Here is a 144,179-nt window from a genome sequence, read left to right on the forward strand (position 1 = left end):
CCCTGGCACACCTGGCCCTTGCACAGCTGCCCATCCCTGGCACATCCAGCCCTTGCACACCCAGCCCTTCCCTTCCCGCCCGTGTCACCCCCCCCCCATTGCACACCCCTCCCCGTCCCGTCCCGCCCCGCTCCCTCCTCCCCTCCGCGCCGCTCCCCCCCCGCCTCCCGCCGCCGCCGTTTCCCGCCTCCCGGGGGCGTGTCCCCGCCTCCCGCCCCGCCCCTCCGCCGCAGCCCCGCCCCGCCCCTCCGGCCCCGCCCCGGCCCCGCCCCGCCGCCGGCCGGGCGCTCGCCGCCGGCCGCGCTATAAGAAGCGGAGCGGGCGGCGGGGCCGCAGCGGGCGCGGCGGGGGAACGAGATGAGCAGCGCCGGCGCCGCTGCAAGATGCTGGATGGACACGTCCTGCTGGGATGGCTCTCCTCCTGCGCGCTCCTAGGGCTGCTCGCCTGCGCCCCGCGGCCCTCCGCCGCCTACTTCGGGTAGGTGCCCAGCGCGGAGGCGCCAGCACCCCCCCTCCTCCTTTTTTTTTTTTTTTAACTTTTATTTATTTTCTTTTTGCACTTTATCCCTCCCGCCCGAGGTGGGGATGCTGCTGTGCGCCTGCCGGCAGCCTCCTTCTCTCGCTGGGTGCGGGCATCCCCGCTGCCGGCGCTGACAGCCGCCCCGGGCAAGGGGTACGGGGAGGGACGGCCCCGGGTCTCTCCCCCGTCCCTGCGCTCGGAGCCGGGCGACCCTTCATCCCCTCGCCGTGCTGCCCGGCACGGCCGGGCTCGCCGGGAGCTGCAGGTTGCTGCCTGCCGGGGGCTGCAGTGCTTTTCCCGGGGGCCGCAGGCAGAAACTCTGCGGGCGAGGGAGCCCCTTGTCCTGCCCTTCCCCGACGGGGTAGGTGGCAGTGCCTGGGTAGCTCGGCTCCAGGTGCTGTAACCCCTGCCATCATGGGACAGCCCCCAAAAAACTCTATTTCCCCCCAGTTTAAGCTCATGCTTCAGCACCAGGTGCTGGCAAGCGGGTCCCGGCATCACCCCGGCAGCGTTGTTGCTTTTTTTTTTTTTCTAGGGAGGGTGCATGCTGCACCACCAGCCCGGGACGCTGCAAAGCTTATTGCCGACAGAGGTGCGGGTCCCCCCCGCCCGCGGCTTGAGCCGCGGAGCCACCGCATCCCGCTGCGCTCACCTGCGCGCGGGGCGGGGCGGCGGCCGGCAGGGGGCGCTACCGGTCCGGTCCGCGCCGCGCAGGTGGATCCCGCTCCCGCCCCGAGCCCCCTGTCCCCCCTTATCCCCCTTCATCCCCCTTCCTTGGGCCGGGAAGGAGCCAAATAATCCCCCCTCACCCCCTCTTTAAAGCCCTCCCGCAACCGCAGCCGCGTAGCGAGGCTTCATCCCGCAGCGACGGATCCGCTGGCTTTCCCTCTGCGCAGCCCCCTCTTCGCTTTTTGGGGTGTCAACGGAGCTGCCCCTTGTCTTTCTTTTTAAAAAACTTGTCCCAAAATGGGGTCGGTTTGCGAAGGGGAGTGGGATGCGAGCACCTGAGTAACAGCTTTCGGTGTAAGTTTACTCCAGAGTGATGGTTCTTGCTTCTTTTTGGGATGTTGTGTTGTGACCGCTGGTAGGAGCCACTGGACCGGCCCTGGAGAATGTTTTAGCAGATTTGAGGTTTTCCCCCCGCCTCTTTCCAGTAAAACAAATCCTGGTGTTGAGGCTTGTCCATTGCTTGTGGTCTGGCAAAGTTTGCCAAACAGTGCTACTTACATCTTCTGTTTCCAACTCGAGAACCATTTAACTTCCTGCTGCTGGGGCTGTTTTTGTGAGGGAACAGCCTGCCCTGTGTGTGTAGGGCTTTAGGAAAAGCCATCTTCTCCCCCAGCAGCACACAGAGGGCCGTACCGAGCCCATTAGCTCGCGTGTCTGCCGAAGACCACCGGCACCGTGCAGTTGTAGTGTGCCTCGGGGACTGACAGGGCTCGTAAGGAGTCTGGCTGTAACTCTTCCGTTAATCCACGCGGTGCTGGTATCTGCTGTTGTGCAGCAGGTAACTCATTCCAGTCGCTCGCTTCTGGGATTTCTCTTTTGGCCTTGTGCGGCTGGTGTAGATTTTAACTCTAGCGTGAACATGTTGAGCTGAGGAAAGTGTGCTGCTGGGTCTGTCCTGGCTGCTTTGGGTTATTCTCTCTGTCTCAGTACGGCTGCTGTTTCTGATTTGAGACTCCCTCTCTGGGAGTAAGGAAGGGAGAGGAGATGCTGCCAGATGTGCACCCAGCCAGATGTGCGCTCCGGAGCTGTTGCGGTGTGCAGTGAAGTTTGCTTATGCAAAGCATCCCGCTCTCTGGCTAGAGCCCCAGCAAAGGAGCAGCATCTGCTGCTAATCTCCTCTTTGCTCTTCCAAGAGGCCTCAAGCAGAGATTGCACTTGCTGAGCTGCTGGGGATACGGGGGAATAGTCAGTGCCGAGGTCCAGGGTCCCTGCTAATCCCCAGCGATATGTGATCTAATAAGTGTGTGTGGAAGAGCTGAGCCCTCCTTGCTGCGGACTTCCGTATATTGATACGGAAAGAAATCTTACCTGGTAAAAGCTGTGTGTTTCTGCAGAGCTCTTGGTGCCTCTGCAAGTGCCCTGTGAAGGCTGGTATTAGCCCTTCTTGCTATGCCTAGAAAGGTAGCCACATGCATGAAGGAACTGGTTGAGGTGAGGAAGCACATCTGTATTCTAGTATAAATCTTCCCTAAAAACCTGGATGCATCACTCTTTGCTCAGGGGCTGAGCTGAAATGAAGTGAGCTCAGGTAACACAACACCCGTTCTAGGCAGGGGAAGGGACACTCCTTCCCAGTCCACGGCATCATCAAAGCCACTGTGACACCTTTTGGTGCTGACATCCCCGCCGGAGGAGGTGGTGGGACGCAGAGCGCGGCAGGTGGCTGTGTTAAACAGATGTCACGCTGTAGCTGCAGCTTAGCTGCTCCGTTCTGCAGCCTGGTGGGGGATAGGGACAGCTGTGGGTGATCCCTTCCACCCCATCCCCAATGTCTTATTTCAGGGAAAGAATTCAGTGTCTCCAAATGTGTGGCCTGGCGGGGAATTAGTGCATGGGGACAGAAATCGGGCACGGTTACATGATAACAAGATTGTGTCAGCATGTAGTTATGTCTGTGCCTGCCCGCAGGGGCAGCTAGTGAGTGGGAGGGGATGCTGGGGTGGGAAGGCCAGGGCTGGAGGCCGCTGCTTCTCTGTATGTCTGGCTCTGGTGTCTTAGAGGGCTGCACAAGCAGCCAAAAATGATAAATGCCCTCTGGAAGTGGAGCTTGGTGTATGTGAGATAAAGCGTTGGTGCAGATGGGGCCCTTGTTGCTGTCTTGCTCCATCCCCAAGCTGCCTGGTTAGGACATGTGCTGAAGGTAACAGGTCCCTGTCTGGGGTGCAGCGAGGGACAGGCTTGTCCCTTGCCTAGGGTTACGCTGGCAGCCTCAGGGCTGCTCCCTGGAGTGTTGCTGACCTCCCTGGTGCAGGAGAGAAGGTGTTGGCTTGACCTGGAGCCAGTACACAGCAAAGGCAGGACCTGAAGGATGCTGGTGTGCAGCTGTGAGCAGAGCTGAGTCCCTGTAGGCACCTGCTCAGGAGGGGTCTGTTAGCCCTAATTACTGGAAAGCAGCTGGAAGAGGCTGGCTTCAGGGATGTGGTGATGCTACAGCTCCTAAGCCTTGTCTGATATGAGACTTCTTGATGCTAGAGGGAAGAAGCATGCCTGCAAAACTGAGCAGGACCTGATGGCTTGTGGTAGGCTTAGAGTTGCCCATCAGGATACCTGATGATGAAGGGTGCGTTTTGGGGTAGGAGCATGTATGGGAGACTTATTGGCCGAGTCTCTACCAAAGGGGGAAGCATTGCCTTGAGATAAGTGTCAGCTGAGACCAGCTTGTTGAGGTGCCCTGGCTGTTCTAAAAGGGAGCCTGCTTTTATGTTCAGCCGTCTCCTCTGCAGCTGGGCTGTCTGAAAACTAATTTAATGCACCGTATTACAACTGGCTGATGGGGGTAGCTTGGAGCAGCCCCAGACTGCCGGGATCCCTGAGAAAGCATTGCATTTCAGATTCCTCCCCTCTCCGCTGTTCTTGTGCCTTTACAAGCTTTGGGTGTGGGTACCTCCCTTCCCTCCCCTTCCCCTCTCAAATGTGGCTAGGGGGTGGTGAAAATGCTATAGCGGCATCTGGGGATTGTGTTGGGTCTTGTACTACTGGGTTTTGGAAGTGGCAGATGACAAGATTAGCCATGCTGGGGTGACAGGCGGGCTGATTGACTTCAGCCCTGCTGCGCTCTGGTGCTAGCGGATGGCAAACTGGCCTGTAGGAGCTTGCTGCTTTCCTGAGCTGCCTGGTCTGTGGCTCTGAGGTTGCAACCTGCCCAGGCCATAAATCAACCCGCCTCTATTTCATTCTGGGTGTTCTGGTTTATAGTCTGACTCAGTTTTGATGCACCCCCCTCCTTTTTTCTTGCTGGAAGAAGTGTTGGTTTCTGTAGCTTGGAGTTTGCTCTGCTTTCCCCCAGCAGGAGCTGAGCAGCTCTGCCCCCTCTGCAAACACTTGTCAGGACAGTAGTAATGTTACAAGTGGCTCATGCTTACATAGTGTTTATATTGACAGATTGCAATGTTCTTCATAAATGTAACTGATCTGTACACTGCACGCAGGCAACAGGAACCCTTAAATGCTTGCGTGGGGGAGAGGGAGGGAGGGGAAGCATAGCTTGCCCTAATTTACCAACACATCGCCGGCGAGAGCAGGTTCCTTACTGCATGGTGGGGTTTTTTGGTGTGGGAAGTGCAATATATTTTTATTCCCATTGACAGGTGTAGAATAGGTACCCCGGTATGCTTTAGGTGCTGCTGGGGTAGAAATAATACATGCCCTGCAATTCAGGGTGTGATTCTGCTAAAATTACTTAGAAAAGATTTGAGTACTGGACTTGAAGGGGTATTCAGGGGTTGTGACCACCTGGGGGGGTGGGCTCTTAAGGGGGCTGAGAGTTAGCATGAGTTTCTGAACTCTGTCGCTGCGAGCGTGTGGCATCAGCTTGAATGTCATCTCCAAGAAAATCAAGCCCACTGGTGCTGGCAGGCTTTGCTGCCTGTTTTTTCCAGCCTGTGGGATATGCTAGGTGCTAACATGGCTGTTGCCTATCAAGAATTTCCGTACCTGTCACTTGATGGTAGTGTGGGGCCACACGCTCACGTTTGCAGCTTCGGCCGAAGGCGTGTGAACTTCTCGGGAAGCTGTTGTGTAGCCAGGCCACAGCATGTTGGCTTTCCAGACGCGCCGGTTGTCTCTGGCATGTGTGAGATGGAGCAGCTGGTTCTCAGCACAACCCAAAAAAACAAAACCTGGACTCGGGTGGTGAGGGAGGAATGCGGCACGCAGGCAAACACAGCTGGAGCGTAAGGAGGCAGCTCCTGGGGCTGGGAGGGTGGCTTTGCCATCCCACCCTGTGGCGTTCTGCTTTTTCTAGGTGGTGATGCTGGTTTTAAGGTGTTGGATTTCTGGTTTTCCTTGCAATAGGAAGGGTGTGCCTGGCTGTTTTTTTCCTGCTCCTTTTAAGCTGGGTGAATTGTCATGTAGAGACTGATATGTCTGGGTCCAGACTGGCTTCTCCCCCGCAGTTGGCCCCTCTGGGTCAATTAAAAGCAGTATTTAACCTCTGTTCCTTTATGAAGGGGGATCTCCATGCCCAGAAGGAGCATTTGCTTTGTAGATGCTTGAAGGCAGCACTGGAAATGAAGTGCCATAAGGGTAGTGACAAACCCAGGAGCACTTGGAAAAATAACTGTGCACGCAGCTAAGGTCCAGCAGACCTGCATCTTCAGTCCTGGGGACCCAGATCTGTCCCAAATTATGTTGGGAGGTATCTGAAGGCTTCCTCCATCTGCAGTGTGCTCAGAAGATGGACCAAACTTTATTCAGACATGGATTAGTATGTCTTAGACTCATGGACTGGATTGACCATGGTGCTTGAGACTTGGGAACCACTACCTCATGCCTCAGTTTCCCTTACTTTGAAAGGCATTGGGGCCATCTTTCTCTGAACTCAACTTGTTAAAGGACACAGGGGCTGCATACAATGCTCACCAAATACTTCATGTTTTATTGGCAGGGGTCACCAGTGCTACAGATGACTCCCTGCAGGGAGAAGATGGCTTGTTAGGTGAATATTAAGTGATCCTTGGCAAAGCAGGAGGAGGCCAGTGACTTTCTTTAGTGTGACTGGTGATGCAGAACTAGAGACTGGGAATACATAGGACTCTGGTCTCCTGGTGAAAGGCCTGGTCAATGATTAACTTGCTTTCTGGAAGCTGCTAACAATAATAAAAGGGAGTCCAGCCCCACAACCCCAACACAAAAAGCCCATGAGTGTTTAATAATTAAAGGCCTTGTGCTTTATCGCAGGGTAATGAGAATTGCCTTAAGGCTTATTCAGTGGTTGGTAATTGAATTAGGTTGTGGGTTTGGGAAGGGGGAGGGTTAAGTGGAAGGTCTGGAAGACTGCATGGAGAAGCTGATGTGATGCTCCTTAGTTTGAATCTTTCTGACCAGACTGGGTTTTGTCAGTCTTTGCTGCTTTCTTGATTTTTCTGTCTGCTTAATCCACTGTGCTTGCAGACTTGGTGTGATTGCCTCCCAGAGGAGATGTTCCTGTCCCAGGGATGCTCTGTTCCATTCCCTTCATTTAGGGAGATGCTGACAGTGTTTTTATTCCTGTTTTTTCCTTGGTGAAATGTTGATATTAAAGGCTCCTTGAGATTTTTTTGGTGGAAAAGCCAAGCCAGAAGACACTGCTGAACTAAGCTATCTGTATTCTTGGAGGAGTCTCTGGGAGGTTCCAGAGGAGGTACTGAACCAGTGAGCATCACCAGTACTTCCACTGCATGAGGCAGTTTCTGATGTAGAGCTGACCAGAGCTGCACAGGGGTGGTGGGACCTAGAAAGCTCAGCTCATAAGAGCTGAAGGCCAAAGTTGCCTGTCCTGTCTCCCTCTTATGTCTCTGTGCATAGCTGCTCTCTAAGAAGAGACACTTAGGTTGGACAGGGATTTTGAAGCTTTTTTGGAGACCACTGAGGAGATGCTACATTGGAATATCCCCATGGGGGAGACTGTCTTGAACATGGTCTCCTAGGTCAGGCTACCAGAGGTGGAAGGACTTCAGCTACCAGAGGTGGAAGGACTTCAGCTACCAGAGGTTCATATTGATCCTCTGCTCCAGTTACATGGAGCAATGTGGCAACTTCAGGGCTTGGGTTCTCTGATTGCTTGAGTTCTGTAGAGTACGAATGGGACAGCTCTTATCCTAATGTTTGCTGTCTGAGGCATTTGAGAGGAGAGGGCTCAATGCATTACAACTGTCTTGATCTGCTGTGTGTAAAGGCTCCCTCTGCCTAACTGTGCAGCTACAGCTACCTCCTGGAGGAAGCACTCTTGGGTGGGATAGCACTTGCTTAGTTCATACTAAAAGCCTATGGTAGACACAAACTTCTTTACCCCAAGTTCCCTGACTGTCCAGGTAGCAACCTGCCAGCTTCCTAGTGGGTGTGTGTCGAAGCAATCCAAGAAGTCTCATGTACCTGGCTTTCCAGACTGCAAACATGCTGAGCCTCTGGCTTCTGTCCATAATGAAGCAGCCTTTCTCTCTGCAGCCAAAAAAACTCTCCAGTGGCTTGTAGCATGTTAATGCAATTGGTTTCTCAATCTGAGCAGCCAGCAAGCAGAGGGCCTGTTGCTTGTGCTGTTAAAGGCTGATGGGAGGCTACCGCTCCTCCCGCAGAATGCGGCTGCAGGGAGACTGGTGCTGCAGGTCCTGAGCAGCATGTGGCAGGACAGGTATGATATGTTTTCCTGACCTACTGAACCCAGAGCTGGGGAGCTAGCTCAGGCCAAGTTGAGTAGGAGCTAGAAATTATGATGCTGGGTGGAAAGGGTTAACCCTTCAGAAGCTGTTTTTTTGACATCGTGTTGCAAGTTTTTCTTCTGTTTTTAATGGTGCTTTTTAAGGTTCCTTCAGATCATGGCTGTAAGTGCTAATGAGTCTTATCTCTTGAGATACTGTCATAAAATACACTTATGAAGTTTATCAGCCCAGTAAGCTTTACATTTTATTGTAATGCATGTTTGCACTGTGCTAAGTGGAACAGGGAGTATTTTGACTACATGGATAAACATAGCAGTTATGGGATTTGCTCTAGCTGATTGGAAAAAAAGACAGAAGAGATTTTTCTCTTTGCTGTTGCAGAGAACTTTGAAATGGATCAAGCAGCTCCTGCGTGTGCTATGTGGTCTTCCAGTCTGCTTGTGACCTTAAATCATTCTTCTCTAAGGTGTGGGGAGTATTTTGTTAATTCAGTTGCTGAAGGATTTCTTTTGGGGAAAGGGGAAATGATAGGTTAAAAAAACTTGAACTCTTCCTTTGGAAAGAACACAGAGCAAAACAGCTCTTCTATACATCCACTGTAGAACATGCAAACTCAACAGTATCTGACATTAATGCTGAGTCTGTGCTGGCTGGGAAGGTAGCATGGAGTGTGCAGTTCATGTTGATGGGATGTCATGCTGTATGGGAGCTGGCATGAATTTTATGAGCATTTTCATTTGGCCTAGCTCATTAAAATAGCATTAATTGGATAGCCAGATGCTTATGCAGTTTGGGGGAAAACTAGCTTGCTCCGACTTCTGCATTTGCTGTGCACTGGACGGACAAGTTTCACAATTGTAGCAAAAGTTTCCTTTCTTGGAAAAACTGTTCTGAGTCTTCCAGAGGCTGAAGCAGCACAATTGGCCATTTACTGTGCATAGCAGCAGGTAGCTTTTTGTGCTGTGGAGCAACATGTGATTTCCCCTAGATGTGAATGAAGTACTGAGGTGCCCATAGGACTATCTGAGCTTTGCTTAAAAACCTGTCAAATGGCCCTGTCTGGTGAAGGAAGTCCTGGGAGGAATGGGCAGAAGTTTAGCCAGAACCTTGGTCTGCTGTTGAACTTCTCTGAAGTCAAATTGTAGAGCAGCCTCCCAAAGCAAGTAGGGTCAGGCAACTGTTGCTTTCAAGACCAAGTCCTTTTGGAAGAGGTCAGCTGATGAGCAGAAGCATTAGCTTCCATCTGTTCTTGGTCTACTTAATTTTTTCTCCATTGTTAGAGTCCAGCAAAATTAAGTTTCCTTTGAGATAAGCAAGGCTGTGTCTTGAGTCTGACCCCTGGGTGATGCCTTCATGTGTAACATACAGGTAGGTGAGACAGGCTGCCAAGATGAATTACTTTGATGCGCAGAGCTCACGGCTTGACACTGGGTTTCCTGCTTCTGTATCTTAAGCACCTCTTAAGTTTTTTCCCAAAAGGAGCTGGTCATGATTCTGCTCCAAAAGCATCAGCACTGCCAGGTGAGCATCTACTGAGGTAGGCTCACCCATGTCTTTAAGAATACCTGTCCTAACTTCCAGTCAGCAAGTTATTACCCTTTAAATTCCACCTCCACAAAGTGCCTTGTGTTCCCTGCTGTCATCAATCAGCTGTATGTGACAGCTTCCCCAGCCCTGCATGTGGGAGTGTGCTGTGTGTTGCTACAGCGTGTGCGGGAGCGTGCCAGTGCTAGCTGACCCCTCCGCAGGCTTGGCTGGAGGGGCCGTTGGTGGGGGGCTGCAGGATCACCAAGTGCTTGTGTTAGAGGAGTGCCCATCTGCTGAGCTCTGGCATGCACAGCCTGGCAGGCTGCTCTTGTGACTTGTTTGCTGTGATCTTTGTAGACTTCCTCGCCTGATTGCTTAAAAGAAACTGCACAGAGGCATTGCTATGCCCTAGTCCTCATGATTTGCCTATAGCTAATTCCCAGTGTAGATCTTGCTGTGTGAACCCCTGCTGAGTTGGGTGCATTGGCTGGCTTTCACTATTATGGTGAACTCAGACCTTTAGATATCCTCGTTGTAATGTCTTCTCTGTGGGTTGATTATTCTTTTTAAAGACTGGTGATCTCATGCTTGGTATTGCAACAAAACAAAGCCAGGCAGCCCTGGGGGGCATAACTGCACTTCTGTTAGAGATTGCAACTGAAGATTGCAGGTAAAGCTGGTTTTGCATGTTGAAGAGGACCTCTTGTGGGGCTTTCCAGCTCTGTCTTCAAGGATTACTGTTAGTAAGCACCTTGCTCTCTGAAGTTGCCAAGGTGAGGTGTTCAATCTTCTGGATGTTGAGGTCGTGCTGCTTGGCTATGCCTGAAGCTGAGCTTATAGGGGCTTCGTTTTACTGTGATGACCAATACAATGCCTCACTTTGAATCAGTGCTATAATCTCTGGTGGCTGGCTGCTGGTAAGGTGTGTTTTGGTGGGGATCTACCCTCCTTGGCCTTAACACCGAAGTCACTTGCTCTGCCTGCAGGAAGGGTAGGTGTCTTACCCGCAGGAGGTCTGCCAGATCCTTTCCTAGATGGCTTGCTTCCCCCAAATCTTGCTTTGACTTTCAATGTCTCCTGATTCCCATGGAAAAAGTCAGCCTTGTCTCCTGTGGGTGCAGAGCCTTTTCTAAGGCAGTGCCTTTCAGCACTGGGGAGTGGGGGTGAGGGCACATCAGACAAAGCATTGCAAAATACTCAGGCAAGCAAAGGAAATATGTTTTCACCTGAATTTAGCCTAGGAAGGCCACTGTGTATTTTGGTGTTTCTCAGCTTCTTTACATCCTACTGCTCTCTAGCCTCAAGCACAAGCATCCCAACCCACCCAGGTCCGAGGAGGCCTGGATACCTCCTTTGGTAGTCTCAAAGGATACTTCCAGTGTCCTGCCCCCCTCAGATATGGGAGCATCTGTACCCCAGTGAGCTGGGTCATGTCACAGCACTACATGCCCCTGCCTCTTGCTGTGGCACTGCTTGTAGACCTGAGCTTCTCCATTGTATGGAGCCAACTTTGGCTTTGCTCAGGTGAGTCATGATGTGAATGAATGGGCTATGACATGTGCTATGACATCAGTGTCTGGGAGCCATGTTCAGCTCAGGGTGGGGTTTTCACCTGGAAGCTGGGGTGGGACTGGGTGCCTGGGAAACAGCTGAGTGTGGTTGCACTTAGGATGAGGATCCAACCTGGGCAAATCCTTTTGGGCTGGCTCCATTGCTCTTGGTTACAGGGATCTCCCCCAGAGCAATCAATGACTTCAGTGGAGCTTGCCCAGCTCAGTGACACAGAGTTCAGCTTACTGCTCTGCTGCAAGCCCTGCTGAGCTACAGCTCTCCAGGGCTGCCCATCTCCCCTGACAAGGAACCCTATCCTGGAGCCCAAACCCCTCTGGGGACAGTTCACCAGAACTGATACTTCATTTAAGAGAACTGACTTGTTTTGCTTGATCTTGACAAAATTCTTTTCTAGCCCTAATCCTCTTCCAGTGTAAGGTGAGATCTTGAAATACCTGGCAAACTTATAGCATAGCTCTCTTTCTGCATCTCTGGGCCTCTCTGTAATCAAAGGTGAGGGGGGTAGGGATGTTTTCAGCCCTTGCCAAAGATAAATCTCCTGCTGGGAGCTAGCAGGGAGCTATTTCCCAGTCTGTGGTTAGCAAGCTGATCTGACAGGCCAGAGGTGAAACAGCCACTTGAGCTGAATTAGTCTAACCAAAGATCCAACACTTCCTTTGGCTCATTAGCACGGCCGTGTTGCATCCCTGGTGACTATTTCTATCTTCTGGCTTGTCCCATGTTGACTCTGGAAATCCAGAGGCTTAACATGAGTTTGAAGAGAGGACTGAAGCTGAAGAGCTGCTCTTGGGAGAGTGTGAACTGGACTAAAGGCTTTGAGCAGCCCCTGTGGTCAGTGTTACGGCTATTCTTTGTTTTGCCTGATTGAAGCCATAATCTCCATGCTGGTTTTTGTAGCTGATGAAAATGTGTTTCTAGGCAGACACCTGTCTCTGCCAAGTGCAGGGCAGATGCTGGACCAAAAAGATAACATTTGGAGGGGAGTAGGACCAGGCGCAATCCTACATTTTTTCTCCTGAGGTTGCGGAGGGATCAACAGCCATGCAGAAACAAATCTCATTTGATGTAGTGGAGATGCCTTAAATCTAACTACAGTTTGTCTCTGGGGAGCTTGTGGTCCCAGTCTTCCCCAGTGCATGGACTGGGTTCCCTGTGGGCTGTCCCAGACACTGCCTTGCAGGAGGTACCAGGGTAAAAGAAGGGCATCCTCCCTCAGCACGGCATCCCTTGAGACACTTGCTTGGGCTGCTGCAAGGCCCGTGGAAAATCTGAGAGCTGGAGCTGGCACTGGGAGGGGGGAGGTGAGCTTGAAGGCTTGGCCTTTTCTGACTCATTGGAGTTTGGGACTGCACCAGGCTCGATGACCCTGTTACGTGGTGACTCTGGCCGTATTTTTACCATGTCCCCTAGCAGCTGGCTGGGGTTGGATGCTATCCCTTGCAGCCTGTGCTGTAGGCAGGAGGGCAGCTCATGGTGTGGAGGTGGGTGGTGACCCCATCTGCTCCCAGAGGCTGACTGCTTCAGTACTGAGTGTGGTATGAGGCTGGGGAGCTGCTCTCGGGGATGCTGTGCTTCAGTTGCTGTTGGACAGATCAGAGGCAGGGGCAGTTGGGTAGCCTTGTTCAAACAGATGCTCTTGCCTGCTTGCGTGGGGCTGTTTACCTGTTACCAGAGCTCTTTGGAGCACTCCTTTCAATTTCTTTCAATTGAAGTGACTCCAGAGCTGGTGTCTGATCTGTCTGGATGTGTTCAGAGGCTGGGGTAAGTTTTACCTCGTTGCTACATAAGAGGTGAAGGAAGCAGAGAGATTGCCAGGCATCTGCATGGCCTTGGGCACATCCATTAACCTCAGGGTACTTCAGCTTGTAAAACAGGGCTATTTTCAGGGGGAGCAGGCTGTGAGCTGAGTCAGGGACTTGGTGCACATCCCTTGACTCTTCTCAGGACCCCCGAGGGCTGTTAATTATAGACCAGGTCTGAAAGTGTCTTCTATAGGTGCCTGATGAAGCAGAGCCCTCTGGGATTGGAGTTACTGCTCCTGTTGCAAAAAAGGGGGTTCAAAGACAAATGTATGGGGGAATCTACTGATGGCTTAGTGAGCTCTGAAATGCTAATAAGCAGGAAACCCTTAGCTTCAGCCTGTGAGGTCTGGATTCAAAACAAGCTGTGTAGCTGAGCCTTCATTTTAGGGGTGCAGAGTTGCACCCAATGTCCTTTTCCAGAGCTTTGCTGGGAGATGCACGGCTGGATTTTCAGTGCAGCTGCTGCCCTTGCATAAAGCCCTAGCCACGCATTGCTCTTGCTACTGTCAGCTGCCTGAGCGCCTCTGTTTATGTATCTAAAACTTGAAGGCTGGAGAAGGAAGAAATCTGACCAGTGCAATGGAAACCTTCAATTCCCTGCGGTCCCAGGAGGAGAAGAGTAGCTTCAGGCTGGAGCTAGGAATGAACTTCGTTTGTACGCTGCCTCGCCTCTCCAGGAGGATCAGCCAGGAAAAATATCAACAGTTCCATTAAAAAGTCTGCTGGTTTGCTAAAGTAGTGGAATAAACATACCTGTAGGCATAACGGCCTGAACCGCACAGGAAACATTAACTAGAATGAACACACGCAGACTTGCTCCCTCTCCCCCTGTATATCTACCAGATAAAAAACACTGCGCGTCCATGGTAATGTGTAAATCAAACAGCAGCTGGGGGGATTATTCTTAGCTGGGGAAGAACTGGCTTGGATCAAACAGAGGGGCTCGGTGCTTTCCTAGAAAGGCAAAACCTGTGCTGAGCCTGCTCTGTGCTGCTGCCTGGTCTGGTGGGGACCTGCAGTGGAAACTGGGGCAGGATGGGGTTTGGGGGGGTTGTTAGCCCTCTCTTTGATTTTCGTTGCCCCTCCTTAGCTTCCCTTTCCCTATTTCTGTGGGAAGTGTGTGGGGCTGAACTGTTTTTGCTCTAACCAGTTGAGTCCAGTTGAAAAGCTAGTGTGGAAACCAGTGGGAAGTGGGTAGCACCCTGGGAGCTGGCAGAAGAGTGGGGTGGATGTGAGAATTAAATGGGGAAACCAACCACCCCCAGCCATTAGTGTATGGTGGAGGTGGTCCCTTCAGTCCTCCACTGAGCCCAAAATACATCTCCTGGCATCTCTGGGACAGGGGGAGTGGAGACCTGCAAACTTGTATTACACATTTCAGTGAGGGGATGTGAGCTTCAAGCATGGCTTGAATGAGAGATGCTGCCAGCACTTTTTGGACCAGTAACCTGGTCCCTGAGCTGCCCATAAAAACAGCTTCCCCCTTGGCCGTACCCAGCATATATGGTATGTACAGAAAATACATGTGGAAAATGCCTTCAGTTGCAACCAGATGGCACCTGTCAAGCACAAGTAGACATTTCTATTAGTGTTCTTATTTGAGTGTCTTGGACCACTCCCAGCCTCCGGATAGCAAAATAGCCCTGCTGTAGCTGTCCTCCCAGAGCAGCCCCAGTGGCAGATTGATGTGATTATTGCATGCTAGGGACAGTCCCTGTGCTCCCAGGCCTCATCTGCACAGCCACTTAGCACAACTAATCTGAACTGACTTTTAAAGTGGATTAGTTCAATTACTCTTAACTAGCCCCGGTGGAAACACTCTCCTTGGGGATTAAAGATCCTTAATTCACTTTAACATACTTGATTTCAATGCAAATCAGGCTAAACTGAATTAAGGGTACTTTAGAGCCTTGTGTGGAGGCACTCCTTCAAAATTGATGTGGTTTAACCACCCCACTTTGCATTCCTGTGCTGAATTCATTCCAGTTAGCATTGCTGAAGTGTCCCCTTACAGATGACTAATATAGGCAGCCTCTCAGATATAAAGCTACAAACACATTACCTAGGCTAATGTGTGAACCAGCTCCTGTGAAGAGCTCCTGCATCTGCTGATTCAGTGCTTAAAATTACCCAGCCAGGGTGTTTTAGAGGTGTTTGCTCTCTTGTTTTTTCACTCTTTTTTTTTCCTTTTCCACTTCTTGCTTTTTTAATTCTTCAGACCAAGCTCTTTGCTTTTTCACTTAAAAATGCAGGGCAGTGAGTCACACCAGCTTTTCTCTGCTGTCCTTAACTCACTGGATAAAATGGGAGCACTTCACCAGTGCACTCGCCCTCTTAGCTCAGTAATTTAACTCTCCAGTTGAAGATGAGCTGTGGTTGTGAAAGAGATTGGCCACTGTTTCCCTGAAGCTGGAGTGAAAACACAGTCATTACATCTGTGATGCTCTGGGCAAGTGGGCAGGATAATTCATGCTTTGGAGAGAGGTGGGCAGGCCAGGGGTTTTCTGCTGTGTTTTAAGTGTCAGATGATGTGTTTTTTGAAGAAGGGAATCCTGCCAGCACCAAGCGTGGGGAAGATCCATGAGCGGGGGGGGACGGGGGAAATTATCGCAACATATTTCTTTTTTCCTTCATATTGACCCTAAACATTTTGGTTCTGCTTTCCGAAGGGGTGAGGAGGTAGTACTGACCCCTTTGCAGATGAGGCTCTCCATCCCCTTGCCTGTATCCCTGCAGGCCATAACTGTTTCAATACCATCCTGACCCCTTGGGCTTTACCTGAGACCCCTCTTTTGCTGCTCTGGGCTTAAATTTAATCCCTGCTGAGTGGCTGCCAGCAGACTGGGGAGGGGATGGCTATTTGGCAGTTTTGCCATCTTTCGCAGGAGTGGTGGCCGAGGAAAGGAAGGGTTAAACCCGATGACCGAAATAAGTGTCGACGTTGCTCTTGGTACTGCTTCTTCAGCCTGCCGGAGTGAAGGTTTATTTTGCTAATAGCCCTCTAACTTCACTCCTTGCGTCTCCCCCTGCTTATGATATTTCAGCTCCTCTTAGTTTAGCATCACTGAAGAAATGGGTGAGCAGTTTGGGTGGTCACAGGAGCAGCTGGCAGCTATATGAGTGGGTTTTTTTTTGAGGGGGGAGCAAACTTAGTTTCTTTAGCTTGGGTTTTTCATGGCTCACATGAAAAGTCCCCTGTGCCCTGCAGGCTGTGGAGAAGGGAACAGGCATTGCACACAAACGGGGCAGGGATGCCGCTGCCCTGCTGTGCAGGGGTTGTGAGACCGCTCTGTGCTTTGATGCTGCAGCTCTGAAATCCCTCAAAGGACCCACTGTGCTGCTATGCAAAGCCTGCATCTCGCTTACGGCCATGGAGATGGTGGAGGAGAGGCATGCCCAAAGCTGCCAGCGGTCCCTTTCTCGCCAGGTGTTTGGAGATGTTCAGAATCTATTGGGTTTTATTTCAGGGAGCAGAAGTGGAAGGACATAGCAGCCCACCACGGCTGGATTATAAAATGGATCTGGAAAGGCCCCTATTTGGAAGTGTCTGAACAATGGCTGGCAGACACTTTCCCACACCAGCCTTTCAAATGCTCCATGAAAGATGCTCTGCTGTGAGCCAGGCCACTTTCATCACTTTGCTTCCTAGTAATAAAGGTTTTCCTCTAACAGGTGATGGAAATTTCTCTAGCTGAACCATTAGCCCTTTTCATCTGATTTTCTTACCACTAAGGAACTCCTCCTTCCCTCTCTGTAGCAGCTTGTGCATGGCTGAAGAACATCACTGTGTTGTTCTTCAGCCCCTGGCCTTCTTCAGGCTTGGTTATGAGGTGGGCATAAACAATGACAACATGGATGTTTGCTGACATAGTTATGCATTGAATCTGGTTTCTCTGGTGAAGTTTCCTGGAGCAGTAAGGTAAATCAGTGACCAGGTCCTGGGAGGGTTTTTTCTCTTGCTCAAAGAATACCCTTGAAAAGGAATACTCAGAGTATTCTCTACCAGTATGGGGAAAAAAAACAGTCCTAGGAGTTTATTGTATCCTTAGGTTTTTAATTATCTGAGCCAAGACCTCTGTCTCTCTAGGTTTTGGTGGCAAGCCCTAATGAGTTTAGCACTATGAGGTGTTGGTGTTTTGGTCCTTTAAGACATAAAGCCATTAACCTCATCTTTAGCATCTCTTAAGATTTTCTGGGAGCTATTGCTCTAAGCAGTCCTGAAAAGAATGAGTACTGAGCACACATCGCTTCTTGTATAAGCAGCAAACTTGTAACTTCACTCCTGAGAAAACACCGAGATGTTACAGAAAGGAGATGTTTCACGTAGGTGCAAATTTTTACTTGGGGATGATGCTGTCTTTCAATCTCATGACCTATGAAGAGGTGCATTAATACATCCTGCCAAACTGTGACATCTGCAAAACCTCCTCCTCTTCTGGGGACGCCTGGACAAGCCTGGGGGACCTTTCCAGGATAGCTCCTTGAAGGCCTCTCTGTTGAGGCCATGCTTGTATGAAGTAGGCTTTTCAGTAGAAGACAACAAATAGGGTTGCAGGTGCTGGGAGAAAAGGTACCCCAACAGAAAAAAGAGGTCAGCTCCCCTGAGGAATTGCCATCCCCCTGTGTAGCAAGTTGGAGGTGAGGACCTGCTTTAGCTAATTATTCTCCTGCCTCTATCTTGGGGGTGTGACCCTTACTCAAAGCTTGTGGCCAAAAGACATCAGACTTCAGTGGCTGAAGGCAGCTGGCATTTGATTGAGTTTGTAACTGTCATCTAAAGGAGGGAGGCTAACAAGCTGCCTTTGTGAAGTGGGAATTGCTCACATCAAAGACCAACCCAGAGTGTGGCTTTCCAAGCCTTGGGGCTTCCCAGGGTGGGGTGGTGGCAGGGAGCTCCAGGGCTACTCTTGTAAGTAGTCAGGAGTGCTGGAAATGTAAATGCAAGACCTGCAAGCTGCATTTTGGGCCCAAATGAAACGTTTCTGCTTGAGATGTGACTTCTTCCATTGTGCATTGCTATGACCATTGGGCAGAATGGTAAAGGACCTGCTGGAGTGGCCCTTCAAATGGGCTTTCGGTAGGTGGAAGAAATCTGGCAACATCTGAACTGAATTCTCCTTCCTATGAGCTTGCAGTCTAAGAGATGCTGGCGGGTCGCATTCATGGGGTCTGTGGGGTTTCCTTGCTTTGTTTTCAGGCTGCATAAATTGACCCCTTTCTACTCCTACAACTTGTCCATAGGGTTGGAAAGTATCTGCTGTAGACGATGCCTGACTTCCATCTACAAAAATGAGCTAAGCAGTGTCAAAATTGGAGTAATGGATCAAGTTAGATATTGGTGTAAGGGTTTTATGGCTTTTTGTGGTTTCAGGTTGGTTAGTACAAACCTCTGAAGCTGAATTGCTGCTGTAATCAAGTGATGACTAGGAGAAGGGCTGGGTGGAGGAGCTGAACAGAACTAAATCTGGAGTAGTATCTAGGCTGCCACCAAGTCCTGCCTCTGTGGCTATGAGGACTGGTTTACAGGATACCCAAAGGATAGATTTCTTTGCAGACTAAGCTCTTGTCCAGTTAGATGATGAGGCCAACAGCTTCTCCAATACTTATAAATGTACCTTTAACAGAGCAATGGTGTTCTCAAAATCACTGAAAACTCTCTTAAAATCAATAAAAATCTCTGTTGTGGGATTTTTATACGTCCTGCTCAATGGGTTCAGACTGGAACTATTTCTTGATCTCTTGCTGCCCTGTTTTCAGCAGCCTCTGGACACCCTGTGGACCATTGCATTTAGATGCCTGTATAATTTGGTAAGGATTTGTCCTTTTTAATGGCTTCTTTCCCAGTCCACTTTCTAAAGCTGCTCTAATTCCATATTGCCCTAATTGTGATATGCAAATTTAAAAAGGAAAATCACAGCCAGTGTATTTTAAGATTCTTATGGGCAAGCAGCCCCATGCTTAACGTGATAAATTTGGACAGCTTTTCTCACTAAGGAAAATAAAAAGCCTTCCAAATGAAGAAAATTATGTAAGCAAATCCAGTGAGTGTGCTCTAAAATTAAACCAGCCTCACAAGCTCTGGGGCCTTCAGTGTGAAACCAATGAAGACTATTTTGGGGAGACTGTAAAGACTTGCCGGGGGGGTGTCCAGTGGTGTCCTGAAATTATCTCACTCCATTGATCAACTCACCCATTTGATGTGACCAAACGTGTAGGAACATAAAACTGTCAGGGATTCTCCTTGCCCAGGACCAATTCCCCAACATCCTAAATGAGCCACAATAGATGTTTAGCCCAGAAACTTCACAATCACTGGACAACTTGTCCCCTACATACAACTCCTGCCATGCAGCATCCTACTCAAAGGCATGCCTCTGTAGCACAGTTATAGCTTGGTGTGGCTTTGATGTGGTGGAGCAGAGTGTTGTATCATCATCTGTGACCAAAGATGTCTGGTGTGAGCTTCCGAAGCCTGGAGTTTGCAGGCTGTGTTACATGTACTCTGCAAATGATAGTTATTCTAGGTGGCAAACTGAGTTACAAAGGCTTTTACTTGTCGTCTTGCCATAAACCCCTGTCTTCCTTGCTCCATGTGCGCTATGAGGATCCCTCTTGTCTTACTGCTGTGTCTTCATCCTCCCTTCTGTTTTGTTACCTAAACTATTCTCCACTTTGCAGTCAAATAAAGCGTGTTTTTCTGTGGTACGTGGCCAAAGCTGCTTTGGAGACCTCTGTTCCCATGCTGTGAGCTTATCCTTCAGAGATCCGAGTGTCTCCATGAGGTTTCCCCATGGGGACTCCGGTGCCAAACTCCCTACCAGTTTGGGATGGGAGAAGGGAAGACCCTTCTCTCTGCATGCTGTCGTTAGCGCAGTATCTCTAGCCACAGCAGGATTTAATTGACCTCCTTCTTAACATTTGTGCTGAGACAGCTTTGGGCTGTTGGTAGGTTGGGGTGATCTTATGGGGTTCATGGTACTTCTCCTGGCTGAAGCCAGATATAAACACCTGGAAAGTCGTAGAAGGGAGCACCTCTCACATTATGCTTTTAGTTCTCCTTATGGCCAATAGATCTGTCAACTCAGCCGCACAAGGTATTTCCATCTGGGGAAAAATCTCCCCTAATTTTGTTTTACTCTTTTATTTGCAGACTGACGACAGGTTTCTAGCAAACATACAAAGCATTTGTTAGCGTTGCTATCCTTTCCCTCTGCCTGAGTCGTTCGTTCTTTCTTGGCCCTTGGTCCTCCTGAGCTCTTGCAGCCAGGAGACACTGAAATCACAAATGTGCAAAATACAAGATGGATAAACATCTTAATCTCATGGATACTTCAATCTAAATGTTTTCTGAGGCCCTCCTTTGAGAAGGATTAGCCGGTAACAGTGTCTGAAAGGTCGTAGCCTTGCTTTGACTTGCTCTGCTGCTCAAGATGCTAAACGTGTGTGAAAGCTTCAGCAAAAGGCCTGAGATGCCATCACTGTTCTCTAAGGCTCCAGGGAGCATCTGCGTATCCTCTTGGGCTTTGGATATTCATCTTGGAGCTCTGCCTGCCTGTATTAGCCATTGTGATAGCGTTGCCTAGAGCGCCCAAATGTGACATGTATCAACTGGCATTTTGGCTGCACTAAGTGCAAGATTTTTCCAGTGTAGGTTTATATCTGTTTTTTTTTTTCTCTCAAGTGTGTGCATATTACTGTTATGATTTATTTTCAGGCTGTAACTTGGGTTTTATCACTTGAAATACTTTGGAAACTTGGAGGGCTTTTTTAATTAGTTGCAAGCCCTCTTTAACTTGGAGGAAAATTCCAGTGTGAAGAATGCTTTTGATTCATAAAGAAATTAAGTTACAGAGCTCCGGTAGAAAGGTTTCCTCTCATCTTTGCATTATTTGGGCCTAACTTTCCTCCTTGAAGCTGCCATTTGCTTTGATAAAGTTGATGTTGCTTCTTGACAGCTCCAGAATAGATCAGGATTTGTTATTGAAATGTCAAGACTATCAACATGGATATCCTTCACCAGAAAGCTGGGTTGGAAATCATGAGCATGGGAAACCAGTCTTGAGTACTTAAACTCTTTGACAAAAGGTGGAAGAAATGAATTGGTATAAGCTTATACAAATAGTGGTTTTGATGATAAGTAATAGCAATAGTTGTGTGCTAGGATGAGTTATTCTTGCTCCCTTCTGTCCTGGGACAGGTCAGCCTGTAACAACAAAAAAAGTGAATGGCTCCTGGTTGTTCCTTTGCTATAAAATAAAATGTCTTTCCTTCATTTTATTTTCAGTATTGCTTATTGCTCCAGCTGCATATGCAAGTTATATGTTGTTGGGGCACTTTCAACCACCGCTATTTTGGGGCTGGAGGGGGGTAAACTAGAGGGATTCCTTTCCTCACCACCAAGAAAACAAATGTCACTCGGGATTGTGGTGGAGAGAAAGCTGGCAAAGCAAGTGAGATCCTGCCACTCTTGTTCCTGTGGTTTAGCTTGCAGAATTGCAAGTGTAACCCATGCTTGCAGGGTTTCAAGGAAGTGAGGTGTGAGACTTGTGGGTTAGTGTCCCTTGGGGATGCAGGTCAGGGGATGCTGGATGCCTCCGTAACCTCAGGGAGGGCTGAAAGAGCCAGGGAGGTCGGTGGAAGGCTTGGCAGAAGGCACATGCTCTTGCAGGGTTGAGAGACCAAGGCTGGGGGTGGGACAGTTTTCTTGACACGGGGCCAACTGGAAAATCTCAAGCGCAGACGAAGAAAGGGGAAGGGGAATGTGATACTGTCTACCAGGGAAGGACGTAAAATCGAAGAGAAGGATGTAGCCAAGTTTTGTCGCAGTGCTATAGGGTTTCAGCTCCTGCTTCAGCAACGCTATTTTGCAGTGATTTGCTTAAAGTGCTGGGAATTCTAGTTCAGGTTTGTAGAAGAGGCCAAAGAGATCTCCTCTTGGCTTATGTATCTGATTAAACTTAAACCTTCCTTGAATGTCCGAAGTATTTCCCTTTGAATTGCATTTATACCCCTCCTTTCAAATATGCTTTGCCACAGGATTCAAGGGAAAACATAACTCCTGCTAAATGGGAGTGCAAGCGGGGTACAGTTGGTGGTTCAGTCAGCTTTTAACTTCTTTAACCCTGACTTTTGTCTTCTGCATGTTATTTAGCATTGAGTGGACAGCTCTGGTCCTGCTTCTCATGTATGGTGAGAAAATCTGGCTATTCATAGGCAAGTTGTTTCTTTTCTTGGAAACATAGGCATCTCTTGCTCCAGTATCACTGCTTATAGTTTTTGATATTTCACTGTATAGCTGAGCACCTTTCTGACACGTGGAAATTAAGTTAGGTCTTTCTGATTTTTCTTTTTTAGCTTATTGGCTCTAATTCTGATAGGTTCCATGTAGTTGTGCCCTGTATCATCCTGGGAATGACTCAGTCTCCAGACCCACTGAAAGAGGTGGGAAGTGGGAATTGTAAAGCAAGCCCACATGCATTTTGAAGACAGATGGAAACTTCATTTCAGGCTGGAGCTGCTCTGGTTATGAGTAGCTCTAATGAGCATCTGTTGATGGAGTAGTCCAGGGAGGGGGTTCTCAGTGTTCTTTATCACTGCTCATGTTAGGATATGAAGGACTAAACTGAAAAGGAAGATACAGGTTGTTCATGAAGATGTACAGCAAAGCTTACAGAATGTCCAATGTGTTTTTTAATTTTTCTTTTCCTGTTTGTAGTATTTCCATGTCAGACAAATTCCACCTGCACAAAAGCATTGTCAGAAATAGATTTATTATCTGATTGCTTATATATGCCACAGGATTTCCCAGCTGTATATACCCCCCCAGGTATAGGCTGGAGTCCCTGGAATTTGCTTGGCCCTTGTAGTGCTGCACGCAGTTTCTGGCAAATGCATGTGAAAACAGCATAACTACTGAAGTGCACCTGCAAGTGAATCCAGAAGCAGTGTGATTTAATGCCACACCTAAACCATCTGGAGATACCTTTTAATACACAATTACTGCTAACGTAAAGCTTCACAGTTTAATTTGGGACACTTCAGAGGTGAGCTGCATGAGTAACCTAAATCATCTCCTCTGTGCATGCACACTGCAATGGAATTTTTTTTCATGATTGCATGCAAGTTTTGTTCTGTAAAATCCTTGCCTCATTCAGTGAATGGGCAATTACTAAATATTTCTTGTCTCTCATTAACCACATGGCCCCAAGGCTCCTTTAGAACATGTTATCCAGGTTCTGTACTCAATGGAAAACACATTTGGTTCCTCATGGGTGTTTTTAAGGTACCGTCTGAGACAGCTCAAAGAGAAAGCTACCAAGAGTCCACTTATCTACCGCATCCCTTCTGATGCTGAAAGTCACCTTTCTTTTTATTACTTCTGAATACTCAGAATTATTATAGGTTATCCCATGTTTAGTTGTCATCACTAGGGAAACCTGAAGACACAATACCTGGAAAATGAGGCATGCTAATAACTTGTGAACAACTGTAAAAGCTGTTTGACTGAATTTGCCTTCTGTCGTGGCCCTGCTAGAACGGATTTTAATTCTCCAACATGATACTCATAAGATCATAGTTTGCTCTTCCATGGTCCTCTGCCTCCTTTCCATCTAGCTGTCCTGAGGGAATGAAGACAAGATGGGAATTTGGAAAAGAATACCTATGTCATGCAGTGCTCCTTTGCAGAATGTGGTCGTGTAACCTTTTTAGATAGAATTGATTTCCTAATGCATACACATAATTGTGCTGATGTTTCCTGACCCTTGAGTGGCTGAATAGCAAGTCATTTGTATATAACAATTCTGTTCTTCTCACTTCTGCTTCTAGTTCTCAAAGGAGTTCATAAGGAATAATTTAGATACAAAACTCTCAAATCTCTGTCTGTTTCACCTATGGACTCTAAAGCATTCTGAATTCTAGAGGAGTTCAGGGATATAAATCATAATTATTTCAAATGAGATGTCAGCTAAATGCCTTTGTGAATCTGGGAAAAACTGATCATCCAGCCCTGGACTGGGAGATGGATCGTGTATTTTCAGACCACACAAACAATTTGTTCTGTAAGACAGAGTATCAACCTGGGTCATTCTTCTAGAGCTGAGTGCAGAAAGTGCACTGGTTGGCTTTTGTTCTTCCCTGTTGCTTTTTCCCAAATGTGGAGATTAATGGGACATCTCTCAGTTGGAACTTCTGACCTTGCTATAGTTTCTCACAGTCAGCTGAAACCTTATGCCATTCATCCAGCTGTAACTTGATAATGTTTCTAAAGGAAAAGATTCAAATTTTGCACTGTAGATTTGTTGAGGAGGGTGGACCCAGTGACACTTCTGGGGTCTAAGGAGTGAAACTATTAAGACAAAGGGAAATGGGAAGTATTTTCCTTTTTCTTCAAGTTCTTTGGGGCTGTATGCTGCATTAGATACATGGACACCATCTTCCCCTTCAGTCCTTGGAAATGACCATTATATGACATTGAAATGGCATACTCAATGTTACACCATGGCATTTTTATATATCTCTTAATGCTATTCAGTAGTTGGAGATAACCCATCGTGTAGTATGTACCCACAGAGCTCATAGCTTACCTCCAAGGCATTTTTGGGTAACCAATAATTTAAGGACTGTCTTTGTGCTCTGCTTGTTTTGCTGGCTGTTGGTGGGTGGTTTAGAAAATGGGAACTTGCACAAATTGGTTGATGGTGTCTTGGATGATGTTTGCATTCTGGGATGACTCTAAGCTTGTGGATCCTCTTCTCATGACACAGTTTTTCCTTAGGATGGTTTCTACCATGTTTTCTTGCACTTTTTACTTAGAATTGAAAATGTTTCTCCCTTTAGATGTCTGCAGGCACTGGGAAAGAGTGGTGTAGGGATTGGCATAGGAATAACTAGGAGCTCTGCGTTTGTTGTGACTTCCTTGTCAAGCAACTTGAAAATCAAATGGTTTCCTCACATGGTTTGCTACTTCTGAGGTCATATTTTACAGGCAGTGGTTGTTAACTCGAGGCCTGCTCTGAGCTACTTGGAATCGAGGTGAAACAGTCCCAGCTTCATAAAGCGTATGTCTCATGGAGCTGGGGAACCATCCTCTGCTAAATGAATATGGATACAACTGTGGCATCCCACAATGCTGCATCTTTATGTCCAGTCCTAAAGTGAGGCTCTATCCCCGCCAAAGTAACTTGAAATCTGTCAAAATGTTGTGAAGAACAGCTTTCACATTTGGTAAGGATTGGGCTGGCGAGGTGCAGTGTGACATAATATGCCTTTGCCCTCTGTAATCTTTTACCCCTTCCAACATTCAGGCACACAAGAGCTGATTCAATTCTTAATCTTGGTGTAACGAAACCACCTCGTGGTTTCTGTATTTCGGTTGATCTAAATTGGGATGGCAGGAGTTCTTGAATCCAACAGCTTTAGGCTATTTTAGGTGGTGAAAATCTGCCATTGGCACTATGGAAGGCATTTATAAGTAACAAGCTAATTATGTAAAATACACACTGTCCACTTGTTAAGATCTTCTTAAAGTTTCATAATCTAATCAGAATTTGCTATGTATAACACTTGGCTTGTTGTCCTCCCCCCTGCCTTTTTAATGCAACTTAGCAGGATGGATGGATGATCAATACAGGAAGGAAATGCTTTCCTTAATACTGGTTGGTTGGTTGTGCCCCACATGCCTTTTTAATACAATGCATAAAGGATTTTTTTTAATTACTGAGCACAAATGCATTGCTTTGAAAATGGATGATATGCAGTCCCATCTGCTAAGCAGCACTGGGAGTAAAGCTTTGGGTCTCCCTAGGCTGTAGTACTTTGGTTAATGTGACTCTTTGTTGGTATAAATGCTACATAGTATCATAAAAAAGATGTAAATGCTGAAGTCGCCAAGTATTCTGAGGGTGTTCACCTGAAGTGTTGGCAAAGGTAGGCCTCGCTGAGGTCCTTGCTGATACTCTAGTCCAGTCACCTTCAAAAGGTGAGTGAAGGTTCTGCCAGTAGCACAGGTCTGTTAAAGACATCGTGGCTATCAATATCAATTTATTTATCACCTGTAATTAATTACTGTTACAGCATCTATTTCCCTTCCACAAAACTATGCATGGATTCAATCCTTTGAGGAAGGGTTGCACCATTCCTATAATGGTGTGGGACCTGGGCCTTTCTTGATGGTGGTGAATGGACATCGGGACACTGATGGCAGATGTTCACATTGTTCTTTCCCCTCTTCCTCTTGCTGGGATAAATTGTGGTGTGAAGGAGTGGTGTTTTGGGGTGCTGGGGGAGATCAAGGGAAAGAGAGCAATGTTCAGTGGATGGCAGTGAAGGAAGGACCATGCAGTGCCCTTGCATCTGGAGCAGAAGACAGTAAGGTTTGTGCTGTTGGTTGGTTTCATGGGAACCTGTTCTAGGATTCATCAGTGAGAACGTCATTGCCTGCGCTGGTGACTTATCCTTATCTGATGAGTTTGAAACCTTAGCCAGAGCTAGTTTGCGTAGCCGGAGATCTGACCATTGAAATTTCATTTGAGGCTTGTAAAACCTCAGGACTGCAAAGCTCCTTCAGAAAGACATTCATGAGGCACCTTTTGTCATGCGATGACCTTTATGCAAGAGCCTTTGAGTATCCGTCTGAGTTTTGTAAGGAACCAGCCTTGATGTTCACAGTTCATTCTCTTGGGGCTCAGAATGAGGATAAACTGGTACCATCCCATCACCATAATCGGTCTCTCATGCATCCTGCTCTCTCTAGTGCCCAGAAAGTTTGTTTTTTCACCTGTTTAGTTTTTAAACCTGCCACGAGGATAATATGACATTAGAGTGGAAAAGCTATCGCTGTTGTGCAGGGGAGGAATTGCAGAGCCGTAAACTGCTCCCAAAATAGATCAGATGATGTGTCAAACCGGCCAGCCATCTAAATACTCCACAAGCTGACCTCCATGCGATATAAAATAGGGTCTGGGTAAAATGTTTCGAGGGGAGGGGGAGGTGAAAGCCCCTTTCTGCCTGAATCTGCACGCTTGTTTCTAGAATTTGTCATTTGTCCAGAAGTTGACTGGGAGTCGGTCTCTGCTTCCAACTGGGACCTCCAGGTCCTGAATATAAAAGCTAGGGCTGGGGAAGGAGGAGGAAGCTGATTCTCCAGTTGTTTTTCTGTCCCAATGAACTCGAGGAGCTCTTTGCATTCACTGTGCTTCCCTCAAGGGTTCAATTTCAACCCCTTCAGCTTCTGAGATTTGTGTCGTCTGGAGAGTAACCTTTATTTTCTCTTTAGCTGCTGTGCTGCTGGAGTGTGTGTGTGCATAGAGATATCTCCAGGCAGCGAGTGAAGCTGCTGCGTTGGCTACAAGGAGTTTCTTCCCTGGCTGCCAATCTCTGTGGTCTGGGCAAGGGCAGCTATGTAACTGCAGCATCTGCCGAGAACAGACCGGGCAGTGTTCGGGAGGGACAGCACGATTTATCCGACAGGAGGGCTGGTGGAGGGGGGAAAGGAAGAGGCCAAGTCCTGCTGTATGATGTGTGCTGCGGAGCTGTTAAATTTGAGAGATAAAGGCTGAACAAAAGGGCTGGCTGAGGTGTTAGGGAGACAAATGGGCGATTCATTACAAAGTCAGATGCGTTCCCTGGCAGGGGCGGGTGGGAGAGACTGACACTGACACATGGCTGGCTGTGCTGTCGCTGGAGCCGTGCGAGGCATGCCCACGTCCCGGCGCACTGAGGGCTGCCGTGGGTGGGAGGCTGGCTGGGGACGTGGCAGGATTGCTGCTGGGACCGCGGAGGTGGGGTTGCCGAAAGCAAGCGCGGCAGCAATAGCCTCTCCGAGGAAGGAGCAGGGTGCTCTGGCTGTATGAATCTATCAACCCGGTGTTGCAAAGTGTTAGTGTGTGGTGTGTGCTTGACACCACTGGGTCAGTTCTTGCTGTCATCCAAAGGGTTGGAGAGCGCAGGTGGGTTAAATGCTGCAGCCAAAACAAGGTCCTGCAGGTCATCTTACAGACGCCTGTCTTGGTGCTGAGAACATAACTGCCATACCGGGTCGAACTAAAAGTCTCTTCAGCCAGGCAGGCACTTGGGGAATCCAAGGAGAAGTGGGACAAGTGATGTATCTCCTGGTGTGTCCTGCTCACTTCTGGCAGTCAGTGGTTTAAAGGCTTCTTGAGCCAGAGGCTGTGTTCAAGCCCTCATGTTTCATCACCTACCTGGGTGAACCTTCCTTTCCTGAATTTGTCTAATCCCTTTTGGAATCTGTTCATATTTCTGGGCTTCACAACATCCAGTGGCAATGAGCCTTGCAGTTTAATGATGCACTGTTTGGAAAAAAGGCTCCATTCTCAGAGTGTCCAGCACTTTTTATTTTTTTAATGCTGCTCCTGGCCTGAGTAAGCAGGTCTGATCCTTGCATCGCCCTGAGGAAAGTGCTCCCTGTGAAGCCCCCAGCCTTGGGCAGATCTGCAGGGCCTGGTTAGGCTTCGTGTCAGTAGTTTGAGCCATTGAGAGCCAGAAGGACAGACGGGATGTGTTTTGGGAACTGGAACTGCCCTTGTGAAGGAGTGCCCTTACCCCACGCGTGATGCTTTCCGATGTTGCCTTTGTAAACCTGATGGAATAAATATAAAGCATCAGCAGTACAGAAAGCACAACAAACACACACCTATGGGGGTTTTTGGTCCTCTCTGCTTAGATTTCAAATGCTAAATATCCTTTGCTATGTGCAACTATCCCCAAAGAAGGGAAGCTACTGAGAAAGACCACAAGGTTTTGCTTTCTTTGATTTCCTTTGCTTGGAACAGAAAACCAAAACTATTGCTGCAGGTTTATATCGCAGAGAACTTTCTGGCTTTTAGGAATTTGGGCTTTATGGTAGGAGCAGATGTAACAGAGTTTGCACAGGGCTCAACTGTTTCAAGAAAATTGTGCCATTGAGCACCTGGCCCATTTCCTTTGGTCTGTTGTCTTTAAAGTCTGGTGTAAATTCTTTTGCTATATTCCATTGTGTGATCCATTACATCTGTGGTCTTCTCCTGGTCCTCAACCGTGCCAGAAATAATTCAAAAGTAAGGCAGAGGGAGGGATGGTTATGTATATTTTCTATAAGTGTGATCTAGAAATGTCTCTTGTTTTCTGTGTCATGGAGAGCTCTCAGGCCCAATTATAGATTAAAATGAACTACTCTAACTCAATGTCAGGGATGGAGCTGAGTTGTTTTTTATTGTGGCAGGGATCTGAGATCCTGGGATGGCAGGATTTTCATCAGCGTTAAAAAACAAACAAACAAACAAAAAAACAAAAAAAAACCCCAATTCCCCACTCAAAAAAACCCCCAAACTCCCCAAAAAACCCTAACCCACAAAAAACCAACCAACCAAAAAAAATCCCCAAAACAAAAAACAGAAAAACAAAAAAACCCACAACAATCAAACAAAAACCCCTACCTTATGGTAGTTTTGTCCTCCTGCTGTAAGGAGGTGTTACTATAGGGCATAAATGTTGTGCATGTGCGCATCTCTTACCAATTTATTATGGAAAATATTCTGAAAACTGCTCTTTCCTCTCTCCATGCCACAGAGAGCTAAACAGGTTAAAACGAGCTTTTTATTTTTTCTCTGAGCTTATTTCTTCATCTTCTTCCATCGCATTGCTCCCCACTTACTGCTTCCCTGCACCAAAACTCACAGCTACGCGTTGCCTACGGTCTAGTGGGACCCATGCCAAAAGAAATGATGTTAAATTAAAAAAAAAAATAAAAATAAGCAGTGGCTGGGATAAGGAGCAACAGTGGATCGCAGGGTGGGGGTCCGGGAGCTGTCCAGCTGGGAAGGGGGGTGCCGGCGGGGGGGTAATTCCTGGCACAGGCTGCCAAGGGCAAAGCTAATGCTGTCTTAATTCGGGAGCGAAAGCTCCTGTTGCTGCCTGGCCCGTGCATTCCCCTGGCACCGCGGTTCACCGGCTGGTTTTAAGTTGGGTTGAAAATCCTTCGTAAATCTTGCTGATTGCTGTTTCATTCTTGAGAGGATGAAGGGGAGAGGAAACAACCTTCTCCTCCTCTTCTCCCCCTCCTAGCCTCCTTTCTCCACCTCTGCTCGCTAATGGGCAAAATGGGTTGTTCTAGTGGAATTAGGTTGCAGGCAGCTCTTGGGGCCAAGCTACCTGGGACCTCCCCGCCAAGGGCAGCTAATAGTCATTGAGTTGTAAAAACTGAACGCCACCTCCTCAAAAACCCAGCAGTGTTTTCTAAAGGTGGTTTGGTGCTGGGAACTGTTCAGCACAAGCCACGGGAATTGCAAGGGAGTATTGCAAATGCTTGTAGAGCTGGTCCTGATATTTGCCCTCTCCTTGCATCATTTCCATGCTGGTGAGTCTTAATGCTGCAACTCTGATATTTGCCTAAAATAAAAATGTCTTTTTCTCCGGTGGACTGGAAGCTTCCTGAATAAGGTTTGTTGTAAGGAGAGGGGAGGAAAGGAGGAGAAGTAGTTCAGCCTTGTGGTTCAGGCACACCACCAAGGGCTGGAAGACCCAAGTTTGTTTGGTTTGTCTGTGATTGCTTGTGCCCTCCTCACTGGGGGAAGGGAGGCAGAAGGGAAGGCAGTGCTTCCTTACTTCAATGGAGTGCTATTAGCTGTAATTCATAACCTGTGCAAGTCTTCTGACTTGCATGGATGGGAAATACTGCAGCAGCTTGAAGTATTTGCTTGTGGTGCTTCTGGTTGCCACAGTGCAAAAATAGCTGTTCCTCATGGCACCTTGGTCCCATAGGTCCTATGCAGGAATGCACCATAACGAGAACATCTCCAGCCCTCCATGTCTGAACTGAGTCACGTATTCCCTACTCATTCACTGAAGTATTTTTCCTTCGGTTGCTAAATTTTGCCCTCATATGCTATGTGCCAAACTCTTTTTTTGGTAAGCTGTACAGGAGAAGTTGAGGGCATGTTTTGGCAGGAAATTGCATGGAAGCTTATTTATACATACAGCAACCATCCTGGATCTGGGAGGCAACCATCTGTGTCTTGCCCCATTCACAGAAAAATCCCTTCTGAACTGATGTGACAACTCCTTTGTAAGGGTGTTGTGGTCTAGCTCTCTTCTCAGTGCAGGACAGCTGGCCTGGGGGGGATTTTACTTGCTTGGACTGCTGCATTCAGCAGCCTGGGAGAAGTCCTCTGACTTCTGAAGTGTGAACTTCAGCTAAGGCTAAAATGGGAAACTTGGATGTAAATTATCTCTGTGGTAACACCTGGGCCTGAAAAGAGCTTGATGATTTGGGATCAGAGTGGCTGCTGTGAGTGTTAGAAGCTTTCAGGAGAGTGGTATGGGAAAGGGAAGAGCTGGAGATTTGCACCAGCAAATTCTTTCTTCCGGAAGCAGCTGTTTCTCTTTTTGCTGGATGCTGGAAGTGACTCTTGATAGGACTCGAGAGCCTGGCAGGTATGTGTAGCAGGATCTTTACATGCCCACTCCTCCATTCTCTTGCCCAAGATGCTCAGAGGAGAGTAGAGCTCAGAAAACCACTGTGTAGATCTATCCAGGCAGAGGAGTAATTAAAGAAAATTTAAATGACTGAAGCCTACAAGTATCTACACCTTTTTGTCTCCAAGAAAAAAAAAAAAAGAAAAAAATCTGTTTGAGCATACTTCATCAGGAGTCTGATGGAGGCTGATGCTTCCTTCCCTGGTAAGTGGGATCTATTGGGTTGGGAATTCCCACGTGCTGTAGTGTTTCTCCTCTTTATCCTCTTAATTCCCACCCCTCAGAAACAGAACCAAGGACTTGAAGGCATTTCCCTCTGAAACACATGCTGTACATTGGAGCATGAGCGTAGGGTATGGCTGCTTTCCACCTGCATGCGGTGAGGTTGCAAGGCCCTATTGCCCATACCATGTGTTGGCGGAAATGTGTAATGTTGTAGTGGTCTCCGTGGTGGGGGCTGTTACTTGGTTTTTTGCAAGTAGAAGCTGCAACTGAGATTTGGGCACTATTGACTAATGAGGAAGACCACGTTTGAGGGGTGATCACCTAAAGAAAAGCTCTGGGTGTGTGTACCGTGCTATTGAGAGGAAGATAAGGATCAAAATAGCAGTTAGGACATACTTGCGATGAGAATAGCTATATTTGTTACCTGAGTTTCCAAATGTGTTTTTGCTTTATTTAATGGTTTTCAACAGCAAGAGACCATGGTTTATGGAGAATGACATGGAGAGCAAAAAGGAGAGGTGAGCACAAAGCAGAGAGTTGGCTGGGAATGACCTTGAAGGAAAAGAACTAGCACGTGTGTAAGGGGCAGTAGTCTGTGGATGATGACAAGGGGAGGAAGCCTTGCAAAGTGCCAGGATAGACAGAGTTTTAGTAAAGCTGTTTTTTGATTTCTAGGTGGAGTGTAGGCTGTTTAGCTCTGTCCTGTTAAAGGCCTGGATGGTCTACATTTCCTCAGGCTGGGAGAAACGCTTTTCCTCCTGTCACCTTCTTTGACCCCCACAATGTCACAGTGCCACGCCAGAGGAGATCAATGGAAAAATTACATCGAGGTAGGGTTGAGCTAGAAGTGAATCCCTCTAACAGAGCAATCTTCATGAAAGGACTTAACGCTTGCTGAGATGGCAAGATATTGTGGAAGCTAAGAAATCCTTGCTGAGGTTTGGAGAATACCTTGTGTTATTTTTTTTGTAAGGACTTAAGGGGATATAGGGTTTTTTTTCCCATGTGTATACATTAGCCAAAGTAGGAAACCTTTGGCTTTGTAGCTCAGAGAATGGCAGAGAATTTTGGAACTAGCATGTGTGGCTTTGGATTTTGTGGTCTAAGCAAGGCAGCAATAGACATGAATACCTGAATGCTGAGGTGAGCAATGCGTCTTGGAGCAAAAATACTTAGTTCTGACTTTGAGGGGTAGAAAGAAAATAGAGAACTAATTATTTAGTAGCAAAGGGAAGAAAGCCTTCTCTGATCCCAAATGATTTGGGCGTCTGCCAATGCTTCTGACAGCTCTGGGAAGAGCAGAACTAAGGTTGCTGAGCGCTCTTCAGATGATTCCTTCCAAAGGACATTGAGTTAGTGTGAGCACAATGGTGGCACTTGTAACTGTGAACACTTAAACCAAACAACGTGGTGCAGAATGAAATACTTGATTCTTCAATGGCCAGCTCTTGCTCCAAATATCAAGTCTTCATCACTCACCATGGAATTCAGAATTTTCTTGGACTTTTGGCTTGTTATACTTCAAATAGTAATTAGTCTTTGTGGGATGGGGGGACCATGGTAAATCAATTTAGGAAAGTTTCTTCACAGTGTGGGATTGTGATGGTGGGAGAGAGAGCAACTGAAGGTTGTTGGATGCAAAAAATAATAATATGGGCCTGGTGTCAAGCATAACTAGGTCTGCTTCCTTTGAGTTGTGGAGTCGTTAATTTAGGTATTGCAGTGAAGAAGGTTAGTGTTCAAGTTGTCAACTTTTCAGACACTTTAATTATTAAAAGAAAGGAAAGAAGTGGTGGAAAGAGAAGAAAAAGAGTTGGAAGAGTAGCAATACTGCAGGGAAGACATTAATGTAAAAAGTGAAAATAGAATCAATTCGGTCGTTGTACAGATGTACCAAAGAGAAATCTTCTGACAGATAAGGAAGCACTGAGATAGGAATGCAATATTTCAGCAGGCCTGTCATTCCAGGCGGGTATAGCAGAGATGTTTCCTTGCAAGAAAGAAGCTCACCCTCGCTCCCATCTCTGGCAGCACTTGCAAAGGAAGGTCTTGAGCATGTCAAAACCAAGAGTGCAATCACAAGTCTATGTAGGCCTCTTACTTCTGTCTTGTCCCACTCAAATTCTCATTGGGAAAATCCCCAATTAAACAAGGGAAAATACAGGGACATTGGTGAAAGAGTGAGCTGACAAGGCAATAAAAACTCTTGACTTCCAAGATGAGCTGAAACCAGGACCCATCTTGAATTGCCTCTCTGTAAGGGCAATAATTCCACGGTGCTACAGATCAAAGTTGGCTACGCAGCTATCGGTGTGAGTTGTGCTGTGGCAGCGGCTGTGTTTGGGATCTCTCCCAAGCCTGGGTGATTGGAGTCTGAACTCCAGGAGAGCAAAGCAATTAGCAATGTTTGACATGAAGTTCACAACCAAGGCAGCTGAATGCTGCCAGTAGCGTATGTGCAAATGGGATAGGTCTTGCTATTTACAGCTGGTGATGATAAACCTTCTCATTTCCTGGCTTCAAACTAGTGACAGATTGAACTGGAAGAATAGTGCAAATGATGTTGCAAAGGTTCCTCTCAGGTAGGTAGGTATGGCACTGAGCACCCAGGTCCTTCCTGACAGTGCAAGTGTGCCACTCAGAGCAGAAGTCAGGCAAGGCACACAGAAGATTAGGTCAAAGTCTGAAGCAGAGAAACAGTCTCTTGACTTTGTAGATTTATGTTACTTTCATAGAGGCCAGAGTTAATTTCCAGAGAGTTAAAGCTTCCTGGGCTGTGTGCAATGACCTGTTTGGTCTCTCTCCAGGTTCCTAGTGGACAAACACACCTCATCTCACGCTCAGCCCCCTCTCGTCAAAATAATACAATTGCACAGAGCGCTGGCTAGCAGTTTAATCATAACAGTTGTGGATCAGGTGTGTATAAAATAAAATAAAAAACACCCCCTCTTCCCGAAAAATTTCCTTGGAAGGAACAGCTCGGTCTTTGTGAGGAGCTGAGAAAGCATCCGACTCTGACACCGTTGCCTTACGGGACCTCACTCAGCCTAGGTTGCATAAAAGGGCTTTATAGGATTATAAAGGTTCCATGCAGTGGCAGCTCCAAGGCAGCATTTCAGGTGGGGGCACTGGCTCTCCCTGGCTCTGCCTGTGCTTGTTTATTATTGATGCCATGCTCTGAAAAGTGCCACCTCACCCTTCTTCCCAGGGCTGCTGGAATGTGTGTGCAGAGCTAAGGTTGCTGCATTGGTCCCCTGCTGCTGAAATGGGCACAGGTCCAGCGCTGGGGAGGGAAAACGTATGTGTGCATGCACGCGTGCTGCTTTTGCTCCTGGAGGTCTTCACCTGGAAGGGCTTCATTGCTTGTTGGCTAGGAAAAGCCCCTTTCCCCTAAACTTAGTCCTTGTCTTGTTCTGGAGGTGCTTTCCTAATTCACTTGCTTCACTCTGATTCAGACCAGTTTGAAAGCCAGTGAAATTAGTCCAAGCAATAAGCCAGGCAGGGATGGATGTGTCTGTTCGGCGTGCACATTGCATGACTTGTTTTTCACCGGTTTGGATTATCATGTCCCCTTTTCTCTAATGGGTGAAGACAGGGCAGAGCTGGGTCGGGAAACAGGAGGTGGAAAAAGGTGTTTTTCTGCCTTCCCTATAAGAACATCAAGTTGCTGTCTCGTCTTTGGGTTGGTTTTTTGGGAAGGGGTGAAGTGGGTGTCTGCATGCTGGCCCAGCTTTCTCAGCTTGCCGTGGCTGTTATCCATGTGTCGCAGATATCGGGGCTGGTGAACTTCTATCTAAGCCTTTTGCACAGAGCAGTGAAAATGGACATTGCTGATAATGGGTCCATTTAATGCTTCAATTTTCTATTGTTTCTCAGGACTCTCCATCCACTAGTTCTAAGTGGCTGTGGGAAGCCTGTCCTCTAGCTTTGTGCAGCACCATGAATCCGATTTTCTACATTCTCCCTATCCCTGGCTCTTTATTGTGTATTTATTTAGGTGACTCTTATTGGGACACACTTTAGAGATAATACAATTGGGCTGTGCTATCAGCAGCTACACTTTGAAGTATCTCAGATCCAAGCACCTAAGGGGGAGGGAGGTGGGGAAAGGGTTCAAAATCACCAATTGCTTTGCAGAAACCTTGGCTGTAGGATCAATTCCTGTGTCCCTCCTCGCTGCGATAGCCATCTGCTACATGATACTTGGAGCTTATGTTTTCCAGAACATTTAGCTGAATAGTACCGTCTCACAAAGGTAAACTGGGGAGGGGAAGCTGTAGAAAATCCTTTTATGCCTCCCTCTCTCTCCTTTGCCAGATGAGGATCTCTCTTGCACCAACTGTGAAATCTTCCAGGAATGGACCTTCATAGCAGAAGTATTGATGATGACCAGGGAATGAATGTCCTGGAGATTTTCTTTACTATTGTGAAGCTCAGACCAAACCACCTTTCTCATGAACAAGCCTGCTCAGCGCTTTGGTTAATGAGGCACCAGGGCTGGGTGATGTCCCATCTCCTTGGGGAGCAGTCAAGCCTAAGTCCACACTCTGTCCCAGTACAGACAGAGCAAAAACGTAAGGGTTAACATTTGTCAGTGCTTCAGATGGAGCTTGCTGTTTGGCCTTTTGGATGTTTTTATCATTTTGGGGGAGCAGAATTTGGAGAAAAAACTATTTTTTTTTGAAACTTACACTGGTTACACTAACTTTCCATGTTTCCTACAAGTCATGCTGACTTCATTTTTACTATTGCAGGTTTTTTTTCTTGAAATCCTGATACTTTTAAAGATAACTGAAGGAGAATGTTTCCCTGCCTGTATCTGTTCTAAAAAAAGAAATCCAACAAAAACCAACCGAACCCAGCAATTTTTTTCCTCATCCCGTTAAATCATCGGTAATGACTGGATCTGTATGGGATGTTGCTGGCTGAGGCTTAGGTCAGGATTTTGTGCCTGTTGCGCAAGGAGGTTTGGGAGTTAAAGCATCCTAGTTGCTTGCCCTCTGGGACTGTGCTTTTGGCACAACGCATCCCAATTATTAGGGAGAAATCCTCATTAAAAAAAAAGAAACAACAAACCCCTGCTCCTGTAGGACAGGTGGGGCTTTAAAGGGGGGTTTCCAGGATCCATCTGCATTCAGCGAAGGGGGTGAGCATGTGATCCCCTCCCATGCCCACCACCCCATTTACCCCAGTGGTCCTGCACTGATGGGGATGTCTGAGCCTGTGACCCATCCTCGCCTGTGGAGGATTGCAATGTTACAGCATGTTTTCAATTCTGGCTTTAAGCAATTCTTCCTTTTTGGCTGGGGAAATGTCTTCAGGTCCCTCAAAACCCTACATAGTGATTCCCATTGACTGCGTGGACTGGCACCTGGCCGGAAAAGGGCAGAGCCAAGAGAGTGGGGTGCGGGCAGCCTGGCCAACAAAACCACTCATGAGCCCAGCAGATGTTCCTGCAGCCTCTCTGCTCTCCGGGGCTGATGCCAGCCTGGTCCTTTTCCAGCAGCTCGTCACTTGACACCGGGAACAGTACGCTGGCTTCTTTTGTTGCACATTGTACGAGTCAAGGACCTTGTGCTCGGAGAAGGCAGGGGAGGGGAGAAGGCAATGGGACACGTATTTCTTCAGGTCACTTTTTAGGTTTTGAGCTTGTTCTCCCTTGTAAAAGCTTTTGGCAGTATCGCCTGAAAAGTGTATCCTGCTGTCAAGCCTCAGGCTGTGGCTTGCTAGGTTTTATGTAAGGATCTCTTCTGTGGAGGGCAGGGTGGCTGTACGTGCTTTCTTGGTGTGTCTCTTGGGGTCTGGTGGGACGAATCACCCTCTATCCCTTTCCAAGCTGGTTCTGGCTCTGCTTGATGTGCTAAAATGACTTTTTTTTTTGTTTATGCGCAGGAGAGTGACTGTAGTGCTCTTGTATTTTTGCTAGTTTCCCAAGTTCATGCAGTTAGGTACCTTCAATGATTTCTTTCCTATTTCAGTTCTCAACACAGTCCTGTGGTGGAGATTGCCAAGGTCTTATGTCCAAACAAGCTCTGTGAGTGCTGGTAGAGAACATAAATCCAAATATTGCTTCTTACCCTTCTCTTCTTGCTCCCATGTTGCGCACACATTGCAGAGAGCGCCTAGCTGTAAAATCACTCCTTGCCCATGCATCGGCAAGTCCACATAGGTGCTCAGCCAGGGAGAGCCTGATCCCACCACAGCCCCCATTTCTACCATGGGCTGTATTTCTCTGTCCTCACTACTGTGCCCCTCTGTTCCTCTGCAGGCTGACGGGGAACGAACCCCTGACCATCCTCCCTCTGACCTCAGAAATGGAGGAAGCTGCCGTCAAAGCCCACTACAAAGTCTGTGACCGCCTGAAGCTGGAGAAGAAGCAGCGCAGGATGTGCCGGCGGGACCCCGGCGTGGCCGAGACCCTGATGGAGGCGATCAGCATGAGCGCACTGGAGTGCCAGTACCAGTTTCGCTTTGAGCGCTGGAACTGCACCCTTGAGGGTCGCTACCGGGCCAGCTTGCTAAAGAGAGGTGAGCGGAACTGGGGATCTTGTGCAGGGGGTGCCAGCATCCCTGACCCCATCGGCTTCCCTGGCATTTTGCAGGGTGGTCATTTTGGTGCATCCTTTGCCAGCAGTGGGTCACCACCTCCCCAAAGGTCCAAAAAGAGCTTGTAGAAGGTAAAGACAAAGCCAGGCTCAGCTCATCCGTGAAAGCACACAGCAGGCAAAGGATGTGCTATACGGCAGTAATTTATGTGCTTGTACTAATGAAGCAACCCCTGTCCGCCTCCTGTTGCTGGCCATGGCTCCTCTCCTTGGAGGTCTGTTTGTGCATGTGTCCGCAGTGAGTAGCTGTGATTGCTCCTCACTTCTGCTGGAAGTTGAGCTGTTGCTGGAGGGGAAGGTGTTGAAGTTCCCAGAGCTGTTCCCTCTTTTTTTTATTTTTTTTTTTTTCCTATTTATTATGTTAGCTTTTCAGGAAAGAAATTGAGAAAATGCCTTGTTAAGGGAAATAAGGCAAAATGGACTTTTCTGTGCTGTCCTATGATTGGGGGCAAGGGGAGCCCTATCATAGTGCAGGGCAAAACCTGCAAAGTGTGTCCTGTTACTGCTCTACCCAGGGAAAAGCTCCCTGGATGTGACAGGTGGGTAATTCCCACACTCCTTCCCAGCGGCTCGGGTGGAGATGACCAGAAGCTGAGAAGGAAGTATTCAAGGAGCAGGTAGTATTTTTATCTCCTTCCTTTGTGCTACCTCATATAGTCCAGTTTCCTGCACCCTCTTAGTACAGTCCAGTTATTTCTGGACTGAAGCTAAGGATGCACCCCGGACCATTTTACAGATAGCTTGCATGGGTCTCGAGGGCTTTAATGACTTCCAGAAAGTCCCACACTCAGCGATGCAGCTCGACCTAGAAACCCAGGGTCTGATGTGCTCAAAGATAAGAGCAGAGATTTGCAAAGTGCACTTACTCGCTAGTTAGTGAGAAGGAGTAATTCAGAAGCGCTGCGCCTTAACTAATGCACTGTCACTGACTGCAGTGGAAACAAGGAAAGTCCTTATGAAACCCAAGAGGTCCAGCAAGAGCTGCAAGACATTTAAAAATATCCCTGCATGCCAGAGGAGTCCCTGGATTAGTGGCGCCTTGGGAAAGCCAAGCACTTTCTCATGCTGACACCTGGAGGCCACAGCTTGTTCCTTCAGATGTGCCTGCCCCCACGGGCAGCCCTTGGCAAGGGGGATTTCAAAGCAGCCTGAAGTTGAGCTGCCTTCAAACACCACCGAGAAACCCTCTGCCCTTGTCAGGACCCCATGTAATAAATGGTAGCTCTGAGGGTTGCAAGGCTCTGCCTGCTGTCTCATTCTTCCGTGTTTTATGCCCCTGCAACATCTCTGCTCTCCACTGACACTGTAAATCCTTCAGATGTTGTTCCTGCAGCATAACACACTGCCCTGTAAATCTTTCCCCTCCTCTCCAGGAGCTGCTGGTTCCTGGTTCAGCATTGCAGCAAGTGATACCCCAGGGCAAAGGGGCACATGTATCACCCACTAAGAGACAGCTATTAAAATATATAATTGTGGGCTTGCTTCTCCTCCAGGACTGTTGCAGCTTTTTAAGGAGAGAAAAAAAAAAGGGGTGGGGGGGGCAAAAAAACCCTACATTTTGCTTAAGGAAAGTTTCTCCCTCCATTTTTACACTTGGTCACCCGAACAGCCTGGCTGCTGGTTTGCAACTTGGGCTGATGCAGCCTGTTTCTTAAAATAAGGGGGGATTGTTTAAGGGACTTGTTATCCTCTTTGGATACTCGCAAACAATTTTGGAAATGGCTGAAACTGGATAGCCGTTGATGGCAGGCTGTCGATGCACTGGGGGTTAGAATGCCTGCATTGATTTAAAGCTCATTATCTTGTTACAACGTATCTTGGTGCAATCAAATAGTGCATGGCGGAGATGGCTTTAAATCTGGCCAGAGCCAAATGTCACATGGAGTTGCTTGGAAGCTGCCTGAGCTGCCTGTGGGGGAGATGATACCCGTGCTGATGGGCACTGGGAATTTGTGAGGCTTTCAGTGATGCAGAATGGGAGGAACAGAGCTGAAGCTGATGGGGAGATTGATGGAGAGGGAGAATCTGGCAAATGAACCATTCATCCTGGCTTTCTGTCAAACCTGGTATGCATTGTGGTTGCATGGCATTGACTTTCTGCTGAGATTTCACAACTGCTCTGAATTCAGTGCTTTAAACCAGGAGGCCTTCAAGCGCGTTGCAGATCTGGGCTATCTACTAAACTGGACCACATCCAGGCTGTTCATTGCCATTTGCAGCATCTCAGACTCTCAGAGGAGAGTTTGCATGCCCTCTTCCATCGAGGACCTTCTGTTAGCACACTGGTAGCTCTCCATTTCATACTACAAGTAGTAGTGGTGGCAAGAGGCCAATTCTACAACCCAGGAGCATGGAGGCTTGGGAGCATCTCTTTAAGAGTGGCATCCCACTGACAGGCACGTGGGCAGTCTGACCTAGGGTGTAACCTAGAAAAAGCTGATCTAGCCTACACAAGATGAAAGCTGCTTAGAAGGCACTTTCTATCCAGAGGAGTTTGGTGGTCTGCACACCTATGAGTTTTTGTGGTGTGAGTTAAGTAAAGCATGTTCGCAACACTGAAGATATTTCTGCGGTGCCAGAGGACATGGTCTAACTTTAGGGAGAAAACAAAGATGGCAAACATCCCAAGTTTGGTTTCTCAACCCTGACCACTCTTTATGGTGTCATCAGTGAGTGTGGAGCTGAGCCTCTTTTATTTTAACCTTCCTTCCAGTGAGGGAAATGTTCCTCCTCTTCTTTTCCAAGTGAGCAGTAGAATGGTCAGACAATTCCCACCACAGTCTGGTTTGAGTCAGTCCCCTTGGGAGGACCAAACCTCAGTCTCCTGGACTGGATTTTCATCAGTCTGCTGCTGAAGTTCAGCATCGTGCACCTGGGAGTGCTTTGGGAAGGCAGGCTCTGGGGATGGGCCAGGGTAGCGCCCCATGAGTTTGCTTGGACTACCCTGAACCTCCCAAGGAACAGTTCCAAAAATGACCTGGCAGTGTCTCTGCATGTCCTTGGTTGACACACCAGCTTACAGATATATCCACTACTGTCACCATCCACTTGTGTTATTTTTGAGTGGGGGATTTCTTGAGTCGGGTCCAAAGCTGTTCTGGAATTGCATCTCAAATATGCAGTCGTTTATGGCTTCCATAGCCAGAGAATGAGGAGCTATAAATACTGGCATGTTTGCTTTTTATTTCTGGCTTTTATCATTTGGATCAAAATCATGGGTCTCTCTGGGCCTCAGTTTACCTATCTGGGGGAGCGGATGTTGTCGCACCCCTGCAGGTGAGCATGGAGGTGTAAAAAAAGGGTTGTGTGTGAAAGGTTTGAGGTGTAAACTGTTTTTTGAGGCATTTGAGTGAGGTGCTGCATTGGGTGACAGGCTGGCCTGCCGTGTGCTTCCCAGCCCTCAGGTGCCTTCTGTTAACAATGTTGTTGCACTGGCTTAGGACCCAGTGATTTTTTTTTTTCAGGGGGAGAGGGAAAACGAAGAAGCGCTCATGGTTTCTGTCCCAACCAGCAGACAGGAAGTCTATGCTGGGTTCCTGCTATTTGGTGTCCCCTTGGTAGCAGTATTGCTGTACCATGGTGATGGTACGTCCATGGCCTGTCTAACTCTTCCTCACCTCTTTCTGTTTTCAGGGAGAGACTGTCTGCAGAGTGACCGCCACAGAGCTGGCCAGATTTCATTTGCATTCTTGAATCCTGGCTTGTGCCACCTCTGTCCATCATTCCTTGCTCTCCAATGTGTCCCTCTCCACCATCAGTGATGTGTGTAGAGCTTGCCATGCTTTGACGTTGCTCAAACTCTTCTCACAATGGGTTTTGTGTCTATTTTCTCTTTTTTTAAAAAAAAAAAAAAAATCCTTGCTTTAGCTGCAATTAAAGCCACCTCTTCCTCTCCCCTGCAGGTTTTAAGGAGACAGCCTTCTTGTATGCTATCTCCTCCGCAGGGCTGACACATGCCATGGCCAAGGCGTGCAGCGCAGGGCGGATGGAGCGTTGCACCTGCGACGAGGCCCCTGACCTGGAGAACCGTGAGGCTTGGCAGTGGGGTGGCTGCGGTGACAACCTGAAATACAGCAACAAGTTCGTCAAGGAGTTCCTGGGAAGGAAGCCCAACAAGGACCTGCGAGCCAGGGTGGACTTCCACAATAACCTTGTGGGCATGAAGGTGCGTTGCAGACTGCTCGGGGTGGGGGTTCAAGACGTTGTGGGGTTTGTGAGGGCAATGCGGTACTGCACTTGAGTGTGGAAACAGAAGTGTTGGCTGCAAAACACATGGAGTGATCCTTCTGCTGGAGGAGTGGAGTCTCAATTATGGGACTATGCCCTGTTTTTGTCACTGTGCTTCAAGAGTTGTGCAAAACCATTAGAGGGAAACCAGAGGGAAAGAATCGGGACTGTCCAGGTCTAGAAAACATGAGCTGGGGGGAAAGATTGCTGGTTTTCCACAGGGAGGAGAGGGCCCTCTCTTTTCCACTGCAAAGGGATGGAAAAGCAGGTTCTCCAGGCTTACATGAGGCAGGACAGGGAGGAGGGGATTTATGCTGCTGCAAGACAGGTTGAGGGATGCTTTTCCTGCAGTATTCAGTAGAGCATGGACAGTATAGTATCTCTATAGCCAGGTTTCTTTAAAGCTGGCCAGACACCTGGCAGGGAACCAGGGTGGAGATATTTCTCTCTGACCTCAGTCCTAAAAGTCCCTTCAGCCTTATTTTCTGGCAGCCTTCCACTCTGTCTAGAGCTGCTGCGTTTGCAGCTGACAGTGCTTGGGTGTGTAGTCCCTCCTTTTTTTTTTTTTCTTTTCTTGTCCTTATCCTCTCAGCTGGAAGGCTTTCTGCTCTTTACCCCATGTTCCTTCCCTGAGGCTTTACCCTCCTGCCTGGGGGCCTCCCTGCAGGACTGATGTAAAGGACAAAGTGTCCACAATTGCTGGGTCATTCCAGCAAGAGAGGGGAAAGGAAGGGGCTTTCCATCTTCTCCCATAATCTGCTTGGCTGTACCTAGCCTAGAGTTGCTTGAACGTGAAAATCCCTCAGATTGGCCAGCACAGGTGCCTAGGATCAGTGTTTCATTGCACCAACCTCGAAGGGGGACATACTGTAAGGTTATAAATAGCCTTCGAGCCTTGTTATTGTCAGTGTGATTGGATGGAGGGTTGGGGCTGGGATGGGGGACCTGGGTCTCTAGTTTCCCAGGCAAATGCAGCCCAGCCAGTTGTGCATTCTAGGAATCACCACCCCAGCTCAGTTGTTCCTGTGCATATGCACAAAATGTCATTCCTCGCGACAGAGTTGGGGCATCAGAGAATGCCACCAGTGAGTATTGGCCAGCAAAAGGTTTCCCCTCTCCTGACCACCAGATGCTTCTAGACAGTGCTGAGATCAGGATTAGAAATATCCTGGATTTAGCTGGTGTCTGGCTTTGTCTGACAGCTTTTCTGCCTCTGGATTAAAAGGCTCAGTGCCCCTGAACTCCTGTTGCAGCTCTTTGGTGTGTGAAACAGGCTTTGCAGGGTGATGAAATTTGTTTTAATCCTTGTGATCGGTTGTTCCCAAGGGCCTGTCCCAACTCTTTGGAGTCAGCTGTGTAGCAGGTGGGACTAAAAATGGAGAAGGTTGTCCATGGAGGCTGTGATTTCATGCTGGAGATTACTGTGAGATGTCCCTGCTCTCTTCCCTTTCCAGAGTCATATAGTACAATCTTGTCAAAACCTGCAAGGCTGTGGCTTTAGGTGCCATTGACATGTTCTTGTAACTCCATGAATATCTCCCCTCCAGCAGTGGTAGGGCTAAAAAAGTTTCCCAAGGGACTTGATCTAACTCCCAGTGCTGTCCACCCCAGCAGCTGCAGTCAGGATGCCCATATGGCTGAGACTCAGTCTTGGATTTAGGTTAGGTGTCCTTATTTGTCATCTCTGCTCTACACTGTCTATGTGACTTTGAGCTAAACAAACTGAAACTCCAAGGATGAGCCGGAGGGAGTGACTCTCCCCTTTCTGCCTGCACTTTCTTGTCCTGATGCCACTGTGAGTTAGTTCCCAGGGGATGGGGAGATGTCAAGGACTCTCTTGCATCCTCTGCCTCCACTTTACTTGGCACGGTCAGGCTCTGGTCATTGGCAGTGATTTCTAAGCACTAGCATAATATCTGCAGCTAAACAGCTGAGTAACAGTTGTGACGGTTGTCCAGACACTGAGAGCCCTCATGGCAATCCAAGTCAAAGACCTCTGCTGCAGGTCAGTGATCCAGTGGGTGGACAAAAATAGGAACACGCCGTGTCTGTCGAGTTGGTATTGCTGTCTGACAGCTTTCCTTGCCTATTTGCAGCAGCAGTTGAAATGGCTTCTTTGTTTATGCTCCTAGAATAATTGTACCTTAGTCTGGTTGAAAGACAAGCCAAGCAGCCCACCAGATTCACAACATCACCATGAAGCCAGGCAGAGAACAAGTGAACTATACGTTGAGAAGGAAGCTTTTAGGAGGATGGTGGTTCATGATCAGGAGAACATTTATCTATATAGTCAGGATATGTGGACCTAAACCATTGGCACAATACAGTGTCATGATGAGACGATGAGAGATGTTGAAGTTGGACATGAGGACCCAAGCTGGCTTTGTAATTGCAAGGTCAGAACTTGCAAAGCTTGCTTAAGGCTTCAAATTATTGAAACTGATTTGAAGTCTGAGTGTTGAAATTCTTGGTGTGGTTGATGGATTGTCTCTGACATTGCTTACACCTGGGTGTAGATTAATATCAAGTTCAATCTGCTGCTTTCTTCCTGGTCCCACTGTCAGTGCAGTGTTGGTGGAGGATGAGTTGCTCAGCAGGCAGTACTAGGTTCCCTTGCTGAATCTGTTGATATTTTCCTTGATTAAGGTAGTGCGTTAAATATGAAACTCAGCATGTTTCCTCTACTTGTGTTTCTCCAAAGAAGCTGTCCATCAACTAAGTGCTGCCTTACAGACTTTCCAACAATTGACTAGCAAGAGATGCTAACCTAGTGGCTATGACGGTCTGAAACCACTTTGAACTAACCTAGTTTGGTTATTTGGGCAATAACTCATAGGTATTTGATGTGAATCAAACGTAATATAGGAGTGCAGATAGCCTTGATTTGTTCCATTTTGGAACTGAACAATTTTGAACTGGAGCACTCACTGAGATACTCTTATGGCCTCTAATGTGTTGTATGTCCACGTGGGTTCCAAAAAGATGATGATTATGGCCATTTTGAGCAGGAGCTGAGATGCAAACTGAGTGCCTTTCGCAAGGTTATGCAGCAAGCCGATAAGGGAGCAGGAGACTGAAGCCACTTCTCCTGAATTCTTGCTCGGCACCCACTGTGTTTTTCCTCTAACCAAACCACAGATTTTGTCTATTAGTGAAGCCATACATGCATGAACCGAAATCTTTGCTGCTATACTACAGACTGCTTTGGACTGGGCTGGGAATGGATGAAGGCTTTCTTTTCCAGTATTTTGTTTTGCTACGGGAGCCTGTGTTGGTATACTTACAGTGCATGTGTGCATTTGCTGAGGGAGTGGAGGAATATCTATCAAAGATATAGTACAAGCTTGGTGGTCTCTCACTGATTCTTAACAACATATAATCCTTCCCATCTAATTACTTCCAACCATGGCAAAATGGATAAATAGTCCCTTGAGACCCAGCAAAAAAAGGACCTGTGCTTAATTGACTAATTTGGCAACCAACCCTATACCCTTCTGGTCAACACAGCAGTTTCTCCATGGTGTCACGCTAGTAAATAATCTACGTATTTCTGCGAGGGTGACATTATCCTATCCCGCCTAGTTTTAGTGTCTCTTGGTAGAAGTTCTCATTTAATTATTATTTTACTTCTGTTTTTTACAACCTTGATGGGCCGACTGTAATTTTGCCGCCACCAATGAAATAATCACTGAACATGTTGTGCCCATGATGGCTCACAAAGTTATATGATATGACCTCAATAGCTAATGAAAGGGCAAGCTTGTCTAGTGTGAGGATGAGGTAATTAGACCAGGACTTCTCCAGCCTTCTCTTTATTGAAAAGTAAGAGGTCTGAATAGACCACTTATTAAAAAAGCAATTTCCCTCCCTTTGCCAAATCTACTCTCGCTCATTCAGCTATTCTTTCAGAGGGGACTTGGGTGGAGAGGGTGTGTGTTGGGGGGGAGATGTGTGTATGTCAAGGGGATGGGGGTTGGTGGTGGTGAGAGAAGTCAACTGTATTAAAGCTTCGTTGCCAGCAATGAAGTTTCTTGGTTATATTAAATGAAGCACAGGCAGCCTTGCTAAAGCTCTCTTCTTCTCTATATCCTCCCCCCTTCTTTCCCCCTTGTACACACAAGTGCAGCCCTCTTTTGTAACCCATTAATGAAAAGTCGGAATATTAGAGCACTCAATTAGTTCCACTGGGCTTGAGTAAGTGATGTTTTAATTAAATTTGCCCAGTTTCTCAGCAAAGTATCATTAAACATGACTTTCCAACTCCCTCTCTGGAGCGTTGCTAAGTTTCTTAATCCCAGGAGCGCTGACCTCTTCCAGAGGTATGTCTGGTCAAGCATGTCTTACAGATCCAAGGGGCACTATTAAAGGGGCCTGCTGTTACCCAAGAAAAAAAATTGTCATGTTCTCATTCCCTTTTCCCTTTATCCTTCCAGAAGAAGGGACACAAGCAAGCCTTTGCCTTCAGGGCCCTGAAGTCAGGGGTATAACCACAGTCTCCTTGAGAGCCAGGAGTGTTTTAGTGCAAAACTATGGAGAAATGAAGAACAAGAAAATTCCCTTCCCCCCCCCCCCAAGGTCTTTCTTTAGACAATATAGACAATATTCCCTTTTGAAACTGGTTCCCTTCATCAGGCTTCCTTAATTGTTTTTACACAATATCAACCCATATGTTTTGGTCTGTGCAGACTATATGCACGTTTCTGAAGGATCCTTGTCACCCTTGTTGCTGTAGGGTTCAAGTCCAGACCCATCCTGAGACACATTATGCCTACATCTCTGAAACCATATGGGATGCTCTGGAGACGATAGTGGGTGGTGCATGGACTTTTCCTTGCTGTTGACTTGCTTGTTTTGGAAGTCCATGCAAGGAATGGCTTTTCCCCTTCGGCAGTGCTGGCAGGGATCTATCTCAAAGGCTGAGCGTGCCTCCTGTGCTGGAGACGGACTCTCCATATCAGGTAGATGTTTGCCCAGCTATCATCTGTCTGAGGAACTTCACGAGCTATCACATAACATGTTATCAGAGCATACCACCCTCTTCATTTCTGTATCTCCATTTTACAGAGGGGAAATTGAGACCCAGAAAGATTAAGTGACTTACTAAAGGTCACACACAGGCGTAGCAAAGCAGAGACTTGCACCCTGTCTCCTGTTGCAGAGACAGTGTTTACAAGCGCTGCCCATCATGTCTCATAGAGTTCCTACTAGCAAACATGATTCCTGTCAAACTCCAGAGTTTGTCGAACAGGCGAGCTTAAATGCTAATCCCTCTGTTTTTCTGCACCCTCAAAAAGTGTAATAACTGCTCTTTTTGATGAGACAAATCAATGAGCTTACTAATACTAATGAGATGGTGCATGGAGAAAAAAAAGAGATATGATGCATCCTTTAGGCAGGTTCTTTAGGGGGTGAATCTGCAGTGAGAAATCTAGCATCACACTTTTACCGAGGTACAAATCAAACCTAGGAAATAGCAGCATCTCTGAGACTAGCTCTTGACTTTGTATGTACCGATCAGTTTGCAGGGCCACCACTAGTATTAATTGCTCCAGGTTATGATGGGTAGGAATGCATAAGCATGTTTGCTGGATTTTCCCCTCCTTTCAGGCTGAGATTGGCTCAGCCAAAGTCTTCCTGAGGCCTGGAAATCAACACTCTGGAAAAAAATTTCTTGCTGTGTCCCATAAGTAATTGAAGTTGGTTGTATATATGGAGCTTTCTTAACATGTGAAGCACACTAGGAATACTGAAGGAGAAAAAATACTTTTCATGTTCTCAATTTAAAGTAGGGTTATGTTATTCTATGTTTAAGTGTTAGTATTTTAATGCATATTTCACTAAAATATGAGTGTTCATATTTTTGAAGAAGGAAGGGTAGCAGAAAGGGAAAACTGTTCTGAAAAAAAGTTTGAGAACAGGCTCAAAAGAATGGCTTTTTTTAACAAGACAGAAGGAAAAAATGAAGGGAACACAAGAAAAGAAAACTTCTAACAATCTGTGAAACTTTTATAATTCACCCAGTGGCAATGGCCAGTGTTAAGGAACAAGTCTGGTCTTCTAGTCGTTTGGGCACTGTGGAGAAGTGGGGACCATGGCTGCTGTCCAAACAAACAGTAATACTTGAGCTGAGAGAATAACTAAGCCTATTTAAATATGTATGTAGAGGATGGAAGAGATTTGATTTATAAAGAAGCATCCCAAAGCCCTTTCTGAAGTAAGACGAGGGCAGACTTTTTCCTGGATGAACTGGCTCTAAGGAGGTTCATCTGCTCCCGCTTCTCCCCCAAACCATAGCGAATGGTTTGAAGCCTTGGAGCCGCAGACCAGCCATGACGACAGCGGAGCTATAACTGAGGAATTCCCACGGCTGCGCGTCCGCTTCGGACTGCTGCTGCCCAGACAAGAGTTGTCTGAAAACCACCGCCAGAGCCCCGTGACCCAGCTGGGAATGAATGGGAATCTGTCCTCAGTGTTTCAGCTAAAACACTGAGAAATTGTGTGTTGCAGCATGTCTGAGACTGATCATTACGGGGGCACTTAGTCTGAGCTTCGTAGCAAACCATTGTTGTGAGGAAGGATTACATGTTGCATAGCAATGCTCTGCTGTGATCCCTTTTCCCTATGGCTCTTGTAAAGCCATTTGGGCAGGCGGTCCTGCAGTGCTATCTAATTTCCTCTAAGCAGCAAGCACCAATAAAGACGGTCAGTCTTGCTCTATCATAATTGTTTTCCTCCTTGTGCCTTTGTCAGTATTTGGTATTCTCACAACAAGATCAATGAGAGTTTGTGTTCCTAAGTCAAACTAATTTCCTCAAAGAGCTTTATTTTCCTCCCAAACTGCTCTCCTATTTGTGAGACTACAAGACCAGGTGCTTGTTCAGAGGAAGATAGGAGGACATAATTTCAATGTATGTTGCTATCCTTGATCCACTGATTGTTTTTGTTCAATTTGCTTTCATGGTAGAAGCTCTCTACAGCATATGACACAATGAGGATTCAAATGCACACTTGCATTGTTACTCCTGAGTTGCTATGACTCTAATGTGTGGTAGCTATGGTGTTCAGCCCATGGGGAGCACGAAATGTTTTGTGCTTTGGATTTAAGTGAATACATTTTGCTTCACATCTGTGACAAGATAGAAGCATGCATGTGGTGACTTACCATGGTGTAGATGAAATATGATTATTAAATAAGTGGTGAGGCCGTCTGTGTTCAAGAGAAGTTCAAGTCTATGTAGGATGGAGGCAGATCAGACTCTGAACTGTGATGTGCTTTGCAAAGAAAGCAGGAGCTACCTCTGGCCCTTGAAATGATAAGCTTGTGTTAAAGTCTTATTCTGCCTCGTGTGCCCTAGACTTTTTTGGTAATAAAAGCTAAGTTTTTATTTTTAAAAACTGGAAGTCCCTCCACGTTTGAAAGCACGATCTAGACATTTATGTATTTGTCCCAGGGCCCAACCAGGCAAGGTTTCTCCAGCACTGCTCCAAGCAACCTGCTGACTTGGATAAGTCTTGCTCTGCTTCTTGGAGGAATGAGGTGGATTTAAGTGTCTCTGACAGGAGCCTGCAACAAGAGGGGGAAGGTCTTTGTGGAAGCCAGGGAATGAGACGGGAAACAGAAGGGCTTTGCCAAGATTCATTTTGGCTCGTGGGTGGTTAGGGGCCTGTAGGCAGCAGTTCTCCATCACGCATCGCCTTGAGTAGCTGCATCGTGACTGACAGCAGCAGGGGAGGTTGGCTGGGGAAGAAATTTTTCTAGGATTTTTACTATAGCTGCCTCATAACATTCTTGAGCCCTTCCCGGCCCTTCAAGGAGAAGGTTTATGGGGTGGCTGGGATGCACCACACTTGTATAGTGGCCATATGAAAATCCACATGCTGGATTTCATGAACTGGTGCATTCACAAGAACACAGACAATGGAAAGCTTTTATGCTTTGGTTTACCAGTACATGATATCTAAGCTGTCCTAGCCACTGGTTAACAAGGAACTAAAAGTGGATCAGGAAAAAAAACAGACTGGGATTCATTAGGGGCTTTGTTCGTCACTGTTTAAACACAAAGAGAATAGGACTCTTCTACCTAAATATACACATTAGTACCCTTTGAGAGACTTTTATTCTCCTGGAGGGGCAGCAATGTTTTACAGTACATCAAATAATACTAGATGCTGATATTTAGGCACCTGAATTCATGTCAGAGGGTGGGATTCTGCTCACAGTTTAAGATATCTAAACTGAGGTGCCTCTGTGTGAGCTGGGTCCCTAGGCTCCTGTTAGTGAGTGGAGATGTGGTCAGCACAGTTGGTGGAGCCTGGAGAGCTGTTCAGCTGAGCATGTGCTGGTGTCTGCTTCACTGTAGGATCCCTTGCCTGCTTTGGCTCCACTCAGTCAGATGGGAGTTTAGAGGTGTTTCTCAAATGTAGATATTTAAACTCAAACGTCTGCCTAAGTGAGGTCAACCCTGGCTGGATGGTGTGATTCAGGTGCCTAAACCTACATGCCTGTTCCTGACAATGTTTGCTGCCAATCCATCAGGATCTGGATTTCCAACATGCGTTGTGCCTTATCTACCAGCCCCATGTGGATGCCTTGGATATACTGCACCTGCAAGGTCAGCTCTCCCACTGACCTCTGGAGAGGTGCCTCCTGATGAGAACAGCCCTGTGTCCAGGTTCCCTTCCTTCATTTCATGACTATGCCTTGTTCAACCAGCTCTAAATCCAGCCAAGCCTGTGCACAGGAGCGTGTCTACCAGCTGAGCCAATTCCTGTTGGTTTCTTGCTTTCCCATCTCCTGTACAATGGTGGTCGTCTCCTTTTCCAGGTGGAGCAGATGTGAATAGGTTGGGGGAAGTCGAAGGGGTGAGAAAAGCCTGAACTGATGAATGACTGCAGTGTGTAGCCCTTCTGCAAGTATCTCAGCAATTTTGCCCAGTTTGCTGATGGTCTGCGCGTGAAATCAGGTATAGGAGCTTTGTTTCACATGAACTCAGCTCTCACTTCTGGACAACCAGTGAAATGTGACGTTACATGAGGGACAGTATGGGTGAGGGTGGTTTTTTTCTCGGTGTTGAAATGTGTTCTGTACGCTCTTGTCTAACATTGTGGGATTTCTTGCAGAGTTGGCTAGACGCTTTGGCATGCAAAGCGTAACAGCCCCTAACCAAGCCGGCCCAGCTGAGTACTAAAAGCAGTAACACATCTCTCTCTGTAACCCGTCACTTGTTTGAATGCTACTGTGTATTATTGGATTGCATTTGAAAAGGTCTTGGCTGTCACAGGAATGAAGTGTGACCATTGGCCAGGCTTTGCTGAAGGCCGTATTATGCATAGTGTCTTTCTAAAAATGTCTCTGTAATATCAGGATTGGGCCAGACCCCAATTCTGAGTCCATGACCTATTGCACATTTGCACATGGTGCTCAGCAGGACTCATGCAGCCAAATAATTAAGAACCGGATGGTCAGAAAATGAACTGGAGCCAGTCCTCTGCTGTCATGAGGCCATAAAGTTGGAAGATGCCATAATGGGCAGAGGGGGGAGATTTTTTTTTTTTTCTCTTTTTCAGATACGGTAGATGCCCAAAGGAAGGGCACTTTCAGTAGTACCTTGACAGGAGGCAGCTCTATAAAACAGACTCTGTTCTAACTTGCTATTTTAAGGGGTGGTTATACGTTACCCATTTAAAGTCAAAATGTAACCTATTTTTGGGGAAGGGGGGGGGGGAAGGGAGAACTAGAACTATAAATATCTGTTTATAATCTGTGGGCAAAATGCAGGTTATCTGTGACTGTCCAAATAACGCGTCTGCTCTCATGTTGCCCACGGAGGATTCCCAAGTGTAAACCTATCTCTGGAGAAGGTGGGGGAGAACATTCACATGGCGTTTATGAGGAGATGGGTATGCTTTTGTGCCACGAAGCATCTTTATTGCAGTCTGATTTGAAAAGGAGAGGATCCTTTGTTTAGTATCAGTCAGTTTATGGGTATGGGGTCCTTTACAGCACTTGGGCGGCTCTTACCACCTTTGTCTCTCTCTAAGATGAATAACCATTGACTTTCTCATTGCTTTCTTCTCTTCCCAATACTGCTTCTCCTTCCCATGCTGCTTTTTCTGTTGAAAATAACCTTCTCTTTCTGTTCACTCCATCTCGTATGTGAACACTGTGGTTCCACTGGCTCTGCTCTTCCTTCTCTATTTATGCTTTGTGGTGGTCTGAAGAGAGCTGTGCCCAGGCAAGATCTGGACACCTCCCTATATGGAGATTGACTTTCTTTTGCTTTGGGAATAAATTAAACATATACATTTACTTTCCGATATCTTGAACAAGTTATTTCCCTCCTTTAGGAATCTGTGAGATGAACCTAATTTCTCATTTAAAAATCCGCTGCAAGTGTTTGACTATTAAAATAAATAAACTAATTAAGAAAGGATTTGAAACCAAACCTTGCCATTGATAGTTGCAGTCAAGAGGCATAAGTAGGCACAAAGTTTAATGTGAGAGTCCTGGTGTGGAGGGGACATAATCCACTTCAGTTTCCAAAGGTTTAAAGGTCTTCCCTTTCTTTTCCACCTTGAGTTTGAAGACCTTGTTCATAAATGCTCTGCTTTTTTTGTGGGGAGAATAAAATACACATTTCCATCCTAGTTGAGAACACCTTATAGAAGGTTCTGCCAATACATTACAGAACTTATGCTAGCCTGGGATTTGAACTTGCAATGCATTCCTTCCTGGACGGTGGCTTGTGTAGATAACATTTGAGCGCAGCAGCCCCTGGATGCCTGTGTGCTGCCATTTCCCTTTATCCCCTCACCAGAATCCCTACACGGTGTTTAGCTAAGTGGTTTTTCCACCCCTAGGTTAGGCTTTTTGTAAACACTTGTGACCTTGCTCGCTGTCTTGCCTGGTCAAATCTCAAGATCCGCTCACCCCGAGGTGCTGCTGAAGCATCAAGGCAGCAGTTAGGGTTCCTCTTCCTGATGTGGGGCAGCTCCTGCTTGCTCATGATGGGGCAGATGGTGCAGCCTTTAGTGCAGGGTGTCTGTTCCCATGGCCAGAACTGAAAATTTAAAGTCCCCTTATCTCCTTGCAGAGTGACTGCCCCACATCCTTTCTCTGGTTGAAAACTGAGGGCTGCTCCCCTCTCTACAGCCACAAGCCATGTTGTAGTCCCCAGGGGTCACTGCCTGATGGGCTGAGGGCTGAACCCACTGGGATGGACGCTTCTCACTGCAGCATCAACCCAGATTTCATGTTTTTCCCCTTGAAACCCTCTGTGTGAGAAGCCAGATTCCCCTTCCAAGCTGCCTACAGCTGGTGCCACAGGCAGAGTAAATCCTGGGGGCTGCATTAAAGCACCTGGAATTACTGAACCCTTCACACTGGGGTCTGTTTTCCATTTGTTCACATCTTAATTTTTCAGAGAAAGAGAGGGCACAGAGGAGACTGAGGCAGCCTTGGGCTTTACCCTGCATCAAAATGTGCTTCATTAAACATGCATTTGGCCTGCAAGCAATGGCGCTCTTCATTTTTAAGAGCACATGCAGGCTTCTTGGTTGCTAGCAGAAAAAAATTGGCAGGTCCTTTTGGACATGCTGCCACATTCCAGAATAGGATCCTGAACACAGGTTGGAAAGGCAGAAGCTACCTGGATGCTTTTGGAGCTGATGGTTTTGGTGGTGACAATTCAGGCTGTTCTCGAGGACTTTATATATAATTTCAGCTACGTGAAGGGTTTTTCCTCAATCACAAAGTGAACCGGGTGGGATGCTATACCCAGTCACTACTGGTGGAAACAGCACAGCTTAACCATGTTTCCACCGAGCCTGTGCTGCTAATTGGGAGCTGTGTGAGTTTAAGGTGGTATCCTGTGTGTGGTGATGTGGAGAAGGTTCCTACCGTCCATGCTCATGTTCTGGAGCATGTGCCACCCCGCCTGTGTGTTTGTGTGTGTTACGGTAGCACTCTCCCTCTTCACTAAACTAACTCCTTCTACTTTTGTTACATCTTATCTCCTTGTTCTTATTAAAATAGATGAATAGGTGTTAAAATATGTATTAATCTCTTAGTTGCATCACAGCCTCAGAACTCTGTCCACGTAGATGAGTGCCAGTGCCAGCACCAGACAGCCTTTGTACACCTTACTAGTATCATTAACTAGCCAATAAAGCAATATTCTGGCAGGTGAATGTCATATTCCTGGAAACTGAGACCCTTCTAAAACAAGTATTTCCTGTAGTGTGTATTTTCTGTCCTCTCCCAACAGACAGCTTTTGTATTGTCATCAACTTTGTGTTCCGGGAGTGTCTTCTAGCAAATGGTTTTTTTGCTCTGTGTCTTGAGTTCTTCCCCCATAACTGATTTTCTTTTGGGGCCATATGTGTCTGCAGGTCATCAAAGCTGGAGTGGAGACAACCTGTAAATGCCACGGTGTATCTGGATCCTGTACTGTCCGAACGTGCTGGAGGCAGCTCTCTCCATTCCATGAAATAGGGAAGCAGCTGAAGCAAAAGTACGAGACATCGCTCAAAGTGGGCAGCACTACTAATGAGGCCACAGGGGAAGGAGACATCTCCCCACCCAAGAAGTCCATCCCTGGTCACAGTGATCAAATCCCAAGGACTACGGATCTTGTCTACATTGACGATTCCCCGAGCTTCTGTATGATGAGTAGATACTCACCTGGGACTTCGGGAAGGAAATGTTACAAAGACAAGAACTGTGACAGCATCTGCTGCGGGCGAGGGCACAATACGCAGAGCCGGGTGGTCACCCGTCCGTGCCAGTGCCAGGTCCGTTGGTGCTGCTATGTGGAATGCAAGCAATGCACCCAGAGAGAAGAGGTTTACACCTGCAAAGACTGATGCATCTTCTGCTTGATGGCAACCCTTGGTGACGGGCGATGGCGATCTATGAGAACTACATACGGAGACAAACAGGGTTTGATTGACCTTCTGGGATCTGAAAGCTATGTTGAGACATAAGCACTTTGTAGGGTACAGGTGACCCAGCTGTGTTGCTGTTTTGTTTTTGTTTTGTTTTGTTTTCCTGTAGACTGAATTTTAATGAGGTCCAACCATGTGGAAATAAGTGCCTGTCACACTGGGGTTAGACACCAGCTGGCCTTCACCTTAGTCATCCATGCAGTTTGACGGATCATTCATCCTTGGAACATCTTGATCATTTCACCAGTCCTCCATGAACTCCTGGGCTAACATATTCTCTTTGGCATAAATAACCTATACTACTTTATTCCTGAAGCTTACCCAACTGCTTAGAGAGCTAAGCAGATATGAAAGAAAGATCTTTCCACTTTGAATGCAATGGTACGGGAAGCGGTCATTTATTTCCCTTTCTAAAACTGGAGAGAGGTGTGTAGGGTAAGCAGGAACAGCCCTGATGGTTCCTCTAGTGGAGTTTCTGCACATCGAGCAAACAAGGCTCTGACAAAGAGACCCACTGGGAGGCTAAGCTTTTAAACGACAGCTCCGTATCCACATGCTTTGATCACCAAATACAGCTCAAAAAATGTTGGGTCCACCATGTTGCAGACAGAAATATATCCAAGAAAGAGGTTGGGAAGACAGTAGAAAACCAGACGTGCCTGTCCTCTTCAGTCCAATGACGTGTTCTTTTTTAAAACAATGTCTTCAAATACAGTTTCTTTAGCACTATCGCTGTCTTAATTTTTTTTTTTTTTTAAAAACCACTAGATACTTTTGTTTTATTTTCACTTTGTGCATGATTTATTTTTCTCTCCTCTTCCCACCTCTTGTTGATCAAATTCACCCTGTGGTAACTGCTTCAGAAATCTGAACTGGAACTTTTTAGTCTTATGCCAGCTTTTGGACGTCTGTTTCTGAGTAGGACAAGAGAAATTCCAGTGCATCTTGGAACACAGTGCTGTCTTGCATTGTATAGCAGCCATTTTGGACTGGATCAGACCTCTGGAGGAGTTGACTTTTCTTTTACTAGGTCATCATTCCATTTACTCTAAACCATGGCAGTGGTACATGACACAAGCTGTATGTAAACCCTATGACCTTAAGGTTTTGGTTTTTTTTAACCACTAGATTGAGAACTGTATTTTAAAAATACAACTGCTAAATGGTAACCAACTATTGAATTTGGAAAAACCAATCGATGAAGAGACAAACTATCAAGTGGCCAGAGACGCCAGAAATTGACTGCAGTGGTAGATCGCTCTGATGCTGTGAACTAGATGACAACCTTCAGCATTTTGTTTTTCCTTTGAAGAGGATACTTACAATCCAGGACTTGATGCAGCAATATCCTTCAGTCATATAAAAGTGGATTTGAAGCAGCCAGTGAATGCCTCAACGAAGCTTTCTAAGGAAACACTGGAGAGCGGAGGGCATTTTATTTTATTTTTGGTAGCAATTTTTGATTGGTCCAGTAGTAGCAATTTCCACCAGTTTTATATGAGACCTGGTCCTCGAAAGAGGAAAGCTGGCTGGATTTTTTCAAGCAGTAGTAGATGTTAGTCAAGCAAAAACAGAGCAAAAACAGTTTTCCAAGAAGGACCATTATTTTTCAAGTTTTTTTTCTTTTCTTAATTTTTTTCTTTTTTTAAAAATTTTTTTCCCCAAATAGTAGCCACTAATATTTAAGCTGTTCATGTGCATCTACTGGGAGAAGAAAAGATTTTTTTTTTTTTTTCTTCCTTGTTAACAAATACCTGCAGTCCAGCCTGGGTCGTTGGCATCAAATCTTGAGGTGGGGGCATGGGGAGGGACAGGAGGTTACTGTTAATAGCGCTATGGTCCTGCAAAGTGAAGCGTACTGTCTCTTTTTTGATGTTTGCTTATTTGCTGTACAATTCCGGAGGTTGGGGTAGTGCTGGAAAAGGAGGAATGCACACATGGTGTTCGTTCCTTCCACCACGGCAAATGCGCGTTGATGCGTTCGACGCAGACAGTTTGCAGGAAGGTCTCGCAGCTTCTGGGAGATGCACCGCTTTGAAAGTCACCCACAAGCAGTTTATCTAATGGTTTAAAAAATAAACTGACTAGAAACCTATTATTCAGTGTGTGCATGTGTGTATATATATACACACACGCTGACACGTAAATATATATATATAAATATTGAACGAACATTTATTTATTGTAAAGCCCTTCAGAAGGACCTTCTTATGGTTTCAATGTGGTATTATGTTAAATTCTCTTTCTCCCTCTGTCTCTCTCTCTCTCACACATATGTGCAAACTCACTGTTACATTTTTGTGTGTGTGCTAGAATAGCTCTTCCCCTCCAAAGTAAGGCCGGATCCAAACCTGCTCAAAACATGAGGATTTTTGGGTCTGAATTACTATTTCTGGCCTCATTCTTTTAAAAAAACTATTTGTTCTTAATTAAAGAATGGGCTGCAATTTATGTGTATTATTATTATTATTAATTATTATTATTATTATTGTTATATTTAAACCATGGGCCTCATTTTCCTTCTTTTCACTGGTGTCTCTGTCTCCGTTGACCTCGCTGGAGTAACTACACATTGCACTGGTGTGAGAGGAGAATGAGTCCCTAGATGCAGAAGAGAGGGCAGTGTTGGCATCGATATTGCAGAGAAAATGCCTGGGTCGGATGGGATAGGGTAGCTCGGTGTGTTTGGCAGTGGCGGGGAGAGAGAGATGGGTGGGCAATAAGGCAGACCGTCAAAGCTTGACTAGAAGAAAGAGGCAAAGAGTGAATGAACTACTGAGTGAAAGAGCTCTTCTGTGTATTATAACTTACGCACTGAAGCCTGGATGCTTTCTGTAAGTATTTAAAAAAAAAAAAAAAAAGAAAAAAAAAAAACACAAAAAACAAATTGTATTTATGTTAACGTGGATATATTACTTGCCTGTTATATATTGTAAATACCAAGGTTTATTCTCCTGTGGTTAAAAAAAAATTATAAATAACTAAATAGTAGCGAGGCACATGTGTTAAATGTATAGGCAGTGTATAAAATATACTAACACTCTGAAATCAGGAGAACTTGTCTTCTTGGCCTTTTGACCTAGGGTGGTAAAACATATGTGGGTTATTTTTCTTCTTCACCCCACCATGTTGTGTGTGTTTTGGGTGGGGGCATGTTTAGTTCCAGTGTTTTCCGATGTTTGCCTTATCTTTGAAGAAAGAATGGGGGCAAAAGCCTCGTTTTGGAAAAATCCAGTGGAGCTTGAGGGGGATGAAATGAGTAGAAAAGATGTCAGCCCCTCTCAAAAACCCCCTCAAGTGCTTGACCTGGGTTTTCTGCTGGTGATAGATGTGTGTTGGCATCGAATTAACCCATGGAGCAGGAACTTCTGCTTGTGCTACTCCATACACAAGTTCAGAAAACCCTAGATAAGAGACCCTGAAGTCCTCTATAAAGCATTGGGTAGTGTCCTGTAAAGCCCTTTTTGTTCCAGCTGTGTGAAACTGGATTTTTCCAGAGAGGCTAATTCTACCACCACACCATTGGATTTCCAGTGCAATTCAATGAAATTGCTCATTTTTGTAAAACTACTACAAGAGTGGATTTGGGTCCCTGAATCTTTCATGGTGTCATTTCATATAAAAAAAAAAAAAAAAAAAAAAAGGTGCAAAGCAACTTTTCCCTTTTTCTTACCCCCAGAGAAACAAGTTTTTGCAGCAGATGTAATTGGAGAAGGATGGATGGGTGTAGGGGAGGTCTCTGGTTTCTGATCCCCTTTCACTCCCTGTCCCACCAAAAGTGTCAAAGTGTTGGTTCTCCTAAGCTGATCCAGTAAGATTTGCAAGATCAGTTTTGGGGCGGGGGGGTGCAACCATTATTTATATAACTTTTTTATTAATTTTTTTAAAAGAGAAGTTAGCTGATGGAAGAATATTTTTATTGAATAGTGCATTTAGTTATGTCAGAAATATAAAAAAAAATATATAATATTTTTGTAAACAAGGCAAACTGAAGATGTTTGCTGTTTTATATTAGAATTTTCTATTAAAAGAAATAAAAACCCACACAAATAATTGTTGCACCCGTCATCTGTTTTTTAACAAGCTTCTATTCTGTGTGACTGACTCATATATGCCGGATGTGGAGACATGCAAAACAAGTCCTAAACATTACGTTCTCATTGTCTTCCAGCTCTCAAAAGACTCCAGTTGGTGAAACGAGCAGTGTTTTTAATCCAAAGGGCTTTTTTTTTTTTTTTTTTGATTCTTGACACTAAAAATGACTTATGAAGAATCAGTAGCTTGTAATTAAAATACAAAAACCTACCCAAAACCTGAAGCTTACCCTTTTCAGTTGTGCATCCTAGTCTTGAGATGGCTCTGGATGGAGGAAATCTGAAACCTATTTAGAATAACTAGATATTTGCCATTGATCTCGGTTGGCCTGGGAAGAATGACTCTTAAAAAGGTTGTTGGGGAAAAAAAAAATAATCTGAGTACGTGGGAAGGTTAAATGAAGAGGACCAAATTCCAAGCTTGATCTAACACAAGCAATTTTTATCTAGTTGAATGGGGCAGTGTAAAACTGTGGCACTGGGAAGTTGGTCTGCTGTGGTTCAGGAAGCCTGTCGTTCACCTTTGGAAGCAGGGGATGAGTTATGGACCATCTGTTTTCAAAAGAGATTTTGGGATTGCTGGTCTGGAGACTTGAGCAGGGGCAAAATAATTTCTGAGGATTTTTTTGTGGTCGGCCAGCTCGTACACATCTGCCTTCCTTCAGCCCAGGTCTTGAATTTCTTTGTTAATTGTTTTTCAGCTGCCCTATTTTAGCCAACACATGAGGAGAAATTAGGTTGGTTTGGCTGTAGTAGGGTTGGATGAGAACCCAGATGAAGGGCCAGATTTCTCAAGGGTACTTTCATGGAGTAGATGCTGCTTAAGGTAATTTTCTGGTGGATTATAGTGCCTGTGAAAAATTCCTCAGCTGATGTTGCAGTAAAATTAGGTCTGTTGGGTACTCGATAAAACAGGTGCAGCAAAGCTCTTCATTCCTGGTTTATTCAGCTCTGTGCACATCTGTCGGGTTGAGTCTGGCTTCCATGGTCAGCTCGTCCTGGCTTTTGGTTTTCAGGATGCTAACTAGGTGATGACTTTTGGAGAGCAACATTCTCCTGCAAAAGAAATAGTGCCTTTTATGACCATTACTGCCTGTGTAACTTGAAGGAGGCTCAGTATGGCACAGGATCAGGCCTGTAGAGATCTGGTCATTGCTAAATCAGTCAAGCTTAGGGCCATGGATATTACCATTGAATAGCTTTTAAACCTATTTTTCACTGATGAACATTGGATTTGACCAAGCTATTTACACGTTCCAGGAAAAAGAATATTTCTGAACAAAAAAAAAAAAAAGGGGAATCTTTAGTATTTGTGGGTGGGGAGGAAAAGCAAATGGATACTGCAAGCACAGTTTAGCTCTGGCATCATGGTAGGCTTCCTGTGACTACATTTCTTCAGGGGCAGGGAGTGAGTAGGATGTAAGTTACTACCATAAACGATTCAGACACATAAAATTCAGCAGTCTATCGGGGACACATCTGAACAACGCATTTTTCTCAGTTGTTGCTGAATGTTTTCAGAAATGGGCAAAACCAATCTCAGCAGCATAGGGCAAGGTGACCCAAAGGGTCAGGAGATTCCTCCCTCGCCCAGTCCACCCTTTTGTCACAGGGTTGCTCAGGAAAGTTGGCAGAGATGCTGACACACTTGGTGTAGTGGGGCATTTGCAATGGGCCTGGAATCATTCCCCCTTCGATAAGGAGCGTGCAGTCTGCAATCAGCGTAGCCACCTCTAGAAGGTGTTTTGGCCCATGTGGAGGTGCTGGTTTCTCCCCACTGGCAATAGAAGGGGATAAAGACATAGACAGCCAGGTTAATAGAGGTGGGGATGAATTCAGGACTACTCAAGGTATGTGTGGATAACCCTGCCAGCTCCCCTTGGGCATGGACCCATCTGAAACAGCAATCACCAAACTAGCATAGGAATTTTCCCTTATTACACCCCACCCCAGTCTCTAACAATGCCCTCTGAGGCCTGAATGTAAAGTCTAGGATTTGTTTTGCACCCTTGGGATGGCATTTCCTTTTAAAGGGAGGTGGGAATACTAACATGAAGGATTAATATTTTTCTTTTGTTTTTTGTTTTGTTTTTTTTTTTTTTTTCCAATGTCTTATGGGAGCCTAAGTTATTTTTCTCTACCTCATATGTACAGCTTGTAGGTATAAATCTGATTCTGAGTGACTGTTGAGAATGTATTTAAGTTATTTAACATCTTTGTATAACAAAAAAAGCCAGAACAAATGAAACAATAAATGTATTTTAAATTATACTTGAAGTGTGCTCCTCTTTCTTCGCATCTGTTGAAAAAGGTCTACGTTCAGTGGTTGCGGGAGCCCCTGTGCCTCCCTCAGCACTACTCCTGACCTCTGGTCCTGGAGCCAGCCTGTACCTGTGGCTAATGTAAGCCTCAAAAGGCTGTTAAGCCTGGTAGGGTGACAAGTGTGTTGCCTAGATGAGTAGGATAGTGTAATTTCCAGCCTGAGGTTGTATTATGCTTTGGGAGAGGTGAAATGATCCCCATTAATTGGTTGGGTAGTGGAGATCCTCATCTATTTGGTCCCATCGCAGGCTTCCCCACTTTGAAAGCCCCACACTTGGAGGGGAAGGGATGCTCACAACCTTCATAGGAGAAAATGTTATCCTTTTCTCTCTGCAGTAATTATGCCTTCAGAAAGCAGAATCAACAGCTCAGGAAACAGGCCCTTAACAAGCCCATCCTTAGCATCAATTAACTCTTACCAAGCGAACTCTGAGATCTGTCCATTTTAGGTCCTTGAGCTGGCCCTCCGATCACAGCCAATGTAGTGCTTCAGAAGTTTAAATGTAGTTGTCCTCCTAGTATTACTGGGAGCTGAAGAAATGCCTCTATGCCAATTTTGCATGACGATGGAGTGACCTGTCTACAGCAAGGCCAAAAACCCCAGATTCCTGCTCTCCTCCTCAGATCTTCTACTTTCCCAGGGAAACAGCTTGCAATGTATTCATTGATTCAGGACTGTTACAGAGTGCTCTAGTTTGGGACGGTTACTGTGCCAGTATTTTGAGCAATACAATGTTAAACAAGCTCCCGAGGTTGATGGACTCCACCAGCTTTCCATGGGATTGCATTAGTCATCATACTTTGCTGGAGAAGTCATGATACCTTGTCAGAATGTCACTGTCATGAAGTGATTGCAAAGTTACTCCGATCAAGTATCTGGCAGGAGGTCAGAATAGGGGGGATGTGGCCAAATTTAGTCTGGCTGAATGACAATAATTAAAAAAATTGGCATTGTCCCAGGCTACATATTGTCTTGCCTGATCAAATGTCTTTTTCTTCACAATGGCCCCCTGGAGCTATTTAGTACCTAAAATTCATTTCAGCTGAGCTTTAAATAACCAGAGCCTGTTGCTGTTCATCTCACAACCTACTAATGACTTGAACATGGATGATTTGGTTTGCAAAGCCTCTGAGGAACAACATGGTGCCCCCATACGTGGGTGCATGCAATGAGACGCTGCTTCTCTGGACCACAGCTGTGGGATGGTTCACAGATGCTGCTTTTTCATATCGATGAGGAGAAAGCTAAGAAATCAACCAGCAGCCACCTGAGGTCCAACTGCTCAAGATGTTTAAAACAAACAAACAACCCAACCCAAAACCTAGCCCTGGAGTAGACAAAACTTGTGGTTGAAAAGATCTTATTGAGACAGCAGATGGTGGGCTATTAAGTAAGAGGCTATTTAGGTTACTGGGCTACTGTCTGCTGAGGCAGGCAACCAGGCACAGGCACCCTTGTCATCTCCCTCAATGGTCAAGTAATCGTGTTACTATAAAGCATCTTCATGAGGTGGGGTAAGAAAAAACACATACCACTAATGGTAGTTCAGCTGGCAAGAGGTAACTTCCTACCCTGCAGTAACTTAATGGCTTTCATGCATGTGTCCAGGTACTCCTTCTGAATGGTTTGGCATCCTGTCGGGGCAGCTAAAAGTGATCCAGATGATGCAAACAAGCAGACAGCCAACCTAAGTTTCTTGGCAGGCTGACTAGGCATGTAACAGAAAAACTGAGCTTGGAAAGAGCTTTAGCTACAGCTGTCCTTTCAGTGTACCCTTGACAGACTTCTGCACATCCCAAGTTAGACTATTAAACAAGGGCTACTATGTTCTTGGTGGTGTGCTGGAGGACTTTGAAAACCCTGGCTTGTGTCTCCAAAGTGCTTCACAAAGTTAGAGTTGGTTATCTATTTCTCTCCTTCCCACGCATGAAGAATTCTTGCATTTATTTTACTTTCCAATCTCATCTTCCACTGTGGTGCAGCAATCACATCCAGGCCTTTAACCAACCCTTTAAGAGATGGCTTTACATAGAATCAGCACCGTCCATCGCCAAACAGGGACAAAGGTATCTTTATCCAGTATCATACTGATGTTAGTATCGTATCACACTGTTGCACTCCTTGCAGCTTATTATCTGTAGCATCCACCCAAGGAAATGTTTAGTAAATCAGTGAGAACCCTGCACAACCAATGCACCTTCCACTTCTGTTTTGCTTTGCCTCTGGTTGTGATGAGAATGATCAGCACCAGGCTCTGAGGAACCAGGCAGATACTTTGGCTGATGTTTGGTCCAGGTGGTTTTAAGCAAGAAGAGTGGATGATTGGAGATGATGGGATTGGAGATGGGGGATCCATGAAGGTCTACCTCCCGTCAAACCCTGCAGCATACCTCCCTGCCTTCTTCAGCTTCCTATCTGACCTTGCGCTACACTTCCTGGCAGTTGGGTAATGAGAAATCACAGGCTTGAAACCTCACAGCCAGCCTCCGCCAGACCCTTAAAGAGCTGCTAATGTGAGTCGTAAAGCCGCAGTAGCCTAGGATGTAACAGCGTTTTGACAGCTGTTCCCACAGAGGAAGTGGGTGAAGCTAGAATGTGTATTGTAAGAATTTGGGATTAAAAAAAAATTAAAAAACGAGTATCAAATGAGAGACTTCACCTCCAGAAAAATAAAATGGGTTTCCTTCCCCCTTTTCTCCCATTGCTTTCCTTAGGGCCACTGCTAGGTCTTTGCAAGAAGGTGGTTTCAGCCTGCATCTGTGGATGTGCTGAGCAGCAGGGGAGCATGAGAACTGAAGTAAAACCCAATAAACAATAGAGGTGCTTAAGCTTAGAAAGAAGTAAGGACTTGCCTGAACCTCAGATGTGTAGGTCATCCCTCAGCTTCTAGCTACACATCTGAGGGATGTGTTTTGTGTGGAACTGTGTGTGTAATCCAGCTAGGAAACTAAACTAATGACTGAGCACAGAAGAAGGTAGAAGAGCATGTGCATTTGTGAGCAAAAAAACAGAATGAAGAGAAAGAGAGAGAGAGAAAATAACGACGGGAAAATTTTATACAGAGCTTCCTCTTAAATAGGCATGAAAGATGAAAATCTGACTGTTACTTGGACAAAAATAAAATTAATCACCATGAGATGCGAGAGTCTGGTCCCAGATATTGATTCATCTTCATCATTAACATAGCTTGAGCTGTGTAGGTGCTTTTGAATATCTTGTTGTAGAGGTCCTAAATGAGTTATTTAAGAGACAGATGCTATGCCTACTCTCTTTCAGTCTAAACAGAAGTACAGACACAGAGTCAGAGAGATGAAAGAGGACTAGAAAGGAGATGTGAATTGGCCAAACACATGCCTTGGTCATTTTGAGAACCAGGCCTAGAACCAGGTGGTTATAAATGCCCTCAACACTATTGGAGATGTGAGGGTACTACTGGTGGCCAGGAAAAATACAAAAATCATGCTACACTTCAGTGTTCATATCCTGCCTTTCTGCAATGGGAAGCAGACGGGATAGCAGCATGATTTGTGTGTTTTCCTATGGATTTGCTTCAAGCCTGGCTCTCCAGGCTTATGCTAGAAACTGTCTCCTCCACTTCTGCCAATTACCAGTCTTGCACTGGGACTCGAAGCTGGCTGGAGATGATGCTAAACATATGACTCCCTTGTGTGCTGTTGGCTACAGTACTGGTGGGCTGTAGCCAGGCTAATAAAGGGTATAGCTGCTGTCAAATGCAAAATGGAGCATTTCCCTCAGGACCTGGGACATAAAGATAGTGAGAGGAGATGCTGCCAGTTGCTTGGAAAAAAGGAGGAGCCATTTCACTGCCTACATCCTCTCCCAGGTCATCTCTGCTCCTACTTCCAAGAGTCACAGTGTCAATATAGGGAGTGGGTTAGGCTTTCTGGCTGCATCTCCACTAGTTAATTAAACATAGCGCTTATGCTGATGCCACCTGGCATAAAACAGCCCACATCCAACCTGTTAAATACTCTTGCCTTCCAGAACAAGGTGGCTTTATGCAAAATGTCTCCTGGGAATGGTCCTTGGCCCATGCTAACTCTTGAACCATGCCCAGGAATTGCTTGGGAGTGTGCTTTTACCTGAGCCAAAAGCACGCTGGGGATTTTCTAATATTTTAACAATATATTCGACCAAGTTCCAGTGCCCAGGAATGTTCCTTGCCACTCTTTAAGTCTGCTAAAATAGATGTAGAAATTCAAGTACTCTACAAATAATCCTCATACACTAAGCCCAGAGTATTTGTTGGTCAGTTCCCTCATTCTGCTGGTGGGCAAACAACATCTCAGGGAAGGCTGGCCTTCCCAGTTGACCAGGACTAAAGCAAGAAACAAGTCCATCACAGCTGCTCCAGCACATCAGCCTCCAGATACCCCTGAACGGATTTCTGTAGCATAACTATAACTGGACCTCACAAAACTCATCACTTTTTGCATAAGACGTGGCCAGGCCTTAAAAAAGACCTCATGCGAAAAGATGACCAAAGCAGAGGTAATCCATTTGTGTGCTTATTGCTATTGGTAGGCCCTGCATAGCCTTCTGCTGCTTCTTCAACAGGCTCAAGGACTGAACAGCCACAGCTTCCTTTGATTATTTAACGAGGTATCTATATAAGGAATGTAGGCAGTGCAATCTCTACCTGTAGTTAATAGAGAGGTAATCACACCTAGAGAATAACAGAGAGGGTAAGTGGTACCTCTCATATGCTTCTTTCTGTGTTGGCTATGTATACCGTGTGTCTGTGTGTGTGTCTGTGTGTGTGTCTGTGTGTGTGTCTGTGTGTGTGTCTGTGTGTGTCTGTGTGTGTCTGTGTGTGTGTTTCTGTGCTTGTACTCATATATTTACATTTGCATATCCTATAAATGTAATGGCTGGCAGCATTCACTGCAGGAATGCCAAACCCAGGGACTGATATAAAAACTTCTGGAGTGAATAGAAATACTCTAATGGGCTCTGATCAGAGTGTGAAATCCCACATCCGCATAACCGATGTTAGAATATTAGAATATCAGTTATAAATGTTATAGCCAGAGCCTGTGTTTCAATCCATTCTCCACCTCTCCTTTGATGATGAACTACCCGTACGAAGTTTCTGATAGTAGCCCCCATTTGCTAAGTGCGCTCTGGCCAATAACTCCTGCCTTAAAGAGCTTGATATTGCGTCAGGTAAGGCAAAGGGGGAAGAGTTTCAGAGCTCTGGTTGTCCAGGGCCTTGCCCACATCTCTAGCCTAATGTTTCCTGTCTTCCATCACCTCCAGCTCCTACTGGCTTTAATAAGAATTTAGACTTAGCATCAGAATAACACTTCTGTCCTTGCTACACTTTCATTTATGGCCTTCTCAGCTTCCACAGGCAGCGTTATTTTCCAAGGTGCTAATTGCAAGGGCACTCATCATAAATTATCACTCGTTTCTCCCCCTCACTTGCACAGAAGAATCCCTCAAGGGATTATGCTTATTAAAGCAGGATCAGGCTCTCTGTGAGCAATGTCCCAGGAGAACTGGGCAGCCTGCTGGGAGGACTGAGGGAATAAAAAGAAAATAAAGGTGGTTGGGCACTGAGGTGTAAACAGGAGGGACCTCCAGTGCTAGGGAATCCCCCAATATCTGCTGTGGAAGTCTACCAGCTAACCCTACCTGATGATTCAGACAGAAGGACAGAGGATTCTGTGTGTCTGAGATTTCGCTACCTTTTGTAAGGATTAAAGAGGGAAAAAATGGGCTTAGTTACTTCTACCAAGGTAGCACTTAAATTGAAGTCTTGGATACAGCTTAAAAAAAAAAAATCATAAAGAAGACGTTTGAGGTGTTAGTGGGTGGCCTTTACCTGATTTTGTGTCTTGGTTAATTTATAGACTAGTAAATTATCCCAAGCATCAAGGCTGGTCTGCTATCATGTTTTCCACGAGCAACCTCTCCTTTATTCTTCTGTTCATTGTCTCCTGAGGTAAGGAAACCTCAACAAAACCCAAATTTTCCCTTCTCCAGGTGTGAATGACCTCACTTGTGCCTGTTAGCCTTTCTTTATTCCTTTTGACAAGTCACTGGCATACGAACCCAGCTCAGAAGCACAGGCTGGCTGTACAAGGACACAGTGAGGAGGGGGTATATTTATAACTGAGTTTTACTTCTGAATTGCATTGTCTATTAACTTTGAATTTGCTCTCTTTTAAAAAACTTACTGCTACCAGCTGACAGCTGGAGAAAAAAAAAAAAGCCATTCTTAGGTTTTTTGGATGCTCTGGGCAGCCTATCTCAAAGCCCTGGGCTGATTATGATCTTGCCCAAGCCATTGACTCTTCCATGATTCCCTCTCCCTGCTGGGCTGGCTCATCTCAGTTGCTACAATTGTAATGTCACTGAAATGTTATTCGTCATCTACCATCAAGAGATATTACTTTACAGAGAGTCAAATAATTTGTTTCCTAATTTCCAGGTCACAGCAAAATGTGCATGGAGGCTGCATACAGCACATAACAGCAGACATGATGGACTTGGCATGAAGATGCTTGTCCTAAATTGCTTCTCCTTCATGGGTCTCCACATTAGAGGTGGTGGAAACCTTCAATCAAGCAATCCTGTGAACTCCAGTGGGTGTCTCATGCTGTTGATTCCCTCAAGGATAGTCAGTGGTGCTTCTGAGTGAAATGGAAATGACTGTAAATACTGGGTAAGTGAAAGGAAAGATGGCAAATGCCTGTTTTGTGCAGATCTGGTTGGTTTCATGCAGGGAAGTCAGCTGGTTTTTTATTGTGGCAGTAAATTGCATTGTGAATTGCAAGTGCTGCCATGGAGTGACCTGCAGGATGAGGGCTTTGCTGTGGAGCAGCTGGTGTTACCTAATGGAGGCAAGGTTTCCGCTTTCAGTCATGGCTTGAAGCTACAAAGGTGGAGAGAAAAAGGCACACGTGAAGTTTTCTGAACCTTCGGCAAGATTTGGTGACAGAAAATGAGCTCAAATGGGTTATTTCAACAGCTTAAACAGGCCATTGGTGTTAGTGACTACAGCTGATGATTGGACAAAGTCTTGTTTTGTTTCTTTTTTTTATCTGTGCAAAAAGCAATTTTTTATTGGAAAACTGAAAAAGGATAATTTTTTAAATCAGAAAATGCAACTGTGATGCCTCATGAAAATCAAAGTTCAATTTCTTCTATTCCCACTCTCCTCTATAGACTGGCCTCCTGGACACACCAGTCTCCCCTGATGCACAGCATGTCCCCCCAGGGGCACTGTGGGAGATGAACTGGCCAGGGAGCTTGGTCTGCATCTCAGAGCAGGGACAGGAAGCATTTGACCTATAACTCTCATAAACTAGTGCGGGGGAAAAAAATATATTTTCAGTGCATGGAAGTACAAAGGAAGGGATGGCAGGGAGGAAATTTGATGAAAATAGCAGTATTTTCCATGGAAATCAGAGCATATTTGAACTGAATTGAAACCAAATTTCTCCACTGAAAGCAAGTGTTTATGGGAATATTTTACCCATGGTTATCTGCAGATAAGAGGATTCTCAGAGAAGATCATCCTTATAATACTGAAGTCTCCTGATTCCACCTCTTGGCTCCTGTTGCCAAGATCAGCCCAAGGCCAACCTTACCCACACCACCTCAGTTTTACATCTCACTCACCTGATATCACTTGACATATGGGATGTGCTAGACTGCTCTCAGAAAATGAAGGTTGTTTACATGTGAATCCACATTTCAGTTTTATTTTGGGATTCTTTATTGTTGAATCCTGATAGAAATCCATTCTATCAGATTTTACTCATTTAAAATTCAAAACAAACAGCTGTGTGAAAAACCTAATTTAAGTATTCAAGAGTTATAGAACTGAAGATATGTTCCATATTTTAGGAATTATTTATTTTTAATCAGATATTTAATTGGCTTAAAAAGTGTCATCTTTTTTTTTTTCCTGTTCTTTTCTTCCCAAATAAACATTTTGGAATATTCTTGCTTTTCACAGGGCTCTCAGTTCACTGTTTAAAAGTATCTGTCTGGTACATTTGTTGTAGGAGTCACTAATGGAAGGAAACAGATGCTGTGATATCCAGTTAGTCCTAATCAATTTGAGGGAAAAAATACTGCCCTTGTGAAAAGCATAAAATCCGAGTCGGTAACAAATGCAAACTTTTTATTAAATCCTCCCCCTAAATGCTCTGTCAAGCCTGTCTCCCACCTGAGCTGTAATTCAACTAGAGCTTATGGGAATTATTACGACCACTGTCAAAGCTGCTTTGGAATTAATGAGCAATTACCGACTTCACCTTGGTTATTTCCAAACATATTGTCTGATTCTGGAGTTAGGGGAGACAGTGTGGCTCTTGTCCTTCCTTTTTTGGGTTGGAAATGCCCTCTATGCTATCTTCTGCCCCAGAAGACAGCCAAATGTGGATTTCGTGTTGCAGGCTCGGTGCTTTGCTGCTGTTCGCATCGGCACCTCTCCCTTCCCAAAGGGATCTGCCCGAGTGGGTGGAGGACACCAAGCCACAGCAAACTGCCCTGTAGATCCTGATGGGTGGAGGTTAGATTGGGACATCTGCTTTGCTGGTCTCCATACGGCTTTAGCTTAATATATACTTGGGTGGTTTATGGAATAAATAGGATTCCAGTGGGATGCAGCCTTTTTGGAAGTGTTGGCAGGATGACTTTTCCTCCACATTTTTCCCCTTCCCCCTGCCTTATGCTGTATTGTCTCTGTATAGCTTCATTAGTGTTTTTGAACCCAGCACTAGCCCTCTATAGCTCCTATAACTTCCTACCAAGCCTTCACTTCTCACACCCTGATGTTTCTCATACCAGTGACCTCAGCTCCTGGCATGTACAAGCCAGGCCTGTTATTTGTAAGCTTAGGGAAAGATCCCCAAAGGATACTCGCAGCCTTCCCAAGAGTATTTTCAGCAACCATAAATAACAGTACTTGTAATCAGTTTTATGTTAGAAGTCAAAATATTATGTGCTTGGGTCTGTAGCATTTTAATTAGCTATGAGCCAGGTCCAGGACTTGTTGCTAGTTCATGATTTTTTATAATTTTTGATGTTTAGAAATTAGGTATTTAATATTTAGGAAAAAATGGAGACTTCTCCATTGTTCTTGTTTCTCTCTGTTTTCTCAGGAAATACATTCTGTTATGTTTTAAAATATCAAATTTCTAGCATTCAAAAAAGAGCTGTAGTTAAATCCTGCTTTTAGGGGAAGGATGCTCTGCACTTGGTCTGGAACTTCTGGGATTTTCTTTGCTTTCTTCTTCCTTTCTTCTTGGTTTCTTTCTTTCTCTTTTTTGTTCTCTTTTTCTTTCCTTCTCTCAGAAGTTAACAGCAAAAACCAAACCAGACAACGATGTTGCTGTTGCTGGAGAAATTTGTGGTAAGGCCTGGCCCGAGCTGTATTTTGGACCAGGAGGTGACCAAATCCTGGTGCTATCTTGATCAAGATTTGTTAACTGACTCATTCAAAGGGTCAAAGTGTTGAAGAGTCCTGGACTAATATAGTGCTATATTGGGATGTCTATATCTGTATCTTATCTTTTTACAACTCCTTACATTTGACATTATGGTCACGTCAAATATACTGATGGAGCTGAAGGTAACTTCACCAGCATGAGGTAGTGGTGCAACTTCCACTCCTTCATGTGAGAAGGAAAGCAGGACAGGTGAGACACTTCAGGTCATCTCAAAGGACATGAGATGCTTATGTCTGGGCAATTGAGTTCAGCCTTGGACCTCCTACAAGCCAACCTAGAAGGTATCGCTGCTCTAACCACACTCAGAAAACTCTTCATGGTCTTTCATGATCTTTGAAAGTCAGGAGTAATTCAGCCCCAAGGCAAATACTGCAAAGAGCTGTCAGCTCTGCCTGGCTGCCAGCCCAAGGCTCCCTGTACTTTCTTGTGAAGTGCCTTCTTCCCAGCTCTGATTTCCCCACCATACCATACTCACCACGCAAGCGTGCAGGAGACAAGGTTTACTTACCTATGCAGTGAAGGGTTGTTCCCACCTCACGAGAGGAGGCAAGCCAATGCCACACAGAATGAGGGGCACTCATGCAAAATGGCAGCAGCAGAAACTGAGTCCCTGTCCCCTTGGAGCCCAGTCCGGTGCCCACAGCCATAGCCCAAACGTCCTTTTTGCCACCAGGTGGAGCTGGGAGAGAGCTCCTTGGAATGGGCCAGCTGACAACATCCTGGGATGATTGCACAATCCCTGTGGCTAACCGAAAACAGGAATTTTAGTTTGGTTGTTCCCCCCCCCCGCCCAGGAAATTCATGTCTTTCGTACTGAGAAATTTACTCCTGAAAATCAAAGAAGGGGGAATCGGGTGTGGTTTTGTTTCCAAAGAACAAAATCCTGCCGAGATGTAAATCTGGCCATTGCAACTAGACCTTGGCATGGCTGATCGTTGGCTGGGAGGTACAGCTAATGCAAGGCTGTTGTTGCTGTTTATCCTGTGCACAATTACTAGGTTGGCTCCTTGCTCCTGCTTGTGGTCACCTTGTAGCTTGGGACTGCCCACCCAGGCTTGCTGGGAACAAGGCTGGGTTCAAGCTTGTCCCATGGAGCTTCTACCCTCATCCCTCAGTAGTTGCTCGGGTGGCGGCTGCAGCGTTGCTGACCGCTTCTTTTATTTCAGCCCTGAGCTGAAGTGCATGGAAACGCTCCGCTGACACACTTCTCCCATCTATAAGAGGCTCTTAACCACAGTAGACACTGAGGCAGCTTCTCCCACTTAACAGCTTATAGGAGCCACTTAAAGTACCCTGCCGTGCCTCTCCTTTCTCTAGTCTGTATATTTTTCCCTCCACCCCCACCACAGTGCTAGTGTCCAGTCTGATAGTCACACAGAGGTCCAATTTACATGAATAAAATGAGAAATGGCCATGCTCTGCTGGTCTCATTCACTGTTGTGAGCTGCTGCTTTGTGACTTTCACCCTGGTGTTGAGGAATCTTAATGAGACTTAACATTAATATGCATTATGAACAGCGGAAATCTATTGCACGAGGTTTGCCAGGTCTCCACAGATGAAGTCAGCTCATATCTGTCTGCCCCAGCAATACGCTGGGGAGGTCAGATAGTAATGGGCTGTGAGCTGAAAGCCATTTGAACATGTGAGCATAATGCTGTATCTATCTGTGCTAATATCTACTGCCTCTGAACAGGGCTCATCCCATGAGAGTCACATCTGCTGTAACATGACTATTTGGGGCCCAGAAAGGACTCGACTCACCTGCAGCAGGTCAGAGGATGGGTCTATTGCTTGTATGTGCTGTTAGGGATTCATTGGATGGATGAGGGCAAGCAGCTCTGCAGGCTGGGCTACCGTTTGGAGCCAGGATTGTGGTGCTGTGGTCAAGGCCATTCACGGTCAGGAGCTGGAGAAATCGAGGGTGAAACCAAACTAAGGTTCAGGGCAGGAGGATGGCTCTCGTGTTAAACTAAAACACAGGAAATAAGGGAAGGAGATAATAAGGGGAAGGCAAAGGAAAAGTGTGGCCCTGGGTCACAAAGGTCAGAAAATACATTACACAAGGTCAGGACCAGGAAATGGAGCAAGTGTGGCTAAGGCAAGGTCAGGTATTGGAGATCAAAGAGCCACTCTACTCTTATGCACGTTCTGCCCAGGCAAACCTCCATTCCTGTCTGGTTAAAGAAGTGGCAGGTTCAGTAGCTGATGGAGACAGTTGCATGGATCTGGTCTGCACAGGTCCTGGATAATGTGGTGCCCTGTTCTCAGAGGGGGGAGACCCCACCCTGACCAAATGCCATCTGTCTGGCACCCAGGGTCCAACAGCCCACCTGCTACTCATCTGCTGCTCTTGTTTTCACTCTGGACTCAATATAAAATAACAGCGTACGTGATTTCTTGTCTGGGCTGGTTCCTGTGTGATCTTTGCTCCAGAAGCAGGCAGAGCCTCTGCTTTTAGCATGTAATGAGACAAGTCATTTGATGGATTGTTTTTATTTTTTTAAACTGGACTGACCCTGAGATCTCTTGACTTCACCTCATACTACACAGTTCCCCTCCCTGGTTTTTTTATTATTATTATTTTTATTCCAGTGGGATTTGCTTTCCTTCTGTTATATTTTTTAGTGCTGTTGAACTTTAGCAGTCAGTTCGCAGGCTCTCATTTGCTTCCTTTCAGCTCACAGATGCTCTTAGTGCAAAGAGATGGAAAAGGAGACCTCTAAGCTGGAGCTGGGCTCTAGGAAATGGCTGTTGGGGCTTCCCTAGGCCTTGTCTCTGGGATGCAGACTACCGGTTTTCCTGTTTCACACATTATGGTCATATCTTGTGGCCACAGCCAAGGGTCCAAATTTTGCAGTAATAAAAATGCTCAACTTTGATTTCAACTAAACTGCATTTGGGGGACTCTCTCCTCTGATTGCATGTAAGCATGGTACTTCCTTCGCTAAAAATAACCATCATATTTCACATGAGCTGGCAGACAGGCTCTGCTTCACATTTGCAGTGTAGTGCAATGGCCTGACCCCCCATTTTTTGGTGCTCACACATCGGGCAGGGCTGATCACCTTCACCCATACCCAGTGCTGGCAGTGCCTGGCGTGACTGCTCCTGGAGCAGAAGTTGTGCTGTAAGCAGAGGCTGATCCTTCAGAGGAGCCTCTCTAGATGGGACCTTCTCACCCTGAAGCCTGGTCTCAGGCCCCTTCCCATTAACATGTCTCCTCTATTTGCCAATGCCCAACAAGTCCATGATGCATGCATTGTAAGGAGGAGAAGTGAAAGGTCTCCTCTCACCACCATCTGTACTTCCCCATCACCAGTACAAATGACCCTCACTGGTCAGCTGACACTGCACAGAGGAGAGAAACCTGTTCTCCCAGAGTGTTCACCCACTTAGTTTTATGTACACCCAACCAGTGTGTTTCTAGCCTGTATTTTTTCTGTTTCACCCAGCTGTGCCATTCCTTCCTCAGGCTGGTTTATTTCTTTTCCATATGCTCGGCATCCTTCACAGGGCTGCTGGAAAGGCTTTGCAAGCTAGCATGGAGGTAGCATAGGTAATAAAATACATGTTACCGAATGCTATGCAAACAAGTGAGGTCACTGTGTTTAGTAAATCTGTTTTTCCCCCGACTGAGGATAAAACCTTGTTCTCTCAGAATGCTGGAAAGTCTAACGCCTTCCTTTTTTTCCTCTCCTTCTTCTTCTTTATTAATTTTTAATTCCCTCTGTTGGTTGCCCTTGTATCCCATCTATTTATCCAATGCTTATTATTGTTGTTAGGTAACTGGCAAAGATCGGCATCTTGGTGAGCAGTCTCCCAGCCTACAATACTGCCTTTTTCTCAGCCCCAGCAAAGAAGCTGAGGACCACTAATACCAGCCTTATTTTTGTTGGCACTTTCCAGAGCTGGAGCCACCCAGTCTTTCCTTGCAAAGTGCTTCTTAATCAATACTAAACAGCTGACAGTGCAAGCAGCTTCCCTCTGCAAACAATTATTAATCAATGTCGGGGGGCTTTGGTGGCGAAGGGTATGCAATAAGCCTTTAGGATGGGAGTGAATGGGAGGTTGCACGAATTGGGTTTTGGCAGAGGAGATATGTGTTTATGTCAGGTATATGCTTACACAATCTCGAGAGCAGAGGGATGAACGCTGACCCGTGTTGGTACCCAGGACCTGATGTCACTTGTGCCGGTGTGGAATGGGAATGATTTCTTCTGGTTTTTTGGGAGTTTGTTTTGGTGTGTTTTTTGTTTGGTTGGTTGGTTTGGTCTGTTTTCTTTCGTTTTGTTTTTCTGGATTTTTTCCCTTCTCCAATATTTGACAATTCACATCAAGCCTAGACTTAAAATTAAGTTTTGGAGTAGCTCAAGTTGTGTATTGACACTTTCTTTAATTTAAGGAACGTGTAGGTTCTTAACTGGATAAACATGATTAGAAAACAAAGGCTACAAGAGTTAAAATCCTGAGAAAATAAAAAGAATTGGCTCTACCTGAAGACCGTTTGAATTTAGCCTTAGATCCTGAACCACTTCTGAATGCACTGATTAAAATATTTAAATTCCTTCAATTTAAAAGGATTTCTTCAATTGCACGATAATCATTTTCTGTGAAATGCATCTTCTGGGAAAGGAATAGTTGGGCAGTTTAAATTCTTGGAGAGCAGAAACAAAAAGCACTCTTTCTGACCTTGATATTGCAAAGACCTGTCTGAGAGCCAATGGGAAATTTTCTGAAGGAAAGTTTTCCTGTTGGAAGAAGCCAATTTGATAAAACTGAAATGGTTTGCAAATGTTAATTCTGATGAACTTTCATTAAAAGAAAAGTTTTGGTTTTCAGTTTCAGAATGTGTTTTCATTTCCATTTTTTATTTTAGGTGCTGTAACATATTGGCTTTATAAAAGCAATAAACCTCGTACTCGGTCCAAAAATTTGTCTTTATTGAGAGGAACACTTTTATCAACTGCAAGTGTCCTTTTTTCTCAGAATTGTGTTTAGTAGGAAATTTTGAAAATATTTTGCTTTCCTTTGGATCCAGACTGGAAAGATATTTGAAAGCATGGGATTTACCACAGAATGGAAAATTTGATTCGTCTCCAGCTATGGTGCTTGCAGGTAACAGGCACTTTATGGTGTTCTTTAAAAAGGATACAGGAACAGATTGTGGAATAGACTTTCCAGGAACATGGTAGAACCCCCCCGTTGCTTGAGGAATGCTAAAGCTGATTTGACAAAGCCCTGGAGAATATGTTCTTGAGGGCAATTTGGTATTGGCAGGCAAGTGGATGGGTTGACTTAAGACATTCTTTATGCTTCCATGAAGGGAGGACAAAATGTTTATTTTGGTTTCAGGGTTTAATAGGTTTGGAGATTTTTCAAGCTACTGGAGGCTTCAAAATTAAAGTATTCAGCCCAGAGAATTCTCCATATTTTTTTTTTTTTTCAGGAGGACCAAGAGCAATCTGGGCAGTAACAAAACTGCAGTTATCTGCACAAAACCTTTCTCATGTTACACTTTGGGCCACAAAGCACTTTTCTGCCTGAAGGACGAGCTTTTATAGGGGAATGTTTTCTCCCCTCCATAAGCGCACCATTGAATCCCCTTCAACCTTCAGTGAAATTGACATGGGAAAAATTTAATCAGGGAGAAATAAAATTCCTCAAATGAATATTAATTCATCAGTTGTTTTCTACAGTAGGGATAATGTCTCATGGCTTCCTCTTCTTCGTTTCCGTTGGCTGTTGACATTTCCCTGGGGCTTTGCAAGCAGCCGTGTTTTCTTCAGAATGTGAAGACTTTCTTGCCTTTCAGTTTTCCAACTGCATGTCAGGAAGCCAAAGTCCTTGGAAATGTCGACTCAAAAGGGAAACAGGTGATGTGAACTCGACATGAGTAAGGCTGGAGGGTGGCTGCAGAAGTACGCTGTTCCAAGAGCTTTATATATAAATGTCGATCTGCTGGAGCATGAAATGACCTTGCTGGTCTATTTTTTTTTTCTTTTTTTTTTTTTTCTTTCCTCTTTTTTTTTCCCCCCTTCCTTTCCTGCCTCTTTTGATTGTGAGTGTCCTTTTCACTGTCCAGTGGGTTGTGTGTTTTGGATGAGGAGGCACCTCCTGCTCTCTCATGTGATAGGATTCAAGGACAGGTCCACCAAGAGCATTAGGAGAGCAGATAAAACCTCGGGAAATCTCTGAATCCAAGTGTGAGTCATCAGAAGAGATGATTTGAAAGGACAGCTGTACTAACATTGACTAAGATGCCTATTAAAAATATTGGCAGTCAAAGAAGGATCACTCAGTATTTGATCATCCATTTTGGAAATTAGCAAAACAATCCACAGAGATTCTGAATAATATTTTCATGTCAAGATAAGGACTTTTCATTTGTGGGTGTTTTTTGCATTTTATGATTTCCTCCCAGTTTTACTCAGGAAATAGTAGAAACATAAAATATCAGTATTTGAAACAAAACCAGAAGCCTAGAGTATGTTTTGCAAGCCTAATTATGATTTTCCCCCATGATCCATTATTCTTTTTATTAGCCTGTGACAAACTGCCTGAGGGTTCTGGGAAATGAGCAGTTAACTCCGTGTCCTCTGGAGCTCAGTTTGTGGGTGGTTTAGTGCCTGGGTAATGCATGGGGCTTTTGGGGCAGTTGTAGCCTTTGTGGGAAAATCTTCAGTGAAGAAGACCTCTTTCCCAATATATCTAACAGACTCTGCAAGATATACTCTATCTCTGCGAAGCCCTGTGTTCAGGTGTGGTTTCAGGACCACTTCACAAGGTCTATACCTCTACATGATGGTCCTAGGCCTACATGTATTTTAGCTATCAGGAAACTTTAGCTTTACTAAGTCCAGTAAAGTGTCCATTCATTCAGAGCATTATTGCAGCTAAGGTGAGGGGCAATGTTGAACCTCAAACCCTTGAAAACAGAAGGAACTGGCTGTTTTTCTGTGTTCATTCCAGAGTGGGATGAGCCTGGTGCCTCCCATGCCCAAAGACAGGTAGAAATGCAGGGCAGAGGGTTAGGATGACTTTGGTGAGGAAGGACGCGCAGCCAGATGCCTGGGACCAGTGTGAGCTTCAAGCAAGGGATTTCCCTTGAGTTTCCTTCCAGGGAATCCCAGCCTTCAGCTTCTGTCAGTTGATCCTTTCTACTGTCCCCCTTAACGCGTCACCTTTGCCAGAGCAGGATGCAGCAGCATAGGTGCTTTGCTGGGTGTCTGCTCGCTCCAGAGATGTGAGGGTATTAGGACTGGATTCAGTGTGGAGACCTCTTGGGACCTATAGATGTAGCATCTCTATATTGGCCCACATTTCCCCACCTATCTGCTGGTTCAGGGCTTGTGGGATACAAGGATTGCCTTTGCTGTTTGTGTGAATACAAATGATCTTTTTGATGCAAACAAAATAATTTTTATTGGGGAAATCATCTTTAACTGAGGGGATAAAAAGGTGTATTTCCCTTTTTTTGCCAGATCAGAGAGGGGCAAAACCTCTTTTGCTTTTGTAAAGACCTAGTCCCAACATTTCTTTAACTGAATGAATTAAAAAGAGAGTGTGTGAATTTTTACTATGACTCTATAGCCTATTCTTTTCATCAAAACAAGCAAGCAAATGAAAGTTTAAGAAGGAAGGTACTTAGACGTGTGATTTTATCACAGCTAGATTTGCTTATGCTTTGTCAATGATACTACAGTAGCTCTGCTTTCTGATGTAAAGATACCCTATATGGACGGAGCTCTGCTCATTGCACAGAAAACTCAGCAGAAACAGAACCAGAGACACAACCTGTGTTCCAGCTCTGTGCCATGAAGACCTGACCTGCATGTTTGTGTGAGCTTATGTGTAAATGAAAGCAGAGTGAATACAAATAATATGAGCAGGAAACAATTTTTCTTTCAAGTACCATAGATGTGCTACTTTTTTGTGAGCTTTCATGTATTTTTTTACTCTGCATCAAGACAAAGTTAAGCTCTCTGAGTCATAGAATCATAGAATTGTTTAGATTGGAAAAGAACTTTAAGATCATCAAGTCCAACTGTTGGCTCTAAGTGCTTGTCACAAAATAAGAGACACATGCAGGAGGCCCATGGTGGAACATCCAAAGGCCTGGTACATTTAAGAGTGACCAAAGATATATTGAGCTTTGAATTTAGACCTCCCATGTCCAAGATGCGGTGCAGACCCACACCTGACAGATGCTGGAGGGAGGGTGACGGTCTGATGGTGCTCATGCCATGACAGCTAAACCTTTGCTTTTTGTTTCATCTTCGCAGGTTATCTTCCAAACAGGTCCTCAGTGATTGTATGTGATTGCTGTAACTTAATGGTCCTGATGTTGTCCTCCCTGTTTCAGAGGAAAGGAGCAAGGGACAGGAGAGATCAGCATCCTTTCATTCCCCTTGCCTGTGCTAATTCTTAAGGAAAGTCACTCTTTCTCCAGAGGTGCTTTACATTGCTCTGGCTCAAGCCAGGCTTTCAAAACCTCTCTTCAATCATTTGTGCCTTGCAAAAAGCAGGGGATCTTTCTGCCTTTCCAGCCTTTGAGGAAAATGGGAAGAGCTGAATGACTGGTGAAGGAAACCATCAAGAGAAACAGAATTTCATTCTTTCCCCAAGGTACGTGCTCTCACCAAAAGTCATCCTCCTGCTTGCCACCATAGTACCAGATGACATTCGGATCTGTGCTACTTTCTGATGAAAATCTATTTTCCCATAGTGCTCATTTTGACAATCTGCCAGCAAAGGTTATTAGATACCATCCATAAAGCCTGTGGCACATTGACCTGTTCTGAGGGAATCAAGTGAAAGCCTATCCTCTCCCCAGCCAGAGCCCACCCAGTGAGAAGCAGGCTGGTGCATTGACTAAACTCAGATTATTCTGTCCAGAAAACTACTGTCCAGATGTTTAATGGATTAAACATCTCTGTGTTTTATGGGTGCCTTCTTAAGAGAGAGAGTCATTACAAGAAGAAAATATTGAACCAGTGTATATTTTCATCTTTTGATTCAGAGTAATTTTTCTTTCCTCCCTCCTCCCTGCCTTCCTCCTCTTCTGCTTTTCTGCATATAGAGAAGTAAATTTTGTCTCCGTGATATTTCTTTGGCTGAACATGATTCAGCACCGCTGGCGCTCTAAATCAAGGTAATCAAAATAATCATGTTCTTTTAATCCATCCACTGGTCCCAACCCTGTGTACTACATATATATTTTTTTCCTAAGGTTTGGCTCTGACATCACTGAAATACTTCAGCAAAATATCAGGACTAATGTCGGGAATAAACCAGCATTGTTAGTTCCTCCTTTCATCCAAAGCCAAACACCTGCAGCTCTCCACAGGCCTCAAAGAAGGCCTTGCTGCCTAGAAATGCCCAAACAGGACTCCTTCTCCAATGCTATGCTGCTGCAAGAAATGGATTCATTAAGGGGAAAAGCTCAAGTCATAGATTCCAGGAGAATTGCAAAGAGGAAAAAGTAAAACCCACAATAAAAAACAAAGAGGAGGGCCAGATCCTCAGCTGATGTCAATTAGGAGAGCTCTGTCAATGTCGAAAGCTGTCCTGATTTACTCCAGCTGAAGATGTGGCCCAGGATCTTCAATCTGAGGCTCCCAGTGGCTATGCAAGGATGTGGTGTCAGCACTGCTTTTTCTCATGAAGACCTAGAAATGGGCTCTTGGGTTAATTTTCTCCATGTCCACTGAACTCGGCTGCACCAAGGTCTGCTCAGTAGAAAGCAATGTGCTCACTCTCACTCTGCCAGCCCACCCAGGCTGCTATATGTTGCTTCCATGGGTGGGGATAGTGATGGTGCAATGAATTTGCCCCTTGAGAGGCTGCGAGACTGATAAGGAGTATGGGAACTCCACCAGGAAGGCGGGTAATATCAGATATCTGAGACTTTGGTGAGGCCAAAGCAAAATTTGTTTGTGCTCTGAATCTGCTGTTTGCTGTCTGAGTAGCTTTCTCCTATTGCTTCGACTGCTCTGTGTCAACTACATCTACTGGAAAACAGAAATTTTCAGCTCGGATACAATATTTAATACCATAGTCATGCACTATGATCTTTAAAAGACTGAGGTGGTATCTCTACATGGTGCCAGACTGCATTATGAGGAGACTAGCTGGAACTTAGTGCAAGACTCTGCACCATACTTCGCTGCTCAGTCTAAATGTTCCCTAGCTTTGGAGCTTCTTATGTAGGAAAAAACCCCCTGCTGAGCTCCATATGACCACTACAGGTGGTTACCACTGCTAAGAGTGGAGGCTTTGGTGCCTAAATCTTGATATCCAGGAAATTATGCATATAGATGCATCTAAAAATACATGCAGCTTTTTAAAATTTTGTGCCTGCTCTTCCTGCATATGTGTACCTTGAGAATATGAGGTCTGGGAATCAGCAAGAACAGTTAAATTTTACACCCAGTGTCTGTATGCTGGTATCAGGGTGACTACATCAGTTCCTCATTTGAAATGTTGGCTTTGGGAAATCACTAAAAGTTCCTGGGAAGTAACCAGCTTAAAGTTTCAAGGAATCTCACTGAGAGGCTATGACTAAGAGAAAAAAACAAAGGCTGAAACTGGTTTTCCAACTAACCATTTATTTTCCCAGAGAAGTCCCTTATTAATTTTTATGGTGCATAAATGCCAGAAAACCAGACACCATTAATTAGTGACTGGTTTTGGTCTTCATACTCAACTCAGTTCAGTCCAAGTCAAACTGGGATTTTTTTCTTCTCTTTTTTTAAGGTTTAGAGAAAAATACATACGTGGGTAGATTGATTTTGTTGTTTCTTTAATTTTCTTGAGCAAGTCTGGTCCCAATTTAAATTAGTGCAATTTTTTTTATTCCTATCACTGAGACCCTCTCTCATGAGATGTTGTTCTTCACATCTACCCCATGAGTTCTGTTAGTAGCTGACGCATGCCATAGTGCTTTATGGATAGATACAGAATCTTGAAGACTGAAGTCCATTTGTTTTAGATCTTGAGTCAACATCTACTGACCCAACAGATGCTCTTCCTCTGATTTCAATGGGCATCTTTAGGGTGGTAGGCAAGAACCATTTTGTGAAGTGCCTTGCTGAGATGATAGACACAAGGCTGGATGTGCAGTGCCTCTCAGCCAGCTCTTCTACTCCAAAAGTAGGAGAAGAAAAGCAGGAGAAAACAGATCCGCAGCAGACCCTTGCCCCATGTCTGCACAGAGGACTCCAGCAGCAGTAAGCATTTTGGCTGCCAGAGTGGCACCAACAATATGTTCCTCCTCTGATACAGGGGTCCTTGGACTTGACTTTCATCCCTCATGCCTCACAGGGACTGTTAGCCAGAGAATGGATTTGGATGGGCCCTTCTGTTTTGAGCCAGGTTTATCATGGAAGACAGAGGTTCTCTTGACCTTAATCACCTGGTGTTTGAAGAAGGCATGTGCGACAGACATGGTGACTGTCAAGGACTAATCTGCAGTTTATCTCTTTGCTGTCAGTTGCTGACAGGTTTCTTCCTCACGTGGAGTTTGTTTTAAGGCTTATATAGTAGGCCCATCCTTTAAAAAAAGCAGATAAATACACCAAGAATCCGATCTATGAAATTCTTGAACCCGAGAGGATTTGAGTGTAATAAGTTATTGTCCATTGGGACTGATGATATTTCGTTGAGTACTGCATCTGCCAGTAAATCACACAGAAGTCTAACTTTTAATCTCTTTGTATGTTGAAAGCATGCCTTAGGTATTGTGTTAACCCTTTTCTTGTCAAGCTCTATTGCAGCACTCTGTAGAACTGGACCATAGCTAGTTGGAAAGCACAGCAGCCGTAGAAAGCTAGGGCTTCCAGAGGCCCACAAGAGGTGTAGAAAGGGCATTCAATGAGATCTCGGTGCCTAACGCACTTAGATCCCAAGAAAAAAAGTCAAGCCTAAATATCTAAGCCCAGTTTTGTTTGAAAGCCTTGGAGATTGGACCTACTGGCAGCATCACGCAATGGGGGGTATGGCTGTATAATACACCATCAAGCCAACCCAATAATATGCTTCTGTCTCCACAAGTCTTGGGTTTGTGTCTGGGTCTTGTTGCAAGTCCAGCATTTCTGTTCCAATTCCCACAAAGTCAGGAAAATAAATCTGCCTTACAAGGTGTTTTTCTGTATCCTCAGGTTTGGTGACAGTTTAGATTGGTTACACCTAATGTTGGGTTTAGGTGTAAAATTCATTAAAATCTCTCCATTCACTTGGAACAGATTTGCTTCATTTATGGAGGGGGTATTAATGGTATGTAACTGGTCCCAGCTGAGAGAAGAGCCCATTATGCTAGTCACCGTGCATATGGTGGCTAATGACTGACAATAGCCAATTTACAAATTTACCTCCCAAATAATCAATTCCTCCTTTTTTTGATGACATGAATGACCTCCTTGGTAGACCCTCTCTACCTCTATTAGCTAGAGGAGTGTGTATAGTTAGCTTGAAGAGGTGGGTAAGGCTAGGGCTGAAAGTTGCAAAGCCTTCTTCACCCACAAAAGGAGGAGGTGGGAAGGAGGTAGAGTGGCAAATTTTTTGCTTCACTGTCCTGTGGTTTCTTTCATCTGCAGTTCTCAGCATCCCACCTCATTCTCACTCCCAGATGCTGTGCAGTAAAGTCATCAACCAATGTTGATCAATCCATCCAGGTAGGTTGGTTTGCTTTTTTTCACCACTTTCTGCTTAATGAAATAGTTATTAAATAGATGAGCCAATTCCAGAAGCCAATGTAATCAGAGCACAGAAACACAGTGGACTGAAAGCGTTTTGCCTACAGGCACTGCCAGCTCTTTTGAATGAGAAGACAAAGTGAAAATTGGAGATCTGTGTGTTTAGACCACAGAGCTGGGAAAATGGAGTTGACTGAATGTATGATGGTGAGAAATGGTGTGAAAATTACATGTCTTCCAGACTCAAACACAGCTGTAGAGCACCCAAGGGTATGCGCTGCTCTGGGTTTCTGCTATTCTTGGCTCTCTTAGTACCTCTTAAGTGGCAGATGACATCTTGAAAGTCTCCATACGTGACATGATCCGTGTGCTCTGTAAAAACTCCATGCAGGATTAACATGCTGTTTGCTTAGGAGAAAATCTTGAGGTCTTGGAGAGGCTGAAACTCAGTGTCATTCAGGGGAATTTGCTCACAGAAGTTGCCCGAGTGGAGCACACAGGAATTTCAGAGCCTTGGGAATGGCTTGTGCGTGTACAGCTTGACCTTATGTACATAGTACGCGTGATATTATACACAGCAGATGAGCAGATTGTGCAAGGAATGTCGTACACACTTTTAGTGGGTTGGTTATTACAGGGGGATAAGAGGAGTAAATGGCCTCTCTGGGAACAGCCTGCCTTGCTTTTCTGTTATACGCCAGTGATGAATAGTACGTGTGTGGGCACGGAGATCTCTAAAGAGGCTGGTTTATAGCCCGGCGACTTTACCAGTAATACCTCACTCTTTTTTTCGATGTTTGCCTGAAATCTCTGTTGACATTACAGTTTCACTGAAGGCAGACTGGCTTGTGGCTTAGGAGATCTAGGTGCAAATCCCAGGTGGGTTTCTGGACAAGCCACTTTAACCTCCCCATGCCTTGGCTTTCCTCTCAGAAGTGAAATATTTTAGTTTTAAACAGAACTTCCCCCCCTCCATGTTTTTTTCACTCTAGATTTTATATTTTAGATGGAAAATTTCTAAAAGTATTCCCCCCCCCGCCCCCCCCCCCGCCCCGGTTCCAGTTGGAAAACATTTTTTTTTGTGGAAAGCACAACTTTTCCCATAAATTGTTCTGAACTCTACCAAAGGAAAGTGCAATATAAGATCTATTATTCTTGTGGTGCGTTTGGGGTCAGGATGCATTCATTGGTCACGTAGCCTTACCCTGTGTGCTCTCCTGGAACGGGAGTGCTGATGGGAGAGAAACCCTCAAGGACATGGTTTTGGGTTTTTTTGGTCTATTTGTTTTTTAAACATTTCTAGCCTCTTCTTCTTAAATGCAGGCTTCTGCTCCTTTTTTCAACTGTTTCCAAAGGGAGGCATCCCAAATCTGTTCCTCAAGATGTTTTTTTCTATCTGCAAGTACCACACACAGCTCTTATTACCCTCCTTTACCTCTCCCCCTCCCCACTCTTCATCCTCTCCCCCGGATCCCTCCCAAACACTTGGGTTTGGCTCATTCCTGAAGCCAGTTTGGTTTTCCTTCAAGAAGCCTTTCCGCAGCTCTTGTTGCAAACCACACATTAGCAAGGCAACGAGCTTCTCCAGCCCACTTTGCTCCTTGCTAGCTGTTGTGAATCCAGGAAAAAAATAATAAAATAATAACTGTCCTCAAGAATAACAAACATGCTTTCCCTGTCTGCAGACCTAGGTAAAAAGTAGGATGTTCAGATCCTGAACCACAAAGTCATCATCCCTGAAGTCTGTAGCATGATGGTGATTTGCAAGGAGCTGTGCAACTGAGTGCCACAACGCTGAACTCTTTTACCTACCCTTTGGTGGATTCACTGTCTGGTTTGGAGCAGAACCCATGACCTGGATGGGAATGTTTAGTCTAAAAGGGAACCTGGAGTCTAATTGTCCTTTGGTTTTGGCTATGCTAGAAGCAAAGCCCTGGTGTGTGTCTTGCAGAAAAGGAGCAAACCCAAAGCTAATCAAGGCTGATTTGCTTTGGTTTATTTTGTTTAATTTGCATGTACATAAACCAAGAGAAAAATGGTTTAAAAGTGGGGTGTTTGAACAGAGAAGCAAGAATGTGATCAAGGAATGTGAATAGAGAGCAATTTTCCAGCAGCTGGCGGTGATCGTTCAGGATGTGTTTGTACCCAGCTCTCAGATCTCAAGCCAGGACCTCTGTTTTTCTCACTTGCCATCAGACTTGATGGGGAGTTGGGACTCTAAGCAAGATGTGAGGAGCTTTCTTGAGACTACAGTAATGAAATCTAATTATTAGTTAGATATCTTGGTTTATAGATGGGTATGTATCAGTGCATTCATCTGCAGAGAGGCAGACTGGAAGGCACGCAAAATGTGTGGGATCTGACTTTGGCTTTGAAGAGAATTCTGTAATTTAAAAAACACTGTAAACTTTACCAAGAAGCTAATCCCCTTCCTTACCCTCTCTCCTCCAGATTGCTTGAATAACATGAATCATTCCACCCTGTACATGTCAGAGAAGGAAATTTTCATCATAAAGCATTATTTTTTTTTTTCTGGAACAAAATGTTATCAAAATCAATTTATTCCCATGTGATATTTCCATCTCTCTTCCTGAAAAAGAATATTCCAGAGTAAAACCTCCCAGAAGCTCAACAGCTATCTAGATCCTAACAAATTTTTGGCAGTTCCTTGCTTTGTCACTGCTGCTGGTTAAAAAGCACTGATAAAACCAACCAAACCATTGTCAGACAGTGTTGTGGTGCCCCACTCTGCACCACTGGAAAAGACTGTGCTGAAGACATCACTGACTCAAGCTCAGGTTCTTTTTTGGTACACACCAAAATCTTGAGATGTTCTTCAGGTCACAGTTGTCAATGTTGACTTTCAAATGCAGGTATTCTCAAACGCTGACCCTCCTTTCTTCTCTCCTATTCCTCTGGTGGCTGATGTTTTATTGTTTACTCAGGGTTGCCTGTTTCTCCTTCCTGTGCCAAAATCCCTCTTCTTCCCACTTCATTGTGTGCATGCATAGCAATACCCTGAAGTAAGACTTATATTGTCTAATGATGTTATGGCTCAGACACGTATGGTCTCATGAAATCAGGCTCTAACATCCATACAATGTACAAAGAGTGAAATATTTCAGTAGGAAGATTGGGGGACAGAGCTGGCTTGTCCTAGACACTGTCACCCTTTGAGATGGACTGCTGGCAAGGTAACATGGACAGAGGGAGAGCTTTACCTGTCTTGCAGTGTTATCAGTCATCCTATGCTTCATCCAGAGGGGAGGGCTGCTGAGAGTCGTTGTGAAGCCCTATTGCTCCCTCCATGCTGTGGGACTTTCCCATCCCATCACACAGCCGTGTTGCTGTCCGCTGCGTTTCCAGGTCCTCCCTGGCTCTGGTGGGGGCAGCTATTGCCCTGACCCCACCACCTGGGCGATAAATGCTCGACAACAGTCATGAGCAGATAACTTTTGGGAGGGCATGGGGAGTTGTGTGAAGCCAAGGAGAGGAGGTGAAATTATCATTTCAATATATCACCCCAGAGCCCCTCTGCTCTTTGGAAATGTCCGTACATCCCCAGAAAAATCCACCCAAATCTATTTTGCTTCCATTTTTTCCTGTCTCTTTACCTCCTTTGCAATGACCTCTGTTTCCTTTGGAGTGGATGCATTTTGCATAATGAGTGATATTTTGTTTTCTACCCATCCTTTCCTCATTTTTCAGCCTGCCCTGGAATGCAGGATTAGAGGTTGTAATGCGGCATTAGAAGCCATAAAGGTTAATATCCTGTCTTCCAAAGTCACTTTTAGGCTCACAGGCTTTGTTAATGAAAGAACCCCATACCCTTCCCCTGCTTCCCCCTCCTCCCCCCAAAAAAGGATTTAGGAAACAGGTCAGGGTCTTGTCTTGTCAAGGGTGAGAAAGGGGGAGGGAAATAATAATGATAAATAAATTAAATAAAGACCAAACCCTGTCCTGCCATACATAAGAGTCAGGAGCCTTTTTGCATTTGAGACACCCAGCAATTACTAGCTAATCCATTTGGCAAATGCAAGATGGTGCGTAGATCAATTCTTCCCAGCCCAGTTGTTTTGTGTGGGGAATGTTTGCTGACTGAATTAAGGGACAAGCAAAGAAAATACCCTCCTTGTTTCCCTCAAGGCAGCAGAGTAGCTGGACAAAGCTGCTGGCTCCTTGGGCTGTAGCCTTGGGAGATGGAGGCTGCTGAGCCTCTGGATGTCTGGGAAGGCCGGAGGAGTAATGGTGCTTTTGGGGAAAATTCCTGTCTGCACTTTGGCCCTGCATTGGCCCCCTCTGTGTTGGGGGAAACTAATCCTCTGCCATTGCATCCATGATTGGCCGTAGTTCAAGGCAGGCTTAAGCAGAAGGCAGGGGGAGGAAGGAGATTGTGTTGTAAAAGAGGAGGGTGGGAAAGCCTGTGATGCCACACTGTTGAAGCCACCTTGCACGGTAACTCAGGGTCTTGATTCTGGAGCACTCTGGACTGGCAAGGACAGGCCTTGGCATGGGGAGGTAAGTCCAAGCTGGTGAGGTGGTTCATTTTCTTGTTCCCTGGGGGTCCTGGGAAGGCTAAGGCTCTCCAGAGCACCTAGGAGGGATGTGCAGTCTCATGCTTCCCTGCTGCTGGTGCAGCTTGTTGCACTCAAGGGTGGGATGGATGATTCTTTAGCGCTGCTGTGCTCATTCATCCTCACCTCTGAAAGGGAGCCGTCTCTTAGGACTGAGGACTACAGTTGCACATGCCCTTTGGTAAGAAGCGTGCTTCATACCCCTGGCTGAGCCGCATGTGAAAATGAAGCAGGTTGAATTAGGAGTTAGCATGCTGGTCTGAATCATAGGAAATACAGGTCCAAGTTCAGCTTTTTCCTTAAAGTCCATAGCTATCACATAGAAGCTTTCAGTGTGTTTTTGTGTCATACCTGTAAAATCAAGAAATTATATATTTCTTTGTCTAAGGAGCGGGTCAGCTGAGCCATGCAGAAAGCCAAAGAGCTGCACAGGCCAGAAGGTAGGAAGGAGAGCTGGCTACAGAATAAAAATTCTGCTTCTTGATAAATCTCAGAAATTGGTCACTGACTCTGGTTTTCTCATCCAATCTGTTTTCCCAAGCACCAACCTACAGCTGACTTCTTGGGAAGCTTTTTCAGGCTCTTATGGGAAATTTTACCCTGAACGTAACAGACTCTTAGGCAGTATCTGCTTGGAAACCAAATAATTATTTTGCAATGAAATGACATTTTCCCATTAAAAACAAATAATCAAGCAGCCCTTTGAAACCAAGAGGTGCCCCACCAACAAATTCTCGAACAGCCCTATCTGAGTGGCAAACAGGAGAAAGCATTTACATGTTGCCTACCTCTTTTGTTAATTGCCACTGAGTTTGAGCAGGATTGACAGGTCTACTGGGAAGTTTTGATTCTGCTAGGTCAGAAATTTTTTAAGGGAAAACCTCCAATAAATGATAATATCTCCAAAGCATAATAATAGTTCAATCTGTTCTAGTTATTTCATGAGTAGTTTCATAGAATAAGAACAGTCCTGACTCCTGCTCTGGACTAGATAGACCTCATGCCTATTTTGTTATTTGAATTCCTATAATATTCTTAGAAAGACATGTCTAAGTGATCCACATCTCTCTGAATATGTTCAGTAAAGTGTGAGAATGAGTAATTGTAGGTGTTTGGAAAAGCCTTAAACTGATATTTCAGGCTTTTTGCTTGTTTCTTTTGTTGGTTACAGTATTTTAACATGGAGAATATTTCCTGAGATAATCAGTAACCTCAGCACTGATTTCTAGAGCTGTGTAAGCGAAAGATAAATCAGTAGATAGACAAATCAGTGTACTTAAAAGTGACCGAGATGTTAGCACCATGTCCCACAGACTCCCGTCTATCACTGCCCTGAGTTTTTGTGGAATATGTCCACGCATTTCTCCATGAGAAATGTCCACAGTCACACTTAGTTACACAAGTCCTGTCCCAGCAGGCACCAGGACAGTTAGTTTTACACTAAAGCTGGATTGAGTGGGAATATTTGAGAAGTTCTTTTTCATTCTCAGATTTCTACAATCCTCATCAGTAATCTGCTGGAGTCTCCACTCTGGGTATTAAAAATAACTTAGCACCCAGCTCAGCAGCTTCAGTAAGCTGCAGTGATCTGGTGGGAGTGACAGCATTTCTCCTACCCAGCCATGGGAAGTGCCATAAAAAGTAGGGAGAGTTTGAAATGAAAATCCACGATTGATGGTGCTCGCGAGGGCCATATACCTAGAATTACTCCAGTGTTCATAAACTTAGGACATTCCACTCAACAGCTCAGAGGAAAGGTGTCCCTTTGACACCTTGGCTGTCCTCCAGCTTAAACTCCAGAAAGACCTCACACAGGGCCACAAAGAAGCTAAATGAACATGAAATAACCTGAGCCTGAGGCCATGGCATGTCAAAACCCGAAGGAATGACGGAATGGTTATTAGTCTGGGAGAATTATCGTTTCCATGAATGTTGCGTACAGTGTACATTTGTGAGTTTGATGCTATTCGTAATGTGAGATTATAGTCCTGTATTGATGGCTTGGAAACCTTAAATCCTCTGATTATCCACAGGACTAATAGACCATAGCGACAGCAAAGGAGCTCTCCTCCATCCTCCTCCACTGTGGCTGATTCAGTCCTGCTGCAGCGGGACCTGAACTGCAGGCAAAAAAACCATGTTGTTTTTCTTAGTTTGTTCTACCGTTGCCTGTCCACTTGGATTCCCTGGCAAGGGCACTAGTCAAATCCTGTCAGGGTTACGAACTGGGCTACTAGTAACTAAAAGGTTACTGCTTATCTACAGAGAGCAGAAGTTTTCCCCCATATACTTCATCTATCGAGGTCCTGGATTTGACCTGATGTGGGTTATTGACTGGTTTTCTCCTTGGGAATTTACTAGCTTATTTGACAGGGGCTACTGAAGACACGTACAAATAGTTTCAGCTGTGATGGATGAAGGTAAGTCCTGTAAAAGGAAGAAGACACCCTGTTTTGTCTTTGAAGCAAATTTTATAGTGGGTTTTTTTTCTGAACATGGTTCATCTGTTTTTAGGGGACATTTGTGAATCTGGAACTGATTCCCATAAAACTGCAGCATACAGGAATTGTGCAGGAATGCAGAGGTGAGAGGGTATATTGAATGTGTTAGGGAGTTACCAGCACTGGGAGATCTCAGGAAAGCATGACTTCGTACAGCACATCCTGGTGATGATGGATATGCTTTGCCTGGGATGACTTTAGGCATGTAATGTCTGTATTTGAAGAGAAAGGGTATGGAAAGATCCCGAATGGAGATGGAAAGGAGGGTCAAAATGAAATGTCCAAGAATGTGAGCAGAAATGGCTCATCAGACACAGCTTCCATCAAGGGCCTCTTCTGCTTCTACATTCTCCAGATCGGCTCCAAACTCCATATATCTTTGCTATTACTGCAGTTCCTAAATGCAGCTGAGTACATCAGTGCACAGAGCACAAAGCAATCGAATGAAGTCATTTACAGGGTTCTCTGATCGCTTTACATGGAACTTACCACAGGCCTAGCAGTTTCATTGTGGATAATGGAAAGAGTTAGATGAAACCTTTGCTTTCATCCTGATTGGTCCCACACTTCCCATAAAACATGGAATTTAAGAACTGATTCTCAAGAACCAGCTCTAAGTCTAGTCTTAGGCCTTCTTTTGGATTTGCCATTTTGCTCCTTTGTTATATTTTTGGTCCAGCCCACTAGACAAACAGAAAGGATTGCCTTTGGGGTTTTCTGCACAGCTCCAGAGACCTGGTTACTACCTTGGATAAATTAGTTTGATCACACACAGTGTCAGTGAGCCAGGGACCCAGCTGGGGATTCGAGGGTTGGATCTGGTCACCAGGACAGTTCCCTCTAACCTGCTCCATTTGCTTTGGAGAGATGGCTGTGAAGGCAATGCATGGAGTCCAGCAGCTAAATACATCGTATCATTTGTCTGGATTATAATTGGCCAGAAAGTAAAGGTCAGCATTTGCTGTTATCCCATCTGTAGAGCTTCTGAGAAAGGGTCCCAATATTGACATCCAATCCCTACCACCTAAGAAGTTGGATCCACTTGTCTTATGGAAAATGTAATGTAAAATACCCCTCTCCTATTTCTTCTAGATGGCTAGTTTGAGAGCAGTCTATTTTGGCTGCAGTGGTCAAAGGCTCTAGTGTGCTAGCGGTGACTGACATGAAATGAATTTGTGGTCTCAGCCCGTTTCTCAGTACACTCAGGGGCTGCGTCATCCTTTACAGCTGGCACGAATTGTCAGGGTATTCAGCAGAGAAGCCAAACCCTGCTCTGTGTAGGGGGTTAATTAACGGTCTTTGCAAAGGAAGATGCTGTGGTTGGGAAGTGGGAAGAGGTACGATGCTCTGACCCTGATTAAGTGTGGGTTTGTGGATAAAGCCATCTCCATTTCTGAACCTCTAGAAAAACCAAAGCAAACCGAATAAAACAAAGCAAAGAGGAGCCACGGGGAAAGTCACTGCTTTAAAATTTAAAATAATCTCTGTAAGAGAAATTTGTAGAATGCAGTCTGAAAATGCTTCCCAAGATAAGGCAATCACTAACCCAGAACCAGCAGAAACTGAATTTCTGCTTGTCTGTCAGTCCTCAGCTCAACCTGTGTGCTATATCCATGGATGCCCATGGACGTTCAGTACTTGAAGCCTTAGGTGAAGCTCAGTGAAGTCAATGAGCAATTTTCCACATACATCAAAGGCCATAGAGGTAGAAAGCTATCTATGGCCTAGGCTCCCCAGGCAAGAAGAGCTCCTTTGGTGCGTGCTCCATGAGGCTCTAAGGGGACTTGAGAGTCAACACAAAGAATGGAAAGATGTTTGTTGTCTTGTGGTGTCTTTTTTATACCTACATCAATGCCTAAGTACCTTTCCTTTACCCTTTTCCCATTCCCACTTACAGGTCAACCCAGACACATGAGAGTTTTGTCACAACTTTCATCATAAACTGGAGCAAGAGGGGCCAACACCTGCTTTTGAAAAAAATGCTCCAAAATGCTCATGTCACCCAGGAGCTGAAGGCTGATCTGGTGTAAGAGTTATGGGCTGAATTAAACACTGGTACTGGGAGGATGGAGCGGGGAGCTACCCACCTGGAAGTCATGCTAAGAGACAGCCAGCAGCTCCTGCTTCCTTTCTTGACTCTTCTACTGACCTTCCACCCTAAGGATGGGGTTGTTGTAGAGGTGAAACGTGGCTGTTCAAGCCTAATTTTGGTTCTTAGCCCAGCCAGGGTGAGTCTTTTGTCATCAGCAAGCTTTGCCCTAAATTTACCCCCAAGACAGCTGAGATTAGATTTTAACCCCTGGTTCTTTGGATGGGTGATGTGGTTAACAGCTGATATGCTCAGGCCACTCCCAGATTGTGGCTGGTTATTAGGGCAACCACAAGACTTATATGACCTGTCTGTATTGCATGCATCTTGGAGGGCTTTGTAGTCCTCAACCTACTGCCTTGTAAAGGCAGAACGTCTTTTCTTTGGCCCAGATTTTCCCAAGGGCTCTTCCAATGGTGAAATTAGAAGAAGTAAATGTTAGTAATATTCCTGCTCATCCATTTAGCATTTGATTTATAATGAAGCTGAAGGATTTAGTGCACTGGAGAGATTTTTAGCTTCTCAAACTGGCACAACACCCTTCTGATAAATCAGTTGTCTTGCCTCAGTTTCCCTAAAATGAAAAAAATAAGCATGTGCTGTCATCCTTGTTTTGTAATATTGTCCATGACTTTAAAGGTCTTTGCTTTATTATCCTTAGCAGCTTGCATGTTGTGGCAGAGGGCACAAAGTGTTTAGGCCCTCAGCAGTACACCAACTCTCCGCACTCCATGGTGACAAACATATCTAGGAAGTTGGGCAAGAGCACTAAAATGCCAGCAATTTAACTGACTCCTGTCCCGTCATTTCAGATTTCAGGAACTATTGGTCTGCTCTTAAGCACTTCTATGATAAGCCTACTCCATTGGGTGCCAAAGGCTTCCAGCCAGTGATTTCCAGTGGAAGGGAAGGAGGCAGTTTGACTAGGAAGATCAAAATCAAACCTGGGATTCAGTCCAATATAGAATCATATCTATTTTGAGAATTTGATTTCTAGTTTTAATTAAGGAAATCTTTGGATCATCAAACAGCCCTGTGGCTTTGTAGCAAGTACAGGAGGCTCTCGATTCATGGGTTGGAGACCAGACCCCGTCCTCTGTGGCATGATGGTGGAATGGGGATTCTTTCAGAGAGAAGTCATCTGCATGTCCTGGGGGAGCTGGTTTTGTGGGCTGGCTCTGACCACCAGTGATTGACTGGGGGGAGAAGGGTTTCTGGGATGGTGTTGGGAGGGAGAGGTTGACAAGCCTGTTGTGACTGCATGGGGAAAGGGAAGTGATTTGTCAGAGCTTTAGTAGAAGGTATAGTTGATAGGGATCCTTTGTGCGGTTAAATACCAGCCAGGCTTTGCCTCAAAGGGGGAGGTATTCCGCTTGGGAGGGAACCCAACAGCATTAGTAATGTCGTATGACAGTATACACAAATCATCCGCTTCTGGTATGAATGGTCCTGAAACCCTTGACAGCAAGTCACTGCTGTATTTGGAAACGGTCTTACTCATGCCTCCGGGATGCAAATGATACAACTCCTGGCTCCCCCATCACCCTGTATCCTTACACTTCATGGGGCCAGAGGCCAGGGCTGTGCTGTGCCACTGCCCTGTGGGGACGGTCTAAGTGACAAGCAGCACGCGGACCGGCTGAGGATATGATGCGAGGGCAATAGCATGTGGCAGCGCTGCTGATGGAGGGAGGCTGAAGCTCTGCGGCTGTGCTGCTGTGCCTGTGCCAGCTGTGGCTGGGGTGGATGCATGGGGCAGCCAGCTGTTGCTTTGCTTGGGAACACACTCTCCTTTCTCTCCAGATGTTCCTGCTCACCGGCACGGGCAAACCCAGCCCTTATCCTCCAAACGGATCAATATTCCCTGACTCCAGTACTCAGTTCCCAGGGCCCCTTTGCCAGGGTGGCAATTGGGAAATTAGCTGGGTGGATGTTTTGTTTAATAATTAAGATATATATGTATAACAACATGATCAGATCTCAAATAATGAGCTCAGATTTTTTCCCCCTTATTCCTGCTTTCCAGGGAATGCTGGCAGGTTTGGCTCTCTGCATCATACCACAAAAATCTCACTCCTCCAGAAGAGGGCTAATACACGAAGGAGCTTTATACCAGGCTGATGTATCACACATGCTTTATATATCAGCTTGAATTTCTTTAGTCCAGACAAAAGGATCAAAGACATAGGGAGGGGCAGAGGTTTTGGGGAGCTTTAATTCTTGCAGACATGGAAAGCAGGGCAGCATATCATGGCTAGAAAGGCTCAGACGTAGCCAAACGTACGAAATAGTATTTATGAGCTGTGCTTAGAAATTGCCTCTGAAGCTTGTAGAGCAGCTGGTGTCACTTTCAGCTCACATTTGTACAACTGAAACACATACAGCACAGGCAGGAGCAGGAAATACAAATTATGGACAAAGAGTTGGTAGATGCAGGACCAGGAAATACGTGTTGTGTGGTCCAGGTTGCCTTTTTATAGATTTATGTCATATTATCTACATGAAGCTAAGGCAGGTATTAATCCCAAGACAGAAATGCTGCTAGGAACGGGAGTAAATTTAAATGTCTTCAGCTAAACTGTTCCACAAATGGATACTATTATAGGCTCTGTCAGAGGTGTCCACCTTTCAACAGGTGAACATCTGAGATCCTGCCATTCTTCTCCAGCTCTGAGGGTGTTCTACAGTCACACTCTCGACTTGGAGAAGTTACCTCTGAAGGATCGTCAGTGGTATATATTTAACAGCAGTAGAAAGAAGGATGTCTGGAGGAGTTATCCAATAGTAGTCATTTAAAATTTATTGCAAGTCCCAAATATTTGAGTTTTTCTTCCAAACATGATTTATAAGGGTTTCTATGCTTATTAAATGCTTCTTAAGAAACTGCATGGTGCCTTGCCTTTGAATTTTTACTAGAAATCATTAACACCCACTCACTATTGTTTCACATACCAAGCCCTGGATTTTAAGCGAGTTTAATATATTCAGGAGAGTGTAGGAAAAAACAGACCTGCAGCCTGCTGTCAGCTAAGCTGGTGGCAAACAGAGACTATCCTATTGACACACATACCCATCTTCCCATAGCTGTCCTCCAGTGAAGAAAGTCTTCTGCCTGGCCTCTCAGAAAACCAAAGAAACATCTTTTTAGGGTGAGGTATGGTGTGAGGATGAAAGACTCAGTAATGCACAAGGTTGCCGCCAAACTAACAATGATGTGACAATGTCAACAGGATTTGGAACAAGACACTTTATTTCCTTTCAATGTGGTTGGTTGTAGCGTCCCTCCTACCCACAAAGTGGCCAGTAGGTTTTTAGACTGGAGTCAAAATACCTTTCCATACCTTTGCATGGCAAAAGGCTGTATTACATGGATGCACTAGCTCACTCCTGTGTTAGCTCAGGCCCCTGTGGATTGTTCTTTCGTGGCTGGAATAGGCACCCCCACCTCCAAAACTGCCAGGAAAATCAGTCATGATGGATGCTCCAAAAGTGGAAAGCCTGAGCTAAATCATAACCAGCCTTCAGTGGGGACCTGTCCTGCCATATGTTGAATGGTACTGAAGGACAAACTGCAGAAGGTCATAAGGCTGCTTGGGGGGTGTATAGTGGCCTTTGGTCTCAGGATCTATTCATTCCCTGGCCCTAAGAGCAATAGCCTCTTTCCATGCCAAATGGCCACATTCCCCCTTGCTAGGTCACTCTTGATCTAGACAGGATAAGAGGGGTCAGCACGTGTCTGAAAAAATCCTGGGGATCTCTTGACCTTTGGGCTCTTGACTTTTGGGCTGTAGGAACGACTGCTGGCTTCTGCTGCAGAACTGCCTCCTTCTTCCCGCAACCCCTCACACAACAGATATAAATACATATAGCTTTCACGTGTGCCAGCTTTTACTGGGGACACAAGGCTCGCTGGAGCCCAGATGAGACTTGCCAAGTCCAAGAAGACAAAGTCAGACTTGTGTTAGCGGTGTGGAAAGAGGAGTGGGAGGTCCTGCTCCACCTCATCCCCATCAGCCCAACATAGGTTTTACTGTTCCTTGATGACATATTTTCATTACAGGAATAGCTGGAGAGCGTGGCACACATTTTTATTCGCCCTGCCACTGCCTGGGTTGGCAGGAGATGTTGCTAAGCAGTCATTGTGAGTGTTTGTATACACTCGGCACCAGGTTACCATAAAGATTTGGGAAAGACCCGTCTTGAAGGTGACGTTCTCACCACCATGAGGTGACTCCCTGAGCAGTTTTCCACAGGTGCAGGGAAATCGTCACTCTTTGCAAATATTGATCTGATTTTTTTAAACAGTGCCAAAAGTTTTGCTGTTCTTATCACCTCCCATATAATGGAAAGCTGATATGTTGTCAGCAGGGATATGATGTGAACAGGGATAGTGGCAGCCCTGCTTGGAGTAAAAGAGGGAAGGAGCTGTGCTATCAAGTGCTACATCATCATCACACAAATTCATTTATGGCATCACCCAGGGACAGGGAGTGTGCATGGAGTAACTTTATCCCTACCATTTGTCTGGAAATTGGGAGTGGATGCAAACATAGCACCTCTCTCGGGTGCTTTCAGGATGGGAGAAACCAAGCACCCCCTGCTCCTCCAAATCTGACCCAACCGTTGCTTTATAGGGGTGTCTCACCAGATTATGAAAATCATAACACCACTGCCTTTAGAGGCTTACTGAGGTCAGAACTGGGAGGTGGGAAGGGATTCTTAAAACAGAGGCTCCTGGACCCATGACAGGACTGAGTGTGAGAGCAGTTCAAGGGAAGTCTTAACCAGCGGGAGGCCAGAACAACAGTCCTGGTGCTGTATCCTGATCTTGCTTCAGTGGATTTACAGCTGGTTCCTTTCCTGGAATGAAAAGATTAGAATCGCTAGAGCTGCGTGTGCGTCTTCCAGCGAGGAGAACTAGGTATGCAGCAGCTGTAAAAATAAAGGGCCCTCTCAGGCCGTCGTAGTAAAAAGGTTTGGAAACTGTTGAAAGTGGGGTGGGGTGGGAAAATCCTCAAATTTCCTACTTTTTTTTTTTATTCCAAATTTCAGCATGTCAGTTTTGAACTTGATTTAAAAGAAAAGAAAGAAATTTACATGAAATTGGCGGGGGGGGGAGCCTTAAGATAAAAAAAAGGTTTCAAAACGTCCTTGAAATCTCAAAAACTTTCTGATTAGTTTTGTCTCGTTTGTCTCGTTACTACGTTTCCCAAGAGCGCTACTGATAGAGGATGATTGGAGAGCCCGGCTGCAAGAAATCAAGGATACAAAACTTGACGAGAGGAATTTCAGAGCAACTTGACAAGATTAGACTGTGTGCTTACTTATGCGGTTAGTTCAGCTTATCTTCATGCTTTGGGATGTCACCTGAAGACCTATAGGAATCGAGAAGGGGGCATGCAGGTATATATCCGCAGGTGAAGAGAGTTTTGCCTGGAACACTGAACTTGTGATTTCCACTGAAGTATCAATTTCTGAAGGAAACAGAATAGAAGGGAAGACAAATAAGAAAAATAGTGGCCTGAGGCTGGCAAAAGATTGTATTAAGAACAGGAAAAGCGAAACTTCATCTGTTTCTTCTGATAAACCTTTATGTAAAATGGATTGAACAGAATAGCAAATGGCCATTCTGCAATTCAATGCATAGAATCATAAAATGTCCTGAGTTGGAAGGGACCCACAAGGATCATTGAGTCCAACTCCTGTTCCTGCATAGGACAACCCTAAAAATCATGCCATACTCTGAGGGCATTGTCCAATTGCTTCTTGAAGGTTGTCAGGCATGTTGCTGCAAAACCTTCTTATTCTCTTCACTAGCCTAGAGACCTCACGAAAGCTGAAGTTTAACACAATGCTTGGGTGAAATTATAGTGGGGAAACTCTCCTTTGCTCTCTCTTTGCTCTGACCTTACCTGGAGTGTGGGACCTGTTCAGAGGACCTTTTATCTCACAGTAATGGCATTGGTGAGAGATGACACTAGGAGCTATGAGACCTCTTTTTCATAGAATCATAGAATAGTTTGGGTCGGAAGGGACCTTTAAAGGTCATGTAGTCCAACCCCCCTGCAATGAGCAGAGACAAATTCCACTAGATCACGTTGCTCAGAGCCCCATCCAACCTGACCTTGGATGTTTCCAGGGATGGGGCATCTACCACCTCTCTGGGCAACCTGTGCCAGTGTTTTACCACCCTCATTGTAAAAAATTTCTCCTTATATCTAGTCTGAATCTACCCTCTTTTAGTTTAAAACCATTACCCTTTGTCCTGTCATTTTTCTTTCCCTCCTACCTGGGTCTGGACAACTGGTAAGGCAGCACTGCCACAGACTTTCTTCCTAGCCCTGAACTGGCTGCAGATACCCTCTTCTGGCACTGTCATGAGCAGGAGAAGGAGAAGCACTATCTGGGGAAATTCACAGCCCATGGTGCAGATAGTGTTAGCTCCAGAGAATGGGATGGTGCCTTGTAGGACTGCCAAGCAATGCAGGTTTGCTCAGGATAACCACACCACTAAGTTCCTATGATGGTGTCAGTCATTGATTGGGGTGGCTGATTTGTCTAGTGGAAGAAGGCTTGACATTACTGGACGTGAGAGCTCTCCACCTAACTGCAAAAGCTTAAATCTCAGACTCTGAGCTCTCGCATCTGTCTCTGATACCAAAACCAGGCTGGAACTACAGGGAAAATAGGGTGGACTGAAGATGGCTGCTTCCCAAAGACCATTTTATTATGGAAATATACCTCGTGCTTATCAGTGAGTTAAGTCTGTTAATGTCTTTACTCACTGAACTGACATTGTTAATTGCAAACTTACTGCGTCATTTCTTCTAATTTGACACCCTTGGTCTTCACTTACCTTTTGTTTACCTCTAGCCATGCCTCTTAGCTTGGGTGGCTGTGGTCTGTCCTTCCAGAAAGGTGCTTTTTGGTTCTGAGCCTAGCGAAGCTTCACACAGGCAGGAGAGCATCGCAGCATGTTACACATTCGGTTCCTCTCATCTTTGTTCTATTTGTTTTCTGGACATGGAGACTGCTGTCCCAGCTTGGACTATGCATCCAGAACCTGTTCTGAATCTTGAGCAGTGTCAAGTGCCATCTGCTACAGAAAAAAAGCACAAAAACCTCCTAATCAACAATTATGGAAAGCTGCCCTTGGAAGTTTCTTCCTGACTTGCCTTACCAAGAAATCCATTTATTCTGAGAGTTTCCATGCCCTCTCAAAAGTACATGTTAAAATTCCTTATTAATATTGTTACAATGTCATTATTGATCAACATATATTTTAAGTACGTAAGGACAATACTAGGATTTGCAGAATTATTTGTTGTGTAAAGATTTTTTTCCCCCCTTAATAACTTTTCACAGCCCCTCACAGAATTTGTTGAGCAACCCCTGAGATTAGAAGCTGTTTTGGACTTGGTCCTAGAAAACAAGCCAAGTATGATAAATAAAATAAAACATCTGGAGGTCTAGTCATCAGAATATCATCAGATATCCACTGATTCTGAGGGAATGTTATGTATGAAAGGTAATAATCTGAAGTATTGGGCTTTTCATAAAACATAACTCTCTGAAAGAATGTAGAATGAGACAAAAAATAATGTTGATCTGAGTTGATTGTCTGGAAAATTTACTATGGAAAATCATGAGGTCTGTAATGAATAGTTGGATCGCTTTAACAAGCATCTGTGCCAATAAAATCTAAACATATATTTAAAAAACAAAGATAACAGAAGTCAATCTTGCTAAGCAGAGATGCAAGGAACAATGCGAAGGATAAACACTGTTGAAAGGGGAAAAAAAGGCAAACAAGGTTCTAATTAGTGGGAGGGACTGAATAGATTACACAAAGAAGATAAAAGCAAGGAAACCTAATTGGAAACACAGCAATGTAGTATCAAACAATCCAAAATATGTTATCTATCTACTACAAATGGGTTTTCAGCTCTTTCCACAGGCAAGTGGTGAGTAAAAAGGTTGATGCTCTTGAAGTTAGGAGACAGGAAGCAGAGAGAAGAAAAAATATTAGTCACAACTAAAATGCCCACTTCCCAAATTGAGTAACAGGCACATGCAACCCTTCCCCCATGGTGAAGACTGCAGTTTCACTCCCAGCCCTCATGGAAATACATGAGCATGGACTGATGTTAAATGTTCAAGGAGTTCATCAAAGACCTGCTGTTTCTTCATGTCTTTCAGTGTTGGTGGAAAAAGAAACCTAAGTTCAGTCTGACCACTGCTACCGTATCATCTCTCTGTGGTGGCCTGTGTAGAAAGAGTATTTGAATTTGGCTGACCCACTGAAGATATCAGCTGTAGACTTTGTAGTGTGGAAGTAGGAAGCATCGGTGGGTCCTCTCACTCCCTAGCCAGAAAATGGTGTGGTAAGTGCTTCTTACAGGGTTAAAAATGGTTGGAGAAAGACTTTATGTTCAATTAGGCATGGTGTCTATGAAGAGACACCTAATCAAGGGCTTTGATGCTCCTTTTGGGAGTCAACGCTAAATCCAGATTCTGAGGAAGGATGGACAACTAAAGGAGCAGCAAATCACGCTCCTGAGTTTATGGTGCCTGTGTCTATCTTATGTGCTGCAGCTGGGGGCTGGAATATGGCCATTTGTTCTCTATGTGCAGGCGTCCTTATTAAAAAAATCTAGCAATCCTCAGTGCCATGTGGAATTGCCCTCCTTGGTGTCTGTGTTGTCAGCCTCAGAATTAAATGCACAAGAAAAGTGGCCCATTTTTTCCCCAAACTCTTTGTATTTAAAGACAAGGGAAAAGATTAGATCTAGGAAAACACTCTGGGGTGAATAACCTATTGGCTGCCTTTCATCACTTTCTGTCTCCATGGGTTATGATTTTCTTGAATTGATGCTCCAGCTTTGACTCTCAGTACATTGAGAGTGAACACTTGTTAGTGAGAGGTTGGTTATACGGGCTTCAGCAGTCCCTGTGGGTGAGCTGCTTTGGTTGGGTGCCTGAGTCACACAGCAGAGGTTTCTGTGCTTTGAAGTGACATGCACAGCTTTTGAACATTGCCTTGTAGAAGGAAGATCACTTTTGCAAATGGCTTTCTGCACCATTGGCTTGGATGCCGGGCATTGCTCGGCAAATTCACCCCTTACAGAGAAGGCAAGCATGCCTCACTGCAATTGCATAGATTTGGCTGCTCCCTTTCCAACCAGCAGACTACCAGCCAGTGCCAACTCCTCTAGAATTTAAAGCACAGGCATATTTGTGGTCATTTCTACTTCTTATTTTGTAGGGTACTTAGCAGTACTTGGAACATGTTGGCCTCATAGATTTCTGGCAGAAGATTGTAGTGCTGTGATCCCTTCTATGAACAAAGTGTCTGTCTGTCTATCTATTTATCTATATATCCATCTATCAATCTATTCTATCTGTCAATCTATTCTGTCTCTACTCTAAGCAAGCTCAGTTACGCCTGGGGTGGGAAATCTGCCTTTCCTTCTCAGGGATCAGCATGCAAAGACCCATCCCCTCTCTCTGAAGCAGCTGCCCTGGTTTTCCAGATTTTGCTGTTTATTTTAGTAAACTAGACCACAGGACCATCTTTGCTGTGAGTCCGCTTCAACCTGCCGCCATAGACAGCTTATTTTGCTTCTGGATAGAAGCTGCCTTGCATTTTTGAGCTTTTAAAAAGGAAAATATATTAAAAAAATTTGAACTTGGCCTTTTCCTCTGCTGTGATATTCCTAGCAAAAGTGTCACGAATGCTTTTCGCTCCTTCCCCGCCTCTTCCTTTTTTTTCTAAATCTTGATGAGTGAACAGATGTAAAAAGACAGTTTTAGTCTTCTCTAGTGACTAGTGTTTTTAAGGGTCAGTGCATAATTAAAACTTGCCAGCACTGTTCACAGTACCTTTGGTGTTGTAAAGAGATCAAGCATCTCTGATTAACAATGTGCAAAGAAAGTTTCACAGCCTTGACTGCTTGCCCTATGAGCCTGACAGCACTAAATGACCTGACCACTCAAGTACTGACCAAGACAGCAACAAGCCAATGGTAAAATATCTCTCTAAATGACAGAAAGATGGCTTCAGAAAATGAGTGCTGTCTCGTCTTAGCATGTGGTAAACTTTTGAGGTTATTGCTGGTGGCCAAATATAAAAAGCAGGTCTGCCATATGTTCTCTTGATAAAGTTTAAGCAGGGGACCATGCTGTGGTTGAGGTTTGCATCTCAGATATGGAGTGATAGAGTAGGAGAAAAATTTGGCACAGCAGACAAAGGTCAGGAATGGCAGTGCAGACACAAGCGGAAAGTTTTGAGGCAGGATAAAGGTTATGAAGTTAGCAATGGGATCAGACAGCTGCAGTAGCAAGACTCAAATGCAGCGATTGGAGTGACTCATCCATGCACAGTTGTTCCTCGCAGGAACTGGGATGGGGTTGGTCCCCTCGGGGTTCAGTCTTACCAAGCTGAGCTTTGCTGGATTACTGATGGGAGCTTGCTTGGTTTGTCAGTCTCCCTGCCAAATCACTGCATATGTGAGCCTTGTTCTCCTGTGGTGATGGTCTCCCTTTCTTCCCCACGTCCAAGACAACCTTTCACCTGAAAGCCATACCATATCACAGGCAAATTCAGGTCAGAGGTGACTGCAGGTCACCTTGTCCAACCTCTTGCTCAAAGCAGGGGCAGAGATGAAGACAACCCATTGCTAGTGAGAAGCTGGGTGAGATGAGCTCTCCCCTTAAGCTCAGTGCTGGAGAAAGAGCAATGACCCTTCTTTAGCAGCTGACATGAAGGACAGACTTCCTTGAATCAAGTGGCATGGCATTTTCCTTTTCATCCCCAATGCTGCGACAAATGACGACATTAATCTGGCAGGATTCCTGTTCTGGCCAGCAGACCCTTTCAACCACTAAAAAGACACTGATTTCAAAATGATCCAAAGCTGTGAAGAACAGCCCTTGTTTCCCTGCTTTCAGGGATTCATCTGAATTGGCTATCATTCCCCATTTATAGAGAATAAAATAAAAAGATGGACCTCCGCAAGCAGAATGAAAGATCTAGAACAAAGAGTTAGCACTGAAGACAACGCTGCTTAAGCCTGGCTGCTATATAAAGGATTTTCAAGGTCCCCACTGCCACTGCAATATTTTTTATGGCTTGTAACCTTCCACTACACCATCTGAAGCATGGCAATGCTAATATCCTCATATTCCAAGTGGAAACTGGGAGTGGTATAAAGGAAAGAGTGGGATTCATTTCAGTCAATATTAGCAATCTAAAACTTGATACCTTGTCTAAGTTGGGCATTTCAACTGTTTCTGGAGTAGCTGAAGCTAAATATGCATGTTTAGAGGGCAAATTAACTGATTTCATAGGAACCTGTCTTAGATGAATCCTTGTCAGACTTTGTCAGAGAATCATTCTGACATGATTAGAAATGAAATTGAAGAGGGATGATGCAAACTGAGCTAAATACATCGTTTCCAAATATTGCCTTTGACTTGAAATACCTGTTTTGCTCAGAATTCCTACTTCAACATTAAAGAATTAATGCATTCAGTAATAATAGCAACTACATAAGCCTCCAAATTAGTTTATTATTTTATTAGTCCTTGGACACTCTATATTCTGATATAACCTCATCTTCCAATGAAAAACTTCGAAGGCTGCGATTTCTGTTCACTGCTCTTGATCACAGGCTTCTTGCCAGGGGCAGAAGAGACTGCAGAACTGTTTACTAGGCTTGATGTGATGGGTGCCCTTAATGACTCCTGCTTAGTGATTTTTCTAACTTCCTTAACTGAGCTTGATGTCCTGACCTGGTTGTACCAGATCTACAAAGCTGCCACGTCTTCAGGATGACTTTGCAGACAGCTCCTCTAGGGATTTCTCTAAAGCTGAATTATCAGCTGTTTTCCATCTGATCTAGCATTTTTATTATTATTATTCTTTCTTTTTTTTTTTTTTCGTTCCTTTGCTTTTGTTTAGATCCAGAAAAATCAATAAATATCCCAGCAAAAAGCATTCCTGGAAGGTTAGGGTGCATGGAGCCACATTAGCCATTAAAAGTGTCTGCAGGGCACAGTTCCCAGTCAGTAGACGTGGGGGTGGGATTTCTCTCATTTTAATATCAGATGTCTGCAAATTATTTAAGTCTGTGCTAGTCACTCAATTCTCTCTTTATAGTGAAGGCAGCCTCCAGACACCCACTCACTCCCTGGCCTCCAGGTTCAATTTCATTAAAGGCCTCTATAATCCTGTTTAAAAGAAAAAAAGCAAAACAAACAAACAAAAAAACCCAAACCTCAAAATGAGTCCTCCTTTGCAGCAGGACAGGTAGAATTTGAAGACTGCCAGACAGTGCTTTCTCTGAGTCTCTCAGGGATTTTGTAAATCTATTTTACCTCCAGCTACTCTCTCCTCTCATAGGTTTTTGTCACCAGAGACTCTCTTAACCCCAATCCATTGCAGCTGACTTAAACCCCTGCAAGTCAAATAAAGAGCAGTTAAATTTTCAGCAAAGCAGGAGTAGTTCCGGTTTCATTCAAAATGTAAAACCAGGTGCTTTAAATGCACTGTGTAAGAGAGGGTTAAGTTACAATAATAAACTTACTTGCACTGGCACTAGCTCACGTAGAAGGAGAAAAAGAAAAATTATGCTCATCCAATTCTATACAGCTTGGCAGGAGATGGGAAAAGCAGAGCAGAGTTTCTAGGAAAGCTCAAGGAAAGTCACTGCTTAGAAAGCTGATCTGGTGAATTTTGCTTTTTTAATTTTTTTTTCCTGGATTCTCACAAAACCACACAAGCCAGGAGGGATTTACTTCAGTGTCTGCCACAGTGCACGGTAATGAATACTGGTCCAAAAAGAAGCTTTTTACAGATGATGTTATATGTGCTGAGCATTTCTGTGGCCCTGTTCAATTAGATGAGAAAGAAAGCCCTGAAGTGCAGAGTACCAAACATGCTTTTCCAAAGCCTCATCCATGTAGAAAGCCAGACTGCAGTTCATGCATATCTCTGTCTATACTGGTAGTTAAACATATATTTAAGTTATGACCTTTAAATGAGAATTAAGCCTCTAGATATCCTTATAAAGTTAGTCAGTTGGACAGGAACAGCTCTGCTTGATTTGGAGGTGTGAGACCCATCCTGTTCCCCTTTGCCTCTTGGGCTCTTCTCATCCTGCTATGTGTCTGGACCTTCTCCAGGTGCGCATGGTCCTGGACCTGGTTATCGAGAAGCACTCATCCAGTTCTCTGCTCCTGCTTGTCAAAGGGTTTGGGTGAACACTAGTAAAAAGAGGATTGGGATCCTGGTGGGGTTTTGCTCCACTTGCCTCAGTGGTGGCTGATGAGGCTGTGACTTTTCCTCTGGTATAGGCATCTACAAACTGTGGTCCTCTGGAATAGGTGACAGCAAAGGGGACAAGGATTTCTTGAGCTTTTTTCCTTCATGACCCCAAGAGCAAAATGAAAGTTCATGGAGAATTCGTTTGTGGATGTTTGATGTTTAGAAATAAGTACAACACGAATAAAAAAGTAAATGCTGATGTTCAAAATTAAAGATTGCTTTACAGAAAAGTAAGATGTGATTGGTGTTTTAGGGATATGCAAAATTCTCAGTAATTTAGTTCAGTAACAACGTACAAAGAAAGCTTTGGGGAGACTCTAGATGAAACCTCGTCATGAGTACAGGTTCAGGGCTTCAGGAGCACTGCAGTGGAATGGAGACTTTCTCTCACTGTCTCGTCACTAATATAAAATGCCAGGATAGTATTACTACTAACATATAATTTGTATTGGATAAGCGTGTATATCTACTGCTAAAATAACATTCTCTTTTTTTTTTATATAAGAGAAAATATATACTTCTTTGCTGCTTTGAACAAGCTGGCTTTCTGATCTCTGCCAGGGAAATACTCACTTAATATTTTCCTTAAAAATGTATTTGCTGGCAATTATTTATTTAATTTAATTTAGTTTAAATTTTTTCTTTTATTTTATTTAGCAGTTTCAGCTAACATTTCCTACTACCATATCTAAGGAAAATCTTAGCATGTGGATCTATTATTTTCATTCATGTTCTGATAGCTTTCTTGCATTATTTTCAATGATATTTTATACTATTTAATACACAAAAGCCTACTAAATTAGTTAAAATTAACTGATACATCTGCAGTCTTCTCAGACAAGTTTGGCAGTGAGCTAAATCCATAATCTACTCCAAAGAACTCTAAGAACAAAATTCAGGATATATTCTTGTCATTCAAAAAGGATGGTCCAGCTCACCATGTGATGGAGTCCTCTGACGGGTCTTGCTTTCAAAATGGTTAATGAATGGGAAATCTGTGGCAAACTGTGGCTCTGAGCAGCCATCAGTCTAAACAGTCCAGGAGATACTCTAATCTACATAAAAAAAAAAAAAAAAAAAAAGGCTGTATTAGGCAGGGTTTGGGGAAGAAGAAAAGCAGCACATCTTGAGTTCTGCAACCAAGAGAACATGACTGTACAAAACTGTAGTCCCTCTACTGAGAAACTTGTGGTTTAAGTACTTGTCTAACACAAGCTACACTGGCAGCAGCAGAGGAAAGCTCCCAAATCTGTCCAAAGGGGCTTTGCAGTGTTCCCACAAATAAGAGAGAGACATCTCCTTTGTTTTGACACATGGGAGAGGGGGAGACAACTCTGTCACAGAAGTTTCACAGATTGAAATAGAGATGATTATTTGGCCAAAACACCACTCCAGCAACCACATTTTCCTGGGGACTGGGGGCAGAGGATTGTGAACGGTTTAGTACGTTGTCCTGCTGTTGGATGAACTGTGGTACCTTGACCACAAGTCCACTGTAATGCAAAGTATTAATTTGCTTAAGCCATCTTCAAAGCCCATTTACATGGATCTTACTATGCTGTGGAAAGGACACACAGTTCCTTAAAAATAGATGTCTAGCGCTATTCGAGGCTCTTAGGAGTCTAAGACATCCACAGGGGGCTGGTGGATACCAGACAGGTCTTGCAGAAGACTCATGGTCTTCCACAAGCTGGAATATCCTAGAGCATCTCAGATGGCATTGGATGCCTGTGTTCAGGCAAATTAGTAATGGCCCTTAATCACCATGGCCAGCTTGGAGGAAGAGGGAATGACTCTCCATTTGAAAAGGCTGAAAGCTTTCAAATTGCTCCAGCATACACTTATGAGGGTCTGACCAATGCCCTCAGTCCCACTGCTATCCCAGCTGGGAAGACGAAGCAGTAATCATAGTATTTGCTTGCTTGCATATTCCACGTAACAAAAAAAAACAGTTAAGACCACATGGGTACAACTAGAATGGGGAAATCCAAAGACTGTATGATGCTTTTGTCCCAGTCTTTACCTCGGGAGTTTTTTATGCATCCCTCACTCTGAAAGACAAGTAATTATGAGGCAATCTCAGGCTTGTTTTGAAAAGCAAATAAAGTAATAATCCTCAGAAGTGCAGAAGAAACCTTAAAAAGTCAAACCAGAAACATTTCCAGTACGAGACGGCAAATAAAAAGAGCCTACATTTATTTTTGTAAAAGTCTGATGAAGTTTAAGTCGATAATATGCCTGGGATGGGAGGGGGGAAGGCAGAGAGAGGGCTGACTCATGTTTTTTGAATGTTTGGGGTTAGCACCAGTGTGTTTGGCAAATTCTTGTGTGTACTTAATATGTGTGAAGGAAATTATAATTGGTCCATAGATGATTTGTTAACTAAAAATAGGGCTAAAGCTGTAAAAATATTTGTAACATAAAATTTCACCAACTCTTCATCATTCTTTAGTACTTTTCTCAAAACACATTGCTAACTATGGGGTCTCTAAACACCTCTCCATGGTAATTTATTTGAGGGCTGATGGCAAAGTTGAAGATGCATTTCAGCACGTTGAGCAAGATCTGCAAAGGCAGTTAAACCAGATGAGGACCTACCAAGCTAATGGAGCAACTCCTTCTCAATCACAACATTGAATTGCCTCACTGACTTCACTGCCTTTACCCTCCCTGTGCCCCTTGTTGGCTTAGAAACTTTCTCTGGTCCTGTATTTGTAAGTGAAGGAGCAGCAGCTGAGGTCTGACTTCCTGGCTATCTGAGCAGTCTCTCCTTGGTGGCTGAAAATGTCCCCAAAGCAAGGAACTCACCTCAGGATTTGCTAACCCCCTTATTACCTTTCTAGCCCTAATTTTGCATGTTGTCTCCATATTTTGAATATCTTCCTGCCGGTTAGGTTGTCTTGGCCACTTCTTCTTCTGAGACAATAACAAAAAACCTGCTAGGACACACATTTTTCATGTACCCCAAACAGGAATATTCCCAGATGTCTTCGGCAAACTTGCCATGAGAGAGGAACCCCAAGTGAGTCACCCTTGTGTGGTCCCACTCATTACATGGCACATCACCTCGTTTTCTTGGGTACATGCAGGGAAAGTCTCAGGCTGAACCTGGAACTGATTGAAAGTCCAGTTGAAATTGGTGGAAATAATCCTCTCTTGACCTTCATGAGCTTTGGCTGGTATCCAGACTCATGATGTTCACACCTCCTTAATGCAACCTCCGGCACTTGAGTCATGTAAAGCTGGGTCGGGGAAAATGTCAGGTAACGCAGCGTAAGCAGCCACCCCAGACGAGACGAGCTGGTCGGCTTTTCCCAGCTCTGCCGTGGTTCAGTGCAGAGTTTATGAAGTGCTCGTTCTCCGAGTGCATCCAAACTGAGCCATGGCTTTTGCTGTGCCTGCGACCGGAGACAGCAGAACATGAGCTGCCACCAACACCTCGCCGTTGACCTCAGCCTTGCTTGCCTCTCTCTCCCCTCCACAAGCTCTGCCCCCTCCCAGTCACCCCCCTCTTCTTCCTTTCCCCAGCCCCATGACAGCACTGTGGCTGGCTCCAAAAATCTGTCAGCTGGAGTTCCTACTCCCTGAAATTATAGACGATGGTTTGTGAAATGGTGGAGGCCTGCTCAGTGTTATCTCCCTGTCACTCCTCATTTGCCCTTTTTTAATAGGTGGACGAACTTGAACAAATCCCACAAATTCCTCTGCTTTCCTCTTTTTGTCTTCCCATCTCATCTCTCATTTACCTCCCAACACACCCCCTTCTTCCCCTCTCAGCCCAAGTCAAAAAGCAAGAGTAAAAACAATGTCCTTTCCCCAGGCTGTTAACCAGTCGTATAAGCTTAAGCCTTGTTCACAGCATGCAACTAGAAAATTAGAAACTATATGTGCACACACACATATGCAAATGCACGTGCACGTGTGTGAAAGCACTACCTTCACATCAAGGTTTGCATCTTGTTGCAGAAGAGGTGAAGAGCTCGGGAGGAAATCTGTCTGGGAATGGGAATGAACTGCAAGTTTTCTTATTTCAATCTCCACCCCAGCTCTCTGCATTCAGTTATGTATTTTTCCCTTAGGGAGCAGAGTTGTGCTGCTCACAGGCACTAGATTGAATTACAGGTCACATCTCTGCTTGGTGTGAAATCAACAGTTACATGGGTCCATATGAGCTAACAAGCTAACTTTCACTTATTTGGGTAATGATGTCTGTTTCCTTCTCGTCTTACCAGGGGATGCCTAGCATGGTGTTGTTTGAATAGACATAGGTGACTGATGTCAAAAAACGCATGAATAATTTGGAGGAGAGTTGGGATCATAGTTGCCACATGCTACTGGCCCTGTGGAGGGCTTATGATAGCGGTGTGGGGACAGCATGGGAAGCCAGTGTCCAGCAGTGATGGACAGTATGTCTGAGTCAAAGCTTTCTTGAATTCATATATCTCAGTAAGCAGCAAAGTCTGTCTTAGATGGATCCAGTGGATTCTTTGTTATGACCCTCAGGTTACATTTATGCTTATACTCTAGCATAGGGACAAGTTGTGATGGAATAACTTCTGCATATACTGGTAAACACTCTTACCCTTCAAAACTGCTTGGCTGCATGGAAACTACCTCCTGGAAATGTTTCCTTTCCATGCTAAATCCTAAACAGCACCTAAAAGTTACTTGCAAGTTTGCTGGTGCATCTGGGCTAAAATTGTCCCGTGGTCAGTGTTAATAGATGAGTTGTATGGACAACCAACTCCCAGCCTCCAAAGACAGTCCTGTAACTCTTTATTTTGCTGCTAGTGGAAGTCTGAGATACTGGGAAGCAAAGGTAAAGCTTTGTGTAAATGGTAGCGTTCTCAGTTAAAGTTGTGACTTCTTAATATTCAGTGCTAATTGAACAGACTTGGAGATACAGGTTTTAGACTGAAAATAAATGGACAGTTTATTATATAAAAAATGTCAGCTGGGACTTTCTCACATTGTGGTCTTACATTTGACCCATTTTTTCGGGAAACAAGGTCACCATTAGCTACCTTCTGTGCATTTGACCTCAATAAGATTTTGTCTTTTTCTTTAGGAAAGCAACATCACTCAGTCATCAGTTTCAATGTCAGCATCAGCATCATTGGAGGCAGGACCTCAGTGGTCTGTGCTTCTCTGTGTAATGGCTAGGCAAAGCTGGACTTGTTTTGACATATCCCTGTGATTAGAGCCAAAAAGACAAGTTTCACCGAAGGTGACCAGAGCTGTTGCTCACTTTTCCTGCTGGAGGAGCTTTGCCTCCCAGTCTGAGAGCTGGATTCACCCAGATCTTGGCTATTCTCCTGGGTTGTTGGGCTGGTAGTGGAGTCTGGTCAACTTTAAAATAAATATTGCACTGTCTCTCTGAAGATGCTCCCTGGAGGGAGACCCTGATTATCTCTTGTTGTAGACCACTGTGAATCAAGGGCTCCCACCCTTCTGAGGGTCTTAGGAGACAAGCTACTGTCAGCTGCGCTATTGAAATGAGGGAGGCATGCCTTTGGAAACAAAACACACAGCAAACACGCCGGATATTTTTTTCTCTTTCTTTCCAATTTTGTGAGTGTGTGAGTGCCGGATTTGTGCCAATTCAGGTCACTGCACATAGCACAGCAGAAAAAACAAAACAAAAACCCTAAGGAATTCAGCCCAGTGGAGCAGTCCGGGCTTCAGTAGCTGCTGCAGCAGCAGGTGGGCAATGTTAACCGGGCTTGGCCGTCTTCAGCTGTTTTGAACATTTGCTGGTGGAAGATGATCAGAGGTCATGTCTGTGTTACAGGGGAGCACTGTTTCCGGTTTGGGATATTAGTCATTAATTAAGAGCAGGTGTTGGTTGTCTAGACAACTATAAGGGCTAGCCAGAAAAAAAGTGGGTTTTCAGGTGATTATTGGCAAAAGGTTGGGAATTAACCACTGAATGATCTTAATTTTATTTTGTTTTAGTTTACCATGTTTAACCATGGAATGCCACCTTTTTCCCACTGAGTCAATTAATAATTTTATAAATCTGGAGCATTACCTTCAGGATTCACCCTGATTCTCCATGATGAAATGCAGGTCAGACCTGTATCTGGTAGGATTTCACTCCATTTGAGCTTTCAAACAGAAACACTGCATCTCAGACCAATCTTGTCTGCCTAGTTATGAGTTTTTCTGGGAAGGAAACAGCTGGCATTGATGGGTTTAGAATGAGGCCAGTGAACCCTTGCTCACTTTCCCATGCAGAGCTGCACAAAAATATCATTAATAGCCACAGGCAGTTAAGAAATGAGCATCACCTAATCCTATGATGCTTGGATATTGGTTCCTCTACCTGCTAAATCTTCATCCTCTTGGAGCTATAGCACCTTGTAAGTCCTCACACCTTCTCAGCTGTGATGTGTGTCTTTGCGTATGTGAAGTATTTTGTGAAAGTATGGTTATATGTGGATAGGTGCATGGACATATGTCTATATATACCTGTATTTTTCCCTGTATTATTCTAAGCTAGCTATTATTGGAGAGGAAGAGACTAACTGGCCTGCTGTTTCGGTCATTATGTGCTAATTTCTATGTTCCTCCATTTTACTTTGTTGAATCTGTTTGCTTACATGGTACTTGAAGACAAATTTGTTTGGAATCTGTAAGATGCGCTTTCCAATAGGTTACATTAATAATACTGCTCTGGATTAATCTCATTTTAGATTCAATTTCTCCTTAGTGGTATTTGCATGCTGTCTTCATATCCTCCTTAAATGGCTTCATAAGGGACATAAAAATCCCTCGGCATTAAAGGTGTTTTATAAGTACAGTAGCTGGTTCTGGCTTTCTGCTGTCTTGACTCATGCAGAACTCCCATCCCATCAAGTGATTTCATCACTTTCCGTACATGGAGGAAGGGGGAAATTCAGGCCATGAAGTTTGTCCTTCTCAGCCAGTGAGAGATTGTTGTCTTGTCAGGAATCTGAGCTCATTGGATGTATGTGATGGAGGGTACCAGAAAATCCATTTGATACTCATTGTTGAATTTATAAGGGGTTAATAACTCATCTTGGTAGAAATCAAATCTTATACCATGTTTGGGAAGCACCAGCTGAGTCTGAAATTGACTGTTTAATGACCCTGGTTTGGATTTGTGTGTTCTAATCTTAGATGTTTGAAAGACAGGTGCCTCAGCCTAGCCTGATCACAGCAGGATGCCTCACTAGAAGACACTTCCCAGTGTACAACAGTACATATAAGACCTACTAGCAAAGACTCAAGGCTATAATAATAATGTGATTGTGAGAGCAATATCCCGTGATTCTTTACTAGAACCAACTTGGACTCTCCATGGAAAGGGTTAAGGCTTCTGACTCAGGTGCTTTCTCAGTGGAAAAGGTCATTAGTTTGGGCATTCTGGCATTCTCAGACCTCTTGAAACCTTTGAGGTACAAATCTCTGTGTGGTGGGAGAGCATCTTTGAGCTACATCACTCAGCGCTTGCCCTGGGCTCAGGCGCTACAACTATGTCAGTTGTAGGAGACGTGATGCTGGGGAAAACAGATATCTGAGCTGGGCAGGTAAGGTTGTCCCTCAGTCATTTTCCTATTTCTTTTTTCTGCTACACCATATGTTGACACCATGTAAGCACATATCATTTTCCCTGCATCTTTAGACACCTCTCAACCACATGGAAGCTGCTAAAAAATAAATAAATAATTTTCTTAATCAAGAACGAGAATTATTTCAGTTCTTTTGGAATAAATGTGAAGTTTTCTTCTGTAATTAAGGATCACACTTGACTTGCATGTGTTTTTTCCCAAAAGGACTTAAGCATATGCTTAACACGCAGCACATTCTTAGATGCTTTGCTGAACAACGGCTTTGATCTCAATTATTTTTTTGCTTCCCCCTCATCCTTTCTCATCGCTTTTCTCATCTGCTACTTCTAATCTAAGCTTGCCTTGTATAAATAAATCCTAAATTGATGTCATTTGTCTGTGGTATGGAACACTGTTTATGTTGAATCACGTTTGCTGTTTTGTTAGCATGGAAAGCAACCTGAATGGTCCAGGTGCAGAAGCCCAAAGCTTAGTGGCTTGAAACGAACATGTGGATTGATCCGGTCAAATTCTTACATTAATTAACTGTACTTCTTAACTGTTCTTTTTTTTTTTTTTTTTTGTCCCCTCACCCCACGCTCCTTTGTTAAATGAAAACATTTTCTTGATTCATGCAGTATAGATTTGCTTTTGGTCTGACACAGAACTGAAGTGGGTTTTGCTTGGCAAAGCAAGGTATGGCAAAGGTTGCTGAAAACAGTTTGTGATCTCTACGTGATTTTTTATTCTTTTTTATTTCTTGCTCTTGCAGGTGAAATCAACATAGATCTATAAATGAGGTGTGTCTAATTTAAACTACTGACTACTTTATCGGTGACAAATTTGCTGTAACTATTTCCTGAAGATATTTGTTTTCTTTTCTCCACTTATGCTGAGAGTTGGGACATTATTTTTCTATAGAAAGGCCATTTAAAAAGTCCACTTCCAGCTGAAACAGCTCTAGTCTTTGCAAAAATATATATTTGTTTAAATTACTTCTACAGAAAAAAATAACAAAAATAACCCCTGAAAAGTATAAGTCCTTGATCAGAAATTGGTTGTTTAGGCTTCATTAACAGCTTTGCCACAAATTTCCTCTGTAACTTGGGCAACTTGTGTTACTTCTTTACCTTATTTATGAATTGGTGGAAAATATGAAAACGGTCACCTTGTCTTATCTCTCAACACTGGCCACTCTGCCTAGCAGATTTAGTACATACTTTATAATAGCTATCTGTAGTTGAATGTCACTGAAGGGTCCCTTTACAATGCCAGAATACTGTACACATTTTTATGCGTGTGTACATATGTATATATATAAGAATCAAGCCTTTAATCTGTTGATGCCTTGATCTGTAATGACCATGATAATACTTGCTTTGTCTCTAAGCTCTTTGATGCAGGGTGGTTTCTGGCTCCATTGCTTTGGGAGTCCCTTGCTGAGTGAGGACCTTGTTCTTTGTTGGACCTACTACAACATTCACTATTTCCTAAAACACAGCATGTGTTTAAACTCTGACTGGTATTGTGAAACCATGTACTTGCCTGTAAGGTAGGGCTAGAACAACTCCTGAACCATTCAGTGTCCAAAAATGAATGGGTCCCTCTTAGAAACTGGCTATTCAATGTTATATATTATTGACACAGTTTCGGGTTTTGCCCCTGGCTAATTTTCTGAAAATTAGTCCTGCGCAAGCCCTGATCTGAGAACAGAATAATCGCTTTCCTTTTTGACTTCTCTGTGACACTCATATTTCACAACAGCAACGTGGTTGCTTTCAACCTTTTTGCATGTGTGGACATATGGAAAATTTCCAAAGCTGGAGCATGCCCTGAGCAGAAAATTTAGCTATGTTAACTTGCATCTTTTTTGTGCACGTGAATCAGAAGCAGAAACCACATTTGACTTCGCTCTCTTGACCACATTCACTCTCTACAACTACCTGAAAGGAGGCTGTAGCGAGGTGGGGGTCAGTCTCTTCTCCCAAGTAACAAGCAACAGGATGAGAGGAAATGGCCTCAAGTTGCGCCAGGGCAGGTTTAGATTAGATATTAGGAAAAATTTCTTCACGGAGAGAGTGGTTAGACATTGGAAGAGCCTGCGCAGGGAAGTGGTGCAATCACAGTCCCTGGAAGTGTCCAAAAAAATGTGTGGTTATGGTGCTTAGGGACATGGTGTAGAGGTGGACCAGGCAGTTAGGTTCATGGTTGGACTTGATGAGCTCAGAGGTCCTTTCCAACCTTAATGATTCTGTAATTCTATGACTTTCTACAGAATTTACATGCATGTTTGGGAAAGAGGAAGAAGAATCCCCAGTAAGGAAACGAAGGTTCTTTGTCACTACAGACCATCATTACAAAATAATAGTAAACATATAATAATACAAATTCTGCACTCACCTCTCTTGTAGATTAGACTAAAAGGGTTGGACTAATCTCTTCTCACTTTATACATCTATAGAGTACACTGCTTCAGCTGAGCTACTCTCTGTCAGCTCCAAAATCATACTCGAGGCTTCATCAGCTCCCCTGCCTGCACTCAAATCCTGCTGCCATCAAATCCCGAGGGTATTCAGATAACATAGTGACATACCCTAACCTTAGGGTATACCCTAATCTTAATTACAGATACTTATACAAGGGAAGACAGTGATTGTACAGAAGGTACCACAGTGACCGGATCCTTGGAATTAGCTGGGTGCTAATAGTAATAATGACAGTAACGTGATACTGCTGAAGTGCATGTGAATTGGCCAATCACAGATGGAAAAATCACTAGCTTACTTTTAAACCTTTTCCTGTATTTTTTCTGCTCCACTTAAATATCAGAATATGAAATAATAATTAAATTATATCAAAACAATGAAAAGAAAAGCAGCTAAGTAGAAATTTTTTTTTGTTTCCTATATTTCTTGCTGCTGAAATTAGGATGCCATTTGGGGAGAGAAAAGAAGGAAAGAGATAATTTTTTCTGAGTTTTCACCAATTTAAAATATTTTTTTTTTAAGTAGTTGGGACCATGCGACACAGCTGAAAGTTATTGTGGTGAGGAAGATGCTAAACATCACTTCGCTATGCAGATGATAGAGATTTGGCCTGTGGACATGGGTAAATCCCAGTAGCCTAATGCAAAGCCTGAATAATTATATGCTAAAACACACCTGAAAACTATTGGGCCACAGACAAATTCATATGTCCATGGCTTAGTGACACAAGGAAAAACAGTCTTGTCTACTGCCCCAGATTTCTACCTCCTTGTGATTTACCTTCCTCACTGAGATGTTATCAAGCCAGCTCTAACTCCTCCCAGATTTCTGTTGACTGCGGTCCCTTTTCTGCTGGTGCTTAACATCTTTGCTGGGGAGTGTCTCAATAGGACTGCCTCTGTGCTGTAAGCTGATCCAGCCACCAGGGAGGAGGTTTTAGCCTGCCTGAAGAATTTGGAGAAAGGGTTTCTAGACTTCTCGATGCATAAGCCATGTGAGCATATGGCCATAAATACTATAAGCTTGGGCACTTAGTGGTGATACAATAGCACTTGGTGGACTCCTCTGTATAATGCTGCTGTAATGTAAGGTAGATGCAGCATGGAGAGACTGGAGCCTCAGGGTTGGATCTATGGGCTTTGCCGTCTTAGGCAATGTGGCAAATATCCACTGTACATACGGACAGCTCCAGCATGCAGCGATACCTCTGGGCAACTGCTTATTGAACCCCCCGACACAGAGACATAACGCTCTGCATCGTCTGCCGGGAGGAGTTGCTGGGAGAGGAGGCCTGATGTCCTCGCAGCACAGCTGAGAGCTTCCCCCTTGCCTCCACCTCTTGTCCCCTGGCTGAGGACGGAGAGCATCTGTTTAGTCTTCTTGTTCCTTCCCTTCTCCCCTGAAGCATGACTCATATTAAGGCTCCCGTTTTTGTGTTGGATGCTGTGTATACTCCATGAGCATCAGGGCCCCGAAATGCCAGCCCTTGTGCCAAAACAAGATATTATAAAGGATTTTTCTGATTTGCTTCTATCTGATTACAAGTTGATTGTGGAGTTTCCTACTGGGGCTTACTGAGTAGTGCCACCCCCTTCCTCCCCTCTCATATGTCCCAGGGATGAAGGGGCTAATCCTTTACATTAACCAGCCCATTAGCTATTGTGCCTGTAAAAACACCCAGCCTGTCACAATTACTTCTGGCTCTGTTCCCTCCTGCCCATCAACTTGATCGAAGATAATGTGTAATGGGATAGCACAGTGCTGCATGCTGTTGACACTAGGAAGAAAGATCCCAGGGCTGAAGTGCCACTCAGGTTACAGATGAGCTGGAAAATCCACCCACTCATGAGAGTGGTGACAGCTTTGTATACAAACTCTTGCTGCCTGCGATACCGAGATTGCAGAGGCTGAAAGTCTGCAAGTGCTTGACAGACAGGACTTTGATGAGAGCCAACAGGGAGAGGGGCTGGGTGGATGTTGCTGGAGGTCAGCTGGGTCATCTCTTTTTAAACCTTGATGCTGTAGCATAAGTGGAATAAGTTATCGGCTTAAGATAAATCAAACGAGGATATCTGCTTACCGCGCAGCTCATCCTTTTTGTCAGTCAGCACAAAGGGCAGATCGAGGAGCTGAATGCACAACTACATTTTTGTGGCCATAGGTTGCTCTTGCATGCTTGTGCACGTCAGGCTGTGGTTGGATGAATTCCTGCAAACCATGACTGAGATGCCTGGCAGCCTGCTGCAGTAGCTACGGCATTGAAACCAAGGCATCGGGCATCAGCAGAGTCACACCCAGAAGCCCTGCCTTGTCCTCTTGGTTCTGACATGGGCATTATGTACTCCACTGCTTTGTCTCATATCAGTAGTTTTATAAATGCTTCAAGGCAGGACCTGAATATTGACTTTTTTTTTTTAATTCACCCCCAAAAAAGTGTGATGTGGTGTGGTTTGGTTTGGTTTGGTTTGGTTTGGTTTGGTTTGGTTTGTTTTTTTCATGGGAAAAGGTTAAAATGTCAGCTTCCAACCTGGGGTGGCTCAGCCCAAAGCAGAACATTTCAGTATTATCAGCTGGCACAAAGATGTCTGTTTCAAATCATTTTTGACGGCATATTAAACTGCGTTTCTATCTCAGCTTGAAATTGGCCTGCCCATTGGGCCATTCCCTTTCTCTAGAAAGCAACATGCTTTCCTCCATCTGAAAACCAGGTAAAATAATGGTGAAAAAATGGGTGACTCACGGAGACATGAACTTGGCTCAGAGGAGAAAAAGAGGGACTAGGATTTTCAGAATATAACACCAACAAAGGAGCAGTTTGATTTTCACTTGATCTAAAAACAGCCATTGCAGCCACGTTTGATAAACTGAAATGCAATATTGAAGAAATCCTGCAGTTCACTTACCGCTAACATTTCTTTACCAGCTGGCACAGCAAGACTTCATTATTGGCTGGGACTTTCCATGAAAGTATAGCAGTAATATAAAATAAAGGCTTCTGAAGTACTCTGGGTTGAACTTGGTTTCCTAGGAGGGATGCAATATGCTGGGACTAGATGCAGGTTTTGTAACAGAAGCTCGCATAGAAAGATTATCCATATTGGGATGGAAGAAGTTGACCAAAACTGTCTATATGTTTTCATACATAGCCCTTCATAGCTGATGTTGCATAAGGCAGCTCCTCTTACTAAGAGAATGGAGTAACAGAAAATTGTTTGTCACTGGGTTTCTGGGGACTCTGCACCAGCCATGAAGGTTTATTTCCATGATTTGGGTGTTTCCATTCCATTTTGGGGTCCCCAAAACCTTTGAGACATCTTTCGTAATGCAGCAATCCTCTTGAACTCAAAGTATTCTGAGATTAAAGGGAATTCTGCAAACTAGTAGTCATAATACCAGCACAGATGATGTTAATAGTTTCATTATGAATTAATAGTTAAAACAGTAATTGTTGGGCTGAGGCAGGATGAAAAGTAGGGTTCAGCAAGACAAAGTGAGTTTATGATGCCATGAATGTTGCTTGACCTCAGAGGGATGACTCTATCAGAATCTCCCATTTCCAGGGTCAATTTAGGAAGAAAGTAAAAGAGCACATTTAAAAGAACAGCTCATCGATTACTTGTCATGGTCAATAATTCCTCACTCAACAAAGGCAGGTTCAAATGGCTGAGACTGTGGAGCCTAAACCAGATTCCTTCCTTTATGCTTAAACAAGGTGAATACCCAACAGATTTCAGCTGATATCTTTTCTGCACAACTTTCCCTGTTCACAGTGTCAGGCATATTCTGGATGAAAATCCTCAGGAGCATTTCCAAACAAGGCAGCAAAAGCAATGAGAAACCGTAATAACCCAACAGAGGCAAGAAACTCTCTGGATAAAAAGAATATCTAGGAAAAATAAAATTATACAGACTCTGCTTATTTTAAGCACTTTTGGAGGCCTCTAGAAAATGACACTGGGTTACAATCTATTTGGTGAGCATATCCAGACTTGACTTAAGGAGTATGGGGACTGTTGTGACTCTAGATGTGGGAGATGGGGGTAGAACTTGTGTTGAGATCTAAGCTTCTCCAAAGTTCAGAAATGGCTTTGTGCAATGTCTACCCCCATTGATAATTATGTTAAATCCTTTTTAAATGATGCATACACAAATAAAAGGGACTGACGGTAGATGTATCATTAGCTAAAACAAGATGTCTCTGTTTAGTTGCTCCTAACTTTATGTCAAGAGCAGGAGCAGTGTTTTCTTGCTCCAGCCCCATCACCTGTGAACAGCTAATGGTATGTGATATGATGCCAAACACTTCTTTTCGACAGTTTGGATGCAAACGAACTGCTCAAGTGAAGTATACTTTAGAACCCAAGCACAAACTTGCTGGTCCTGTTTCACCCTCAAAGAAAGGTTTGCCTTGGAACTTGTCTGTTATTTGCCTTTCCAGTTTTAGTTTTTCCTCAGCTCTGTGTGTCCAATCTAATAAAAAAACACTGCCTCTCCCTGCAATCTTTTCTGATTGCGCTGTTGCAGCAAGATTGTCTTTCCACAAAAGCAATGAAACATCTGGAAGCTGGTCAGCAACCGTTGCAAGCGAGATGCACATGGCTGATTTCAACACCTTGCTTCCCTCTATAATGGGTGGTGAGGAGAATTAAGCTCCTAGAATGAACTTCCTAATGCCAGAATTGCAGGTGATGAGATATCTACCCTTATCAGATGGAATTAATAAAGGGAGGGATGTTGGGAGGTCATCGGAGCTGTTTTAGGGCTATAACTAGTGAAAAAGACAGGTCGTAAAATATTTTCATGCTCTTAGTAGCTTTCTGGGAGATTTCTGCAAAGGGTATATTTTATTTTAGACACCAGAACCCTTGACCAGAGACCACTAACCGCTAGATTATACAACCAGACTCCCCTTTCCTGCCTGTTCTTCAAGCCCCATGAATCTTGCAAGCTTGATGCAACATTAGCAGGAGGGAAGATATGCGTTGACTTCCAGACTACAGCTTAACTTTTAGGGTGCTTTTCTAGCTTGTGCAGATGTTAGTCCACAAGTTTGACATTAGTCATGGAAGCTTGTTGATCACTACAGTGGTCTTTCTTTGAAAATATCTTGATCCAAGTTGGCTCCTGCCTGGGGAGGTACCTCTGGGGAGATAAGTGCTGATATCTCTCTTTTCTTGCCTTAAGGAGGAAAATAGGTGCTGATCAGTCTGTTAATATTTGCTGTTATCACTTGCAATTTATAATTCAATGAACTAGGGACACCAGGCAGTACGTGCATAGGTAAGAACACCAATTTAGCTTCAGAGACCTCAGTGTGCAAGGTTAGGAGAAGGAAGAGTGTGTGTGTGTATGTGTGATGGGGGGGATGGATTTGGAAAAATGAAATAACACAGAAAGCAGCAGCTTTGCATTACAAGCCCTTCAGCCTGGAGTCTCCAGAAACATGGAGCCTTTTGCTTTTTAGCTGCTGGAATTTTACTTTATCATTGTTCATTTCTATTTCTTTAATAAGGAATCCTGAGTTGAACTCCTTGCATGCTTACTGCACTCTGCCTTTGGCTGGCTTACCCAGGCTTTCCTTTGCAAACCCTGGAGTGAATCATTTAATCCCCTGGACCGGAGTTAGAGAAACTCTGGAGCAGCTCGTTCATTCACTGGCGAGGCTGCACTTCTACACTGTGGTGGCTGGGACAGCCTACACGTGTTCCTGGACTCAGTAAGCTATCCATTTCACCGGCTGGTTCAAGCCGCGTGCTCCCTGCATTCCTTTGGTCACAGGGGCGTAGGAAAAGATCTTACCGCTCAACTTATCTAATGAAATGCCCCGGCAAAGCTAGCCATGATTTTGTCATTAAACTTCGATGCCTCCTTTCTCGGCCCTCCCCTCCTCCCCTTTTCTGCCTTGAGTCTACACTTGTAAAACCAGCAATGAGTTTACCACAGAAATCATTAATCCAGCGAGGTAGGGAGGTCTGTATGCATACATTGCTGACATGGGCTTTCATCAGTGTGTTTGCATGGCTTTGCTAGCCTGGACTTTCCCCTCAAGGGCTTGGGACTGAGTGGTGGTGGATGCAGGCGAGGACTTGGCCTGACAAAATGTAGGGCTTGGTGGTTCCAGTAACCACTGGCTCCAAGCGAAGACAGAAAGCCAGCGGGGGAGGCATCAGAGTGAGGAAGGAATTTCCACCGCAGCATGATGTTGGCTTTATGATTCAATACAATCAACATGTGGGGTTTTTTTCTTTCTTCTTCTTTTTTTCTTCCTCGGAAGAAAATGGAGGTGGTCACCCTACAACGGAGAGCAAGATCACTCTGCAGAGCCAAGGGCAAACTGCGACCAAGCTCTAGCCTGCCACAGCAGGAAAAGAAGCAGATCAGAGACCTATAGCATGCCTGCAGCCGAGCTCGGGATTGCTCAAAAAATGCATCCCACTTGTACAGTAGAGCCAACAAAACCATGGACTTAAGGAACAGGTAGGCTTCCTTTTCTCCAAAGCCAAGGTGCTGGTGGTGGCTGCATATAGAAAAGCTATGGAGAAGCTGTAGCCTCACCCATTACTTCAATCGTCCATACTTACTCCAGAGTATGTAGAGTTTTGGGGTAGTTTACACCATCTAGAATATTACCTCATGGTATGTTGACTTTAAAGAACAGTCAGGTTTACTTTTCTACCAGTGTATTCACTTGTGGCTGGAAGTTTTCTGAAGAGATTGTTTCTGTGTTGAAAATAGGATTTTTATTTTTAAATATTTTTTTTTCACAAATAAAACTTTCAGAAAAAAAATGTGTCTGTTAGCAGGTTGCATTTTGCAAACATATGTGTGTGTCTGTGCATATGCAAATGTAGCATTTTGTAGGATGGAAACATTCTGTCTTAATCTTATCAGAAAAGAGAATTACCAATTTTCATGTTGTTGTGACTTTTCATTTTGAAATTGCATTATATGCTGTAATAGCCGTTATAATTTCTTAAATCATTATAATAGGCTATATCTATTTCATACATGTGAAAGTTTTTGATTTTAACCCAAATTGTTGTGTCCTCTTCCCTCAAAGAGTCATTGACAGATTTTCGATCTTGTTAACAGTAATGTTCTTTTTGAACATTTTGAACAATTTCAAAAAGAAAAGTTCATATTTTTATGCAGCCTTAGAAACATCTCAGATGCAGACAAGATATATGCCACTTTTCTGCTTATGGTGACCATCAAAACCTCATTAACAGCTGGGTGCAAATTACTCCACATGGTCTAAGACTGTGCACTTTTGCCACGTGTGCACAATAAAAGCTTTATTTGAATACTGCTGATGTTGAACCTATGAGCTATGAGGTCTTTCTAACTCTCAGCAGCACGAAGTAGTGGAGTCATTGGCCAGCAATTGCTCCATTCTACAGAAAAAAATAAGCAATAGGAAGTAAACTTTTACTTAATGGTAGAACATTACCAGAGCTGTAGGATCTACTGAGTAAGGTCACAGGGTATGGAGAAAGAGCAGAGTCACACAAGGTTGTGACATATAGAAATCCTGGTCTAGTTAAGGGACCAGAAGCAAGGTGATTATCTAAATGTGGCTTTCTGCCATAGTGGACTTCTGCATTGTGTCATGATGACATCTCCCAGTTTCTATGCTGAAGAACAGCGGAATAAGGACTCAGGCTCGGGACTGTGAGAATGAAGAACCTGAAAAACTAAATGCCACTTGATCACGTCTGAATACCATTTTATGCCTTCTGGGACATGCCATCCTGTGGAAAAAAGGCTCAGTGTCTGATGATTCTGGAATGCTGTATTGTGTATCTTAAGGAAGAGAAATTACCATGGATGTCAGGAGTGTGGCTCTGCAAGAGGAGATGTCTGGTGGACATAGCTGAATGGTAGAAGGAGCATAAGGAATATGGTGGGAAGGGAGCAAAAGACTTCTCCGTGCACAAGGATGCTTGAAGGGATGTGAAGAGCATCTATAATGTAGATGTGCATGTCTGAGCAAGACACACCGAGGTCTTTTATAATGACCAGAGAACTAGTCAACGCAACAGGTAGCATCTAGAGTGCAATTCATCTCCAAAACCAGATCACATGAATCATGGTCTGAAAGAACCTTTTTCTCTCCAAGACTGTAAAAACAGTTGAGGGAGACCAATTCAGATGGAAATATAAACACTGAAAGTGACGGGAGGCAAGCTCTTAGTCTCATATTTCTCCTGGATAAAACAGAAAGATAATTAAGTAGCAGATAGACACAGGAATAAGTAATGTGGAATAAGCCAGAGCAGAGGTGGCTTTTGGGAGAGATGGAAAGGTAAGGGAGATAAGAAATCAGGACACACGAACAGTGATGTTGATTGACCTCTAGATGGAACAGAATTGAGAGAGTCATGTGTATACCAGCTTCAGCAGTTGCTGAAAAGTAATTTTAGCCAAAATGCAATTTTAGCTGAAATATTGAAAATTCACAGAGCTCTTTACAGTGCTGATAAAGACTGAAAAGGACAGTGAATCTGAGACTTGAGTCTGTCATGCATTTGAAACCGTCTCACTGGTATGATTCAAGCCAGTACCTGTAACTTCTCTGATGTGAGGCTGAACTCACCCTCCTTAAGGTTCTCCGAGGAGAGGTTAGACATCCCTTATGATCTTCTGAGACACTGCAGAAAATAAACCTTTTATCTTGGCTGGCAGATGCAGGAAAACAACTCTTAATATTGCTGATGAACGATGGTTACTTGTTTCACTGACAATTTCTGTTTGAGACACAAATACAGGGTTTTTGCAAGCAAATAAAATCCCATCCAACGTCCCTTACTACTTGTGGCACATTACTACTCATGAGAAGAGACTTTGACCATAAAAGCTTCCATAAAAAGCGACATTATGGGGCAAATTAGTGACTGGTATAAATTGAAATCTCCAGAGAGATGCTGATTCACTCAAAACTGAGGATATATCCTTCTATTTTCTGCTTGGAAAATCAGACAAACGATGATGTACGTGAAGGCCCAGCCCTGTCTGGAAATGCCATCTGGTAAAGGTACGGTGGTGCACATGGCCATAGTTCAGTGGGTAATCACAAACCACACAGTGATTACCAAAGGGAAAAAGGTGGCCTTCCCTTTGCAAGGATCTTCTGTTGAGTTTTGAAACTGCTGCTCTCTCGTGTGCCTTGAGAGGAAAATGACTGTGAAAGAAAACATTCATGTGTACATCTGCCTGTCAGTCTTTTCAGGTAAACAAGGATCTCCCGGTTTTTCATCTGTAGCACATTTCCCAGTAATTTAACAGCAGCCAAGCCTGTTTGTGGAAACTGTGCTTGTTTTTTCTACCACTTCTCCCCAGAAGCACTCAGAAATCCTGATTTCCTAAACTGCCGCGGCCGTGATCCTGGATTGAAGCATTGCTAAGCCTCCCATTCGTATCAGCACCTGACTGGGAGCCCAGGCAGCCAGAAAGCTTTCTTCCAGCTGCAGCTCTGAGCACACGACGGGTACAGGCTCAGCAATGACAGGGTCCTCCCAGCATCCCCTTTCCTACCCCCTGACCACCACTGGTAGAGGATTTGCCGCCTTTCCTTCTAACAGCAATGTACAGGGTTGCACCGTCCTGCTGTGAGCTATCCCGTAAACAACAACAAAATGAGCTTATAACTTTAAGCCTCCAAATGAAATAAGAAGCTAATTTGCCCCATCGCAGTGCTTGCCATCTGTAAGAATTAGTCCCAGGGGGAAATGAATAGAGCCATTATTCCTACTGTGCTCTTGGCTGTGTAATTCCTACAGTGGTGAAACAGTAGACAGTGAGAGGAAAAACAATACTTGTGTGACCAACCTGCCATTGGCTAAATGAGGTTGTGTGTATCTTGTTCGTGAAATGAAGAGTCGGGCAGACAGCTTTAGGGGTGACAGACTTCAATGTCCAAAATGCTTCTTAGGCACCAAGTAATTAAAGCACTGTGTGGAATGGGTAACAGAGCTAGGAGGCAAGTTAAAGGTTCATTTATTGATGTCTGAGGCTTGTGAATGACTCTGCTGCAAACCATGGAAAATATCGGCCTCTGACTGCAATTATATTTATGCTCCCTCAGAAAATCTCTCGCTCCCTTTCTATGTCTCCTGTGTTCTCCTTTTGTTAGAGATGATGTTAAAAGTGAAGCATGACGGCCCGTTAACCCTCGCTGGTTGATCCGAGCAGCATTGCTCTTGCCAGGGAAGGCTGGATTCTCCCCTGGTGGAAACTGGCTTGATTCCCGTTTTATACTACGTGAGGATGTGGCCTCTAATTTTTCAGCTGAGCCGAGCCCAAGTCATGAAGTAAAAGATTCATAAAGTAAGATTTTCCAGTCTTAAGTAAATGTTACTTTATCTGAGAGGAATGAACAAGAGTGAGCACAAGCACAAGGAGCAGGAGATCGATGTGTGAGACTCCTCTCCAGGGTGAAAAATGGTCCCAGGAAGAAAATGGATGCTCTCTCTGAGCACAACCAAGCAAACGCTGCCTCCTGGAAAGGTAAATGTTATGGCTGAGGGAGCATCTAGGAACTCAGCTGTAATCAAAACTTACTATCTAAACAAATAGAAATGCCTTTATCTCTTATTTCTAAGTCAAGGAGTGAGGCACAGTTAGCATAACTCATTACATGTGTTAAAGACCTTCCCAATGTCATACAAGAAGTCCCAGTTCAGGGACTTTGCTCCCAAACCACTTGGTTTTCTGTCCCCCATTTACTTCAATGTTTTTCGCACTTTGCCAATGAAGAAATAAGTGAGTCTACTCATTACAGGACCTTCCTGATTTGGATTAGGTGCACCAGTTCTGCATTCAAAACAGAGAATCATTGAGCCTGGAGGAAAAAAAAAAAAGCATCATGGGAATGTCACCCTTTCAGCTGAGGGAAAAGCTTCTGTAGTAGGAGTGAGGGAGTCAAATTTGAGGGCCGAGTAAGTGATTCTGCATGATAATCAGCTTTTCTTGTGCAGCCCAGCACCACTCAGTGCAGGCACTGGTTCCTGCCAACTTTTTGCTGCTGACACGATTTTCATCGTTTATGATTTTTTTCTGTCTAGAGGCACCCTGTTGTTGTTCAAAGACAATAACATCTCCATCGATGCTGCTGACCTGTCCTACTACTACGGTTTGTCACTTTCCTTTTCTGTTCTGTTTGGCTTTATAATGTATTCTGGGCTATAACTGGAATTGTCCCTCTCTCCTCCCTTCCCATCACCCTAAATCAAAGCCTTTCAGCATCATGTGTTTATCATGATCTTTCTTTCCCAATACAAACCCTGAACCTCTGTGCATCACGCCCCTGGTATTTGCTGTGACGCTGACTTGTTTTCCTTTAATTTAAACAAAAAGCACAGGGAATATCAAATCATCTCAGCCATCTTGAGGATCTAAGCAAGAAGATACAGCAGAGATTACGTGCCCTTAAACAAATTGCTTCACCCCACGATGTCTCATTTCATTCACCTCCCTTTCTCCTAGTTTATCTTCTTGTATTGTCTTTGGAAGCTCCTCATCTTGAAGACTTTGTTTTGTTAGTAGTTTTGGTTTTGTCTTGTTTTATTTTTCCCAAATGGGGCATCATTTTACACAGGACCTCTCAGTACTTCTATAGTACAAATTGCAATACACCTGAGGGACTGCAAAAGATAGGAAAAGTATGTCTGAACAAGGGCATGCCAGCTGCCAAGCCCACGATGGCTTTCTGGTGGAGAAAGCAGACTGAGCATTAGTACGTCCTGAATCTACAGTGGAGTTTGACTATCATTTTAAGACCTAACACCTTAGACTCTGAATTAAAAAGGAGCCCAGAATTTGCACTGAGAATGTGGAATAGGAGCATCAGGCAGGAAATCAGCAACCCTTGCTGTTTTTTACTGAGCTGAGGCACATTTTGACGTTTTCTTTTTAACCTGTGATGAGAAAGAGGATTTGAATCACGGTGGAAATGGATCTGCAGTGTTAGGGTTCCTCAGAAAAGCGCCTTGTAGCGTAGGGTCCAAATCACCTGCCTACCCAAATCTTTTCCTGCTCTAAAGATCAGTAGAAGAAATACCTTTGATGCAGAAAAGGCTTCTCGGGCATGGTAGGCAGGTTCAATAGGCTTTGCAAGTTCAACAGCTGCTCTCACATCACTTGGATCTTAGTGTCCAAGAAGTGAGGTGGTGGTGTTCTGCATAGAGGTGGTGGTCTGGTAGAGGAGAGAGCAGATTTAACATCTCCTCTAAGACCAGCAACTCTAACAGCTTTAGCTGCTTAAAAAGGAAGCCTTAGCCAAATTAATTGCTTATCACATTGGGAGCTGGTAAGGGGTGTTTGGGGGGTGTAAGTGTATACTGGATGTCTGAAGAAATAAAAAGTATTGTGTTACTGACTGAAGAAAAGCACATTGCAGCCAATTTGCACAGTTTGAGCTCGTTGCCATGGTGTTCCTGCAGGAATGGGAGTAGATAGGAACTTGCTGTGGGATTTGCAAGTGCTGAAGCCCTGAGGTCTCTTTCTCCATCCACCTCACAAACTCATCCAGCTATTAATTGTGCAGGAGAAGCTTACCAGATCCACTAATGGTGAGCCAATAGTTTACTGGGAAGGGACCAAGACAAAGCATGGATTTTATAAAAGGCAACACCAGTCATATTGATTCCATGCTTGCAGGCAAAACCACATGGATGTACATATGCACACGCAGTGGAAAAACGGAGGCTGGATTGCTCTGAGCTGCCATTACATTAACAAGATGGCTACCCGCAAGCCTGTGACCCAAAGTCATATGTTCCTACTGGGAATATCATAGCACAGAATATTACGTCAGCCCCACACAGTTCTCGAAGAACAGCACTGCCTTTCCGCTCAGCGCTATATATTCCTCCCTTTCGTCTCTTGGAGAATTACCAGAACCGCTAGTTCTAGGCACAGAAATCTGCCGCCAGATTCTAAAGCCAGCTAACACATCCCACAGAACACTTGTGTTCAGATGGGTGGACAACATCATAGGTCAAGGAAGTCTGCCTTGTATTGCGTCCTCTGTGCCAACCTGGCATGGTGACAGTGACCTTCTCAGATCCCTGGACTAAGTCCAGGGACCTGAGAAAGTCACCATCACCACAGTAATGAGATGAAAAGGAGGTCAAGGCAATTGAAAGCTAGGTGTGGAGAAAGCTTCTTGCAAGAGAGAAGTTCAATTAAAATGGCACAAATGTCCCCAGAGATGTGGTGTAGGCAGGGCTGTGTTGCCTGCATTATTTAAAAATAGACTGGCCACAGGATGCAGAATCATAAGGTTGATGGTGTCAGAGAAAGAGAACCTCATACCAGTCCTTTGGAGAGATGAGATCCATTCATATTGAAGAAGGCCTTACCCTGACCCGTATGATGTTCCCAGGTGGATGGTGTGGGTCTATCCAGCCCATGTGTGTCTCAGGATCAGTCTCCTGGGCTACATCGCTGCTGAGTCAAAGCATATTTTTCTGTCTCAGACCTGTGTTTGACAAGCCCCTGCCAAACGCATGCTTGTGACCCAGTAAACACAGATTCAAAATGTGTGCTAAAATGCTTTGCTGAATCAAGACCTGGATCTTTTTTACTCAACATCCACATGCTGTTTGCAGTTGCCATTAGGTCTAGATGCAGACATTGCGAACCCATGTTTGTAACTCTGACGCTCTTGACGTCACCCTGACTACTTGCCCTGAGGACTGAAGCCAGGGGACAATGGAAAAGGTGTCCACTTCCACCCCTCAGGAGAAAGTTTTCCTTTCCATGGTAGACATCTGTATCCCATACATGAAGAATGGATTATATTCAGACCACCTATTAAGGTGCCTAAATGGATGAAGACGACCCAGATGGTATTTCATTACAAGGTAGTGATGAATAATTCAGACCACCCACTCTCAAGACTTCTAGATGCTGCCCCTGGGTCTACGGAATGAAGCGGTCAAGACAAAAGAATTAGGCTCCACGAGTAGGTGGTCGAAAGGCAGTCCCATCTTCTCTCCATTCACTGGGAAAGGAGCCAGCCTCTGGTAGCCCTGGCTGCTGGGTAGTTTCGGTTCTCATCACACTTTTCATTACCAGATTAGGAGCTTGTATCTATGAAGGGCACCACAGTGAGCTGAACGAGTATTGTCCTTGGGGGAAGCTTCTCTGCCACCTCTGAGTTTCTCCCTCAGACTTATAAGGGTGGTGAAGCTTGTCAGCCAGCACAGACGGAAAATCAGCCATTAGAATCCTGTGATTAGGGTCACTCATTATTTTAATTTTGGTTTTGCAGTGAGACAAGTTGGCAGCCTTGCACTGTGCTTGGCACTACAGAATAGTTTAATAATCACCTAATAAAACTTTTATCATAGAACCATAGAATACCAGGTTGGAAGGGACCTCGAGGATCATCTGGTCCAACCTTTCTAGCACAATCTAGATGAGATGGCCCAGCACCATGTCCAGCTGAGTCTTAAACGTGTTCAGCGTAGCGGAGTCAACCACTTCCCTGGGGAGATTATTCCAATGATTGACTGTTCTCATTGTGATAAATTTACCTCTCGTGTCCAATCGGAATCTCCCTGGGAGTAACTCGTACCCGTTACCCCTTGTCCTCACCATGTGACTCCTTGTAAAAGGGAGTCTCCATCTTCTTTGTACCTCCCCTTTAAGGGCTGGTACATGGTGATGAGATCACCTCGAAGCCTCCTTTTCTCAAGGCTGAACAAACCCAGCTCTCTCAGCCTATCCTCATACGGCAGGCTGCCCAGACCCTTGATCATCTTGGTGGCCCTTCTCTGGAGCCCCTCCAGCCTGTCCACATCTTTTTTGTATAATGGGGACCAGAACTGCACACAGTATTCCAGGTGCGGCCTGACAAGCGCTGAGTAGAGGGGGATAATGACTTCTTTATCTCTGCTGGTGATGCCCTTTTTGATGCAACCCAGCCTCCTATTGGCCTTCTTGGCCGCAGCAGCACACTGTTCGCTCATGTTGAGCTTCCTGTCCACCAGGACCCCCAGGTCCCTTTCCACGGAGCTGCTCTCCAGCCAGGTGGACCCCAGTCTGAGCTGCACTCCTGGATTATGTTTTCCCAGGTGCAAGACCTTACACTTGTCTTTGTTAACTTCATAAGGTTCTTGTTAGCCCACTCTTCCAGCCTATCCAGATCTTCCTGCAGGGTGGCTCTCCCTTCCGGAGTGTCTACTTCCCCACTCAATTTGGTGTCATTTGCGAACTTCATCAGGCTACACTTGGTCCCGTTATCCAGATCACTTATGAAGATATTGAATAGCGTTGGACCCAATATCGATCCCTGGGGGACCGCACTTGTGACGAGTTGCCAGTTTGAAAAAGAGCCATTTACCACCACCCTTCGGGTGCGGCCCATCAGCCAATTCCTCACCCACTGCACAGACCACTTTTCCAGGCCATAACACATCAGTTTCTCCAGGAGGAGGATCTGGCTTCCCACATCCCCTCCCTTTCCCAGATCCCTGCCCTTCCCTGCACTCTCTGTCAAAGATACAGGGTCTTGCATAACACACATCACTGCTATAACATCCTTCTTCTTGCTGTTGCTGCAGGTATTCGGGTATTTGCAGATATCATAATAATTTCCCTCTCTTTAACACAATTGCAGCCAAAGCTACTATTTGTAGTCTGTCTTCATGAGTTTCCCCCCATTCTGTGGGGTTCCTGGTTGTGTCCAAGGGTAAGGGAGAATCTGGATGTAGATTTTATGTTTGTTTGGTCTATAGCACTATGGAGTAGTTCAGTACGAGTGGTCCTTATCCTGAGATGGCTCAAGCTGTCTTGATAATCTTGACTGTTCCTGGTGGTGATGCTCTAATGAAATCTTGAACTTCACAGTCTTCTTCCAAGGAAGGCATGAAAATAAGCTATCAGGCAACAGATGTTAAAGAATGCCTAGAAAATAAATCATTCTCCTCCAACAGGATTCTGGATCTTTTTTGCAAACATTTTTCATGTAGTAGAGTTCTGATTGCAACTAGCGTAGATTCTGACCTTGAACAAAAATCACAAATTTGTAGCCTGGAATGCAGATCAACAACAGCATGGGCTGACCGAAGTCAAAAAGTGACTGCAGTCATGTCTTGTACGGACTAAAGTGGAAGTATTCACTAGATTATATGCATCATGTCCTAAGAATACCTTTTTTTTGCTGTTGAATCTAAGAAGGGCTGAGGGTTACAAGCTCAGGCATCTTTCTACACTGTAGACATCTATATTTATGTGACTTGAATCCCATTGAACACAGTTCAAATCCTGAAATACCAGTGTGGATGTTGCAACAAATGTGTGGTTCGAATTCAGCAATTGAGTTTGATAGCATTATGCATGTGCTGAAAGTAGAGCAAGCATGCAAGGTTTTTGCTGGCCACGGAGCTCTCTTGATGCTGTATCTCCTCCCTGGCAAAGTGAAGTCAGTAAGATGGATATTGTGTGGAGCATTTTATTTACCAAAGGCATCGCTGAGTGGTGGAAAAAAAGTTAAAAATAACTTTGACCAGGCCATTTGGTTTGAAAATTCTCAACGTTGTGCAAAGTGTACCAAGTCTTCAACAGACAGGCAGTCAGAAGGACATGGATTTGACCTATTTTTCAGAAGAACAACTCCAGCTGTTCCCAGCTCTGGAATAATTTTTGACTGAAAAAGAAGTTCATTGCCAATTGATGGAATTACACCATTTTTGGTGAATAGTGGGGTTTCACTAAGAGGAATCTTATCCAACCTCTGCCCTCGGCTGACCTTGCCTGGTTTGTGAAATTGGAGAGGATCTCAGACCTAGGTGGCCCAGCATGTGTTCAAGTGCACTTGAGGAGTGCCAGCAGGCAGATAAGATGGGTAGAAGTCTAATAAGGCAAAATTTCCTGCTCTGTTATTGTTAAAAACATATCTATAGGATCCTTTTCTTTAAGAGGTCATTTTGATTTGTTTCCCATGTGCTTTTTTAAAAGTCAGTGTTTGGCATCTGATACCTTGTGCAATGTATAATCCCTATGGTCCAAAGAGCTTTAGAGCGCCAGGAAATCCAGAATCTTGGCATGAATATGGGGCCAGCTCCCATAACACATGGCTGCATGACTTTTCTCTGTTTGTGGTATCTTTGTGACACCGTGGTACGTGGTGTACTCAGAAATCAGCTGTGTGGTTTGCCTCAGAGACCCTGTGAGAGAATCCTCCCCCCCGTGTCCCCCCCCCCGCCCCGTCTAGTGCAACTTGTAGGAGCCCCAAACAAAGAAGGCTTGTTCTTTCAAAAGAAATAAATGATGACTGGAAAGAATAAAACACAGAACATTGCCCCCCTGAGGGGAGGGGAAGAGAGGTGGTGGCCAAAGGAGTGATTGATTGACTGCAACCCTTTGACACCTAAATGCATTCTCTACAGTGGTATGTGTGTGCATTGATGCACCGTGCAGAGAGACAGGCAGCCCTGGAGGGTCAGCCCCATGCAGATTGTGGATCCATGGATAAATTGCATTTATTATGCAATTTCACTTACATGAGCTCACTAATCCATCTTCTCTAGACTGACAAGCCCTCTTACCTCTCAGCCTTTGAGCAGCACATGGGCTGGGGAAATATCTAAGTTACTACTCTTTCCTCTCAGCTTTCCCAGATAAAGCCCTCTCCACCTTTTCCTCCCCAGAGTGACCTGAAGCTCAGGATGGGATCCACAGTCTTTGCACAAATGGTATCCATGTGTGAGTAATAGCTGCACCACACAGGTAGCACTGAGCAGGATTAGTTTTGTTTTAAGGAATACAGACATAGTGCCTACATTATAAATTGTTTAAATTAACATCTCCTTTGGGGGTAGGATAAAATATTGCAATTACTTGAGCAAATGCTATCTCCTGTTCTAAAGCAGAAATAAATTCAACTGCCAATATTCAGTGATCTGGTAGGACCAGACAATGGAAAATGGGCTTTGGACAGGTGGCAGAACTTCTGGTTCCCGTCAGCTGAGGATCTGATCCCTGGAGGTTTCTACTGAATACTAACTGTGAAGCAATCGACCTCAGAAGAGCCCAGTCACTGTGGATACCACTGTGAGTCCCCACATATACTCCTTGATGGACCTAGAACACCTTCAAATGCTAAATGGCATCATACTGCGGTCCATTTGCACACACACACACATTTGCACCAGCATTTCACAAAAACAACACAAAAAACATCACTAGCTTCGATCTGTGTTTGAGATATTATTTTTCTTCTTACTTTAAAAATATTATTAACTTCTACGTGTTCTCCCTGCCCCTTCTTCTTTTATGAGAATTACAAAGCTAGAATCCCAGACTGGAGGGACTTTATTTTCCCAGCAGAATAATAGCAATAACAAAAAAAATTCCCGAATTATGAATTATGTCCTTCTTCTAGAAAACTTTCTTGTAACCATGGCATATGAAGAACACAAAGGAGCAATGCGATTGAAAAAAAAAATGGTGCACATGGAGAGTAATATGCTCATCAGAAATTCTCACAGGTAAATTTTCTCACTCTCTATACATCTCTAACCAGAATTAGAGAGAGGAGGCTTTCATAGAAGGCCTGGCATTAAATAAAGGTGGGACTGGCCACTGCCAATCCTAACAAGAAACTGGTAAGTGATAAGAAAGCAATCAATGAATGATAAACAGTTATTCTTCACTAGTCAGTTAAAACTGGCAACTTGAGCAGAAATGTGAATCTAAAAGCTTTGCTATTTTGGGAGAGTTAAGAAGTTATTGTAGAATGATGAAAACTATTTTTGCTTAAGCTAGAAAATGGTCAAAAGCCAGTATTTCTGGAAATGTTCATCTCAATATGTGGATGACATTTAAAATTAAACACAACCTTAATTTCTGTTGGGAGTTGGATCCTAAATGTGGGATTCGTCTCATCTGACTTAACTATTCATCTTAACTAGTCAACCAAGGTTCATTTGATAGTCTATGGGATGGGAGATAAATCTCTAAAGGGTGTTTCCTTCTTTCTGGAGGTGCCTGTTTCTTTCCACAGATTAAGAAGAAAGCCAAAAGTGACTAGCTAATACTTAAATGTCCCATCTAGATTACATGGTTAATATCCAAAGTGACTTTCACTGGAAATGACAGGGCAATAGTCTGTCTTTATGCAAAAATTGGAGAGAAACTGGTGAGTAGAAAAGACAGGGTCTGGGATGCAATTAAAAGTAATCAAGATATTATAGCAAAGCAAGTTATTGTTTGTACCAACAGTATTCAGGTTTCTAGGCTCTGCTGCTGAAGAAGAATTGGTGATTTATGTTAATATGTGTTACTTCTTAGCTGAGATAGCAAAAGAATGTGTGTATAGGCATGTCTCAATTCAGCTGCTCACACATGGGTACTTCATGTCAGTTAAGGTGCCCTGAAGTGTCTTAGACACAGGATTACGGGGAGACCTGCAGCTTCTGGAGCGACAATTAGAGGTTGGTTTGGATAATGTGCAACATCCAAAACAATGCTAAATGCCTGCATGCTGTCAACTGAATCCTATCGCTGCAGTGAGGTGTGCAAGGTACAGCAAGGCATGGATGTTTGCAGCCCATTTTTTTGTCATATTGCCAGGGGCATCCTGTGTCATGTAATGAGATATGGAGAGGCCTCACCCTGGAGAAGCTACTTGGGCATAGCAATCAAAGGAGGCAGGAAAAGGATTTAATTAAGCTGGTGAATTAAAAGTGAGGTCCCTGACAAAGTCTTATGTTAGGGGGACCACCTCTTCTACTATCAATTTTCTTGTGTCATGTTTGCTTTCAAGTAGGACAAAATAAAGCAGTAAGGTAGAGTGAGGAGTAATCACCAGAACAATCAAAGGGAAGGAAGTCTTTTATGAATGAGCATCTTCTACTTTAGCAAGGATCCAAAATTACTCCCTTTCTATGAACGCCACGTGCTCCAAACTCTTACCTGCCTTAATTCTGTAAGGCTGCCATAAAAATGACTCTTTAGCAAGCCCCTTGCTCCTTGTTACAGGTTTTCCCAATGATTTTTCACATTGTATTTTAATTAGAAGTGCACCTGTGGTCACAGACCACCCAATTGCAAGCCCCATTTTGCAAGGATTAAAGTGAGCCCTCAGAGAGGACTTACAGTGCACTCTTAAGAACCAAATGTAATTACAAGCCCTCCAGATGTGTCCAGTGCATTGCTAAGGTAAGACTTGTATATGGCAACCAACCCAGGATACACCTGATTTGTGCTGTCAGGGAACTTTATTTAGGCCAGAGGTGCATCTTCTTCCTCCTATATTGCTTCTAAAAGCTATTTTTTCATGCTGATAGATGTTCAGAAATACTGAGCCCAAGTTCTCAGCCCTGAAATCCAGAGGAACCCCAGTGAATCCACCAAAGCCCTTTTCTCTCGCCCTCAAGGACAGACATCATGTTTTTCAGAACTCAATACCCCTTTTGAAGCCAAACTTTACACCGTGTTGAGACTGGTGGTGTCCTGCTGAGTGTCTGTACCCCCATGGAGGACTTGATTACAGGTTCCTCACTCCTAGGCAGCATCTGTTCCAGACCCAACGTCCAGGCTTTTCCTGTTCTTCTCAAATGTCTGAGTCCTCTCACTGGTAGCAGTTGCAATGAGTTTCTTTTAGCACAGGGGTGGGATGCTAACATTTTTAGTGCCAAGTGTTCAGAAGTTCCAGCGTCAGATTACAGTCTTCTGCACCATGTCCATTGTTTGCAGGATGTGGCTTTGTTCCCCACTGTGAAGGGAAACACAGAAGCAACATACCTTGGGAAAGGCCATCCCGACAATGTTTCCTGCATCCTGGGAAGAAGAGACCTGTCTACCTAGCTTCTTCAGTTGTTGCCAGTAACCACCATGGAAGATTCTTAGACCATTTCCAGATGAGTGTATTTTCATGATATTTTCATGAGCTTTTGCAGCTCTGAGTTTTGTTTGGACCTCTGAACTCTCCAGAGCCTGAAACATGAATAGCAGTTCTGGCTTTCCCATGGTGGCCCATTATTGCTAACAGTATGAGTCTTGTGACATTTCCTGACCTGGAAATGCCCTAATTCCAACAGCTGGAGTAGCTATTTCAGGCAGTCCCAAGCTAAAGTTGTCCCTTTCCTTGCCCAGGTACAACCAGATACATTTTTTGTGTCTGTAGGGTCATCTAACCTTGTGATATCTTTCAGCTTTCAACAAGAGAATACAAAGACCATGAGGAATCCAAGAGGTGAAAATTTTACCCTGAGGCAAAAGAACCACAACCTGTCCTTTTAATACCAGTTTTATTGTTTTACATATTCAGGAGAGCTGAATCCCATGTTTCACAGCTTAACATGCTGAGATAAGGAGAGACAAAAGTGGAATGATCCCATATTTCATCTGGAAAATCCCAGACATGAATCCCATTCAGATATGATCATGCCTGCCAGGCTGTACATATGCAGTGAGCCCAGGATGCCCAGGATACACTACCATTATGGTAAGAGCTTTTACCTGCACAGTAAGTTCAACCCTTTCATGATGTGTCAGATTCTATGCATATACAAATCATCTTTACGATATATGTGATGTGAAATGTCCAGGCTGTGTTAACCTTTCTTTTCCAGTGCAGCAGAGCTGGGGCTTGTTTGTCCTAGGACTGGACATTCTGCAGCTGCTGCTTTGGTGCGAAGTCCTGACTAAATGGCCAAATTTTTCTTTTCCCCTCTGGATGAAATTTCAGGGTACCAGAAAAAGATATCTTCATGGAAAATGGAGCTGGCATAGCCTTACAAAATTGGCTTTTCAGGAGGCATGGAGTGGAATACATGAGATAGAGGGGTACACCCTCCCCAACTGTAAAATTGCTATGTGGGATGAAGGTTATGGCTTCTGACACACTTTCATCCCTGGTGGCCTGCAAATTAGTATCCTTTCAGGATATGTGTCTGATACCCATGTCTTCAGATCACGAGAGCGCAAGAGTGCCTCCTTTAAAATGCGCCAGAATGGCCAGCAATGCAAATCCTCATCTAGCCAAGCTATGGCAGCATGGTGTCATCTGAGGGGTCTGCATCACATAGCGCTAAACTCCTGTGGCTGCAGTTTTAACTTTGACAGCAGAAAAATCGGTCTACCTTGACCTGGTTAGTATAGGAAAGAACTGGGAAATCTTTGCAATATAGCTCTCCCTCTGTGCTATGATTCATATGGCTATGAATCTCCCTATGCACGCTAGGACGAAGCAGCCCTGTCAGCAATGTCAGAATTAGTTGCAGTTGCAGGAGGAAGGGATAAATGTGCTTTAGCTCAACCGCAAGTCATTGGTAACATTCCTCCAGAGGAACACAGGAACCAGTCCATGACATCCAGTGCTCTGCTATCACAGGCAATGTGATACCCATAATCAGTTTATTAAGCTGCATCTTAGAAATGTACTCACATAGTGGGGATAATTCCTTCCATTCCAGGAATCACTGGGTAAAGTTTCTAGACTGAGTTAAGAAAGGTCAGGTTAGATGATCATAGGGTGTCTGCTGGCTTCAATGTCTCAAAATCTCTGTAGGGATTTAGAAGGAGCCAACACATTTTCACTTGTAAGTTAGGATTTAAATAGAGATTTGTTAATGTGCTCCTCTCTTTCTCTCTCTTTCCTCTGTGTATCAGTTAATCAACATCAGTACAGAAATATTCATCTTCTTTCCTTCCTTTTCTTTCCTTCATTTTGCCCCACTCCTCATCTCTCCTTCCTCTGTCTTTCAGAACTGCATAACAAAAGCAAAACAAAGCAAAACAAAAAAACCAAGCCAGACTAGGGAAGGCAATACAATTCCATTGCCCCCCTGCCTCCCTTCCTGCCCCCAGATCCACACCTACCAAACAACTGAGGATGAAATATTTCATTATGCAGCAAAGAGCAGAAAATTGTAGGTTTGAAGTGTAATGCTTACTAGCATGTTCAAGTGCAGTCTGTACCACACCACTATCCTATAGAGCCAATGTTCCCCCACGGGAGGCACAGAAACCATGGCAAGGCTGGGCAGGGTTAAGGATTAATGCTGTTTTTTTCCTGTGCCTTCAAGGCAGAAGTGCCTTGAAGGTGCTTTGCTGTGTAGGTATGGCTACCATTTCCCCTCTCTATTGGAGATTGCATCTGACTATGGAAAATATGAATAAACTTTCTGTTAGCTTCAATTAATGAAGATTCATGGGTACCTTCATGTACGGCCACTGAGGACTGAGAGAGGGCAAAGCTGCACAAACTTCATTCATGTTGTGCGGTAGCAGAGTGCTCGCAGTCAGGGACATATGTCTGGGGACATAAATGTGGGATATTTGTAAGACTTGTGCACTTCTTATTGATAGGATAAATGCTAAGCTGCCCCTGCTGAAAACCAAGTGCCTTTAAAGGAGTGGGATTTCATTGTTTTCTGAAATGAGCTGAATTTCTAGCTCATGCTCACATCGGGAAAAACTTAATAGCTTCAGTTTGATGCCAGTGACAGTATTGAGCAACTTGGCAAAGACTCATGGAAAAAAGCCAAAGCCTTTAAAAATAACAACAACAACAATAATAATACAAGATTCCAATTAAATTGCTGTGCCACTGATTGAGAATAATGCATTGGCCATGGGCTACTGTGAATTTATGGAGCAACTGATTGGTCTCATCTGATTTATTCAGCAGATTATCCACAGTCACTTTATGACTGAACACCAAGTTCTTCGCTTGCCCTCAAGTTAAATTATTATTGAGGTCAGCAGAGGTATACTGATCCAGGCCAAGTGAGAATCTGGCACAACAGTACCTAGTACTACAGCTACATTTTCCATGATTTTTTTTTTTCAACAGAGAGTGCAAGTTTCAAAAAGAAAATGCTACTTTCCATGAAAAACTAATGATTCAGCATATTAGAGGCAGACAGATAGGTAGAAAGACAGATAATATGGTTGAACGAAGGTATATCAGATTTGGTTGACATATATTGGAATATTTCTCTGTCTTAAATCAGTGAATTTTTGGTCAGTATGACACAAACATGATGAGCTGACACTGATGAGCTGTTTGTTTTGGAAGCCAAGGAGTCTCAAGCACTTTCCTTGCTCTAGATTTTCAGGTGAATTCTCTAAGCATTAGGCTACAGATTCAGCGTCCTCTCTCCTGCCCCAGGTAACCTTTCCTCCTTTTCCCTGCCCAGCATAAGAGATGGAGAAATAGTTTGTTCATCTTCCTTTTGTCCAAGCCTGGTGCTAGGACTGCAGTTCTGAATCCTTGGGACTGGTGTGGGAACTGAAGCCAGCTCTCCTACTTTTTTTCTGTGACAGATCCAAAGACTATGTTTTGGCATATCAGGATCACCTCCTCTGGTCAGTCTCTTGAATGTAGTAGTCCCTGCCACTAAATTTCACAGGTGTGTCCGATAAGGTAAGAGTACATGCCTGGGACCAAGTCCTCCAAGGGATTTGTTCAGAGGAACATCTGTCCTCCAGACATTGGATGGGGCAAGACGTGACTTCTGGGTCAGCAAGGAAGATGCTTGTAGAAGTAGGAAGCACTGAGAAATAAATTTTGTTACTATGACTTTTGTATGAGTATCTGAAAGATTTGACCCACTCAAGGGAAGTTCTTCCTTGGAGGGACGATCATTTAGTTATTATGCATGGTCATGTACTGGTCCTGTATATGGGGTGTAATAAAATTTTGTTATGCGGTTCCCTTCTGCTCTCAGTTACAAGGGAAGAGGTAAAGCTGAATTTTTTGGTTTTCTCTGGGTTGTTGCGGATGGAGGAACAGAGGATGATAAAACAACCTGTGTTTGGGTTTACCCCTCTTTTTCATGTCCAAGTCTGATCTATTCACCCTAGACCTGTGCAATCAGTAGAGAGAAATGTGCAGCCTCGGGGGCTAATTCACACAAAATTTGAAACCTGTTTTAGGCTGCAGTTTCTCTTTTCTGACTATTACATTGGCGGACGTTGACTAACTCAGATTCAGATGTCTAACTTTTAGGCGTATAAAAATAGGGCAGATGAATGCCAGCCCGTATGCCTGATATGTGCGTGGGGATTAGCAAGGTAATGAAATGTGCCATCTGCTTTTTGTCTTCCTCCCTGGTGGCAGCATTAATGGAGGACTTTTATCCCAGTCTTCAAGATGATTTCACAGCAAATAGGTGTAGCCATTGGCAGATGGAAGGTGTATGAGAGATCACAGGAAAAACTTATTTTAGTAAAAATGTTATAATCTTATTAGTATTAAAAATGTTCTGCAAGTAGTTATCAAGGTGTTTAGCTTCCTGAAATTTGGATTTATTGAGATTTTGTAACAAAAATAATTTTAAGAAGTGAAATTGACTACATTTATTTTAAAAAAATGAAGAAGATAAATGTCTGAAAATTTAGAAAAGAAGAAAAAATAATCTATATTGAAGCCTGGGAAATGAAAACAATGGGGAAATGTCAGTATTGCTTCAAGAATTGTTTCTCAAACCTCCTTAGAACACAAACAAGATTTTGCTAAAAGTTTAACTAAGTCACCTTTTTATTTCAGACTTCTCAAAACTTTCACCACTGCAGGTTTTCTGGGGGATCTGGAAACAGGACAATTCTGCAGGAGGGGCTGTTTTTACAGTATATTTGGACTTGGGAAATAGAAGCCTCCAAATAATCTGAGCTCATGTGGATTTCTCATGTGGATTCCTGACCCACCTTTCAGTGTAACTAAGCCAAATTCTCATCTGGTCTATATCAATGTCACAGGGGTACCTCCAACTTATACCCACTGAGGACCTGAGTCAAAATATTCACACTCCAAAATGCAGATTAATCATCTAGAGGCACATTAGTCGGCTACTGGTATTTCCCAAGAAGTTCTGTAAATGTAAAAGTTGAACAAGAAGACGTATTGCCTTAAGTTCCAAGTCCTCTTTCTTTCCATTATCTCAGTGCATTGCCCAAGTGACCCTCCAATGGTAATACATATAAATACATCAGAGACGTGCCCAGTCCGTGATTAAATACCCTGATAATTTCGAGGCCCTCCAACATATAATATTTCACGCTATCACAAACACTAATGCAGTCAACCAGTAGCCACAATCAATTACTCAGAGTGGCTGCACTCCTGTTCCTTCTCCAAAGTTTCTTGATTAGGTGCCAACTGCGTTAAAGGCCTATCATTTTCCAAAGCAAGGAAAAAAAAGAAAGCTCCCACAGCAATATCCTCTAAAATAGATATAAACACACTGCCTGCATGACTAGCTATGAAACAGCCCCTGACCAAACTCGTGTGTCCAGGGCTGCTAACAAATAGTTAACCCTCTAACCCATTCTGCATCCCACTGACGACTGAGAGAACAAACTTGGATAAAGCAACCAAGTGACTGGGAGCCACAACCAGTTCCAAGAACACTCCGGGACCAGAAAGCTCTGGCTGGGTAGGATTTCAAGGTCTTGTCCACAAGGATCCACAATTAAAATTTCTTGTGCTATAGTTTCATGGTGAAATAAAAACCCTGAGATTCCAATGCTTCCCCGCTCTCCCCCCTTCTAAACACCACTCACAATACAGCACGGTGCAAGGAACAGAAAACCTCCAGTATTTTGGCAATCAGCACTGCCCTGTTTTACATATTTCAATTCCATCTTTTGGAAGAGCTGTAAATCTTTCCTCCTATTTTTTCTCTTGTCCTGTCTTCAGCTATCTTGGCTATATAATTGCAGTGTTCATGGTACTTGCATATATAGGAAATGATGCTTAAAGGGAAGGGAACTAAAGGCCTTTCTGTTCCTTTCTCTCCTCGGCTTTAGGGGTGTATTGATACATACAGTGAAGTGATAACGTAACATGGCTTGTTTCCTTCTCTCTACCTTAGTTTCTTTTTTATTACATTTTGTTTGTGGTCTTCAGCTGTCATGGGGTTTTATCTGACAGGCAAAAGCTGGTGATTGTAGGTGCTATGAATTACAAGCATCACTCCCAGCTTGGCAGCCTGTGCCTCCTCCAAAGATTATCAACACTCCAAACAGAGTGGGCAGAAGGAACACCTTGGTCTCATGCACATGGCTTGGATATGACTGAGGTGGTTTCTGATGGAAGGGTTGAGGCCTGTCACTCTCCACACTATGGCCATCTTTGCTAGCAGACAGAAGGGACATGGTGCTTGCACTTTATTCAAAACACACATTATACATTCCAGAAGCACTGGGAGCACTTGGGGAGCAACACCTGTACTAGAGCAGCCAATACCTCACTACTCTGTGGGTGGGGAGACCAAATTATGGGACAGGAGTCCAAGCTGCAAATGACTTATGACTGGTGATTCAAAAGGACACCAGAGGGTGAAGATCAGTTTGCCAGACAGGGTAATCTCAGGCCTTGTCCCTCACTTGTTAGTATACTTGAGCTGTTGCTCTCCCTTGGAGCTCCACAGGTGACCTCTGCAGGCAAACCCTGCGCAAGTGGTTCTGAGCAATCAAGCAATGCTTTTAAAGATCTGTGGTTATTAATATTCAGGATCCGTGGGCAGAAAAAGTGAAAAAAAATCACCTTAAACTTTTAGGAATAAAATATTTTTTTCCTTCCCATTTATAGAGTGAACAAACTTGAATCCTCTCAAAACATGATGGGATTTAATGCTGACTTTGGCCTTGTCTTTGTGCTCATACATGACAGCTAGACAGGAACTGTTGATCAAATTTCTTGTTTTATTTCATTGAAATGTCAAAAACCAGAAGACTTTTTCCCCAGAAATGTTCCAGTCTCCATGAAATTTTCAGTGGGAAACTCTTCTGCAGTGCAGGATGAAGTGGCCAA

General features: G+C 44.6%; 1 protein-coding gene and 1 long non-coding RNA gene across 3 annotated transcripts; both read left to right on the forward strand.

Moving 5' to 3' along the window:
- Positions 1-356: 356 nt before the first annotated feature.
- On the forward strand, positions 357-57,645 carry WNT9A (Wnt family member 9A). 2 transcript variants are annotated; one of them, XM_087766292.1, is made up of 4 exons: positions 357-478; positions 37,750-38,009; positions 41,989-42,251; positions 54,704-57,645. In XM_087766292.1, exons 1-4 carry the CDS (start codon positions 384-386, stop codon positions 55,175-55,177), a joined length of 1,092 nt encoding a protein of 363 aa, XP_087622418.1. In that variant the 5' UTR covers positions 357-383; the 3' UTR covers positions 55,178-57,645. The 2 variants fall into 2 exon arrangements, with proteins under 2 accessions (XP_087622418.1, XP_087622499.1); XM_087766373.1 differs by having other exon boundaries at positions 42,031-42,251.
- Positions 57,646-66,321: 8,676 nt separating this feature from the next.
- Positions 66,322-69,651, forward strand: LOC148057698 (uncharacterized). The gene is made up of 4 exons (XR_015706587.1): positions 66,322-66,381; positions 67,552-67,643; positions 68,133-68,366; positions 68,456-69,651. It is a non-coding gene; the product is annotated as an uncharacterized LOC148057698 (long non-coding RNA).
- The last annotated feature ends 74,528 nt before the right edge of the window (positions 69,652-144,179 follow it).

This window comes from Nipponia nippon, unplaced genomic scaffold, assembly GCF_047370975.1.
Source record: "Nipponia nippon isolate SJK-2023a ecotype South Korea unplaced genomic scaffold, ASM4737097v1 scaffold_1, whole genome shotgun sequence".
Classification (NCBI taxonomy): domain Eukaryota; kingdom Metazoa; phylum Chordata; class Aves; order Pelecaniformes; family Threskiornithidae; genus Nipponia; species Nipponia nippon.

What these genes read in the sequence shown, in the direction of transcription:
- WNT9A (XM_087766292.1), top strand. Translation starts at nt 384, where the DNA reads ATGCTGGATGGACACGTCCTGCTGGGATGGCTCTCCTCCTGCGCGCTC. An exon ending in CCCTCCGCCGCCTACTTCGG is followed by an intron (nt 479 to 37,749) that starts GTAGGTGCCCAG and finishes GTTCCTCTGCAG; the next exon opens with GCTGACGGGGAACGAACCCC. An exon ending in GGCCAGCTTGCTAAAGAGAG is followed by an intron (nt 38,010 to 41,988) that starts GTGAGCGGAACT and finishes TCTCCCCTGCAG; the next exon opens with GTTTTAAGGAGACAGCCTTC.